At 36.2% G+C, this 109,416-nt stretch overlaps 1 protein-coding gene across 1 annotated transcript; it reads left to right on the top strand.

The window, feature by feature from the left end:
- Positions 1-675: 675 nt before the first annotated feature.
- On the top strand, positions 676-96,599 carry Dally (division abnormally delayed). The gene is made up of 9 exons (XM_021344588.3): positions 676-956; positions 67,472-67,615; positions 73,481-73,818; positions 75,126-75,337; positions 78,493-78,661; positions 92,505-92,752; positions 93,243-93,369; positions 94,838-94,997; positions 95,198-96,599. The coding sequence occupies exons 1-9, from the start codon at positions 830-832 to the stop codon at positions 95,326-95,328; spliced, it is 1,656 nt and encodes a 551-aa protein (XP_021200263.3). The 5' UTR covers positions 676-829; the 3' UTR covers positions 95,329-96,599.
- The last annotated feature ends 12,817 nt before the right edge of the window (positions 96,600-109,416 follow it).

Genomic DNA, 109,416 nt, shown 5'->3' on the forward strand with positions numbered 1-109,416 from the left:
TTTTTGACTTCCATGTCGCGATTCAAAATTCCCGCCGAATCAACGGTAAAGTAATATGTCAAAATCTTGTCGAGCAGAGGGGTTAAGTTGTGTCCCAAGGCAGAATACATTAACGTTGCGTTTCGCGAATGTTTAGACATATTTGCAGAAAAAATATACCATGCTATTGTTGTTTATACATAACCTGTCATTTGTGTTTGTCTATGAATAGTGTAGAATGAAAGACGATGCTTGTTGTGGTGGTTTGTTTACTAGGTGTGTATATGAGCAGCCGTCGCGCCTCGCGGTGGCGGAGCGAGTGGCGCGCGGCGCTCGATAGCGTGCGCGCGCACCGCCGCAGCACCAGTCTCTGCCGCCGACAACTCCAAAAACACCACCATGCCTACACTTCTTACTACACTTTACAGTCACATAAAAACTCCTACGATCACCGACATATTTGGATTCAAATGATTCGTATCAAAATTCGACAATTTGCAACGCTCCAAGCTTTTACGTTTTTTTTAATAGTAACTTTTAGTAGATTTAACACGTATTATGACGTCACTTATAAAATTGTCCGATCACAATTAAGGCCGGTTTAAGTAAAAAAGCTCGCGAATGTAATAATTTTATTTCAGCTGTGTGAAATAAAAGTTGGTTGCGTTGCGGCCGGCGGCGGCGTGCGGCGGTGCGGCGGCGTGCGGCGGCCGGCAGTCCGGGACGGCGCACCGATGTGGGAGCACGCGCCGCGCTCTCCGCTCCACAAGACGAACGCGCGCTCGCGAGTGTGTTGCACTACAACTGAGTTTATTTGAGAACTTTGTTTTGATCAGTGTGTCTGGTGAACATGAGGTGTTTAGTGCTGGTGTTGTTGGCGGCGCCGGCGCTGGCGGCGGCGGCCGGCGTGCCGTGCGCCCTGGCCGGCGACTTCCTCCAGCGACACAACGTAACAGCTGATGATGACTACGTATCAGGTGCGGTTATATAAACACCTCCTCCAGACAGACCAGCACACACAAGCCGATGGATTTCCCTCACTTTGCGAAGTTTACAATTGAACGGGTTGCGAAATAAGTTTTGTTGAAAAGTTTTGGGAAAAGGGCCCATGTAAACTCTCTGAAACACTCATCTCTCATTTAGGATTTCGAAGGTCTATTTGTTTGAGTCAGCATTTGAAATATATTTTAAATTCATGTAGAGCCCTTAACTGTCCGTTGCACTATAAAAGTTAAGTTCACAAGTGTGCAGTAACTAGGTGCAATGTACGAGATAGCAGTTGCATATCAATGCATGCTATATGCACCGCTATGCATATTGCACGTAATGTTTTATACATGGTCGTCCGGTATTAGGGTACGACTCCCCGTAGGGTCGTTAGGCTGCGTTCTGCAAGCCTCGCAGAATCCAGTTTCATCCCTCTCGACTCGTGTAAATAAGGCTCTTTTTATGCTCGAATAGGCTTCTGTTACCTTTAAGTATAGCTTTATTCGTGTATTTTTATGCGAATGTTCAGATTTGAATGGAAGTTTATTTTTGAAAAGTAAGGGATTTGGAATAGAATTATAAAGATTAATGAATAATTAAAACTTAAAAGCAACATTAAGTAAAGCTCTATCTAAAAAGAGTTTCAGTAGCGTAATAAGTAGAAATACCTGAATTTGAAAGTTTTTAGATATGGTAGGTATCATCTCAGTTTGTCTGCTCCTAAATTATTATTCAAATTCTTCCATCTGCGACCGCCGTGCTTGCAGGCTCTTAACTCTTAAAGTACATCATTCGTGGTACTTTTAACCCAGGTTCCCAGTAACAACTGGTAATATTAGCGTCGGTGTAATTAACTGCTATTTTCTCCACAATATGCCGATGTTTAAGCCTTGCAGTTAAAGCTGCAGTAGCGATTAACTTAACCATTGGTTTTCGCGTTTAACTCATGTTTTACACCAGACGTTTTAAGGTTAAGTGTAAAACTTCTTGTTGTAATGACTTCTGGACATGCGTATTGTGTATGATTAACGTTCCTTTGTATTATTTTGATTTAGTTTCCAATTAGCGTGACTTTGGTATAGTGACAGTTGTTGAGTTGACGGAAACATGATCAGCTGGCAAACCTCCATATTTTTTGATCCAGACATAGGTCTTGTATAACTACACAAACTATGTTGGGTAGGCACGGTTAAAAGGGTAGGTACGTGAACCGTTTCATAATGGATTAGAGACACAAAAATAGTAATTGGACATCAAAATGTGATGCACCCCACATCAAAAGGGATTGATAGAAAGGGCTCCATCTGAAACCTGTGAAAACGATCTCTCCTAAAAATATTCGTAATACTGTTATTTAGCACGGCGATGTAACCTGACAAGAGCACCCGTTGCACGGTTCATCATATTACTTCATATCTTCATTATCTGGCTATCTTAGTCCAACACAGGATGTGTCCGTAACCCAGTACGTGCAACAATCGATGATGACATGGTAACAGCCGTCACAATGACAGTGTCAGCTGTCATCTGGTGAGATCAGATATCGTCTGCAAGTCTGACCGTCGCACGCGCCGCGAAGCGGTCCCAATGTCGAATGGAAGATTGGATTATAATGTAATTATAGTGAAGTTGTAATTGGTTCTTCTAAAATAAGTTTGCTGCTATGAAGTTATAGCTGCCAGTGATTTTCGATAGTCAATTATGTACTAACAAATGAATACTTACTGTGTAAACTGTGTATGTCTGTGCGTCAAAAGGCTGTAGGCTTCAGAGGACAAACTAATTTGAGATTCAATGTGTACCTATTGGAGTAAATCAGTATGACGATGATGTGGTAGCAAATATATCTAAATACAGTATAAAACTGAGCGTAATGAAAGGAAAGTTAGTGTCAGTTTTTAATGGTTGCGTTGCGAAAGATTGGTTTGAAAAAAGCTCTTAATCTATTACCCACTTTAATAAAACGATTTCATTACGAGATCGGATAAAGTTCCATAATGGTGAAATCTCAAGTCATAATTGTGAGAATACATAACACGATCACAAAATTGAGCTAATTAAATCACTTATTAAATTGATATAATTTGAATACAACAACACCAAGAAACCCTTGGCAACTAACTTAAACATACTTGTTTACATAATTAATGATAACGCTTGATTAAAACTTATACATACGAGTATATAAAGTATAATAGTATATGAATATAAAACATTCCCAAACGATAACTGACATGAATCATACAATAAACACACTGGCAGCATAGATAGCCAAATTAAGTAAAAACTTTTTCGAAATTAAATCGTCGGTTCTCACCTGTTTGTTTATCTGTGGTCGCGATAAAAACATCATTATTGTCTACGGGATCGTAAAACTCACATCAGTCTAGTTTGAGGACATTTTTAAATGTTTTTGAACTACAATAGCTGCGATTGTAGCTTTAAAAAATGGTTGAGAACTAGTTTTGCGGTTTGAGCTTTTATAATTCAATTATTTTAATTTGAATGCTCGTAAAGTTGACAGAATTTAATTTAGCTAAGTGTCTTGTAAAGAATAAGAATGTCCCTTCAATCTTATCGCCATTTTTGTAAAAGCAAGTGTCTTATTTCAATATTGATAGAAATCTCAATCAATTCTTTTGAATGACAATATCTTTAAAAATGCTTCCCAAATAATTTCATCCGACTCTCCAAAGCTTTCCAGCATTATATTTCGATGGTTAAGAACTAGAGTAGCGTAAGGCCAAAATGACAACTTCTCAGGAGAGCCCGAAAACAACTCAAATTTACCTACTGTTAACTTATAGCCCTTTTTGTGGGGTAAATCTATAGTAGTTAGATATCTGATTTTTACTAATAATAAAACTTTATTTATCGGCTACAGAATAATGTAACTTTTTGGTCAATCAAAATACGGTTTCATTTTAATAAAATTTATTTTTCAAAAACTGGTTGACATACGTCATTTTAGCTGTTCCTTAAATTAGTGCCATAGTAGCGTATCCCACCCTTACGTTTTTTTGGCAGGAAGAAAAATTACGGAAGCTTACGAAACAAGGACAGTAACGGTGCTTTACGTTTATTTGGAACGAAACAAACTAAGCCTACATAATCAAACTTTCTGCGCTATTAACGTATGGCAAGATACGCTATTTAAGCGATTACATTGAAGGCATATTTTGGTGTCTTATTCGCTCTGTAAATCGAGTTACGATCGTTGTGCTCGTAATTTTTTTTAGAAAATAATGTCAAGATTATTGTAAGTAGAAACACTTCATTTTGGCAATAAACAAATATCTTTTTTTTATATACGTTATTCTTGTACTAAGCAATCAACACACTACATCGTTCCAGTTTTTTGGCACATAAAAATATGGGGATTAAGTAAACGAATGGTGAAAAAAAATTTTTTTTGTATTTTTGCCCTTACGCTACTCTAGTTCTTAACCCACGATTTTTTCTTCAATGGTCGGTATTTCTTCTGTGTTTGAAGTTATGTACGTTTACCTATTCTTTATTTGTGCTGCGTTACTACTGAATGTGAATAATTTGCAAAACTAGACCTACTCACTAGGAACAGTCTGTAAATTGATTCCCATTGTTTAGCTGTATGACGTGCGTTTCAAGGAAACCTACCGGTGCGGTCCAGAACTCTATAGAAAATATGTGTATAATAAAAAATAGCAATAATTAAGAGTCAGCTGTTGGCTATTGGACACCGACCCTGAACCTCGCCGGGCTGCATGAATGGAACAATAACACTTTATTATAATCACACAGTATGTACATTATTTTTGCGCTACATTACAGCGAGTCGCATGACCTAACGCGACGCCGATTCATAATGAATTCCGCACAGAGTACCCCGCACCGACCGTACATAATTTATTAGCCTATCACGTCGGTAAAAATAAAGCGAATTTACCTTTTGCGGCCTAACGAATAGGCACGCGACGATTTTTGAATATCGAACGTATTGAGTACCGATTCACGGCATCGTAAAAGCTACTTAGGGGAAAGTCACGAAAAATTACGTGTCTGGGACGGAACCGCTAGCGGCGCGGGGGCGGGGGCGCGGGGTGAATGGCGGCGGGTAGGCTTTGTTGCTCGTGCTGGCATTCCTCGCCTGGGAACCGGGAACCCGCCCCCCGCGCGCCGCACCTGCCCTCACCCCCGCCTGCATTCCTGCCCTCTCTCACTTTCATTGTTCCCGTCGGCGCGGGAGGTCGCCGCCGCGTACAAATAATGGAACCAGTCGTTTTAGTGGGGACTTGTTGGCTCACTCCAATAAACACGTCTGACCTGTCCATAAATGACATTTAGGGATACACTTGTTAATTCTGTGGCGCTGCTGGCCTGTCCGACCCCTCTCCGACTCACCGGCCGGCGACTGAACGCATGGTTGGTAGTTTTTGTTAACGAATTAACTAGAAACACTAATCATATGTTTGACAGTTAACGGTAAGGTTTGGAGGCGTCGGGTCGGGAGGGCAGGTGCGCGGGCGCATCCTAATGAAATCATCCCCAATAACAACAATAGAGGTGGCCATTATTATTGTAATTTATCAGTTGGGTCCGAGGCGTTAGTCATCGTTGTTGCGCCGAATTTTGATTCATTTCGGATGCTCGGAATGCCATTGTGGGCGCCGCCATTACCTGCGCGCAGGTACAGCCCGCGAGCGAGCTGCAGCTCACTTTTGTTTATACGTTTTGACAAACTTTTGTTAGTTGAAAAGTGTTATTATCAACAAGGGTGGCACCCGGCTATTGTCTGCTATCTTTGTAACACTTATTTCCTTTTGTTTCCCCAGAAAACCTTCTGGAGCGAGACGTAGCAGTATCATAATAGTCATTAACCGGCATTTATAGCAGGAATACGTTAAACAAGGTGGAATTATAACGGAAGTTGCGTCTAATAGCTATTTATACTAATGGCTTTCTGTATGGTGTACACTTATTGTTATTCATGGGATAAATGATATATTTATCTCCGTCGAAGCATGAATGTGTTTGTATATTTACAGCCGCCGGTTAAAACAACTTGTTTAGTTAATAACGTGATTACGAGCAATTAAAGCGTTAACAGCCTTTTTTATTGGTCAAACGGTCTCAATGAATGATGAGTACGTTTACATAAACATGGAAGAATACTTTGTTCATAATTCACAATTATTATACAACATTTCATATAAAACATTGTCTTAGATATTACACAAGCACGCTTTTCTATTTCAACAAAGCGGCAGTTCAATTGGAGGTTCCTACCATTAGAGAGTCCCAAATTATTGAGTCTTTATAGATCAATTTGGCTTCCGTCCACCTGAAGGAACATAACCCAGGTATTCTCAGAACTCCACCACTATACAAACAAACATAACCCTAGGTCTTACACAACCCTAATTAAACATAACCCGTAAACCACTGACCTCTGGACAGACAAACGATTAGGATTAAATTAAATTCGGCGGTAACAGCGGTTCCCATCGATCGAGAGTCCGATAGAATTAATTAAACTAAGATAAGACAGCCGTGCTAATTATTCGCCGGTCTTCTGTACCGGAGTATCGGAGCACGGGTTATCGCAGTTCAGAGCGGACATAGTCGCTCATAGGTATGTACCGTGCAGTACGATGATAGATTAAAGAAAGGTTAATTTGTTTCTTGTTGCTAGATAAACGGGAAATATGTCTGGGAGTCAGGAAATTGTGTGTTTTGGATTGGATTGCTGTATATGTTTGGCTATCTTTGTAAATTCCAATGCTTCAATGGACATGATAGCTAAGTAACTTTAAAGTGAGACAGATCTCTATTTTATTGCACTTTGTGGAACAGTAGTTTTCTGCTTTCCCTTTTAGCACATGGAGGGCAGGGTTTCCATCCTTGTCACAACAATCGTGGATAGCCCCTATAGAAGTAATATTGACACTTTTACAGTTTATGAGATGGCAGTGCATCTAAATATGATAAGTACCTACTTTTGATATAATTTTATGTACTTAACCGCAGGTTATTATCAACGTAAACGACAAAAACAACACACTAGAAATAAATAGAATGAAATTGACCGACCAATCGATATTTTTCCTCATGGAAGATTTCGGACATCGTAGGGTTAATTTCCATCGATCGTTCCTTCAAATTGAACCCTGTGAGTCAGTGCGGTCGCAGTAATCGGAGCCGGGAAGCCCCGGAGCGGTCCGATGGGAAACCGATAGTGGGGTCACCACACTATCTGACCGGGTCGCGACCACCTGTTCGACTGTCTACTAGATACTATCGAACTGGGAATCGTGACAGTTTCCTGGAGAACTAAGATCGGTATACGACATTCTTAGGTATTAATTTTCAGTGCACTAAATGGCTTCTCAAGTTCTTCTTTGGTCATCACGTCAGTCGTACTTTTGAAGGTTTATGATCATTTTAGTATGTAATCTACGTAACTTTACTTCATATTCCATACACTTAATCATGTTCTAAAAATAGGTGCCTTCGGATCCATATTCAGAATGGTAAAATTCTGTTCTATATAATTTTGGATCGCTCCAAATCCTCGACAGGATCGAGTATCTCCAAATCTTAAGCTCCCTGCGACCCTTAAATCAATGAAGCCTACAGATACCTGCTACTAAAAATATTGACATTAACGTGGTGTATCTAATAGATGGAAACATCAAAAGAATCCTTTGATCCGCTTTGTTACCTGATATTATCGGCCGGATTAATTATCCGACTCGGAGATATTTAGGAAAAATGTTGTCTATGACAAATACAATAATATGGATTATATGTTATTTCGGTACAATAGATGTTATTATGTAGAACACGCACGTGTAGGTAACCTTTACAGTAGTAGAATTTAGTTTTGTAAATTACCGTTATTACTGAGCGACCCAAGTCCTACGCTAAACTTACTGACAGTATTCCTAAAATATTTAATTTTGATTTCAATTTATATAACATATTTGTTATCATTATAATTTTATTTTTTAATGATTAATCATTATGGCATAATTCATAGTCATGCATTAGCATCATAATATTGGCCAATATCTATTTGTTATTTATTCTCAAGGTCTGTTATCAAACACAAGAATCAGCTGTTTATCTTTTTTCTCAATGCCACTAAGGCTCAAGTTCACTGACAATATCTCTACGTCGGTTTTTTTTATTAATAATTGCATATTATATTTTTTTACTAAAGTAAAGCACATACTAAAGTAAGTGTTAATTACCAGAATTCCTTTTGTATTGGCTATATGAGTTTGTTTGTAATTCGAAGTCGTGTTTTAGATATTTCGCTATATTTACCGTCAAACTTTAGATCCTGCTCATCCTGTTAGTCATAAACAGTAATGTGTGAGCTCGCGTTAATTCGCTTGGATCCGCTCTATTTTCGTGCGGAATCCTGCAACGTCCTCATGTTTGTTAGCTTAATAAAAGCATACATTTTTAACGTTTTTTTATTACTTGCAATTTTTTTAACAATATTCTTTTCTTGTATCTTTGTTATCACGAAGTTACCTGTTAGGCTATTACAATAATCTCTTTACCTGTGAGTTATGACTAATTTTTGTCTCACACTCGACGTGACAAAAGCTCTTCTTCTTTTACTTATATTGTTAACTTAGTGGCACTTAAAATGTTAAGAACTTGAGATAATTCCAGTCCACGGTTTAAAAAGGTTTATTGCTCAAATGCCATTGTCAAAACGTGCGGAGAATAGTAATTTTGTATGTCTGCTCTGACAGGCTAGACATAATTGTTTAACTAACATTTTAATTAACGCGTTCTTTTTTACTGAATAATTAAGACACGCCACGTTCAATTCGGAAACATATTCGAAGATAAAACAAGATATTTTTTGTTCCCACCTTTGTGGAATACTAAAGAGGTGAGATAAAAGCCCTCAATACGAGGTGTTTGGGTTCGCACCCACGATTCCCGTAACCGAGTTATCTTAAACGAAAAATGAATTTCAATAACGTTCTCACGGCTGCAAATCCCTAGGCCCATTCCCTGTATTCATCTGGGAGACGTTTTCGGTCGAATTCTTATCTTTAACGAGGTTTGATGGCAAGTTCCGATGGTACAGGAAGAGGGCCATTTCAGTGTCATGGATTAAATTAATCTAATCAAGCGATAAATTGAGTGGCTGACGGCGGGGCCCGTCATATCTCGATGGCAGATCGCCACTGACTGCGTCATCTCGCTGATTGCTTTCAGATACCAGACGATGATGGATTGACTTGATGACGTATGTGCCCCACACTATGTGTTTAGAGACACTGATACGTTATTCATATGTTTATACACTACTATTATGTATGCAGGACTATATTATTAGTAAAGGCAGTAGTCAGAGGTCGCTGACCCTCTTTTTGTGACGTTCTTATTAGACGTATCCGTTCATAAAAGTTGTAGGTTTTGGTAATTGTATACCGCTCGTATTTTATGACTTGTAACAATTTATTATTAAAATAGCTAGTCATTTGAGGAGGCCAAATTATTTCTGAAGCCTTAAATCAAAATTAATTATACGACCGTAACGAGACCTTATTCTAGGGTTTCTTTCGGTACCTACGTTCTGTTTATCTTATAGGTATTGTTATGAAGTTGGGTCAATTTCTCACACATTTAGCATGACAGAAAGGACATTTGTTCTACGAAGTTAATTCACTCAGAATGGAAGTGAAACTGCGGCTACATCTCGACGAACTATTCACATTTGTAGATAGTTATATCAAGTTTAACTTGTGGCAAGACACGAGAAATTCAACGCGCTTTGACACTGGCTGCAGCCTCACTAATTAATTAGATGTACCTCTAACTTGTTGGAGTTCTAACGTGGAGGCTATTATGTGCATGCCGACGTAATGTGCACACGTTCCAGGTTAAATTGTTCTTTGTTAACCTGGGTTTTGGAGAAAAAGAGGTAGATTGTTCGTAAAATGGTTTCAGAGGGTTATATTTTGTTCCTGATCGAGGCTAAGGTGCATCGTAAATGTTATTCTTGCCAATAAATATAAATGCACTTAGGAGTTGCTTGAGCGTTTACAATAGACCGTACAAAGTTTTTTTGAAAAGAATGAAATCATTTTTTGTGTTTATATCAAAAATATAAAAAGGAAAGCGATATTTTTTTTCCAATTAATTCAAGAACCGTTTGAAGGATTAAGAATTAATTTATCCTCTATTGGAATAGGAAGTTCTTTAAAAATACATAAATTAACGATAAGAATTAAACAGGCATACTTGTGACGTCAAATAAAAATATTGAAATATAGTTTAAATGTCAAGTTGATATCTTAGTATTGCACCTGGTGTTTTTATTACATTTCTATGACAAACAACAACATTGAAACCGTGGGACAAAGTCGAAAATATCGAAATCTTTCTATATGGAAGTAACATTTTCTAAAATCATATTTCTTTTTGAAAATCATTTCGCAATTTAGTTTTTTATGTAGTTTATGAATTTTTGGCCCTAAACACAATGCAATGGCCTTGACTCGACGACTTATAGTAGGTATCTCCCATGTGCAAATATTACCATTTTCCCATACTCGCGTTCGTTCCACAACATAAAATATATTTAGAAGATCCGGCCGCGTCATGTAGCGTGGAAAACCACATGTTATGCGAATACTCACGTCTTTTGAAAACCCACTATGTTTTGTGTACCATCACGTAATTAAGAAGAGATAAGGAAAATTTATTGGATGTGATCAAAAAGGTATGAAAAATAGATGTAACTTATTAAGGATGCACTTCAATATTGAAGTATTTATATGTTAAGTGCAATATTCTCGCTTTTATAAAAAAGGATAATGCAATGAAAACTTCGTCAATATAAAGCATATGAGAGGCTATATATTCATGTATGTGCATACATAATGGAGCACGACAGGTCACATGCCTTGTAAATCAGTGCGTGACAAGCCACTTCGCCGATCGAATTGTCACTCGATATAATATTGCCATAACTCGAATACTTCGTTCCGATTCACTTCCCGATGGCAAGCGGTATCGATTCATGCTCCCTTTTGTTCGATTTTTAAGACGAGTGGAGAGCTGACTCAGCTATCGTACACTACATTGCTTCAATATAAATTCTTACACAACTATTTCAATTTTACGTTTGCGATCTGAAAATATTTCTCACTTTTCCTACTTTTCTGAAGTAATAAAATAGTGGTTATAGTATTCTAGTAGTTCAATACGGATTTTTACATATTTGATAAAGCGGACGTAATAGAGAGAACGTGAATGTCTCGCGGGAAATCAAATGGAGCACACGGAGATATGCTTTGCATTTGTGGAATACAAAGTACTCATAAGATCTGATTGTCGCGGACAACCAATCTACAAGTGTATTTAAGAATGTAAAAGGGGAGTTATTTATATAGAATGCGCGTTAAGTAATGTCGTGTTTGCGCGCTCTGCATGCGCGGGACGAAATGCGGCTTGAATGCACATTACTTTCATCACAGTGCGGTGCGACTGCCCTATTTGGAAACATTCGATTTGCACTTACGACTCGCTGCATAACTCCCGGAATTTATGGAAATTGATATGTGAGGAAGAGCACTAACAGCTCCTATCTAATATATATTTATGAGGATAGTTGAAATAAATTCCAAATACGTCGATAAGTTTTTACGAGTGAAGCTGAAGTGAAGTGACAACTCCAGCGCGGATCAGATTTATGTTCCGAGTGTTACGGCGGCGGCGCGGCCTAATTCCCCCTCACCTTGACCTTACCGACAAATATTTGGCAGAAGGGCGAGCTTCGCCCAGCTGGAGCAGTAATATATTCCCCGAGTGTTCCACTTTTGTCACGTTGCAAGTGTAGCAACTTCCCCCGCCGCTATACTTCATTCAGAAGGCACGTTTATATTGTTGTGTTTCACGACGTTAAATAGCACATTCATCAAATCAATGAACGAGCGTTGCGTAACGTGGGCTCGATTAAAACTGCCAACTAATCGAATAATTTAAATCCATTTGGCTCCAATTCAATAGTGTCCGTAAATTATTTAACGTAAATACTCTTTCTACCGATGGCCTCGTATTTTATACAGAAAGTATCTCGTGTGGGGTTTCTCTTCGTTTTATTTGTGCGGAGTATTAAGTTTGAAGTGGTTGGTTCTGAAGCGTCGGTCGGACATCGCTATCGCTCGACATGTCATTTTTGGGTAAGCCGAGGCGGCAGCGCTCACAAGTTTTTGCTCTTATTCGGTGCTCTATAAAAGTTCCGCTTCAGTGCTGAAACCGTAACGACCTAACCATAAAGCGGTGCACACACGGCTTTTAAATGGCTTTTGTAAAATAGAAATATATTTTATTCTCGTCGGCGGCATATACCGTATATTGAAATATGAATAAACTATACATAGATAAGGATAAAATTTGTCAAGAAATTACAGCAATTAACTAGCAATACTGGTTCATAAAATATGATGATTATAAACATAATCTGCATATTTTATGTAAAGCGATACAGATGTTTATCTCAAGCAAATAAATATCTTTATAGTAATTATACACATATCCAATTTAATTATGGAACATAAAGTAATTAAATAGGAGATCCAACATGATTTTGCGGTTTTGCCACCAATGGCAGTTGTTATGAAATTTACATATGCAATAAATGATTTAACCGAATTTCCAAAGTCGTCTTTCTCGTTCAGATTCCTATAGAATTCAGCAACAATACACAAAGCCTCTATGTACTAAGGCATATTATCTATTGAATATTCTAAGTAATGCAGATTCTGGTTTTGTAAGATATGCCCTGGGTGACACCGCAATGGCTGAATTGTCGTCGGTGTTGCCAGCGTCGATAACAATGCTAATGAGTCGTCTGCCTGCCGACAGATGTCGCTTCGAGCGACGCGGCCTCGAGCACAAACAGGCAGACGTTGTGCACCAAGGGTTTATTTGTTTATTTTATGATAAATAGTTCGGAGCTTGTTATTGTATGTTCGTAATCAATTATTGAAGAAAGTCAAAATACTCTTTTCTAATTAGCTTCTGGCATATTATAGGATCGGTTTTATCGGATTATGGAAATCGGTTCTTTACTTCCGCATGTTCGTTGTTCAACAAACTTTCTTCTTTAGGCATAAAATGCGTCCTAAAAAAACTCAATCTGCTTCCTGCAATACAATAACATAGGGATCCAAATAACACTCATGTCTACATTATCCCTTCTATGCTTATATAGTGTAACCGCAGCATTAGACAATGTTCAGTTTACGTAACATCGGCAATTTTGTCGATACGACATCCATTATAGATGTACCGCGGAGCCAGGCTTTAAATGAGATTGATTGAACTTTACAGGGTTTCAGGCATTTCAGGCTTTTTCAGACCCCTTGTGATGTACTGTTGTTTTATATACGTATATGCGCCTTGTTCAATCAACTTTGAACGATCAAAAATTACGAGCATTTCGACAAACTTCATTAATTGTAAACATTGGTTCAGTAATTGTTTTAATTCAACTCGTAATTAAACGTTTAAATGCTGTTTTAAGTACATTTAAAGTCCGATTGCAAATATTTCACGATGTAATTTCAAGGATTTGTAATTAATTGAAAATAAAATCGACTGAAAAACGGTCAAAGGAAATGATAAAGTTTACTTGTTTATTCAGTAACATTAACATTCTGGAATGTGAAAGGCATCCAGTAATTGAATGTCCCGCAATGTTTGTTTAGCGGAGCCTAAGAAAACGCAGGGTCAGTGTATCAATCTTGCGCGGTTGATCCGGGCAGCCGGCGTGTCGGCCGCTTCCCCTATCAATATCAATCAGTGTCCCCGAAGGCCGACCCGACACTGTTCCTAGACGCTTCGTGACAACGCCTGATTTTTAAGTTGCGCTACTACTTCGCTTTATGTAAATGTCGGATCGGAATGTATTTTTTTATCTCCGGTGTATTCCAATTTAAATTGCTTATAGCGGATTCGTATTCTGCAAAAAATATTTTGTGTTGTATTTCCAAACAAAACTTTTATCCGATCGACAAATATTTGTCAAAGCTGGACCGGTCAGGGTTCAAAAGTACGATTACAGAACACGTTTCGCTTCCGTTGTCGGCCTTTCCCAAATTCAACAGTAACTCGGATCTAAGTTTACAACAACAATAACGCTCGTATGTTACTTGCTTACCGCCCACGACAGACATAAAAGCCTATTTTATCATGTTAACTATAGGTGTCCCGAATGTTCTGTATTGTGGCCACTCGATGTGGGACGAGCGGCCGAGTGTGTCCCACGGTCGCCCGACGGCCGCGATCAAAGGCACACAGCTCATTTATAAAATTGACACGCGTTGATTTTGACGTATTTGGTTCGAACGTGTCCGTCCGCTCTAAACTACAAATGTACCAGTTTGGTACAGTTTGAGTGCAGTTTTTACGTATCAACTGTAAATGATCAGTGATCATGAATGATGCATGAGCTCTCCCGGCGCCGGAGTAAATTGATTACAATTAGTGACTGAGCTACAAAGATTTTATGACATCAATTTCTAAACCAATTTTAACACCAAGGCGTGTTGGGAACGTATCGCATTACCATATAATTAAAATTTCGTTAGGTTCTGTAATTATTCGAAATTACTGTAACGGGCGGGAGCGATACGAACACGGCCTAAAAAGTCATCTACAATTAAAATTATCGTCACCCAAATGGTTATTACACAACTCGAACGTTTATCGATGGACGCCTATTACTGTACCGAGAGGAAGGAATTTTCATTAGATGAATTAATATTCAAGATACATTCGTTTTATCTGACAAATTTGTCACCATTACCCGCCATTGCCTATTTAATACTAATAAGGGCGATCTGGAGTATTTTTAAGAACAGTTGGAGCAGCATAGTTGTGTGGGCGACGCGCTAAGCGTTGCGACACGACGCGGCGCGGCATTCACGACACGTCCCGAGATATTACCGACGCTTGTTCGGGTGACATCGTGCTTTTACGTGCTTTTGTGACCATTTCAATGTGCGTGCCAGAATTGAAAACTAGGCCTGCCTGAGCAATGTGTGTAAATCCTATGAAGCTGCTTTCCTTTATTATCCTACTAATATTATAAACGCGAAAGTTTGTATGTATGGATGTATGGATGTATGGATGTTTGTTACTCTTTCACGCAAAAACTACTGAATGGATTTTAATGAAACTTTACAATAATATAGCTTATACATCAGAATAACACATAGGCTACAATTTGTAAACATATTGTTCGAAATACTAAACCTGCGCAGACGAAGTCGCGGGCACCAGCTAGTTTATAATAATGGGTAAAAGCTTCATTAGTTTTCATTATGATAGTCGAAGCGTATTTTTGAGAGAAGAACCAACCTATTTCCTTATATACCTCTAGGCCTTAAGGTCGAGTATTCCGTAACAAAAAATATGAAGCATGATATTCTGGTCGGTGCATTGTAGTGTCCAATTGGAAGTGCACATATCGTAATAATGCATTAGGGTTAGAAACTGTCGCTCGTGTAACTACATCGGCTACAAGTTCCGCAATAATCTATTTTCCTGTACGTGGACTGGATGACAAACGGCTTATCCTTTCTATCATAGACGACGCGGACGGGATGATGTTAATAGAAGAATGACGTTTCTATCAAGGGGGAGGAGGGATGTTGCAGTCCTATTTTGCAAGAGGGTGAAGAAAGTGGCCATTACCGTTAAATGGGAATTGAGATTCGGTTAAATGAGATGGAAGTTATCGTGATCATATACTGAGAATCTACTTGCGTTTTAATTGTTGGATAAAGATAGTTTTAAAATGTATTACATTAATTAAGTAGGTCTACTGTGCACCAATCTTAACTTCTCCTGCCATGTATAGATGAATCTATATCTCGGAGGCGATAATATGATTAATATCAAGTAGTGCTTATTGTATGCAACTAATCCGACATAAAAAGCTAACCAATCACACACCACATCCTGGACCGAAATTAATAAATTTCCTCTTACAAAAACGACCAGTTTTTTCCTCTGTAAATGACACGGGGCTTTATGACCACATCAGCTTATAGGCCATTGACGCTTCCATATCTACATCTTAATGTATATTTACACAATTTTTTGTGCATATTATATTATTATCATTGAATTCGTATGTGTATCCGCTGTCGTTCTGATTGATTGACAAATCTCGAACGCGCAAAAACATAACACGATCGAATGATTATTCTAACACGTTCTATAGATGTAAATGTCGGTAATATTCATAGACTGAGTATAGACCATTGATATTTTTGTATATCAAGGGAATAGACACAATAAAGGTATATTTTGGAAGCTGTCTACCAAGTGAAGACCACACTTGCAGCGACTGCATGAAATAAGCTACAGTCGGCAGCTAGCTTTTAAAACGTTACCTGCGAGTGGTTTTAAATGTAATGTAGTGGTAATTTACCATTGCATTAAAATAGTTTTCAGATTAATATACAGAATGACAAATTAAACAAAGGAGACAGGAATTGACCACGTAGCTTTCCTTTTTCCAAAAGTTGGTCAATAGACACCCAGGTTCCACTATTACAAACATATGACATACGATGGCTTCTAAAAATAGACTTTATGGTTATTACTAAATAGTTTACATGTATGCTGATGCTACATCACTGATAATAGAATTATGCACATGCGTGAACGTCGTAAAAGAATTAGCATCTTTTAATTGCTTTTGTATATTCTAGTATTGGTGTTACTTTATTTTAAGTAGCTGTTTTCACCTATGTGCGAATGCTAATCTCTCTCACTATTCTAAATACAAAGCTGTTAGCAGATATATAACAAAAAAATGCTCCTTCGATCATCATGTGTCTAGTTAAATAAAGTTACATCCACGAACTATCGCTATGGCCTTTATTACATATTAATCTCTTGTTTTATTTATTTCCTTACTATGTATCCCATATGATAAATGGGTTAGCTTTATTGATCTTTCCACTTAAAAAACCTCTTTATTACATTTTGATAAGAATACAAACAAAAATCTAGTCAAAACACCAGTTCAAGTAATCTGCCAAATATGGATTCTTTAATTGCTTTTTCAGTATCAACACAACATCACTCACTTATCTAATGACACATCTGCATTGAAGCCTTGAAACCATCATATTGTCTAGAAATTACGTCATCAAAGCCTACAGTACCGAATCTAGACACACGGCAGTGTGTCCGCCAAGTTCGAGCAAAAAAAGCGACACACCGGCCGTGGGTTATATTACACGAACCATTTCGGGCCAAATTCGACCCCCCTGTAACTCAAAATCTATTTTATTTACGCATATCAAATTTCTAGTATCTGTTGAGACCCCCTCACTTATCTAAAATACAAAATTTCATTAATATACCTATTGTAGGTCTTGAGATATTGACGTCAGAAAATCGCTATTTTTACTATACACTCACTGACTGACTGACTGACTGACTGACTCACTCATCAAAAACCTAGACCACTTCCAATGGTCGTATTGACTTGAAATTTGGCATGGAGGTAGGTCTTTATGTCAAGGTAAAGGGAAAAATCTGAAAATGGCCAAGTGTGAGTCGGTTTCAAAATAATGAAGGTGTTTTATACCCGGTGTAAATTTATACCCCTAAGGAACTAATGGTCGTATTGACTTGAAATTTGGCATGGAGGTAGGTCTTTATGTCAAGGTAAAGGAAAAATCTGAAAATGGCCAAGTGTGAGTCGGTTTCAAAATAATGAAGGTGTTTTATACCCGGTGTAAATTTATACCCTAAGGAACTAAAACGAACTAAATTTATTTATATTTATATAATATATCTTCGAATGGTACAAAGGTTTGTATTTAGTCAAAGTAAAGTAAAAATCTGAAAACGGCCAAGTGTGAATCACTTTCGAAAATAACGAATGTGTAACTTTGATCCACGAACATAATATATGATAACATGTCATGTCAGTCAGTTGGTAAATCTAGTCATAGTTAATCTAGTTCATTTCTTTGTAAGAAACATAGTGCATATTAAAAATCTAAAAGATAGTATAAATGAGACATTTCTTTAACTAACTTCATCATAAGAAAAAATAAAATAAACAACCTTACAAAAATAAATGAAATCCCACCCAAAACAAAAATGTGAAAGACTGCCAAGTTCGATAATATGGGAATGCTTCGCCTATAAAAGAAGTGAGATCTGAATAAGTACCAAGTTCCATACACATACCTCAGTTAAAAATAGTTACTTTTTAATGATGATTACTTGGCAAGTTTTAATAGAAAATTAAATACTTGATTCATTGCGTTTAGTAGGTTTATAACAAGGTGTATGAAAACTTGCCAAGTAACATCATTAAAAAGTAACTATTTTTAACTGAGGTATGTGTATGGGACTTGGTACTTATTCAGATCTCACTTCTTTTATAGGCGAAGCATTCCCATATTATCGAACTTGGCAGTCTTTCACATTTTTGTTTTGGGTGGGATACATATTTACATGAAAAATGATAAGCTTATTCAGTAGAAAAAACATTATAAATTGCGAGTCAGTGCTGCCAAATAAAGACATCGAGTAAAAAACAGCTGAAGATCAGTCAGACGAGAGTCGGTACGCGACAAAGTAATGACAAATAAATATGATAAATGACGAACATATGGACAGTTAAGGCGTTCCTAATAGTCTATCTATGTGATGTTTTAAACTATAGGAATTTATTAATGTAAATATTTTAATAAACTATAGTAATTCGATTGTAGAAACCAAAACCTATAGGAATTTGGTATTACTAATATCAACACTCTAGTATATCTCTATCTCTAATAATATCTAAGTATATCTTGGACACCAATGGCTGATAAAAAGGCGAAGGAAAACATCTTGAGGAAACCTAGACTATATAGTCTGAAATCACCAACCCGCATTGAGCAAGCGTGGTGATTAATGCTCAATCCTTCTCCGTGTGAGAGGAGGCCTGTGCCCAGCAGTGGGACGATACAAAGGCTGTAACAGTAATACCTATCAAAATTATATCTCTAGTAGTCAGCACATGGTGACACTCACACATAATTATTTCATTTATAACATGTTTGGACTTAAAAAGAGACTATGACCCTTGAGTTTGTTTCGGCGTTTCTTCTCAGGGATCAGTCAGTTAGGAAATGCCGGCCTCAGCGTTCTTAAAATGACGTGTAAAAGTGATGTAATGTCCAACTTGCAAAATAAACAATTTCATTTCATTTCATTTCATTTCATTTCGATACATTAGAATACTGGGAACGAACATAGGATTTTAGCTAAATGTTTGATATCTTAATTAAAAGTTTTATAGTGTTATCGAATCAAATGCATTACAATTTAAATCTTAAACTATAAATTATCAACAATTTAAACAAAATATCAGTCCATGTGCGAATAATTGGTATTTTTGGTAGATAAAACTAGTTATAGATATAATATGCATACATTATAATAATGATTCGACACGTCAATTTGATTTTGGACGTCTTGCTTGATAAAATTATAATGTTAGTTCTCATACGAAGTCTGCGGATGTGCTAATTTACTTGTCTATTACCGTTTCCGCACATAGAGATAAATTTAAAAAAACAACTTGGGTAATAACATAATATTTATAACTAGAAAAATAAAATACAATGACAGTATTTTATCGTGCGTCATAAGTATCGATTTCAACTTCCTAGGAAGCTAGAAAATTAACAGTTTATGAAATAGTTATAGCCAATTTCTATTCAGAACGCTTTTATCTGCATCTATTTATCATTTAATTTATGTATTTTTGTTAGATTAATCTCTCATTTTCCTGTTACCACACTCTAATACTGTGAAATATTACGAATATTTACAAATTGCTTGCATAAAATCTTAGCCCCAAGAATTATGTATGAAGAATTTAAAAGCAAAGCGAATGGTCTCGTGGTCTTTAAAACTAGAACGCAAAAGAAGAACGTTAAGTAGTTGGCGATGGTTCGCGGCCAATTTTTCATTTACAAGCGTGTTCAAAGTTGTGGAGCACCGCTTTCGGCGATTGTTCAGACTTAACAACCGAACTTCGCAACAACTTGCCCATTAAAAAGTTCCTTCCTCGTGTTTACGCTGATAAACTTGGCCAAATCGACCTCTTTTACTAATTATTATTGGCCTTTCCTAGTTTTTGTACTCTCCACTGATTTACGATTCCACTTGCTCAGTTTGGTGTCCAATTGCTCAAGATAATGTTGTTAATCATTGATTTAATTACCAGCAGTAAATTAAATCTACTTCAACGGCCATGTCTCCATTTAATTGCATATTTATAGCAGGACTCTTAATTGAGATTGACATCTTTATACTTATTTATGTTAAAGCTACAGCTTAAGTCCGGTCTAGTTCAGTCACTAACTTGGCGAGGATCCTCAAATTTTAAATGAGATGCAATTCATAAAATAACCGTGTTTTCGGCTTGAAAAATTATGAAGACATGAAACTTAAAAAATGTTGAATTATTCATGGGAAGCGTGAAACTTTAGAGGTCAAACGAGAAGTTCCTTGTAGTTAGGCAGCTATGTTTGAAAGTTCAGCAAGTTTGCGCACGTTTGCCTTAACGCAAATGAGGTCGTCATGATAAGATGTTTTATTTTTTTGATTTTACTGAGGATTATTATTAACTCCTTGTTTTTCTTTTTTGCAGGTAATCCATTCTTCTACAGTTAGCTGAAAAGAGTAAGTTTAACTTATCTTAACGCGTGCAAAAGTGATGTCTTGGTTCTATTACGGCTGTAATTTCAATTTTACGGCTCCTAAGACAACTGTCTAATAAATTCAACATGAACTTTGGTTTAAAACTGAATTTGACTTACAAAACCAATACTGTCTAGCAGATAACAATTTATAGCAGCAAAGTTGTTGTCAACTAACGTGAGAACGGTTTATGGTCCAGCGAAGTGTTGCAATATATCTGTCACTAGTAAATGACCCTGTTACGAAAATATATATTTATATATAGTAATATAACACAGATTAAAACATTTTTTATTGGTTTGAACCCCAAAAACTCCGGAACTAATGAACCGATTTGAAAAATTTTCACAGTTGGAAAGCTACACTCTTCTTGTGTTACATAGGCCATATTTTATCCCAGTACGGGCAGTAGGTAGTTCTTACAGCACGCGGGAAAACGGCTAGCTTCTATATAAATATTAGTTATTCACAAGCTTTACAAACTACAATTAATGTGAATTTTTAACGATCACTTTAATACTTGGACTTACAATTTGTAAGTGCGTAAAGTTTTACGATGTGAAGGTTAGTATACAACTTCTTGTGTTAAAAGTAATTCATATTAATGACGCTGGATTTAGTTAAAAGTTATTGCTACTTTAGAACTTGTTTACTTATAATTGGATGGAAATTAGATACCCAATAAGTTTTTACAGGAGTTTTATGGTAGGTATTCTAGTCAAACACTTGTGACTTTTCTTAATTTTACAACACACGTTCCGAACTCACTTCTGCAACTGTATTCAAAGCCCTTTTTACTACTACTTGGCACCTAAATTATTAAGCTTGCACAGTCAAATATATATTAATAGTCTAGTACTTTGAACAACCACAATAACACTACAATTAAGATTAGACAAAATTTATATAACCGGCAAGTATTTTGAAATAAAATAAACCACTTAAATGGAAATATATCTATTCCTGTTAGAATAAATCTGTTGGTTTATGAAAATTAAATATCTGAGTATGGTATCGGGTATATCCGACAGTTGATCAGTAGTTTATCTCGATCGTACTGACTAAGCTATGTGACCAGGCTCCGCCCACTCGCTGGTCTCAATTAGTATCTGAATACATTAGTGTTTTGGCGCAATTGATATTATCACCGAATAATTTTACTGCATATTGGTAGCGGTAGGGTTGGTATGTAGTTTTCTACTTTACGAGTTTCTTTTTACTACTTTATTCTGGTTCAGATCCTATCCTAATTATTCGGTGACAGATTTTTTACCAGCTTATAAAAAAAAAAACTACATTTTAGCTTAAAACCACGTGATTTACAGGTACGTTTTTGACCTCACTGATCTGATATTTCCGATATCTCCTTGGACAATCCAAAATGGACAAGATTACATTTATGTTCCGACGCATAAGATCGGAAAATGCAAACGGTTTCTTTTCTGATTACGCGATATCAATGTTCACGGAGCTTAGTCGTCACTTTCGGACACCCACATTGCGCCTACGCATACCATATACGGTCAGATTACTTCGTATGGGCTTCGCTCACTGAGGTCAACTTTCGGCGAGCGTTAATAAGTTATTTATTTATTTATATGAAAAAATTGTGGGCGAGTGGACCAATAATTTGACGAAGGTACTATGGTTAAGCCACCCACAGTATAAGTTTGGTAACAGATAAGTATCGACACAGCCTTTCCGATTACATCGTTAATTCGACACTTGCATATACACGTTCATAGATTGTACCACGATTATAATCTTTGGTATATCTAATGTAGAATACGTAGTCTTCGTGGTACTATACGTACCTGGTCAACTCTTATACATATTATGTTGAAACTGGTGACAAAACCCAATAGTTCAGTCCAGTGCTCGGCTTGTTGAAAGGAGTTAGAAACTTGCACCGCGTTCCAAAGATTAGGGCCTAAATATCGCAGTTGGTACCCATAAAGTTTGGAAATTCCTCCATTTTGAAACCGTGGTGGACCGGTTGCGATGCAATGTATTAATTTGCTGTGCTACAGAAATATCGAGTTGGAATCGAGTTACGCCTATTTATCGATTAGATTCAATTTGCACTTTATTGAGGAGATCGTCGATAGGCTAATTTATGATTTAATTGAATCAGTGGCTGGTTGTATTATCATAATGGAAATAACTAAGTGGAGAGCTGGTAAAAGTGGTTTTAGTTCTTATTTTACTATTGGCAATATACTTACGCCTGGTAAAGCTAAAGCAATATTGACATACTAAAGTGCTAAGTAAGTATCCCATTAACGCCGCAATATTATTTGCATTGGCACACAATACGATCGTTAAGACAAAAAAAAAATACAGCAGTACCTACACATTATTCCCTGAAAAAAAAATTGTCTCCATTACTTTTACCTAAATACATACTTACGTTCGTTCAGGTCAAAAAGTATCTAAATAAACATCCATCATGACATAGATATAGTTCGCAATAGTGCGGAACTCTTAGTGTTGAGCCGCACTGACCTTTCGCGAGAATAGGTCGCTCCCGATGGAACCTAGCCAATACTTGTAGCTAACCACTCAAGCGCTTTGATGTCTTACAGGAAATCGTTTGTACCTAATATCTATTTATTGTTGCTTCTACATATGTACTGAGAAGAAAACTGAACGCAATAACCATGCTATTCATAATAAAAAAACACGGCAAGTGCGGCTCGGATTCGCGCATGAAAGGTTCCGTAATAGAAAAAATCTAAAATGGAAAAAAATGCGTTTGTTGCAAGGGAGCCCCCTACATATTTATTTTACCTAATTCGTTTATCGGTATATGTTGTTCTAGTAGCAACAATAATACACCGTCTGCAATTTTTAGTACTTAACTAGCACAGTTCATGAGATAATGTCTGGTGACCGACGAACAGCAAAGTTCCGTTTTTCCTTCTACTTACGGAACCTTAAAAAAAGCTTCATTCTTTAAAAAAAAATCCTCGTCACATAAAATTCCATTGAAGAAAATTTTTAAAAGATATCTCGAGGACACAATGGGCTGAGCACAATGAGTATTGACGTGGAGTCCCGAGCAGAAAGTGCGCTGACGTCACAAATATGATGAGCAGAGAATAGCAAGGAAGCCACGGCATTGGACTGAATCTGCCGAGCGGACGACAATTGTCCTTAGCTAAGAAAGTCGATGGCCGTGGGATATTAATCTGCAATGTGGAATAAGGATATAATGAGCTTATTATATGAGCTTGCTAAGGCAGAAATGCAAATAATTTGCAGATTATGTAATAGTAAATGGTAAAAGATCTGGGAATAGATATACAGTAGACAATATTGGGGCCATGATCAGACTAAGGTGTATAGTCCTAGATTACTATGTAATTATAGTGCGTATTATAATATGTAAATGTTTTAATTACGGTAACACGTGTAAAAGTACTAGGGTAGTTCTATTGTAGTTATAATGTAATCATAGTGTCATCGTGGTTTTCCTATAGCCTTCATAGTTAGATAGGCTTTTTCAATTCAGAACTACCTATGCTGCAAAGAAGAGAAAAAAGAATTCTACCTCAATTCTAATTAATTTTTTAAAGAAAATCCATATTTAGTAGTTTTGTATTTTTATGCGGGTTTCACGGATTGAAAAAAGTACAAAAGCTTTGTTTTAATTTAAAAAGGTATTGATCAACCTATACATAATTCAAGATAGCCTTCTACGCAGTCATGTGGGTTGTATCGTAAATAATAAATATCGAGCACGTTGCGTACCTTTATGGATGTTCATGTAAGTTTTAAATTAATCTAATTGGACGTGTAATGCGATACGCTATAGAGGTGCGTCATCTGTCGATACACGATACAGTTGTTTCTAATCCTCATTATCGCTAGTGTAAGTATTCATTGACTAGTCACCGTGTTTTGAAACAATGGCTGTGTAAACATACCCTACAATGTAGGGCCCGCAACGAATTGTTCGCGCGCTTACAATGTTTTAATTAATAATAATAAGCGTGTCAAACAAGCTCGCGTAGAACAATGAGGCTTACGTGGCCGATAACTATGTGTAACTGATTTGATTGATTTTATTCCGAATTGTTATATTTGTACTAGTTATTGGTTTGTGTTGCATACAAAGTATGGAAACGTGCTTGATAGCGTAACAAGTTGAACGTCGTCCTTGCGGTACTTTTGAGATATCTCTAATGTGGTCTTGTCTAGTTTGTAACTGCACTACCTACTTTGTTATGGCATATTGTTAAACTGTCTTCTAACGGCGGTTTCACCCCTGTCCCTTTAGAACTAGAAAAAACCAAAAAAGGGCTAAAGCCTTCTGAGATATGTAGGCTATTTAGAACTGAAAGACAAATCGGGTTCCCAGAGATTAGCGCGTTCAAACAAATCTTCAGCATTATAATATCTGTCTAAATAAGGAAGTATAAATAGAAATCCGATCATTAATTTTATCCGATTTCAAGAGCCCATTACCCGGTACTTATTCCCGGCTCGATAAGATACAGTACACCGATAAGGTTTCGTTATAATCTAAGTTGAAATTTGCATTATTCAATTCGCAGTCCCGTTGTGTACGGTGATAAACTTTAGTGGCAGTTTGTACGTGCATCGCGTTGTGAAATGTGTATTGTGTTGCATTCGGTGCATTCGACTGACCTTTCATACAGCATCCATATTTACAATTGATGTCACTGACTGCGACTGTCCTCTGAGAAATGCATTTTGTAACTCCGTTGCAGTTCTAAACGTTGACATTCTCTTGTGCTATTCGATGCACTTTTGAACTTTATTTGTTAAGTTAGGAGTATGCTTTTCTTGGACGTGTACCTACAAATAAATCGTTTATAAAGACTAGGTTATATTTTTTTCTAAAAGATATTAGTACATACATTCTGCATTTTCTTTTTTTACGAATCAGCTACGTATCAATTAATCATTTCAAAAAGAGGTTCCACATTTAAATAGTCATAAATAAAAAACAAATTCCTTGTCGAGTGGCATAATAAAATCATCAAGTTAACCGTCGCATTTCCGTGTCGTCAGTCGAGTAATAGTCCAATCTCGTGGTCACGCTACGTTCGCCCGATTTAAGGCCAGGACACACATACACGTGCCGACAACACGTAACCAATGAGTAAGTCAGCCCCTAATGTGTGCGATACCTTATAAGAGATTTACGAGATCCAGGGAAATAATGTATTTTGGTATTGGAAAGGTTATATCCAGTTATAAATAACGAGGATATATATTGTTAGGTTAAATGATAAAGAGTTCGCTATCCTTTTGATTTGTCCTCTGATTGTAATATCGGTTCTATGGACAGAAATAGCTGTAGGTATTGATTAAAACCGCTTTGTTTCAACAGTGTGTTTAATTGAAAAGTTTCCAACTAATGTCGCGGGTGCGAGTGTTGAACTCGCTTTGAACTCATTCCCTGTTAGCTGTGACAATGGCTAACATTTTACTATTGTGTTAGCATACACTAGAAAAACTAATGAAAAGCTTCAACTACTCAGTTTTTACTCACTTTTTATTTTCCTCCTGACTGCAGTTGAGAGTCGAGAGATTTAATATAATGTAGAGTTAAGAACTCTCAAAGTAATCTACCGAAGTAGTTCGTTTCAATTGCACGAGCTTTTGCATAAGTTCTGAAACATATTCCATGTTATATTTTTGCGAATGTTTACCTTATATTAAAAAGCACTTATCTGCACGCCTTTACGAGTTTGCAACAATGCTCCTACATTCCTTTGTGGCCGATATTACGAGCGAACAGCGTAATAATTCTACTTTTTATCGCGGAAACTATAATAATGGTTGTTTAGCCATAAAACTTTTACATTAATAAATCTGAACCGGGTTAGATTTAATGTGCAGTTTTTTGGAAAACTGTGCTGCGCTAGTTAATTGCGTTGTCGGTATTTTGTAATGGAGGAAGCGCCGCATTTTTCACGTCAGGCTTTTTATTCTGTATGAAGGCTATCTGTAGCCATGATCAAAGCCCATAACCCGCCATTGAGTCCCATAATGGGTATAAAAGGAAGGTCATCGGCGTCACAGCTGTATGGTGAACTAGTTAACGCGGGCGACGACACGGGAAGGAGCTAGTTACTCATAAATCCGTTTCTTGAGATATGGGTTAGTAGCGTCACGCCGCGGCTGCCGTGTTACCGCGGCCGGGACATTCGACACGCGAGCGTTTTAGGCTTATTTATGATTTTCACCTACACTATAATAATGTCAGGTTATATATTAATACATTTTAATACGTTATTTATGAACTGCGTTGGCGTTTGCTTTATTAAATCGATTTATGGAATGCGGCTGTCACTATGGTGTGATTTTATGATTACGGATAACAATGAATAATGTGAGAAAATTGAATTATTTTATTACGATTTTTCTCAGTTTATGAGGATTTTAATGAAAGTACCTATTTAGCATCTGGTCAACTTATCATAAAAAAGAGCCGAGATGCAATTTAAAATTAAATGATTTCAATAAAAATAAATCTTACTAGCTATTTTATCTAGACTGTAATAAAACGATTCTTTATTCTTAAATAAAAAAAATAACAAAAGCTTTTTTCAAATTACGAATCGCTTTAAAAGGTCATTGACCCATGACACGATGATCTGAGCTATAGGTGTAGTGTCAGAGAGTTGAAGATGGTGACTCACTTACAATCACTCGACAGGCACTCCCCGCCATTTGCGCGCTACGCTCCCTCGGTGCGCTATGAAACTTTACTAGCGCAATTATTGTGCGCTAGTAGTGCGCTAGGAAATACAACGACAGCCTTGTTGGCTTTGTAATAAGTTATTTTTGGACGAATATTAAGGATGTTGGTTGAAAGAAAGTCCCGTATATGGTGGTCTAGGTTTAAAGCAACTCAGTCCATGGGATAGTTTCATTAGAATCTAAGCAGACCGATTTTTAAGTGTGAAATTCACTTTAACAAAATGTTGTAACTTTATGTTTGTGGGGTAAGAATACGCAGTTTTATTTAATTTGATTCGACTAGATGTGTAAATAACAGAGTACTCGACTCCGAACGAAATAAATCTTCAAAGTTTGTGCAACAATTAGCGCTTTCCAAAGAAAACAGTTCAGATCAACAAGATACCTTCGATAAAACTTTATCTAGAATTATTTGGCTATTGGATAGTGGTGTTTATTGAAGCAATCGACACGCCTCCACTATCCAAGTCACGAATATGTGTGAATTGTCAAAAGAAATTACACAAAGAATTCTTCGCTATCTGAACACCCACTACTCGAAATCTAAGAGGCGTGCCATCGATCTCAAACTATCGATTTATAAACACGTCCAACGATCTTACACATAATAATATATTGTTATTATATTGAAGTCATTGTTATATTTGAGATAATATGATAATAAAATGCTGTATTTATTTTCTAAATCGCCTCTCTTATCGCTATTGGTTTTATGGCCGGCCCACCTCGGTGGTAGATGTTGCAACTCGTTCCTAACTTCGTACTATATTTAAAGTCTACGCTTTAAATGCTCCAAGGAGTGGCAAATTTGATGAGATTGTATAGTAAAGAGCAGATAAATATATTGCCGCTGTATAATCTCGACCGCGATTAAACTGAACAACACTATAAATCTTACAGAAATAAGTTATACTAGTAGATTTTATGCGAATATTTAAACGCTAACTTGAGTCTTGGACGCTTGGAGGATATTTCTTTGCTAAAAGCTAATTTTTATTTACTCCGTTTAGAAAAAAAACTTTTCTAACCTTTCTCAATTTGAAGTTTAAATAAATTGCCTTTCAGGGAAGTCTTAAAGTCGGCTATTTTACGTCCCGACGCCGACGCGGAGGTGCGAGGGATGGCTGGATCTCATTACCATGCGGCGGCCGTCTCGTAAAACACTGATTTTATTAATTTCACTAGAGCGTTCTGTCTGTGCAAAGAATAAGTCACCCTCTTTTTTGCCGTAAATGTTGTGAAAGGTGTCGAGGGATGAGCTGGCTCATTTGCTTTCTTGCTTGTTTTATCGATAATTTCTGTTTTCCCTTGGCGAACATCACTATTAGCCTTCAATTCTGTATCTGCGTGTTCAAAAAATGTATATGTAATTATACATATGTCATATTCAGTTTGCTTACGATAAGAACTAGCAGCTATAAAGAAAACCTAATCATAATGAGTTACGGTAAAATTCTACCTCTCGGTGACTTCATAATTATGTTTGTAGTGAAATATGTGTGTAAAAGCTAATGAAAACTTACAGCGGATGTCGGGGAGATATTAAAATAAATGTAGCGAGCACACGGCTACTTTGTAATTGGTTTTATGTTAATTTCTTGCACTTGTACACACGGTGTTAAAGTGACAACTAGGAGGGAAGTGAGGTGTCATGCTTACGTCTTGGAAATATATTGTTCCTTGTTCCCGATAGTTGAAATAACAGTCTAAGATCCTTGTGAAAGTTTTGCAAAAGTTTAGGTTTTGTATTTATTTGTATAGGTACGTACAAAGAAAACGTGTTTGTTCAGTATAAGCTTATGTATGTTTCAGGTTCATTATACTTGATTCAATATTCTGATATTATTATTATTTTTCTGTTTTCAAAAGTTTGCTTCATCGATATTATTTATTAATGTCGAAGCAATTAATCTTTTCGTTCTTAAAAAAAATGTTTTTAGTGTCAGTTATTTTACTTACAAAATACAGACTCTCATTTATGAATATTCAAGTACACGGGCCCTTAGATTTTAATATTGAAATACGTATTTTATTATGTAATCAAAGCTGGGGTCCTTTCAAACTGCGTAAAGAAGGACCAATTATTTATAGATCTAAAGCAATCGCTGGATAGAAATCTAGGCGTCAAATATTCATTACGTCGTTACGTATTCCCAAAATGCTAATGGCTAGCTACAGAAGACGTTTATTCATTTGATTCCATTTATAAATTATATATTACCCAATCAGAACAGTTCCCGCGCAAATTATGACGTTTGAAAAGCTCGAGCCGTTGCTCAAGACAGCTCCATAAGTGTATCAAACCGCTAAATGCACATTGGATGTACTGATTATCAGCACTTAGCGCCACCCACGCCAGTGCATCGGCCTCGGTAATTCGACTTAATCATCTCACCCACTGCGATAATGATTAAACCCTTGAAGATCATTCGGGCAATCTTTTTATGCTAATCGCTTCATTAAAACCGTCTGAGTTTTGATAACATTCTCACTGACGAAACAATTATTGTTTCCTTTGCAATTAAACGAATTTTACGAGTGTGTCTTTTGACCTGTAAGTATCTCTTCCAGTCCGGGAGTGGGTGGTAACACCAATCGTCAGGTCGTTAAGCAGTTTATGACTATTTCAAATCATTATCCAGTTTCCACAAATGGTTAAGTGGTGTCATTATTAGCCGCTTAATTCCTACACCGCGGGGCGTAATTTATAGAATTTAATTAATAAGCATAGGCTTAATCGTTTTTATCAAAACATTGTTAGATTTTGGTTAAATATAAATTAAAACGACTATTAATGTCAGATAGCGACCATTGTCGATGGTACTTTTATTGCCGATCAAAATATTTTTGTTCATTGATTTTATTAAAACATCCAAGTCAAAAGAAAAAGGTATCGGTATCTTTTATTGCCTTTCAAGAGGGGATCCCCGACATGTCTTTTAAAGTTTCAATTCATGTGATTCATGCTCATTATATCTGCCATCTTTGTTGAACCGTAAACTTTTTGGTCCTCGTGTACGAGCTCGTCAAGCATGCAAATGTAATAAAACATTTCTCGCAAACTTGACGTAATCACAACATTCACAATACCATCTCATATATTTACCAAAGGTAATTCTTGCCCAGACATGATTTAGTTACCTACATAAATATGTATATAAGTGGGGTTTGTTTAGGGCAAGTGAAGGGCACTTTCTGGCTCGAGGGCGTGAGGGCGTTGACCCTGTCTACACGTCTGTCATCATACCTCCTGATGACTCTTTCTAAATTTTTCAGACAATACCATACTATAGGGGAATAAAAATTTATATCGCTCTTTGTTGCAAGTCGTCCAGTATTTTAGTTTGGTAGTTAGGCTTTTTTGTTCTGCATCACAATGGTACCCTACCTGTGTTTGAAATAAAATGTCGTGTAATAGGCATGCGTTGCATATTTTATGTTGTTTGAGTATGGTGTTAAAACGTTTCGTTGTTATTACGACGACAATAAATCTGTTTAATGTTATGTTTCTCCTAAATAAAGCATTATCTTCCATATATTTCGGGAGGAACAGACATGTAGGTTGGTAGTTTTATAATTAATGAACATACTACAGTATTGAGACGGCAGTGGGCAACGCACGTGAGTTATCACTCGTCATTATCTGCGCACGATACTGGGCGCGGAGGCATGGCGGCTTATCCTTTGAATTAAATTAAAAACAACCCTTGTCAGGCGCGCCGCATATTTCACAACACACACAATCTGACACCTACAGCCTCGCCGACCGAGAACCGCGCATTAAGATAACTCACCCAAAGGAATTTTATGTAAATTAGCCACATTTCTGTTTTGCTTTTTATATTTTTGCATACCTGTAGGCCACCGTGCGAATGCAACTAATGAACGCAGCCTTTTTAAAGCCCCTTTTGTGATTCAGAGTGGTTGCGCAGGCGCCGCTCTGATCAACGTTTTAATTAAGTGTTAATAAAAGTGATTTATGCGTTTCATCGATATCGTGTGAATTATTAGATTTTATTGTAATTTGGTTTTTATGAGATTCGTTAGGTTAAAAAGTGAGTCATGACTGATGTTGTGACGGCTGTCCGAGAATATGTTGGAAAATCACATCTGATGATGACTTCATAACAATTGCAATTTGCTCTGAACAATTGCAGCGATTTAATCTTAATCCAAATGGTCTTTGACGATAAAAACTCAATAACTCTATTGCTGCAGCCGAATAATTGCGCATTTAAAAACAAATGCTACTGGCCGACATTAATGTGTTTTATCAATGTAAACTAATCTGTGAGTGGCATAAAAACTACGTGCAACTAGATGTTAATTGTGGACTATTACCGGGAGCGTGACAGGAAAAGCTGGCCGATTACATCGAGATGTGGATCGTATCGCCTGTTCGTGGAACAAGCAATTATTGTACCTATTGACGTAATAGGAGCCATAGACAACACACCCACACGCGCGCCATTTTAGCGGCTTCGTAATGTCATTACACGGTAGTAATTGTTTTTTAACGCAATTAGTGTGGGTAAATGTTTTGTAGTGTGGGTTGATCCAATCTTCGTGTGGTATGAAATAGGTACCGAAATTTACGTAGCGTAAATAAACATGGGAATTTAAATCAGTTTGCAAATAAGTTGTTACGTCTAGCTTTTTTTACTTAGATTGAATTTTTTGATTACAATTCTAATAATAGCGTAATTTGCAGATGTGTATGATAAAAGGACAATTAACATAAAACGATTCGGTTCCACGACACAACGTTTAAGCGATGAAGGTCGCAGGTCCTAAAAACACAATTTACTATCGTTATTAATGAAAGTGAACCGTAACGACGGTTTTCTCTAAACAATTGTAATTAATGACACGTGCGGGTCATTTATCACGAGGAAGGTTATTTAAGTCCGAATTTCGAGACTTTCGAGATTGGCAATCTTTGAATGAAATTGTAGTAAATTATCTATGGAACTATTTCGCTATGGATGCTTATTTTAAAGCAGATTTATATAAGGATCGGTTTTACATTGGAGATTGCGAATGTATTGATTAATCGATGCCTTAGAATGTAAAATAAGCAGTGATTTGATGCCTCAGAAACTCACTTCCGCACCTTATTCTGGCTATACCAATTTTTCATCAAATTAATAACGTTTACCGATGTCAATGAACTCTTTAAAGACTTGCAAATAAAGACTTATCGCGTGATTCATAGATCTTTAGATAAGCAAATGTCAACGTGTTTGAATATTTTATTGATGCAAAAAAGTTTTGCGTGTAAATAATTATGTTTGTCACAATATTTGTCGTTTTTACTGTGAGTCATTCGCGTGGTCTGTCTGATAAGTCTGAAACTAAGATAATATTGTCACAGTAACAGTTATAGGTGTTTTTATGAATGTTTCTGATAAGTAGGCTCTTAATTTAATTGCCTTACACTATGCGTGTTTTCGTTTGATACCTCAAACTCAAATACTTAATCAATTAAATGACACCAGCCATAATAGTTTTATATACAAAGTCAATCGTAGTAGTGATAACGTTTGCAAAATTAAGACAATATTACGTTTGTTATAAGGGAAACCGTTTAAATATCTTTTATTCTAGTTTTCAGTTCTAGCGGCAACGATAATACATCATCTGTAGAAATTTCAACTAACTATTACGGTTTTTGAGATACAGGTTAGCGGCAGACGAATAGACGGACAGCGAAGATTTAGTCTACTTAGGGAACCCTGAAAACGAATGGACAATTTTTTTTAATGTTTTGCATTATACTCTGGCTGTAACATATTCCAACAGCACAAAGGTACATAGTCACAAACATACTTTACCAATAAAATGACGTGTAATGACAAACAGGCGGTCAGTCAGTATGTGTGCTAAGGCCACGCATGCGCCACAGCGGTTACTGCTGTGCGCTCTCATGCGTAGACGCAGCTGTGCTCTGACTGCAAACTGAGATGATGTTGTTACTAGATGTGTCAGCAATTTTTTTCAAGTAGTTAATTTGTTGTGAAAAGAAGACTTGAAATTTAAAACGTACCAGAAAACATTATACTACCTATATTTTAATAGTTATTCATACTTTTATCTTCTTCCATACAAGGAAGCAGCAACAAATAATGTTTGTTGAACTAGATTTTTAACGAGAAGTGTATGTAAACTATTAGACTAATTAATCCATTTATACAAAGTATAGGTACCTAATCAATTAAATAGTATAAAAATATTGATAAAATATAATTATTTATTTTTCTAGGACTAATGATGTTCATTATTTAATTACGAACTTGGCCTAGCTTTGTCGTGCGTCACGAATATATTTTTTCACAATAATGTGTAAATAATTAGCGCTCGCAATCACTATGTGCAAAAATAATTATTAATAATAGCTTATTTCCTTTTAATGAACGAACACATTATTAATGTATGGCGCCGTGCATTGATTATTTATAGTAATTACCATTTTATATCGAAATCCAATCTGAATAGTTAATTACTGTTTTGTGTTTCTTTGATTAAAACATCAAATGAACACGTAATTATATACACAAACATACATTATTTCTATTAAATACTCGTACAAATATTGTCACTGGAACATGGTACTTTGTCACTTATTCAATAGACTGTTTTGGTGCAGTTGACAGTTGTAAAAAAATGCTGTCATATCTTGATAATTGACAGCTGTCAAGGGCAAAAAAGATGCATTTATATTATTCCATTATTATTCTGATCATTTTTTTTTTACTTTATAAATGTCATCAAATTAGGCCGGATACATACGTGAGGTTTAAAATAAACAAAAAAACAAAAGAGGTTGTTTAGTTTCAAGGATATCTATGTGTGTGTTTAGGCCAGGTAGAGCCTCGTTTGTTAACCCGTCGTTATGTAATATGTAATACAAAGGGTAACAAAGTAACAATTAGTTCAGCAGCACTTTTACCTAACTCAAACATTTCCCGCTGGAACGGTTCAGATGTAGCGGGGAACAATTTGCTCTCATCAGCTTATGAAGGTTTATTTATTATATAATTTATAAGGTAATTCGTATAATCCTAGTAATATTGTTAATCCAAAAGTTCGCGTGGATCGATAGGTTTACTCACTAGGGAAAAATTGAGGTCGTATGATGCTTTATATTAATATTAAGGCCAATCAAACATGTTCGTAACGTCAAAAATCCTTTGTTGAAAGAAGATAAATGCTAGAAGGCACTTAACAAATTGGCTATTCTAAAACAATTGAAAGCAGATTTGAAACTGATACCATAGCGTGTCACAAAGGAAACCCATTAAGCTGGTAACTCACTTTGCTTCACCTTAATTCTCAAACGATTTTTCTGGAGCTAGATCGCAATTCCCCATTTTCCTCTGCTTGAAATCTTCAGTGTGTCAGTAATAGGATAGTGCTATTTTCCAATCCAATTCTCCCGATGTGTATAATGATGATCAGGTGTAGGGTTGCACATTCCAGTGGAGTGGGGTCCGGGGCGGCGGCGATGCGTCGCTGATTGCCAATTAGCAGACAGCACCAGATGAACAGTTTTGTTAGGTTTCAATTAAGCTTACTGCTGCCCATCAATACACCATCGGTGAATCAGCCGTTTTATAACGGAAACATCAATAAACAACCAGGTATTTGTTCAAACAATTAGATTCCATAACTGATTATTAAGACGTAGCGTTTAGAAGTCACAGTAAAGATTATAGTCGTTCCCAATCGCTAGCGGCCATGATTAAACGGTACCATCCAACAATATTAACATTTATTTTTATCGTTGTATCTTCTGTATTGAACACGCCCAGTTAAATTTCTCATTTTATATTTTTCCTTGCCTAAGGCTCTCTTTTTGCCTTGTAAGCATAATGTCAGACATTTTTTTCTCATAAGAATATACGCAAACAGTCCCGTTTTACTTCCGCTATTCAGGCTGGTCACCATTTCGCATCATATTTTATATGAAATCATACCTTAAATATTATGACAGAAAGTCCTGAAATGCCTACAAAGAGAGCAAGAGCCCTTGTATTCATTTTACGAGGGGCCGCGGCCGTAGAGAGGTAATATCAGGACTTTGTTGTAAAAAATGTGCGTATACACAAATTGAAATTTGTATCATCATTGAATCTAACATACAGCGAAGGGCTCTAGAGATTTTCGACGTTCCAAATTCAAGTGTTTCTTTTTTCTTTTATATTGATTTTGTCTATGCTCAGTTTTTATATAAACTTAGTTATGTGTTCTCCTTTATGTTGTAATGACAGTTCAGAGTTCCAAGCTTGAACTATCGACCTAGCCCTTCATCAACAAAGAGCTAATTAATAAAACAAGAACATAACTTGTGTACTTGTGTCTGCAATTATGATTGCTTGTGCGTCGCGCGGAGGATGATATCAATCAGACATCGCTAGCAAATTGTGCTCTTTGAATATTTATTAGTGTCTATGGTACTAGAAGTACCTATCTACTAACACTTGTGGTGCTGTTTTCTTTGTAAAATAGCCAACTATATAGTTTAAATAATACTGGATTTGTCACCTATTTGTCGTTTTACACAGCAAGACGTGCCTCCGGGCAGCTCATAACATTGTTGACCATTTTATACAAACTCGGAACATGATAATTGCATATTTATTGCTACAAATTACGCCTTCTATACAATTATATCTAGTTTTACAAGTTGTGTGTTATTATTTGTTTACGTCAAACAAGGCTTATGAACACTGGCAATTACTCACTAATTACCTTGTTGGTTGCGAACATAGATGTTAATTAGTTGTAATAACTTATGGGATAGAATTTCAAAACCCTTGTGACTGTTACACGTAGGTACTTAGAATATTATAATTATCATCAAATCCATTCAGAGTTACTTCAGCATTTTTTTATGATATGAATAAAAAATATACATTGAGATTTAATTACTCTTTGAAGAAACAAAAGAATAAGAAGGTCTTTAGTCTATGCTGTTTACAAATGGAATAATTTGAAAACGTTTTACCTTTGAACACGTTTTATAAAAGAATGGAATGAATGAATGATTACAGAAGAAGAAAATAAATATGTAAAATAATACTCGTGCAAATAAAAAGAATCAATAATAATGACTTGTTGTACGTAGGTATGTAAATAATCCACTGACATTATTATTTGTGACAACATACCTTATCTGTGGAAGGCAAATATTTTTACTTCAAGAGCAACGACATAGCAAAAAGTATGAATTCAAAGTGATATCTGACTATGGGATTCAACTGTATGGTATACCTGTAGTACCTGTGGTATAACTGTAGTATCTTTGTCCCTAAAGACCTGATAAAGTAAGGCAACTTGAAATAAAAACGAATTAATTATTTAAACCAATATATTAATTCAAATGTTCGGTTGATAAATAATCAGGTTACAGTTATCCTGGATAATTTAATTAACACAAAGCTAAAGCTAAGCACTTCTGTTACAGTTAGTTTTAAAGTTTGTCGTAAGTTCTCGAATGCACCAGTTGTTGCAACATAATGCAAGTATATTATCATAATCAATTCGCCGCATGACGGGGTATATGACGCCTCTCGATCTAAAGTTGCCGAGAGAACTTATCTAGACATACACCTACTTATTCACATGTGGGTAAGAGAAACTTCGATTAAACTTCAACTATAGTTACACTACCTCCGAGCATTCCACGTGGAGTTGTGATTAATATAAAGCGCTACGATTAATTGGTTTCCTTCTAATATAATGCAAGCAATTACTAGGTATGTCGTTGTCTCTGATTTAATGCAATTCGTCACGGATTATTAAATTGTCAAACACTTGAATAATTGTCATCGTAATTATGTTTTTATTACTTATCAATTAGACTTCCAGACCTTGTACCGTAGTCGATAATGAAATGCGCAAAAGCTATTATTAGAAGTGATTTAATTTTCTGTCCAATATGAAAGCTTTGAGCATGAAGATTGAAATTTGAAATAATTATTTCGTCCATTCTGTTCGGGGCGTACAGTCGGTTGCAAAAGTATTTCAACAAATGCGAATATTTTTTGTAGCGAATCATTAAGAACTGTCAATGCAATCTGGCGTTGTTTGAAGAGAGCTTGATGGTTCTGCGGTGCCCTTCGGAACGGCTCCGGAACGTAATGACGCTCTCGTCAAATGAATCGCTGATGTCTGCAGGGGCGTGGCCTCGGAGACGGCGACACACCACAAAAACGATAACACTGGATTTTCTCTAATGATATATTGAGCTTTTGTTTTATACCAGAATGCTATTAAAGTATCTTAAGTAGGTACCATACATATGATTTAGCAACAGTTCTTCTATCAATAACTAGCTACAATTAATAGCAACAATGGCATATGTCGAGGGAATTAATTTATAACGCCCTGCTGTGGAATAATTGGACGTTAAGTTCTAGGAACATTCATTTAGGTAAATAAATCGTAATTACCGCTTACGTTATATTAATTATTGTGGTCAGTTCTTGTTTACCAAATTGAAAATACCTATATGTTAGCGTTTATTTTCTATTGTAAACACGAATATTTGAGGGCACTAACCGAAATGTATTTGCAAATATTGACCAATACGTAAATACTGTATACACAAACGAAAAATACAAAATTATTATCAATACAATACGTATTTTATATTTTTCATTCCATTTTGTCCGCTCGCTACAGGCACTAGGCTCTTCAAAGTAATGCGTCACAAAATGAGAAACTTCTCACGAAGATCAAAGAAAAAGCTAAGAAAATGTCGTGACGCGAACAATAGACGACATTACCGAAATGAGAGACACTAATAGTATTGCACCCGACTGCTGGACGTCGCTTTACGTAAATGAATTAGCTGAAACAGATGGTATCTTGTTAGTAGCACTTATGTTGTTATTAAGGTAGCATGAGAAATTAATCTAACGCAAACCTATTGCTTACTATCTTAATTTTATATGGATGATTTAAAGGAAAATTAAGAAGCAAAAAAATAAACATCACAATTTATTCAAATTTAGTGTTTTTCTATCGTAAAAATAAACCAAAGCTGATCTTGGCTCGCGCACCGAAAATATCGGCAACTCAGAGACTGTGGGCGTTGATTACGCGAGCCCGAAATAATATTGTGAATGGACGAACGAGAAAGCTTACGTTCATTTATAAAACTAAGAGTTTCCCCGCGTGTGAAAAACTTACGAGATGCATTCACTTTTGACGCCAACGCAATTTTATTTCGTGATTTATTTGTTTTTATTTTGGCTTGTTAGGAGCGTTGGCCGCGAGTGTACATTCTTTTATTTCCGAGTTCAAAGTACCAGTTTTTATGATGTAGAAATAAACATAATCACAATTGGAATTCTAGACGACGTTCATAAATGATGTGATGTGGAATCGATTGACTGTAAGGCGACCTAGCTCAGATGACCGCGATCTTTTGTTTAAGAGTCTCCATATGACCGAGATGTGTCATATCAAAACGATACAATATTGCAATGGAAAGAATTGATACCTTTCATATTTCTATTTATAATCTTCAAATATTCTTAACGACAGTCTAGTTTTTGTCATTTTGAAATTAACTGCTTCGATGGCTGGTTCTTGAAATTGGCGTTGACAGAATTGACAATAACTTCAAAGGCGACAGAAAAGTATTTTGAATTTATATTGAAAACAATACAGAATAGATATTACTAACAGTCTGACCTTGTTTCTTATATTTAGGTATATTGGATGACAACGTAACAGCTTTCAGGAAATATTGGCGCGAAACGAGACCGACACTTGCCGGATATATTACACTACGCTTCACGACATATTAATATGTTGAAAGCTGTCTGCTTTAAACAGTTTTTGTTCCCACATATAATGTTGTTTTTGCGTACGTTTGTTCATCGCCTAGTATTACTCAGGTCGTTAGAGAAATATTGGATATGTATGCGGTAAGTCATTATGGTCATACAAATGATCGAATGCATCTTCATTCTAGTGATTGCAGTTTCTTCTGGTGTGAATGTAACAAATAAAGTAGCGCAGCTAGACAATACTGAGGAAAAAAGTTTAAAGATTCTTGGCCTATTCACTGACGAAAAAACAATTAATTAAATAATCCCATTATAAGTTGTTTTAAAGAAGCGCCGTCTTTTCATGACCCCAGTAGATAATTCTGCCATAGACAATACAGAAACTGCAATAGACAATACATTCACTTAATTCTCTATGTCTGTCAGCACCAAAGAGGTTGCAATCATGAAGATACGATATAAATACGAAGTGGGACAAGCAGAGCTATTGACCGTTAGCAAGAGGAGCGAGATAACGCCACGTCCGTAACAATGAATAAATATTTATATTATTGTTATTTGCGAATGTTGGCTTTGTAATAATAGAATGCCACAGCTGAGATGCTTGTAACAGCTGTGTTCTGTAATAGTGAATTTAATTAAATCTTTACTGTTTACCAACACGGTTTTTGGCTATGAGGACATCCCAAATAAATTTATCATAGAAAATCAAGTATTTCTTCTTTTATTAAGTATATGTATAACTTTACTGTGACTTAGAATCTTCTATGATATTTCCTTGCCAGTTTAACTGCAGTTAGCCGATTGATTGCAATTACGTATTTACGACTTTCATCGACTTCAGCGAATTCCACCGACCTATCATTAAGGTTGTCTAGAAAGTTATAGTAATAACTACTAAAAACTTCCAATACATACCGTATCGAATGTTCCCACGTTATTTAATTATCAACATTTCCTGATATATTATGATATTGAGGTTAATACTTTATGTGGAAATTATGAAAAGTTTAATTTTTTATTTTATTTGATGTCGTACGTCGTGTTAGTTCGCGGCACTTATGAAAAGTGTCGCGGTGATAAGAATGATGAACGATCTAATATCTGGGAGCACTTTTACAGAATATCGTCGTCGTGACGATCGAGTTGACGTGTACTCGTGGTAACATCTTGCTACGTCTAGTCAACAGAGGCACATAAAGTTATATATAGGAAAATGTTGTATTGTTAAAAATCTGGGTATAAGGTTTGAAGTGGGACATAAAAGACATCTAGCTACAAAGTTTCGTAATAGTAAGTACTACTAAGATAGCATAATATTATGTAGCGTGAATGGCTTTTTATGAACTAGTATAAAATGTAAAGGCCACAAGCTTTTATCTTTCCTTATAACCAGCTAGATTCTTGTTTAAAATCAATATTTTTGGTATGCCTCGGTAAGCGACAATAGTGTATATTATGTATTTCAATGACTACCCAATCAAAAACTGGCAATCCTGTTAATCACACCCTACTTAACATTCAAGTAAGAAACAAAGTACGATCAAACCGATCAATTTGACGTGAGAAGCAACACACACGTGCCAAATGACACGAGCAGATGATGCAGGTGTCCACCTAGACATCTTTCCTTGGCACTGTTGGTGTAGTGGTGAGCTCATGGAGGACAGACTTGCATGGTAATCAGGGTTGCAACTTAGTAAGGACTTGACACGTGTACCTACATGTTCGATTTGGTCTTGAGTGGTGAAGGCAGATTTCTGAATTTGGTGGTGTTTTTGAGTTATTCCCAATTTGTCATTAGTACCGATTGGTCATCAACTATTTTTTCCATACATCAAATCCCAATTGGTCATTCGAGCAAAATAAATAATTTAATATTTAAATTTTGAGTTCCGATTCGTCACCCGCATAAAATTTCACGTATCAGAGTACCGTCAGAAATAAAAGTGTTAGAAGAAATTTTAAATGAAAAACTTCGATGTAGGTAAAGGTACAGCTCTCATATAAATATAATAAAATTTACATTAAAACACAGGTGAAGACAACTTGGGCATTTTATAAACCCGAAAATGTGACTCGATACTTTTTGTGCCGGTAACAAAAGTACCAGGGGCCCATAACTAGCAAAGAGATTGTATACATAAAAATGATGAATGATGGTGTAAATTGGTATGTTTATCTACAATTAGGAAAAAAACGTAAAATCCTGACACTCTTGACTGCTATACTCCTGTAAGTTATGCGGTCCTAGTACACGGTGGGCAGTTCCATGGACACTCGTTGATTGGTATATTACTCATCTGATTTATGCGATCCTTGTATTTTGGTTTTGGCCGTGCGGTGTGTGACGCCGTTGAAATCGCGATTTTATTAATAGCGTCTTGCCATATTCGGAAAAAACATAACCAAAATAAATAAAAAAAAAACATATTACAATATTGTAAAGCTTATCTTGTTGACAGTACTTTTTACAAAATAAAGTACGGATGACCAATTGGGACTAAGCAAAATAAAATATTTTATTGAATGACCAACTGGGACACGTTTTTTATAGATGCCAAATCACTAAAATGACGAATCGGGCATAACTCGTGTTTTTCACGCCTGTTATCATTTCACCAATTTTGATTTAGGGTTACCGAAGAATTACATCTTCGTTTGAATACTTCTCTGTCTGGTGTCATATCACAACTACACTACGTACGTACAAGACATGAGAAATATGTACTTACATAATATAGATCAGTTAGTGATGCGAATTGTAACTAACAATAAAACCTTGTTACAAACAGTGGGCTGTGCCTATTGTATTAGTTGGACAAAGCATAGTAAAGAAAATACGCCTACAAGAAAATGTCGTTAAACATGCGTCGCGCTGATTTCTCTTTCTACAAGTAGTTTTGATATTCAAAACTACTTGTAGCTAGTAGCTAGTAGTAGTAGCTAGGAGTATATCTACATTTCATTGGTCATATTGCGAGACGATAAGTTGATACTTATAACACACTGATTCACATTGTGTTACGTTTTCAAAAGTAATAAAAAGCTTATTTGAAAATACATTTGTTTCCTGGAGATTGGAACAGAAGCGCATTGGGATTCATTTCAAAGAAATTTTTGTGTCGTTTTTTCAGTCGCTTGCTCATCCACGTGGGAGAAAATGTTGAATGAATTTTTCAGACAACGACTCATATTTTGAACACAACGAATCATGTTTTAAAAATATACACGGATATGGAGAACGAGTCTCAATTGTCATGTATTTTTAGCAAGAATTTTTCGAGTAGCTGTCATTTTAATATGTTTTTTATTAATCGCATCTTATGTGTTGTTCACCTGAGCAATTTTTACTCTCGAAAGGTGCATTTGCCTTTAATGATTACGCTACCAAATTTTCCGTTCTAAAGCCTAAAATCCGCCGTTTATTTTCACGCATCAATTAGTTCGCAACACCCGCCCACTCGGCTGAGAGCGTGTAAAACCAACTAAAACATGCATAGAGCGCACTCAACATAGTTTGGCAAAGTTCTCATCGGTTCACAAGTTGTCTATGGCCCACTAACTATTTATAACGTCAACATGCACCACTTCACTACTCAAAGCACTGGACTATTTCATTCCATTACGCATACTGGAGGCATTTTACGAATGCATGCAACCTAGAAAAAAAAATTGGCATATAAAAAAAAACTTTCCGTAGGTAGTTGGTTTCTTTAACAGCCATTCCCAATATCACATCTATCTGTTGTTATGCCTACTAGAGACAGAATTTTGACATTAGCCCCATACAAGTAATGTCAAATACTTATCTGATTCTAGTAAGCAAAAAAAACAGAATGGATATAATATTGTGTATGGCTGTTAAGTGACATGCATGGTATCGTTATTGAAGACAGCAAGCGTATAAACGGTTTCCGTGAAAACTAGCATTAAATGTACTATAAACTCTAAAATGGGTGTTATTCCCGCGCTCATATAAGGTGCTCAGAGATCGTTGAATAGAGTGTACATTCTGGTTTTGGAAGCGGTTGATTGCTAACCTTTTTGGTCTTACACCTGTACAGTTTGAAAGTGGAACTAAATTATTTGTTTATTTACTGGTTACTATTATTTGATTGAAGGAACATAAAAACTAAAATAGTATTATAAAAAGTCTATATCTTAAAAGTTCTTACATCTCAATGTGACAAAAGATTTTCTTAAATCTCCCCGTCAGACATATGAAGGCTATAAAACAGACATTAATCGCGTTAATACAGCAAGTTGCACCATTAGCACATTTGTTGGGACAATATATCTTCGGAACAACTCAAGGAGCTGAGTTGTTAAGGCTTCCTTATCCTCTTGTTTTAGACATACTTCTGACTATTCAACATTTCAAACTAAACCTTATTTAACTGAGAATTTAACAGTTAAACTGCTAGATTTTGCAGACGAGTTATAAGTATTGAAATATCAAAGTGGGAACCATTACCAATAAAATCTATTTTTTGAAGAATAACGTTTTCAATACAGGTAACATTTAATATAACGACAGGTTTCATAGTAAAAGTAGGGCAATTAAGCCGACACCTCGGAACGGGGCGTGTTTGTAAAATCACCGATCGCCGACTCTTAGCTGGCTTTCATTCAGCCATGCGTCTTGGGAAAACTAAGAATGGAAAATAATTGAATCTCTAATGTTTCATATATTATTGTGTATTATCAAATGTGACGATAAACAATACCGTTGTTTTTACAAAAAAAAAACATTAACAAAGGTTTTTGTTTAGAACATTTGAATATAAATCTTTAACACGTGTCAAACGTCTGTTTTATATTTTTGTAATCACAATATATTTTCCTGTTGTGTTTAATGGTATATATTGATCTAAGAGGCTTTGTAAAATTACAGGAAAATAATAATATGTTTTTGTCAAAACAGAAATTTCCATGAATTGGGAAAAACAAAGCATATATTTCTTTCGTAAATATTAAAATTGAAAAGCGCTTTTTCCTCTATCCTGGCAACAATATACCTTTAATAAATGTCATTTACCGTATTAACCTCCTAAGTATACATACAGTGTACTTCACATCAATTCTGACTTTCCCCAAGACTACAAGACAGAAGAAACAGTTGATCCTCGTGTTTGTCTCATCATCCTGGCCGCCTGCCAGGTCGCTTTCTCCGTTGGTACCGACTTTATTTGTTCCTTCATCTAATGTAGGTACAGTCAAAGATAATATCGTAATTCGATAGTCGGGGAACACTTACGTACTAATTCTTCTTTTGATAGCTTTTGAAGTGTTGAATACAGCGTGATACCTCTCGCTGTAATAAATGTAGAAACATAGAACTTTGGAGAAACTCCAAACTAGTACGTACATAAAATACCCTATGTACCATAACCCTAACAAATAAATATTTGATTTGATTTAAACTAGGTTTTTCAAAGAGTGCCATGAGGGTTGGCTTACGGGAGGGTAACTAGCACAGCTGTATTTAACTCCTTCCAATTTGGGTTACGCTTTTGTATAAACAAGGACAAGAAGTCGTAATTTTAACCCACAATATTTCAAATTCGTAAAAGAGAATACACGTGCAGTTATGATACACTATAGTCATAGCTACTGATAATTATCATACCTGCAAAACTATGACCAGTACCCAGTCCCCGCTCGCATAATGTTCGCGCATTATCAATATTGTTCCTGCGAGTACGCGCATATTAATTGAATGCGTTCATAAATAATGCAGGCGGGATTAAACGTAGAAACTCGTGTTCCAATGTTGTGCTGTTTGTAGCAATCCGATTTAATATTCTTTGTTGGTTTGATGAGAAATTATTGTTTCCATTTGTCGTATTTTTTCTATAGATAAATAAGATATTGAAAGCTTCCTTTCTTAGATAGCTGTGTAGGATTATGTAGCAAGCTAATAAGTTAGAAAACATTAAGTATGTCGTAGTTCCTGAACGATCTTTTGTGCACCTATAGTAGGCTTAGAAGATGGTTCAAGATAGTATTAAAAAAATGCCATAATGTATAAATTTTCTCTTTCTGCTGCACTTTCGTAAATAGCTTGCCTAATCCACGTGTCTTTTATAATACTTAAGTGTAACGGTAGAATCAAAGATGAATTTCTACCTAAAAACAGCCTACCACAGATTCCACTCGCTACATTCCATCCAAACCTATAGACCAGTACAAATTAACACAAAAGGCTCTTCACCATTAACGAAAGTCTTTCATTCGCCTCCATTAAAAGACAAAGGCTGATATGAATGACGGTAGCTCCGGGTTAATGACGCCACGGTAATGACGGAACAGATATATACGTACGATACTTAATTGAAAATCGATGCCTGCCTTCTAGAATATAATAACGACTTTTATCCACTCTTTTTAAATGTAGAATGGAATAATTGCTCCTATGATACCTGTGTAAGTGGGAAGGTTTTATCGAACGGTAAGATTGTAGGTTATATTTAGGCTTTAGTTGAATGAATCATGACGTATATGACGTATTTTCAACCGTAGGTAGTTCAGGGGACTATGAATAGATCTTGGTTGGGCGAGCTTTATAAAGTTAAATTTTAGCATGAAATTATTACAAAATGAAGTCCAATTCACCAAAGCTAGTGGAAGAGTCCTTCAATTCGCGAAACAGATAACTAAGTGTACATTTCTGGAGTTAAATCTAGATTCAGTTGAAGTTTTAAGAAGATTTACCGTTTCCTCCTCGGAAAGAGCTTTTACGTGACCACTAATGAATTTGCAACACCCCACAGCGCGGTTGCCATGGCAACGGTGCTGAAATTCTAGACGGTTACTTGTATATTCCAATCAACATGATTCTAGAAGTTTCCAAGTAAATTGGCCTCGGGTTTCAGTCTAACCAGATGCGACTGAATGTCTGATATATTCATTACGATATGAAATGGATATCGGATACGTGTTCTGCAGATATTTGTGTTTTATACGTTTTGTATTAGTATTAAGACTTGCAAAATTATTGAACATAGTTTTAGACTGCTGAACTGAAATAGTTTTAAGAATACCTTAATTGTGAGTGAGTGAGTGACGAAGAATACTTAAGTTTTGAGATTATTTCGCTATGAATATGTTAGGGATAACTTTAGCTTTAAAATCGGTAACAATAGTTATGAATAAGGAGTATACATTTTGCCATAACTTCGCAGAAAACCTGGTCGTGATGTGACGTACTTAGCTAAGCTTATAATAGTAGTCATTTCCAAATAATTAGCATATCGTCGTTAGCATTAATACGGAGAGAGCATCGCTGACGGCCATTGAATATTTTATGTACCGCCGGTCACTTGAACAGGCTGATTAGTTCAACCTTATTCAAGAACCAATGTTTCGCCATTTCAGGAGATCTTGTTAAACGAATATGACGTTTATGACAATGGTATCAAAGACCAGTGTTCCGTGTTAAAGCAATTTCTCAAGACACGAAAGGTATTTGCAGTATTGAGATGGAAATAGAGTCTTCGTTAACGGCCCACTCCTAATGTTTCCTGTTTTAGTTCTAATAGGATTTTGAGATTTTAGTTCTGGACGGCTCGCTGCTTCAATATTTCGTCAGCGAAATTCCTTTGTTTGACAATTTGTTTCCTTAGCACAGCTATCAAAATGTGCCTGAATTATGTTTTAAAATTTAAGTGAAATATTCCGTTTCCATCGTTTAAAAAGTTCTACTATTTAAGTAAAGGATACAATTAACTGAACATTTTTTGATCTACATTAACAAGTAACACGTAATTATCCATTTAATTGGCGCGTGACTAGCGGCAGTAACAATGTCGTTGTATCTGTAACTGCCTTTATATTACGTTTTCATTACAAATAGTAATGACTGCGTTTAAAACTGAGTTCGCTGATAAGTTGGGCCATTGTTTAGGTTTAATTACTGAAGGTTTGGGTTAAAAAGTGGCGGGGTGATATTGATCGTGACGTGGACTCCGACGTGTTTGTTCCGAGACCGAACCGAAACTGACGTGATGTACTGGGCATTCTATATGCAGCTGTAACGTAACGTAAAACTGGTCAGAAAACTGTGTGATAGACGAAGTACTTAAAAGTATTATTGTAACAACAATTTATGTTAAAAGTTTACAAAAAAATGTTAGTGTGTCAGCTATAATGATGTCTGAGCAGTTCTTAAAATTGAGTGGTCTCAGTATTCAACCGCGAGTACAATTTTAATTGGTCAGATATATACTGCCCACAGAACTGAAAGACAGATATAGGAATTGGCTCGACGAATGCTTTCTCTCTATATCTATGGTCCGAACTTGACGTGATCCGTGATGGATGACAGCGAGCTATTGCTGACTGAAGTTTGTCAGGATTACACGAAGTTTGAACAGCGTTTTCGCCCGATTGTACCTGACGTGAATTATACCGACCTGCACCGTTTGCCTGCCAATAAATCAATCGTTTGCGAAACATGCCAATTGCCTCAATCTGTCGATGTGCTAAGACCATTTTGGTGTGGGTTTTTCTAGGAACTATTTATGAATAAAGGATGAGAAGCTTATTGGCACGAGCCGCTGCACACTTAACTTTTCATCGCTCTTTATACTTTTAGGCACAAGGCCATTCGATAAACTGTTTAAGTAGGATGACTAAGTTTGCGCATTTTTTATTCAGTGTTAATAAAACCTCAATCTGTATCGGGCGCTCTTCCAAATCACGTACGAAAACATGTTGAGTTCACAAATTGAGATTCTGCGGTCGTCGGCGACTGTACTCGGGTATTATTTTGCATAATCTCGCTGTAAAGTGTTATTAGTCGGGTGGCACCGGCGTGTCTGCTGCACTTGCGACCAAAAACTCAACTAAGTAGAAAATCGGATGTCTGCGGCGACCGCCGACCGTAACCTGATCCGCAATCACAACTAATTTAACTCAATCAACGAACGACAGCCCTTGACTGTAACATGATTACTGCTCATTAAACCAGCCGGAGCTTTATAATTTGATATCTACTTGATCACGAGCAAAGATAAAGAGCTTTTAATGAACGTCTGCATAACTTTTGTAGGTACTGTTCAATGATAATTACTGATAAACTGCATCGTTAACACCAGCAGTGAACTGTCAATAAAAACTAAGTTAGTTATGCTGCGGGCGGAAACAATTATGATTTTCACTTGACAATCAGTCGCGCCGCTGTCGGCCTGTGGTAATCACAAGTGCACTAGATTTGATTGGGCGAAAATTGTTCGCGAATGCACTCTCGAAATAGGGCAATCCACCCGCAGAGACAATTGAAATAAAACGTCAGTGCAGCCGGAACGGGCAATTGTAAAAAGCTGGAAGCGAATTTCGTGTCGCGCTAAATTAATTCTTATTACAATTTAGCGAGGATCGTTTTAGCTTTGGCACGTTCCGCGATGATGTCATTTCAGCGCGCAGGTCAAGCGCCTACTTCGTACCGCAGGTTCTTCTTTTTGTTCCCGCCGCGAAGTTTTATTTTAAATCTGTAGCTCTAACGAACCGAGCTCTTGTTGCATGCGACAGGGCCGCGCGTGCAGCTGTCATTTTAGCCGTATTAATCGTTATCACTTCTCGGCACAATACTGCATTGTCGGACTTTTTCTTGGCGATTTTATTATTGTCGTTTAATTGCCCCGTTGTATATGATGTCGAGCACATATTTAGTGAGCGGGGTGTGGGTGCGGCGCTCGTGCGGCCGCGGCGGGCGCATTGTGTTCTTATGCCGCATACATTAGCGTGCATTCTCACGAACGGAACCCGTTCCTCGGCTCGGCCGCGCTCCTATCTTGTTGTTCCTTTACAAATCTGCGTGCCTCGTATCGCTTAGTTGACTTTTTTGCACGGTTCGACGTTCAAAAAACTCCGCCTTGAATCGAACATGCCGCGGCGTCTGGTTGCCATGCGCCGTACTGAGCACTAAAACATCGGTTATATTGTCCGTCGCTCAATTAGACGAAGCAAATGTTAAATCCAGTGAAATGACAGCAATAACTGTCGTGTTGCGTTTTATTATAGAAAGTTTGCCGCAGCGATGTTAAAATTTATCGTTCCATTGTCAATAAGAGCTCGGCGCGGCGCGGCCATAAAACAAGCTGCTGGGTAAAGGAGTGCTCAAAGTGACGCTAATACCACGCTGTATTGTGTAGTATACAGGCATCTAATACGCAAGAATCACTCGCCTAGACTCTAAGCCTGAGGCATGATTTTACTAAATTGGGCCCTCGAGAAAATAAAATTAGTCATAGTAGTTCGATTTGTAACATTTTTTTATACAACGCAACACCAAATGAGATCATTTATTTTAATATCGTACTTTCTGTTAATTTCCTACCAAAATTCGGAGAAACTTTTAATTCTCTGAAAGCTTTTTAAAACCCGTTTGACTTTTTTGGCGCGAGCAAAGTGAGCTGTCATATATCGCACGTTACAACCTCACTTTGGCCGGTCCTCAAGTCTTAAGTTAATACATTCGCGCTAATTGTGCGGCAATCACGTTGCTCATGTTAAGTATAAGTTATAACGTGTAAGCAGCATGTGCAAACGTTCTCGAAATAATTTAATGTGTGCGCGGCGGGGTAACGACACGGGGCGTGCTCTGACGCTAATTTCGCATGCGTCGTGGTCGTCGGCGCGAACGCATATAACTCGACCAATTTAGAATTGAGCGGCGTGTTCGGCGCGCCACGCCAAACTGTCTGCTCCACGACGCATTTGTACGTCACCACTTTGATGATTGATTTGATGTTTGAGCTTTTATTTTTTTAAAAGCTTCATACTTTATTATCTACAGTAAACTTCCCAAGATTTGGCAAATGGTAATTCGGACAGTTCCACCTTTTTTGAATACTCTCTGTACCTAATGATGTCTTAATTCTCATTTCTACGTTTGACCTGTTGTCGTGACAGATATTCGTCCCAAAAGTCTATATCGGAGAATAGACGAAAGCATTTGTTTTTTCGCATTTCGCATCATTAGTTGTATGAAAAACGGTGTGTGCGAAAAAACAAATGCTTTCGTCTATTCTCCGATATAGACCTATGGATAATTTATTTATAAAATTCGAGTATATATAACATAATATTATATTCGTAGCTATGTGTTCTAAAGTAAGATGTTTTATATCATTCTGAAGGACGTTTTTATTAATTAGCCCCTACTCTTCTTCCAGGTAATTTTGGAGTAAAATAACACACTACTTAAGAGGCATCTGTGAGTAACGTGTCAAGTTCAGAGTAAGTGATGATTTGCATGCTACACAACAGTTACTGATTGTAGATTATTTAAATTATTGAGCACGGTCTACTAAGCGCCATTACTTTGTATTATTTTATAAAGGCATAAAGGCAGTTTCCATGCAACACTGCAGTTCCAATGATTTATTATGGCTGCTATAACAAAGATAGTTAACTATATTATTATAGTTCTGTAGCTGAACATGCACTGTGGTAAAGATTATGTTGAAATTGGCTTATTAAAGTATGGATGTATCTTGTGACGTAGGCTTCGGAAAAACAGCTATTTTCTCTATCAGAGGAATATGAATGCGACTGTCTATGTTATTTATTCAGCGATATTCAGTACTATTCGGTCAAAATTATCAATATTACTAAGGCAATAGTTGTCCACGAACTTTTCATCACACGTGATTCATTACTATAAATATTAAAATCATGTACTTCAACATTTCTCAAGAAACCTTAACACAAATAATCCCGCATTCGCACACAAGCATCCATAATACCCGACCTATTTAAGTGTCACTTAACAAAATTTCACTTAAAACGGTCCGATAAATCCTGCGAACGAATATACGTGTCACCCAGGGATTTAATTAAGAGGCCTTAAGTGGTGTAATTAAAGGCATCGCTGGAAGAAAGGCGCAGTAGGTATCCCGGACTCCGGGATTCCACGATCCCGGGACCCCGGGAACGTTCGCGACAGGTGTGAACCGTATATGGAATGTTATTTATGTCGCTTAAGACATTTTTGTAGTGTGCCAATTAAGATTGTTCACTCATTATGTTGTGAGACACGGTGTAGCGATTTTGTTTTATTAGTTTCAGGTGGGCTCATGTGATTTTGTACTTTATATTGGGGTGGTAAAGTCGGTTTTTGATTAGGATTTTTTTAAATGAAAAAGTTAATATGCATCGATTTTAGTTACTAAAATCTTATTAAGATATGAATATCTAATTGTTTAAGAAGGCGATACATACCATAAGATAAACCAATATTATAAGATGATAATATCTCAAATCTAACACAGTCATTACAATGACAAACATCATTCGTACGCCTCTACGCTACAAGTAATGCCGTAGCACCGTAGCCCGTAGCATCCTCGTAGGCCGCTACGATCGATGGCGTAGAATACAATTTTTCATGAGTATTCATTATTTCTGTGTTAAGTTCAAGTTACAATTATAGTTCATAACAACATTAAGTATTCAACATCAAGCGATTTTAATACATAGGAAAATCCCTTATTTTCCAACGCCAGCAGTAAATAATAAAGCTAGGCTCTCGTTCCGTGTACATATAGACTTATGTACTTACGCTTGTAGACTCGTTCGATAGCGCCTCTTTGTCTCGTCGTGTCCTGAGCAGAACTATCCGTTGTCGCTTATATCTATTTTATTTTATATGGAAGAAATAGGCGCTTGAAATATTTTGTTCACTTATTTAGCCTTATATTTTTTGTTATATTAGCCTTTCTTAGTAATCCAATGAAATAATACAAGATAGAAATACAGATATTCGAGGTTGTTTTTTTTTGTTTTGTCTCGAAATCGGATAAAGATTTCTTATAGGATAAACATGGTCGATTATCCTGTAGATTCTACTGAATGATAAGAAAATTATCTGTATCATTAATTTTCTTAGAAAAAATAATAAATATGTATTCCAGGGACGTGTAGACAGATATATGTACATACATATAGCTAGGTATAGATGACAACTTTCAAAAGTCTGTGTATGTGATCTTAATCATTAAAAAGTTTTATACCTATTTAGTTATTTTAGTTTATCAACTTTGGAGCTAAATTCCCAATTTAGATAGCTAATATTTTTTTCGAGAATATCTCGGAATAAATCCATTACATTAGCAGTAATTCCTCTAAGCTTAACTAAAGTACCTAGATTAAAGTCAGTCCCACCTTTATAAGTCTTAATAACGAAATTATTAAAAATATATCACCACTTCAGACTTACGACAGAGCCTTATAATCCTCTTAATTCTGCCTAGAATATAATTAGCTTAAAATTATCGTATCTGGATATAAAAATGTTACATTATTAATAAGCTTTAATAAGTACTTTATTGATGTGATGAAAAAGGTCGAAGAATGTTTTTGAAGTCTTTGTCATTGAAGCTTTTATTACTTTTATGAAAGTGACAAATATAGTGTACTCATTTTATAGATTACTTAAAAATTATGAGAATACATGGTCTGTAGTGTTGTGAAATATCGCAGAAGTTCGCTATTTTACTTTTACTACTGTTTGCATTGTTCTAAATGCAATACATTAGATATTACCGTAAAATATAGGAATTTATTTAAAAGTATATTTTGAACTCCGTGAAAACAAGTTAAAATTATGCAAAATGCTGTTTACCCATCATTTGTTTCTCATTTCCAACAAGAAAACAGGTGAGGAAGTATTACCATCAGCGACGTTTCGTTAGAGCAAAGATTTCCATTTGAATAAGATCATTTGGCCTCGCTCTTCGTATAGAGAATTTAATTAAATCTCTTGTCACAGGCAGAGAGCAAAAATGTTTAGAATTTCGGCACAGAGGGCCTGTCGCAGAATTTCCTATTCGCCTTTGATTTCCTTTCCTTGTTAAGTGAATACCTATGATTATTTTTCCGACCCAAATATCGACCAATAGAATTGCACCATTCGACGTCACGTGGTGCAACCTACATGGTATTATACTGATAATTTTTTTTGAATATTTTCTCTGGTCGTTGCTACGTCAAACTGACAGGTTGTGGCCGACATTTGGGACGGAAAAATAATCCTCGAATACACGAGCTTCAAAATTATCTGGCATTTCCCTCAAGGTTCCCTGCAAACAAATAAAGTCGTCAAGTTTTTCAGGAAAAATCACTCGCGCTTCGCGCTCGTTATTTTTTAACCTGAAAAACTTGACTGCTTCATTTGTTTGCAACGAACCTATCGGAAAATACCCGATAATTTTGAAGCTCTTGTGGTATTATAAGTGAATATTTGCAGATGTGTTTTTGTTTTTGGAACTAGATGCTAAAACTTTTAATCATTTGTGGAAGTATGATCGGATGAGTAGGTTCAATAAAGTTTAGTACTGGCAAATTGTGGGTAGATAATCGAAGAAAGTTTTTTATACGGGGTGTTTAAATGAGAGGAACAAGCATATCGACCATCTTTTGTTTATTAAAATTGGCGTGATTTTGCAAAGAGAAGATTTGAAATACGCTTACTAGTATACATACCAGGTAATGTTTGAAGAAAGTAGGGAGTTTTATACACTTATTGGCTATATAATCCGCGATGAAGATTACACGGGTATATAAGGTGTATTACGATAACGATCACGTAAGCTATTACGGGGCACTTCCCCGATTGCCTGTCAATATAATAACGAGCCGTCTTGTTGCCGACATCCATTTTCATATAGCAACCTCGACTTGCTTACAATAAATGTATTCAGTATGAATCTTAAAGGGGAACATGGTTGTGAAAGGGATAACGTGATTCACTTAAGACCATTAATATTTCTAAAATTATATATTTCAGCATCTTACAAACCAGTATCACTATTTGATCCCATTGCTGGTTGGTCTTTCACTAACACCTAATGCAAAAGAGTCACACCTCATTTCTTCGAATACCAACATTTCTCCCGCAGATCTTTTTAATTTACATAATCCTGTGTAAATATGATCTGTATACCGTACTACACGCTAATATAATATTCATAAGTCCTTCTACATCGTACAATAGTCCGGATAATATGACGCCCACTGCCGTGATATTCAACTTTTAGTAGCACACAGAAAGTTGGACAAAGTTGCCGCTCAACTAAATGAAAATTACCAGCATTGGTTTCCCGGTTGGTTGTTCATTAAAATTGTATTTCGTATAGTTGTGGAATGCTAATTATTTATTGATTAGATCATAGTAAAGTTTTTGTATTTCATATTTGGGCAATTGTAGGCAATTTTGACTGTGTGTCTATTAGTACACAAGCGTTTGGTCGAGCACACGTCTGCCAATTTTTGTAAGCGAAAAATTAAACAAAAAAATGTATCGGTCGGTGTAAATGTAACCTCGAATAGCACATATTCAACTTTTGCACTATTCAGCTTTCGAAGCGGGCAGCGGGGTTGGGGAAGTCCAATTAAAAGCTGTCTGGTCCTTTTTTTATGCAATATGCTTCGGTACGCGGATCTTCCTGCGAATTTACGTCATATTTTGCAATTTTTGCATGCTGGGAAAAGGCTAGGCAGATGATATTTTCCATGTTATTAAAAGCGTTGTTTGTGCAGCGTCTGAACATTGTACGGACGTCGCAGCTAACACGTTTCTCATCTTGCGGACTTGATATTCCAATATCTGAACGCGACATTTCCCTTACATTTTGTTGTACATTTTTTGTTGTTCTTTGTCTCTTGTCTTTTGCCTTTATGTTTTGTGTTTCATGACTGTTATTTAATACTTTGTTGAAGGTGTGAAGTCGAATTGGAATTCAAGTAGCTATCGGATGTCTTTTGTTTATTTCTTTTTTCTTGTGTTCCTTTTTATTTCCTTGAGTAGGTATGATATGATGTTCTGAAACAAATATGTTGTAATATTGAGAAATTGGGAACAAAAAGTTAAGGAGTAGGTAATCATCATCTTACGTTAACAAAACTGAACAAAATACCCACTCTTTCAAGCTTTAATATGTATTTAGCTAGCTCATAGCTAATAATTGGCTGCGGGTTTCACGGCAATTTAACCTGCTTAACATCGATCGTGCAATTTGAGCTTTCCGGGCTAAGTATCATGACCGCAAGCTCGACGTTACAGTAGATACAGGTTAAAACTAACTGCATTCATTAATGTTGTTAGTGCATTGTTTTGTAGATAATTGTTATGATTTTATGAATATTTTTTGTGGTATGTATTCCTTTTTGAAACAGTGGGTAAGTCTCTGTTTTTCCAGCATTCGTTTTTCTTTTGTTTTGTATTAAATCTTTGACTATCTTGGTGATTTTTGAAGCTTTTCGGTAAGATTCGGTAGCCAACCACAGCCAACAAGGATAATTGATTCATTAAAAAGGAAACCATATTTTGGGTTCAGAAATATCAGACATATGGAGTCGTCTTAGAATACGAAAAAACGCTCGCAATATTTATTGGTTTAAACCATTTAAACTTTATAATTTTTCCTTTTAATCTCGAAAGGTGTCTCCACACCAAAGCCGCTGATGCCGGCGGCACAGCCCGGCGGCCCAACCCGCCGGCCGTATTTTGTACAATCATGCCGCCGGCTTTCATAGAGTATTTGACAATTACTAGAACACCACATGCCGCGGCTGTCGTGCCGCCGGGCTGTGCCGCCGGGTCAGCGGCTTTGGTGTGTAGACCCCTGAAGGCTATACAATATTTACCCGCACGGTTAGCGTAACTTAACCCGTGGCCTGCAGTGTGCGACGGGGAACGCATTAAAGGGTTATACGACACTCGTGTCACTTGACACCTGTTTCTGTGTTACGCTTTACCATGTTTTGTACTCGGAATTTATTATTTGCTTCATAATAATTGTGGTAGATAGTATTTTGTGTATTATATTGCTAATATTATGATGGTGAATAGTATGTTTGTTTTGTATGAACGCGCTTTTCTGTGGCTGATTTCCGAAATTATTGAAGAGCGAGATAGCTCTTTTATTGAGGATGGCTAAAAGCTATAAGGCTGAGGTTTCATATCGCATGATAACATCATTGTCAGTTTCAAAGTTTTGAGCATACGGCTTAAAGTTGTCAATCAATAGGTACATGGATACATTCCTAATTTCGGAATTCCAGTTCTAAGCGAACGAAATTATAATAATTTTCGGATATATCTTGGTACAGGGCCCCGAGTTTGTCTCCAATTTTTATTTTCGCCGCCATTTTTATCGCTTTCTGCCTGTCATTGTGACGTCAAACCTGTTTCAACCAACCCCTTACTTCCGATACGTAATGCGATCGTAACCAGATCGCTTATCATCAGCCCGCACGGCAACACCATGCTACACCATTGCATTTACCCATCACGCAATAAACAACCGTCTGCTTATAACAATAAAGATTATAATGCAATGCAAATAACAGTCGTTTGAAATTACACTGTATGTATTTGGTTCGCGTGTTTAGTTTTCCGATGTTTTATTGTCTTGATCGTCCTGATATTGTCTAAGAATGGCTTGCAGTGCATGTTTAGCTGGTAATCATAAAACTTTAGGGTCCTTAGCTGTTTAGTATGTTTTTATGACGTTGATTTGCGAAAATGGTTTTGGTTGGCACAGTTTCGGTTTTGAAATGGCACGCTCCGATTGTCGTTTAATTTCGGAACGTTTCAATTTTCAAATTCCTTTTTATCTTTGCTCTATTATAGAAGATTTGCCGATTCCATTTTTGAAAATGGGTTGAATTAAAGGTTTTATTCAGTGGCTGCTGTCATAGACAACGGTAATTTCATTCATGTGTTGAATACTAATATGGTTACCAATCGACTAAATTATTCATACGCTATTTCAATATTTATCTAAAATTCTTCTCCCACATCACTAGATAAGGAAAGTCATAACAGTTATAACCGCAAATTTATACCGCTACATACAGGAATACTAATGCTCTAGTTAAAATTAAACGTAGCAACATTCGCGATAATCGCAGTTTGGCAGAGGCCCTCGACGCTAATGCTAAATGCTAATGTCACTTCCAAACGGTTTTACATAACTATTCGAGTGTTCCTACATACCGAAACACATATGTGACCAATCGAGTAGACGACCAACTTGCATTGACCCGTAAGACGGAGACGTAGCTTAAAGAACACGGGTCTGATTCCACTGGTCGTAGTTAGCGAAGCGTAATAAAATATAGCTAGAACTAGTAGTGTACTGTCTTATCCAGTGATCTAAACTAGTCTTAATCCTAATTGCTGTGCACTTAATACACCCATGTACGTACCTAATGGGCCTACATGTCCGAATATGTTAGACCTCTAATTAAGGTTTTTAACTAGTTATTCATATGGGTTAGTAGTAAGACAGATACTACACTCAGATTAGTGCTTTTGCAAGTAAAAGTTTAAATTGATTCGTGACTCATAAAGTTCTCTATAAATATTGCCGTCATAATAATAGAATATTGATGGTCATTAATGCATTGCCTTTGGCGAATTCTGTCTTCAGTTCAGCCGGCTGGTGGTCATGGACTTGAAGACGAATGAGTGCTTTGTGTTCATTACTCCTATTTTTGCGGCTTGCTAGTATTTTGAAGGTGTGATTCCACCGATGTGTAGCACTGGCTATGTGGCGTGTAAATGTCCGCAAAATTGCAACCTTTGTCCGACTACACCTATTAGGAATGAACTCGCGACGCCATCGACCTATTGTTAATTTTGGTAGAATCTCACCATAAGAGTTTCTACCTCTATACCTAAATGTTCTCTGTTATCCAAGTCAAATACAAACGAAATACGTCTCTATTTTGGTTCCCTACCCTCAGTGTATCCTACAACAACCCAGATTCCACTATAAAGGATAGTTTACAATCACTTACGTTCCGTTCTACGTTGGAGTTCGAACGTAGCCCGCAGTGATTTGTGAATCGGATCGTGTTACCGATTGTGACAAAAAGTCCACGACTCTGTTTGTAAGTTATTCGGCCAAAGATTAGGATTTGTTCGGAATTCCAGCTTTTATATTCCGGATTCATGGAATTATCTACTAACGTTATTCTGTTAAGTGAATGAGTTCATTGTTTTTTTTTATCGAATGAATGATTTGGTATTTATTTGAACGGCTATAATGATCTCAATTAAAGTTGTAATCGTTACGAGTGAGGAGAAGTCTGGCCCTATAAAATGCCCTTTTCGTGTCTTATATTTACGAAGTTGTAAGCCATTATTCTAAATGATTTTTCACGTATTCTCAGGGACAGTTTAAAATAACGTCAAGGTTTAAGTGATTAGCTCATTCATTTTCTAATTAGTGCTTACAATTTCTAACTATTGAATAAATACAGGATAATTACCGATTCCGATTTAACTTATGTATGTTTAACAATTATCAAATATTTGTATTTAGTATCGGTTGCAATCAATGCGGATTTATATGAATGATATATAATCAGCTATTTTCATTTTTGTTAAATAACATTTAGCATAAGTATCGTATTTAGGAGTTCATTTAGCTAATTACTGAGCTGAAACACTAAACATTATTGAAAGAATATTTCAGCTCTGTAATCCTAAATTATTTCAATTAGAACTGTTTGAATTTGCAATAGTAATTGTTGTTGATCCTGTTGATAATTAATCCATTTTCTACTTCAACTGGGTTTTAAACAACTCCTAGTACCTACTAACTAAACATAACTTTTAGGATTTAAAAAAGGTTTTCTTTTCTACTTTCTCACTACTGGACGAATGACTCATTCATAGACTTCAACTAGGCAGCTACCAAGAACATCTCTATAAAAAAAAATCGCTCTCTCCTGTCCTGTCAAACCTATCGGCCATAGACAAAATACAGGGTCACCCTGATTGGGGACGTCTAGACGCGTATATAGGAACGTACGTAACGTGCGAGGGCGCGTCCGCCATTGTGACATATCGTATTGTGCGTAGTTTAGGTGACTGGCCCCGGTACCTAGGTACCTGCCATGCGGGTACTTCATAACGGTCTTGTTAGGCTGTTCCCGGACTTTGAAAATCAAATGTCAATTTACCAGCCTCTGCTTCGTCAAATTTCCTTTATCGGCCATAGACAAAATACAGGGTCACCCCGATCGAGGACGTCTAGACGCTACGTTATAGGAACGTACTCAACGGACGTAACGTGCGAGGGCCCGCCATTTTGATATATAGTATTGTGCGTAGTTTAGGTGACTGGCCCCAGTAACTACCGTGCATACTGTGTGGCTACTTCATAATGGCCTTGTTAGGTACCTGGACTATTCTGATGACTACACTTAAAAATGTATCGGTGATAAAAATGACAGTGTAATTTCTACTGCTTACACAGTTTCAGATGGACGATTTTTTCGGATAACCTATATTAGCATGTCCTATTATCATAGGAGTACATTGTTGTGAATACGCAATCTACTGTATCTATCGAAGACCAACGAATCCTCTTGCAAAAACTAAGTAGGTACATGACAGTACACGGCTGAAAATAACTCCCAATGGACGGTTTAATTAAAATCAGTATTATTTAGAAGCACAAAGCGGCCACTTCGGGGTAAACGCGCGAAAGTACACACGCCAGGGGTGGTCAACACGGGTAGACGCCACAATCACATATTGTGCTTATTTTAGAGGCCGGAGCCGTTCGTTTGTACAGTTGCCCATATTACATGAAATTTGTTAAAACGTAAACATTTGTACCGACGTGTTTATAGTCTGAAAAGTAAATAGAGGCGATCGCTCTTTGCATGTTTAATTAATTCTCGCTTTTTATTTGGCTTAATGCGAAATGTTATACCTAAACGTTTAAATAGCAACGATAGAAAATGTTGTAGAAATTGAAACCGTATTTTTCAAAGAACTTGTACTTTTACGACAGCTTAGTGCCGTCAAAACTTGAATCTCTTGGGTCGCAGCGTTTATTTATTGCATATCTTCCACTTTTGACAAGTTAGCAAAATTGACAGATAATATACAACCTAGTCTCTAGACAACCTCCTTACTTTTTGAATTAAGAACTTTTACTTCTCTTTTGTTTCAAAAAAGGAACTCGGTAACAGATAGTGCCTCGCGTGTCAGCGTCGCCTATATCATTGTCTATGCTATTTCAGCCTTGCCACACCGCTCTACGTGGTGTTATGTGCCATAAGCTTACCGCCATTACGATTTGCATACGAGTAAAGGTATAATTTATAACACAGAGCTCGTAATCTAGTCGTAAAGTAAGCTAGTTATGTTGATGTCATTAAGTTTGAGCTTGTTTGAGGAGTAAACATTACCTATTCTATGTTGTAGCTACTTAAAATGGAGGGTCAAGTTAATTGTTATACTGAACATTATTTGTGGTTATGAAACTACGGGTCCTTTCTAGAAAACGCGGCCTCCAGAATTTCCATTTTATTTATTTTGTTCTTTCAGTAGCCAGAAAAGAGGTACACACTCAAGAATATTTCTTAACATACTTTTGTATCTAAGCGGATGAATTCTACAATATCATTATGATTCGAAAAAGATACGAATCCAATAACCTTTTTTGGCAGTCGGGAAAAAGGAGCCGTGGAATCGTAACAATTCCAAGAAAAAAGGGTTTTATTCTAGAAACACTTGACTGAATGGAAAGCACTCAGAAAACTCGTACAATTTGGGTAGAATGAAAAGTAAGGACATTATTTATTTGTAGCTACGTTTCTCTTTTCCTTTGCCTAGTAAATCAGTGAAGGAATTCAATTGTGAAAAGCTTCGTATCTAAATATAAAACAAATTACGATTCGTGACTATGAATGTATGAACCGACTGAGACCTTCGCGTACAATTTATTCTTTGGCACACAAAGTGATGTTGCCAGGTAAGAAATAACTACTATTCAAATGTGTTGTGTAATAATTTATCCTTCCAATAGTATTTAAACGATGAGGATTAGCTACCTTTAATTGTCGATAGAACGGTTTGCATTTTAAAATATTCCTTGCGGCAGCCAATGCCAATTAAACTAACTGACTACACTTTCAAAGGATTATAGTCCTTTTGGGCAACAAAATAAGGTTCGAAAAGGTATTTCAATTAGTAACGTGTGTTATTCAGTGTTGCAGTAGTTATAATGCGGTATAATGATTTCGCAATGGGTGGTTAGAGTGGAAAAGCATGCAAGCTCCGATAAAACGATGATAATTAACTTTTCTATGGTAATTCTTAACCTTGACTTTTGTATTTCTTGGTAATATTTCTGAATTATGAGAACTTGTTCTGTGATAGCTAGTGGCTTTTAATCGTGAGAATTGCATGCTTGAAACCTTTTCTATGTAGATTTCAGTATTTATATGTTATCCCCGTTCATTTGGTTGATGGCCAGACGCTAATTAAGTACTTAGAAGAAAAAATAATTACCGCCAAAGTACGCCTAGACTGGCGATAAAAAGGTTGGAGTAAAGAAGTTTAGTAGCAATTCAACATAAATTGAATAAAATTAACCTTCGAAATTATAGCCAAGTAGATGAGAATTTAATTTTGAACAAAATAAACATTGTGTTCATTAATATTGCAGAAAGAAATTAATATTGTTTCGTTTAACAATAATTGAGTATTTTGCAAAATAAAATTAATTTTATCTATTGTATGTAAATGTACAGAAGGTTCAATGAGGGTCTTCTCAATTTTTTCTGCCACAAGGTGGCGCCACGTATGCGTCTGGTCCAAACAGCTGTCAAATAGTATGGAATTGTAGGGTCCGAACTTATTGTTTATTGAAATTCTGTTATATTGGAAGTGTTATTGATTTTATTATGGACTACGGTCAGAATAAGGTTTCCGAACTAAAAATTGAGCTAAGAGAGAAGGTGCAAAAGTCACTGGTACTAAGGAAAAGCTTGTTGAAAAATTTGTTAACACAATAAGATTTACTTAGTTGTTTTTATTTACTCAACCGCAATAGTAAAACAATAATGCAGTGCTTTAATTATAAAATAAAAAACACTAAAATCGTTCACTACTCATAGTAAAGATAAGCACTTTGACAGTTACCTGGACCTGACGACTCGGTGCTGCCACCTCGTGGACGCCATTTTAGAAAACCCTCATTGCAATTCGATGAAACAAAGATTTTCCGTAGTTTTAAATATTTATGAATGCTTTAAATTAATTAAACGTTAACTTAATATTATACAGTTTACACTTAAATTTTTAGGACGTGGGCATTCATTGCGTAAGATTAAGATAAAATTGAGGTAAACCATAAACTTATCACCTTATAATTCAATTTCTGATAGCGTTATTTGAGCTTAACAACATAAATTAAGGCTTATGCCATAAATAGATAAGAAAAGCCGAATAATAATAAACATAGGTGAGTTGTCAATATTTTTGAGCTCAGTAATATTGAGATCGCGGATTGCATATGAATGAGAGGCATGACATAGCGTCGTGCGTGCTCTTCTTATTCCGATAATCTTGTCTATGTATCATAGGATTATTAATTTTCGCGCATCTATGCTATAGAATTCTCTAGAATAATTTTATTGCGTGCTTAGAGTTCACAATGTGTAAAGGTAAATTCAATATATATGAAAATCTCTAAAACTAGAACCAAATGTATAAACATTGAAATATGAACTTAAATGCATATTTAAATTCTGACGGGTAACTATTCAACAAACGTTTAGTAATGTTGTTCTTAGTTAAAATTAGTAGTAAACGAAATATTATTACAGTGCACAAATACTCGCTCGCTTGCACCGGTTAACACCACCGTGTTGATATTTACCATTCCCGCTGAGAGAGTTAACACACGCCACTTACCAATCTACTACTGATTACTACTATAGCTAGTTATTCCTACTAACGCGCCTCAAATTACAAAACATTCTCCAAAAATATTAAAAAAAAAACAAAAATAAACAATTACAAATGAGGTTTTATTCAAATGCAAAATCTAACATTTAAAAAATACTGGCCGAAAAGAAATGTCAGGTTCCAAATAAAAAAATAAAGCGCTCCACGTTCTCTTTTTAAAAACTGTGTGCTCATCACACTTTTTAGTATTTTTTTCGCGCTAACGAAAAATTATAGTGGTCCATAAAAATGAAATTACTTTATATCTAGCCCGGAAAAGTCCACAAGGGAGCAGTAGTAAGTGTTTTCACATTTAATGAGCACCATATTTATTTATCGTTATTTCTGGGTGTTGCCGCTCTTTGCTCTTCACACTATCATTAACTGGACGGTGTACAAACATTAGGGGATAAAGTTCTCGCACCATACAATTTGTACTGTACTTTGGTGAAGGGCTTTCGTTTGCGGTAGTACTTCGCAACTACCTTGTGTTTGGATTAACTCTCTTTAACGTTTTGTTTTTGCTTGTTCTGAAAACACATTTACACTTTTGTTTAAACATAATTACTCGTGTGCTGTAGATATTGCAAAGTTATTTTTTGCGAAGTTAATTATTATGAATTAGCTAGTACATGCATTCGTATTCATTAATGATTTTGCACGATAAACAGGCTTGTAAATCAAGTTATAGATCTCATTCATTAAAACCAAACAACCGGTATACTTTTAGATCCTTGCACCTAATTTGCATATCGTATCGAAACCAATTTAGTTAATTGACATTCTCATGTTTACTGCTTCGGAAATAAGAATTTGTAAGTCATAAAATATAACAGTTTTTCTAAAAAAATCTAGACTAGTTTGTTATTAGTCACGAATGTGTTATTTTTATTGCCAAGTTATCGACACACCTGTGCCGCTTAATCTTGTAGGTTAAGAAATTAAGATAGGTACGCGACAAGACATCATCAAATACTCGTAAAAAGAATTAATGGCGGATGCTGTTGACGTTAAATTTTAATTTTATTGCATTTTAGACAATTGGGCGGAATATTCATGAGTGGAAACTATGTACCTAAGAGGTTGTTTTGCCCACGCTGAACACGGGTGAAAATGTCAACAGATTGTGAAGACCTATCACAGCCCACGTGTAAATAAAATAGGCAAGAATATTGTAATCACTTTCCCAATTAAGATATACACACACAGGTATGTCTACCTTATTAAATCTTATTCTGCACAGGGTTTTTTGTGACAGCCATACTTGTTAATTTGCACCGACTGGTGTACCGGAGACGGCTGTCACTTTTTCACAGCATCACACCTCTGTATACGATTCAGTTCGTCACCATTGTAAAAACATTTTCATCTTGCACGTGTAAAATAAAAACATTCAAAATACAAGTGTCGGTCGTTCAATAAAAAACAGTGATAGACGGCTCCAGAGAAACAGCCTGAAGACGTTTTTATTTTAAGACACATCACAGCCGTTGAAGTAGTATCAATTTGTTACCAGTTGTTTTCATAGCAATACAACTTTTTACTACCACTTATACATTCACAAATGATTGATCGGCCAGTCGTTCTAAACTAAACCAGCAATTTACTGAGACAACTTTATTACCGATCTATTTGCCGTAAACGTGGTATTAGATTTATGACTCAACTTGAGTGTACGTTGTACCCACAGTGGCTACTATTTAGCTAACGGATACTAGCTGAACTGGGAACAAAACGGTCTCATAAATGCAGATTGTGGATGCATCAATCACTATTAAAACTATCGTCTAAGATCTTGTTAGTAAAGTGTTGGAATCTATTTCGTGTTAACAATAACAGTTTATCATTATAAAGTAATATTAACGAGTGTAGGTGTTTGGCGGTAATCGCGGAGTGTGATTATTTATCCAGTTTACGTAATAGGTTGTAGATGTGGGTGCGTGGTGCCAGGCTCCGGGCCGTCTGCGGGCGCGGCCTTGTGCCGCATGCCGCCGCAGCTGGCGGGCGCGCACTAATGCCGAACATTACATAAACCACTAATATTATTGAACCACATTACTCCACTACCTAACTTGCATTTATACTCCATTTACACAGATACAGTTTCTGACATTCATTTAGATAGCTGTAGTTGAAATTGCTCGTAAGAACCCATTTTGCAATGAATTGCCTGTTTAAGTTTTTATTCGTACAATATAAATTGCACACGTAGTCGGCAACACAAAGTCTACCACGGCAGTTCTGAGAACTGAATAAAGTTAAATTTTTGCCATGTTTTATTTAAAAAGAACTGTCGGCGGCATTCAGCTTGAGTGTTTGTGCGCTCTCGTCTAGCTGTCACACAACAATGCGCCCGCGCAGCCTTGAACCTGCGCCGGCCGTCGCTCTCTTACACGACATTGTGCCAAATGTAATATAATATGTGTATGTGTTTATATAAGATCGTATATATTACTTTTATTGACGAAGCCAGTAAAAGTTAAAAGGTTTTCAACACTAAAATTACTTTTTTTCTTGCCTGGACTGAGTCCAAGGCAAAAAGTGTAATTGTAGTCAACGACACTGGTAATTGTCGGTTGTTTCAATAATATTAAAAAAAAAATTAAACCTCAAATATGCCATCTAATTCAAAAGAGTAAACTGCAAAACGATTTTTTACGTTTAAAATTGGTTAACATTTTAACTGTTGATTAAAAAGAGTTTCACAAGTGATAATGCGGAGAATATACATATGTAGTAAGAATAAAAGGCACGTTAGGTAAACCAGCAGTTCCCATTAGGTCACATTTCTTGCACAAATCAATCGATAGAACATTCAACCCTTCAATTACGCTGTGTCCTATGATTTTGCTAATTCTACCAGTAACTAGGCCGACTGTGCAAGTCGTAAATAATTTAAACCTTAATTGAACCTAGCTATCTAAAACTAGTCTACATTTTGTTTAGAAACATTATTATCTTGTCTTGCGGATTTGGTTCATTTCGAATTGTTTATTTTAAGTCAACAATTATAATATCTGGTACACGCATTTAATTTGAGATATATTTAGATAAAGTAATTATCTAATTCACATTTCACGATTTAAATTAAACTTTGTTGCGAATGATTTGAGCTGTCTAGATCAGATACAGAACTAATGACTCATTCAAAGCTTATCTCACTGGTCACACCCAGTGATTAACCTATGTATAAATCACTCCATTACAGTACCATTTCATCGTGACGTTCATACACAAATAAATATGTTGGCATACAACGAACCAGACTAAAGTTTTTACACACCTTATGCCAGCCGTAGTGTTGGACCAATTCCAAGGAAAATGTCGAGAGCACGCTCAACAGCTCTGCTAGTTATCGATATTATATTATTTACTATTTACCAAACTAGTTTACCTAGTTAGAGTTATTTAGACTAGAGGTCTAGAGGAGCGTTCATTAACACTTATCTCGCGTCATTTATTGTGTCAATGTGTCTTGTATTAGATACTGGGTTGATTTATCTAAACCACACGTTGACACTAGCTATTTATAGCGCTGAATAATGCTGTTAAGGTTGGCTGTATAACGGGAATATAAACTCAAAGGTAAACATGGTTTGTTGATCGCAATTCGCTAAAGTAAAGACAGTGTACGTTTGCTTAGGTGCCTACACATAACCCTTGTTATAATACCGCGAATTTAATATTCTTGCGATTTCCACGAGAAGCACGTAACGTTATTGAATCTGACCTTCACAAGAAAGATTTTCACCCCTATGTTTGTTAGACATCAAAAAACTAAACTGCTTCAAGACTCCACATTAAAATTGACACGTCCAAACACCATTCAGAATCAATAATCCTAGTAATAACAATTGTTGTAAAATTTTCATAACATCGAGTAAGTTAATAGCAGCAGTGATTAAGGCCTATGTTCGCAGCCTGAGAGGGACCCTCGTCACACAGGACACCTGTCACGCGACCTCACTCCGCCACAATTTACCTTTGAACCCGTATTATGTAGTAATTGGAAATGAAGCACTACTTCACCCGCTGTTAGGCTGAGGTTTCTATGTTTATCTATGTTCTTACTATTATGTTTATATTCACTTTTTTTTCTTTGTTTTGTTAATGGGATCTCATTCTTATGATCATGTGATTGAAGCTTCTAGAACTCTTCTTAATTACAATTGAATCACTTCTCTCAGTATTTAATTTACGATAGGTAGGTATTTGGTTAGAGCCCTAACAATACTTATATTAAAGTTGTCGTCCATCTGCGGTTTTCCCGACACTCTTTGAAAACTATTATACATACGAAAAGCCTACAACCTATCTCGTTAAATGGACTACCGACTACATAGAAATGTTTTTTTTTCAATACCAGTGGTGCCAACCAAACTCTTCACCTTTAAAATATTAGCAAAGATTCACAATCTACCCTTTATTCTAACCTCCATTTTATTTCCAGGTGAAATCTGCGGCGGCCAGTGTTGCGGGCGAGGGCGTGAAGTGCAGCTGCAATCTGCACTGCGCCGCGCAGCCGAGGCCACCACTACTGCACCGGTGCAGCGGACTGCCAGCCTGCTGCTCAATACTAAGCAGTCGTTACAGGGTAAGGAATGTTTGTTATTACATGGTATTACTTCGGTGGTTTTGTTTAGTTCAAAATTTATACAACGCATATAGGAAAATGAGTTTATGCACTATGTTAAAAAAACTATTAATTAGTCTTGTTTAGTTACTCATGTTTTAATTTTATCTTTTAAGGGTAGAAACCTCCATTTCCAAATATATTTTTTCAATTTGATGCCTAATGAAAATAATAAGTTACTTTCATCAATTTTAAACAGTAGGTGTGTTAAAGAATATAATAACTATGTTATTCTGTGTTAACCTTATATTCAGCATGTCAAAAGCACACAAATTTTAGTACAGCCATGCAAATAAGATTTAGTAATCCTACTGTTAAATTCAGCATCTCAATTCAAGTGCTAAGATTAAAGGAATGACCTGGTTGCGTTGTTTAACAGATCATAAATATAGCGCGTCAGAGAGATCAAAGTGGTTGCTATCTGTAGACTATCTCTATACACTATTGTATTCCTCCCATCAAGTTAATTGCCATCTCTGCTGCAATATAATATGAGCCTTACAATATCTTGATGAACTTATTGTGGTGAATACATCTTATCGGGATGAAGATATTCATGTAGCTTTTATTTTTAGAGAAGTCATTGTATGAGAATACATTGAGCATAAATTAAAGTGTAATTGAAGAAAAAAAACAGGATGTAATCGCATTTTTTACCAATAATCATCTCAATAACAGTTTCCTCCCGAATGAATGAAGCTTTAAAAATAGTGCACATGCATTCATTTACAATTTGTATACGTGCATTATACAATATACACTATCTGTAGTCTCATTGTATTCTCGTTATAAAAGGAGTCGTTATGAATACGAAGCATAGATATGTTTATTATGTCAGTGGGCAAAGATCAATCAATTATAATGCGCAGATGCGCCACATCGGCTGGCACAAACAGCGAGCCTACCGCAATCCGAGCTCGCTGCGCTTACAACAATAAATACGAGAAAGCAGAGGCGGGGCCGGGGACGCGTGTTAGTCGCCTCAACAATTCTTGTTTAACAAACACTCCCAGCGGCCGACAAATTGGGCACTTTGTGAAGACCGACCCTTACACGCTGTTAATACGAACGCCCCCCAGTTTCACAAAGAATTTCTTGGGAAAATATATTCGATACACGATTCATTGATACATTTATATTCCGCCATATTGAAACGAATATGATTCTTATTAATTTCCTGTATCTCACATCTCTATAATTGCTGGTCATTCACTTATTGAAACTTGTTTTGCAATCATGGAGCAGACGTAATTATAATTAAAAGTTAGGTTAAGATTCGATACGATACAGTTTAAATTAAATTAGAATTGAAGATTTATAGCGTATAATTGAAATTAGAAAAATATTGATATCATTCTTGCATTTAAAATTAAACTTATTTATTTTGTGTGACTTTATGTTTCATAAAAAGTAATGGCCGACGCTATTAACTCACTGCGGCGTGTAGGTAAATGCTTATCGATCAGAAAATAATATTACGTTGAATAAATATTTTATGAGCGCTCGCCTCTTTGCTATTTAAATTTTAGAAAATTAAACGTTAAAATACTGAATTAAGCATTAATATGACCAATAAATAATAAGAGAATTCATTCTCGTTCATCGGACACAGATGTTGGAAAAAGGTTATTTTAGAGTTTTTATGCCTTTGCCTGTTCTAACCGGCCGAGACTAAAGCCATTTCACTTAGAAAACTTAGTTTTACACGTATATCTTATACTCTATAGGTACATTAACAGCATATGGGTAACACTTGTGCTACATTTAAATGAAAAAAAGAAATAACTGAAAAAGTTTCATTAGCACCTGCTACGTTGTGTGAATTTCGTATACCACTTTCGTAGAACTTCTATAGAACGCGAAAAAATACTAGCTGGGCCGGAAAAATGTTGGGTTTTCCTAGAGCTCTCGTAGTGACAAAGTGACTGCAAAGCTAGAGGTATCTTTGTTTGCTAACTACACTAGCAGCTGTACACGAAAAGTAAATATTGATGCTGAACCATTCAAAGCTGACTTGTTTACAGAAACCTTAAAGTTAATACTATAACTAATTAAAGAAAATTATTTATGCTAGTACTCAGAAGTTAATTTAATGACTTAAAGTCTTATTATAAGCCTCTATAATCACTGTAAGATAATAAAATATATTGTCCGTTAGATCAGGTACAACCTCTAAAATGTTACGTAGCTTATTACCGTGTAATAGATTAACGCATGCCTATATTAGTTTGATGAATGGTCAAACTGACTTTTGAAAATTGATTGTATAATGTTGTTTATTATTTAATGCAAAATTAATGGCATGCTTTCCTGAAACAACGGTAAATAAATTTAATTAATGTTGTATTGATAGGTCCCACGGCGACGAGCCGGTCAACTGACGACTTTTCAACAGTTAATTGTTTCACTTAACAATGACAAATATTGTACAGGACCCTATACCTAGAGACAGTGAAATAATAAATACGCAAAGATATCAACTTGTAATAAAGTTCATAGTTAAACAGCCGTTGCATTGTAGGTCAGCTAGAAACGCAACGTAGATACATCTAGTGCCAAGCATTGACTAACCCTCGATTAATCTCTGTTTAACACGCAAACGAGCATAATATATAGCCTAGACAAAGAACATACGCTTCAAACAAAAGCAATATCAACCTAGATTAACGATAACGGCTCACAATGAGACGTGATTTGTTATTTATTGAAAGCAAACAGCTATAATAAGCCCTCTTTTCTTTCAAACAGTTTTCAAGTCTTATTTACCTGTAAGTACACTTCAAAGGCTCCCATCAACACGAGTGGCGTGTTATTATCTGTAAAAAATATAATATTGGGTACGACGACCCTGCGACTAACAAGTATGAAACAATGAGCTCCAACCCCCGGCTCCTGAGAGGAAATAATCAGAGTGTGCTTCACGCGGAGGGTTCCCTTTTATACCATTGTTCAGCGAATGCCTAAGGGCCCCCGAGACCACACGCACGGACCCTCATTAGAGCACTAAAATAATTTACCTTTGTGCTTTATGAACGTACCCCACATTAACGTTAATACAGACCATTTAATATTAATAGAGTCCTCATTAACAGCTCTCGTCTGCCTCACTTTTATCAATTTAGTCAACTTTTGTATTGTTGGTATGTATAAAGTTACGCTTTCAGAAGGTATTGGTGCAATTTATCCCGTGTTGTGCTCGGCTACGTGGGCCGGGTTACGATCGTACATAACCACTGACAGGATATAATCCTCACTACCCACCGTATGAAATTTCCTTAAACGTATTTTCTATAGTGTGCACACCTCAGATTTATGGGGTATGAAGATTCTATCTGCCCTGCTATATGAACCGTAGAGACTCGTAACTTACAGAATAGAGGGAATTTTCTTAAGATAAACTTTGTTGAATGTTAGTCTTTTAACATAAACCTAGACGAGACGTCTTATAAAAACATTTTAAGATTTCGAAACTACCCAGCCGTGTACCGTATCTCGTCTTTAAACTAAATGAATGGTGATAAAGGAACGTTATATATTTTCTTTAAAGCCCCTACACAGACTCGTTTATATTCACTTGGCCACGTCTCAATCCTGTCTAAATTACCGTCGTCTTATTACTATAGTTCAGTCCTGCTTTTCACGAGATGAAATTGCTTAAAACGCAAAAAAACGTAGCTTTGGCTTGACGGAGTTCATTTGTTAAAACAACCTCTGTAGCAGAATTTGCGTAACTAAGTAATTAGTCCACTCCCACAGACTATTCACAGTTGGAGCTGCTACACTGTAATGCAATTTATGATTCTTTAACTAAAAGAGTTTTAAGTACGAGTGTTAAAAGCGTGAGCGGTGAAAATGTCATGAATTTGATGAAAGGGCGTTAATTGCAAAGGGCGCTTAGCTCGTTGATTAGACCGGCTTTATTTACATTTGATTTAGAAATGTACCGAAAGGAGGGGTTATGAATAAAAAACAATTTACATTTTTGTGAGCTTTTTCTGTTTATTTCATTTACAAGCGTGTTTTACATTTGCATTAAAACATTTGTTGCTTTTTGTTTATTTATTTTGCAAAGGTTTTTACTGCCATAAATTAAACGTTTCAACAAATATGAAAACGTGGTAGCCTTTTGGAAACATAAAGTCTGAAGTACGTAAATACGTAGTTAGGTTAAATGTCGGCGGTCGCTGCAAAGGGCGTCTGGAGGTCTCCCTCGGAAAAGACGAATGACACTTATTATTTATTGAGCTACCGTTATGCCACTGAAAAGTTAAGTACCGCAGAATAGCAACTTTGAACGTTTTCGAAGTAATTGGTAAATTACATTAGGTGTATGCGTAAACATTTCAAAGACTTTTGTTCATTGTCAATGATACTTACGAAGTTATATTATAATAGGTACAATATATTTTTTGCATTTAATCTCTGGGAGCAGACTTTTTTATGGGAAGATTTTCCATTTTCGAAATAAATGAATTGTGATTGATGTGCAAGATTATAGCAGTGTGGAATACCGAGATTTCTGCAGAATTTCATTAATGCAGCAACAATGGGCTATTATATAAAAAATAAATACAACGCTGGATTTTCTGTCCATATTTTTGCTGCACCATCGTAGCGGATTTTCAGCCACGAAACAGTGAATGTAGGGATTTACCGTGAAGCTCCTCGCACTGCCATCAATCCGCCATTGTGCAGGTGGCAGGGGGCCTTAATGTACTGGCTATAGCCCTGATGAAAACGTTCCAACTTATAGCCTTCGCACGAGTATTGGAAAACTGTTTCATTCATCATTACTGTAAATATTTATAGCTTGTGCCGTTAAAGGTTCTTTCGGTCTTGAAAAATGTACGTGATAATAATGTTTTAGTAATACGGGGCAATGTTCGTTATTATCATCAGTTTGTCATCTTTAACTTTGGCTTTCAATTTTAAATTAAATATGGTATGATGCAGATTAATTTTGAAAATTAAATCGTTTCCAAGTAAATACCATTACATTAAAAACTAAATATCACTTATCTCTCTCCTTTAAATGAAACGCTGCGACATTAAACTAAAACATTTAATCCCCGGGATTCATAACTAGAATGATAATGAATCCTTCAAGCGTATGGTTCTCAGGTGTATATCTACGAGTGCGCGGTGAACGCCGCCGGCTAAAAAGCTTTTCGTCAAGCTCCGTAGATCAAAGGAGCTTTTCATCCTTCGTATAAACATAGAAGGCTCTCGCAGTTTAAACACACTTCCACTCGGATTTGTTCATAGTAGCATTCTGATAAAGAGCCTTATATTGTTTAATTAAAACATATCTTGGAGCTATCTTATTGGTAGGATAAGACAGTCTTTGAACGTTTGGACGTGTTTATACGTATGTATATGTACCTATGTGTCGTCAGGAATGCGTCAAGGCGTTGATCCCGCGCCGTGCGGCCTGCATTCCTCCGAGATAACGCTAGATACTCTTATTGTGCCCAGACCAGGTGCCACAAACTATGGAGTCAAATACTCAAGGGATGTTTGACCAACTAAACGTATTTAAACAGGCACTGTTAACATTACGTATAATTTATTGTACACAAATGTTTCGTAACTACATGTATCCTAATTTTAGTAAAGCGTAATGTAAACACGAAATATATACTCTGGAGGTTTCACTTACATTATTATGTTGGTAATGGGATTTACTGGATTAGTGTATTTAATTCTGTCAGTCATTTTGTAAGTGGTTCTTATAATTACAATAATAAAGAGGAACATTCTACAAGTTGTCTGTTTTCAGGCAATATTCAGCAGGTACTTCTATTAACGAGCCATTTTCTTCCACAGACCACCTAACGGGGCTGTCACACCAATCACAGAACAAGACAGCGACGCTTTTCACGCAGCTCTATCGAGGGCACGCGACACGAACCGTCCAGCCTCTGGCCACATTATACGATGACATCCGAACGGTTCTCCGAGCTGAAGGGGTGACCAGCGAGAGCCTCAGTGCGGGCCCGCCGAAAGACCTCACAGCCACTGCGAAGAAGTTCTTCAGAGATCTGTTCCCAGTGGCGTACCATAATGTACTGAAGTTGGATTCCAAGCAGTTCACGCCTGAGTATGAAGTCTGTTTGAAGGATGCGTATGATGCAGTCCAGCCTTTTGGAGATGTGCCGCAACAGGTAATTGTTTTGAGTTTCTATTGTTTATGTCTTCATTAGTTTGCGGCTGTTTTAAAGCTGTTTAAAAGTTTATGTTTGCAAAATGGATATGAACGTTTTAACGTCTCTATTATTTTAAAAGTTAAAGCTTAGCATTTCCACGACTGGTTATAAACACTAAATCCTGATTTTACTTATTACTTTTTATATCCAGCCTCAGCCAAATATAAAATTCAACATTTCTTAGCAATGTAAAGAGGCACGCGACGTTAGGCAAAATAAGTAGGCTGTAGGTTTCGGTCATTAAAAGTAATGGTGCATTACACCTTTTACTTGACTGCTGGCACGCGCCTTAATTGGGGTACCCTGGGAATTATCCGAATTAACCTGTTCTTACCGTGTCATATTCATACTGAATAACTCACCTTTATTTTGTGCTTAAAACTTCTTCAATTTAAACTAATATGTTTAAAGTAGGTATGTTTAAAAATAAGCTACAGTAATTTTGCTATTGGTTTTCATACGTTGGTAAAATTGAATGAATAGTCCACATGTTATGTCGGCCGCGATGTTGCAACGGAGGATCTTTTGAGACGTTGTATGCAGATTGCAGGACAAAGCGCACTGTGTAGCATAATGAATACCATTGCAAAACGGTTATGTTGTACCGGCACGAAATACAAGCGTTTACATGCGACATAATGCGCTATTTATGTTCTCTACTACACGTTATATGTTACGCTACTACTACAAAATGTGCCTCGTGTTTTTGTTTAACAAATTCAAAAGCTTCCATTTGTAAAACATAGATTAAGCCAGATTGTACAGAAATATAAGTGCAACATTTATGCGCCAGCAATCGAACAGCCCCGAGCCCGGATATTGAGCACACGGGACTGCGGAACTCCGATAAACTCCGCTCCCATATATAAAAATAACTTATTCACTATTCATTTTCAAGTTTATTTACAAGCAATCACATAAAAAAGCTTGGCTTAGCGTTTGTTACCAGCGGCGAACTCGTAAACCGTTTAATCGGATTTATTTCAATGTAGCTGTCGTTCATCGCCGACGCTTTAATAAATCATTTCCTAGTTAATAAGCTTGTCAGGAAAACTTTCTTGATAATTTAAAGCTTTTCGAACAATTTTGTGGCTACATCAATTTGATTGGATTATTTTGATTTATTAATTACCGAACCCTTCGGATATGTTTCAATCCGTCAATAAAAGGGAAAAATCAAATTTTAATTTTAATTAAAAAGTGTTTAAATAAAATAAAAAACTAAAACGAAATGATTTGAAATAAATAAATGTTTTTTTTTCTAGCTGGGCACGTCACTATCGCGGTCACTGGAAGCGGCGCGCGCGCTTCTACAAATGTTGGCAGTAGGTGCTGATGTACTCTCGTCTGCTGAGCGAGTGCTGGCCACTGGTACTGACAACTGTGCTGAGCGTCTACTGAGGGCGGCTGGCTGTGCTCACTGCCAGGGACACGATGTCAGGCCTTGTAGGAGCTATTGTCTCAATGTGGTTAGATGGTGAGTAACATATTGTTAACTTAAGTTCACTTTTCATAGTCATTTTGTCATGTGTAAAATTCTGTACTGCAAGAAAGTGCTTCTATTTAAAAATACTGGATTGAGAAAGAAGATTATAAGCGCAATGCGGTCATTAGTTATTTTCCACTTCTGAAAAGACACGATTAAATGACTAGTTATAATGCTTTGCAAGTAGGTATTAGCATAACTTCAGTATTGCGGTAAATATGTTATGCCATACATAGTGCTGATTGTCAAACGTCTCTTCTTAAAAATATTCTATGTAAACACCGCTTAGAAACAGTCTTCAACTTATCCAAAACACATCTACATTATGCGGAACTTACCGTATTCGATTTCCCAATTACGTACGCTTGTGCGACAAGGCTCGCCTCCCCGTTCCACTTCGTCTAGCCATGTCCTGTCTAGTTTCCTAATTCAATCTAGACGTTTTGGCCGTTTCGTCCAGAGTAACTTCGTTTTGGCAACTCCTTGTATCTAGATTTTAGCGTCAAAATTATCATCTTTGAATTTGATGACAAATGATATGGAAGAACACATTATTTATTGATAGATGTTTAGAGAAAAACCACACAAATTTTTGCTCTTCTAAAGTCAATATGAACCAAGCATTATACAATTAAAAGCTTGTCCATACTAACATTACGTCTAAAGTCGGTTCAAACTAGTTTGTTTTCTCAATGTTAAGGCTGGGTGCATCGGCACGATAGGATTGCGTGCTATTGTCAATAATAAATATACCGGGAATGCTCGGATGGTGTCGCTTGCAATACGAATCGGTATTACAAACGGAAGCTTCCAGACGCCAACCATTTTTCGCATCACTATTCCCGCTTTGCTATAGTTTAGATAAAAAAACAGTAGGACGGTTTAAACTATATTTTGAAGAAGTAGATGATCAATTTGTCGAGTGTCGAGTGGGTTAACTTAAGATACTCACAAAAGCTTTTGTTAATTTGTTTCCAACCTTTTCGACGCTAAATCAAAAGACAACTCGATAGAATACCTATTGAAAGCCAAACAAGAGGCACTGCAAACACGTCACTAATTAAATTCGTTAACTTGTGTCAAACAAAGAGATTTTAACTTTAACGAGTCCCAAAACTCGTGAGAAAACTCAACAATGAACCTATTCAAAAGTATGCCACAATCCATACTGAGTGGGATTTTTTAACAGGCAACACTTTAGCAGCTGCGTGGGTTAACTTAAGACACGTATTTTAAAAACAAGTTTTTAAAAGAAAATGTCTATAATAAAAATACCTGAAAATTACGCACGCATAAAGTTCATCGTAACTTCTTCGTTAATTAAGTGTTGGTAGGTTCAATCACGTAATAGATTGATGATTGATGTGTTTTTAAATAACCAAATAAAGTGATCCGTCAATCTTCATAGAGCGAGGTGTCACTATGGTATGTTGCCAGCACATATTGTGTGTTGTCTATTGACTTAAATTGGCACTTTGTAGGAATGCGCTCACCATCCCGCATAGCAACGTCACATCCTGCTATGTAGTGTTGCGTGCAATCCAGAGCAATAATTTGCTTGACAAACATATATTTAAGTGACTGCCATGTTGGTTTAGCGGCACGCACCTGCGTTCAAATTGCAAGTCGAATGAAGAATATCTTACAGGTAGGTATTTCAATAAAATTGACAAGAATTAAACAAAATATAAAAATAGAGGCAATTCTATGTAAACAAATGCTGAATTTATAATCTACACAGAACTGCGACTATCCATTTTGTAGTAGATTCGAAAGCTCAATAAAAAACGAAGCTAAACCCCGAATAAAACTAAAAATCTCGCTACATTAATCCGCTACATAAAGCTAAACTACAGTGCAACAAACGGCTTTTTAAATAAACTATGAATGGTATAAAAGTGCAATGTTATTTAAAAAATGTTCAATATCATTGGTGGTGAGAGAGCGAGTAATCAAGCAGGTAATAAACTAGGATAGTCGGATAGCGTACATTTGTACGAGTCGTGCGTGCGGATTAATTGCACTGGGTGCAGGCTCGTTGCACTGTCTCAGACACGATACCCGTTCTGTGTCTGTGTTTGTATACTGGCTTTGACGGAAATTAAAGTCGGGCTTTTAAAGTAAAACAAGTTCCAAGTTTAGTCAGTTCTTTATATATTTATTAAAAAGAATGAAGATATTTTGTTGGTTAGGTTGACAAAATTGGTGCTTGTTCGAAACCGTCTTACAAACTTCATCTCCACAAACTATTGTTATAATATCCAAGGCCCTGGACGATAATTTTACCAAAATTGATATGTAGGCTTTCCTATACCTTTATTAATTGAACCATTGTTCGTATATCCAGGATATGTGAGAATATTCTGAACTAGGATTTTAGTTAAATGGAATATCTGTGTCGGGCTTAGCCTGGCTAGGAATTGAGTTAAATGTGTGTCCTCCGGACAAATCCTAGTGCTGGATCTTCGTTAGATTTATTAGGATTTGTGGCCTACGATAGTAGATTTGTAGTTGATTCCGAGATATTTATTGAGATCCGTATCGAATTCAAGCTTTTAGAGTGGGGTTAAATTCTTTAATCAGTTTGTTTGCTTCCAGTTTTGTCACTTGTAGTGTCATAAAAGTACCACTAAAGACAATTACTTAGTTTTGGTAGAAGTGTAAATAATTAATTGAAGCTATAAATATCAGAACCAATCAAAATTGGTATGCACTTCCATTGTATTCGCTTCACCGATGGCAATTCTGTTCCAATTGCCAATCCAATTAATTTAAATGTTAAATTGATCACAGTCGCGTATAAAGCTAACAAAAATAACACGTGTCTCTTTGTGCAAAAGGGATCAGATACAGTCTATTACAAACTTGATCAAAAGGAAGCTAAGGATGGCACGAACACCATTTTGTACTTCCTTTTCAAACAGTGAAACATGGTGAACATACTAGAAGTCTTACAGACAATTGAAGAGCAAACTTACTAGAACTTACATGAACTTAAAAGGAGAACTATGAAAAGTTTTTTTTTATGTTTCAAGTCAACTTTTCATTGTTTGTAAGATGAAATTTTCTTTATTTGCGATATCAAAAGTAAACTGTTGCTCGGCTCTGAGTTTGAAATAAAATTACTTATAATTATTTTTCAACAGGTGCATTGGCTCCCTGGTGTCAGAGCTGGACGCTCCCTGGGCTGGCTACGTGGAGGGAGTCGAAAGGCTCACCAAAGTAGACGCAGACGTTGCCCTCAGAGAACTAGAGACTAAAGTCTCTAAAGCCATCATGTACGCGCTCGAGAACAGAGCCGTCTCCGAAAACAAGGTAAGATTACCCTCTAAACCCGTAATAACACTCTAAGCTTCCTCTCACCGCGAACTCGCTAAGATATTAATCCAATTTATCATCCCAAAGATAAAATATAAAACCGTCGTAAGTCAAGTTCATTTAACACATTATAAACCTAAGACAATATTTACATACAGAAGCAATTTAAAACATAATCATACTTGATGAACAGATCAAGCTGATCAACGCCCTCTTTCTAATTGGACAACTTTCAATTCGATTCTACATTATAATTTTCTCAACGATAAAATATGTTTCTAAATTCACCGCTGACCAATGACCATAATTTTGTTTGATTTACGTGTGTACCGGTAACTAGCAGAAGTTCTACGATTTGCGTTATTTTAGCATGAAATTGCTGTTACAGCCAGGAAACTATGAAATGTGGCATTGCTGCTTCCCACTCATAGAGCAATCAAATGAGAAAGTATATTCGCATTTAGCACGGGGAGTGGAATAAAATAAAGTTGCCGGACGCGCCCTACAGTTTGGCAGCTCGCCACACGGGCCCGAATACCTCCACGAGACATTTCAATTATTCCTTAGTTACGGGCTGGTCGAGCTGGTTCCAACCGAAAGTGCTGCTGTCGACCATTTGCATTCAGCTATTTACGTACTAGAACTCGATTCGTACAAGAATTCAATTACTTAGCACGGCAATATTTATTCTTGGGTTGTGTAGTGAAGTGAGTCTCTGTCTAAATATGTTTACAAGCTATGAGTATACGAGAGCATAAACAGTTAAAAGGCTCGTAGGCCGGCTCGGGTCAGCGGTGGGCGCGGGTCGCGAGCGCACCCACTACACAAAGAGAAATTGCTTTTACACTAAGTGAGCTTTTTATCTTCGCATCTAACGCTAAAGTGAGTTAGCAGTGCAGCGGTAACTGGGGAACAAACTAAAATCTCACGATCACTGAGATATATTGGATTCGAAATTAAATGCTTTTCCATAGTAGGTACGTAATTGGATATTTGATTGAATCAATTTTATCAATGAAATTGGCCCATCTCGACTACATCAAAGATCGATTACCGAATAAAATGTGTGGCTTACCTCAGCAGAGTTCTTTCAGTATTATGTCGTAACTTATGATGCCAATTTGGTTCGTACCTCGACGTCTCGTGTCGCTGGCAGCGCGTAGATTCAAGCTTAGTCTAGAATGGTTCATGGTCGTTTTATTAGAAATAACGAGACTCATAAAGACCCTTTATTTAGCAGTGTGCATCTACAGCGCGTTAAAATATCACATAACATGCGTTTCGCTTCATGAATATTAATAATACTGCAGAAATATAACTTACAGTTATTGTGAAACGACATTTTAACATCGCACTTTCATTTGTTTTATGTCTCTGTTTAATAGCCACATAAAAAGGATTTAAGAGTTATAAAAGGCTGACAATATTTTTGTCTATTCATCGTTAGTATCGCTAGGCTGGTGGCAGTGCCAAGTTTGGCTAAAAATAGCCACATTATGACGGAGGATAGACAAATTGCCGTCACACATCCCGTTGAGTCATGTGTCAGAATACCTATACGGTACGGTTATGTGACAGCGCACCTCTGATCAAGGACAGTGTTTCCGTCTTCCGGCTTAATAGGTTCATCTGTATACAAAAACGTTTCACAGAGATCGAGCAACTCATTCGGAACGCCAATTTATTTTAGCGTAAAATGAAAAAAGAAAAACTCCACGCTGTTTTACCCCATGAATATTTTGTGAGAGAGGAAATATTTTATTTCGTGTCGTCTGCAGTAATCAGCCGTGGCAATATTGGCAATATAGGTAATCTTGTTTCGGTCTCAATCATTTTCCTCGTACACAAACGTTTGATTCAATAAGCTTGTGACAGACGTTCGTAGCTACAGGTTTTATTTGCTGAGACACTTGATCTATAACGTTACACAGACATGTATGTCTCTGTATACAGGCGACGCGCTTTGTTAGCACATCGAATCTATACTTACACAGTTAATTTAATTAAATGGATAGAAAACAACGGGACTTGGGAAAAGCAGTAAAACAGATAAACATGCAATATCCGAGAAATAGCTAATGAACTCATAGTTAATAAAGAAACAAGTTTGTTTCATTCCTTTATAAAAACATCGCATGTTTTCTGAAACGTTGTGTTTTAGTTGTTGAGCAGAAATAACGAAGATTTTGCCTTCAGATATAAAAACTATAAATTACTCACTTCCTCATGGACCCTCAAGGCTTTGAAAAACTATATGTATAGGTATATTATGAACTTCTATAGTGGAAATTAGCCTCATAGAAAAAGTCTTTTAATGAATCTAGGCACAATAGGAATACCCGGAAAAGAGCTAGACGAGTTTATTACCTAGTAACTATAACAAAAGAAAAACTACACAATATAAGAGCGCTTTATTACCCAGACTTATAGCTTAAATATAAAAAGTTTTCACTGCACGGCTAAGCCGACATTGTGGCGGGAGGTTGTTGACTTTCAATCCGCACCTAACTACAGCAGACTCGCCTTTTAATCAACCAGAATGACTTAGTATTTGCGAAACAAATTGTGTGAATAATAAACCAGTGGGATTGAAGCGAAAATCCCAATGTCGTGAATTGAAAATTAAATTACATTATAGAAAAGATACGTGAGTAAATATATGCTTGTTTGAGGCGTGTTGTATGTCGAAATGATAGCTTATAGGAAGGTAGTAAGGTACGGTTAGCAAGTAGGAGATCCCACACGAAGTTCGTCACGTATATATGTCAAGAGCAGTAATCATCGCCGCTCGTGCTTCCTACGGCTGCAATTTACTTGTTGTGCGCTAATCATACGACGCGCTAATCTCCTACCCACTGCATGAGGTAATAACGGGGAAATCTTCCTATATTATATTGTGTAAGGAAAAGATTATTTTTGGAAAGAACGAAAGAAAAGGAAAATGGATCTTGCAGGAAAATTGTGATTAATTTCTTTTACAAATATGTAGAGCATTTGTTATTTAACAGAACCGTCGCGGGTCACTTAAATTGCCATCTGATTCATATTCGTACATCAATATAAATTCTACATAATCAAATTATTACAAAAACATATTTTTACGAGCTTTTAGAATATTTTATCTCTGACTGCATTACAATCTCTTTGCAGCTAAAAATACAAAAGTTATAAAATTTTCCCATCTGTCGGCAACAACATGCACTAACGTACGTACGTGCAAGTAAGTGAAGAAACATTAGCATATAAAGAGTGGTGCTATCGACACGTGTTCCGTGGTTCGTATGAACTCCGGCTGTAGTATTGAACCCCATCTCGTATTCCATCATGAGACGGCGCCCGCCCACGCCTTGCGTGCTTTCACCTCGCGAATCGCAGGCGCAATGCGTAGACGACAGCGAGATATTACCTAAGTAACTATAACCGACGACGAACTAGCACGACTTCTTTAGAAATTTTGATAAGTATTTAATAAATAGTTATTCAATAAAGCTTATTAATGAATAAGGTACGGTAACCACCAATGAAGGTTTTCCTTTTTAGTATAGCCTCTGACTTATAAAGATGCCCACAACTTATAAGTTGGTATTTCAAAGCAGTTTATTATTAGGTCGTGACTTCCATCTTTGGACATTAATAAATAAACCATCAATTTCTCAATTTGTAATGTAGCAACTGTAGATACCTACAAATATTCATATTGATATAAACAACTTTTTAATATACCGCCACATATCACGGAACTCGATAGGTGTATCAAAATTTACAACGTTAAAGATAGCATGTAACGTGTAAAGCTATTAATATTAATTTCTCAACGCATTTCCTCGGCGCCTACGCACTAACCAGTATGGCACACGACCTCATATAAAATACTTATAACTCGATAATAAAGTTCAGAAGAACCACTCCATAAAAAGTTTAACGTTAGAAATTGTAAAATATCGCACGTAATCGATAATTGTTTGAAAAGTCATGTAATTGCAAATCGCAACAGGAAATGTAGGTAATGATAGAATATTAAAATGTCTAAGACGTGACCAAAGCTGGGATTGGCAATAGAAACTGTCTTTGCTATACCTATTAGTATTAAATCAACTATTTCCTATAATCTTAGTAGCCATAACTAGCGTTGACCAGCGTTTTATTGATAATACCTAGGAATTTTAATTCAACTGCAATTTCTATTAAACTTTACGCTTTGTCACTTCCTATTTCTTATGCAAGGTCGGATGTAAGTACATATATATATATTTTATAGCTCTGTAAACCTTCTCTCATCATACATATCATTTAGAAATGTGGGTTTGGCGTGTGGCTTATAAACCGCTCGTGTCTTGGGTCATGACTTACGTGGGCGAAAACTTAGAACTTCGATACGACCAATCGCACTATTGATGTATAGACCGACCGACTTTATTTATTGTAATACTACAACTTGTTTATTACCACTACTGGTTCTGACATATTTTTTATTAGCTCTATGATTAATTAGAGTCGCGAGCCGTAAAAAGCTTACCCTGATTGGTACGTAAATAGAAATGTCGAGTTTGGCTGTAAAATGTTTAATGGTACTGCTCGTAATTAGTTTTAGTGATTTATATTTAGATTTTTTATATTTTCATTTAAAGATCAAGTTGATTCTCTCGCAAATTAATTCTATAAAATCACCGAGATAGAAACAAGACATGTTATATAAAAACCTTTGTTGTTCATAAGTATGCTATTTATGTTTTATTACTACATGTACATGGCTGCTATTCATGGAATAATATATCTAAGCACTCTAGAAGCAAGATTATCCCAACATGTAATGTTCACTAAGATAAATTCCGTTTTACGTAATATTTATTATCTTGTCTCAACCAGGTATTTCTGTTTACTGTATACCGGTATGCTGTATAATAATAATTACTGTCTATTAACTAAATTAACCATAATTGGAATGAATATGCATTAAATTAATCATTCAAGTTTAATATGTTGTTATTCCAACACTCGGTATAACTTGAAACCAATTAAGTAGTTAATTGAATTTATTTTATTTGGAATTTAATGTACGTTTTGGTATTTACCAAATGTATCTGGTATTACAGCAATGTCTTAAAATATTTAAGATATGAAAACTTTAGTATTCTGACACTTCCAATTTACATAATTATCCAAAATGTTATTAATAGCAGAAACAGAGTGGGCATTAACACCTCGGTATTACTAAATAGTCAAACGTGAAGCTTTATTTACCGCTTTAAAGCGGTAATCTGCGCTGAATTGCAGATGTCACGTCTTTCTGTTTTCACCGACAGTCACATTAGGTACCTGTACTTATGCACCGTAGTGCGTATCGAGTTGCAAGTCGAAAATAAAGTACTGTAAGCAAAGATCTTATGGCAGAAATAAGAGTAAGAATATTTTCGGTTTTTATTTACCTATACACGCAGAAAGCACAACACATAGGTAACGATTTCATGTAAGACCAAAAATCATTTATTCCTATTATATAATAGGCTAAATCACAGCACTTTTGCAACTTCAAATCTTCCATTAGACCGCCCCTAAGAACACCCATCCTTCAAAATGTGTTTTTGAAGAAGGATGACTCCACTGTTGTATGTTGTAGGTAGTTAACACAGAATTATTACCTACTTACAAAATATTATGTACCTAACAGAAGATGATTCTACCTTAGAAATATGTGCATGCGATGAATATATGGTAATTGTATTACATGCATTCACAGCGGGTTCATAGTAATAACAGATTGGAGATAAACAAGATAGTTGCATCTTATAGCTTGAGTGCACTCTAATATTCTATACGATATGATTACAAACTTACATAGAGTAGAGTTCTTTATAAAAAGCAATCTTCTTATTCTAGTTAAGTAAATCGTATCATTACAATTCACAAAATAAACATTTCCTATAACCACCTGCTTAGAAGCAGAAGTAAATTAATTCGAAATAGATACTTGCGAGAACTTTTCTTATTTTCTATTAAGGTAATCTGGCGGGGCGGCGTGGCTGTAATTGCCTCATCTCCTACAAATGGCTGTCCCGAACCTATTGAGTGTAACAGGGCTATGACGTCAGCTAGCTTTTTTCTATCGTCGCCATTATTGTCGCTATTCAACCAATTTCATATAAAAGAGTAAAAAAGCCATATCAAGTTTTTGTTTGACTTTTCGTTCAAATCGACTTCGGTATATCCTATAGTATTTTATATCAGTTCTTTTAAGTGAACATAAAATATCCTAAGACCGTAAGAATTCAATAGAATCACACAGAGTAAATTATTTTCTTTCATAAATCAATACCAGAGCGCAAAATAAATCACATTTGGTAATTTATAGCGTCTCCACGCCTCAAGTAAAATGTAGATCGTAATTTCCAGCGGTATTAACTAAACCCAAGTGATAAATTTTATTACACTTTGATGCGTTTCACGACTCTTACATGCGTGCAATTTATAAGATTTGCTACCAAGCAGGTAAGTCATAATCTTATACGGCTCAAATTATGGCAATACGCCGATTTATGATAGGCGATTTCATATGATAGCCCTGGGTCTGAATCTAAAATATTTATTGTCATGTTAGAAGCACCTATAAAAATGCCATTTATTATTTATCTCATACAATCTAGTTATACAGCGGGGGTGCAAAAAATACGAGTTAGACTGCGGGCTGCATTGCTTTTTGTGATATTCCGATTTGATAATGATTTACGAGAGCGGCCCTTGTCGTTTATTGTGTTTTCGGCCAACACACGCGCTAGAAAATGCATATTTCTATAATCAGCCGATATACATTTATGTATGTTATAATATGCTTATGAAGCAATAAATAAACTTCGACAGATGGCTTTCTCAAATCAATTTAGCATTCAGCATTCAAAAACCCAATTTGAAACCGGTAAGCAGTTAAACAAATTCAATAGGTATATTTAGCATCAATAGCCACGTAATTTAAGTGAGCACGCGACGCGCATACACTAACACAATTGTACAAGTCACACGAACAGATGTCATTCATAAAACGACATTCAAATTCAATGACGAGCTACTTCCACAACGGATGTTCCATTTTTTGTAGCTCCTTGTGAATTATTTAACACTTCTCGTACATTTGTTGAATATTAAATGTTTTGCGAGTCTCCTATCTCAGTTTTTGCTTGACTGATTTAGAAGACAGGGTTTGGTTTCTGCATTAAGAGCAATGAGCTCGTGGTTAACAGCCACATGGGTGGATTGATAATATTAGTCAGAAAGTCTTACCAAAGGATAACGATTTGCCCCAGTTACTGGGTTGAGGAGGTTAGATAGGCAGTCGCTCCATTCAAAACTCTGGAAGCTGTCCCCAACATAGGAAAAGGCTATATAGTCAGATGATGAGTTGAGCAGTGGCATTTCAGCTTTGTCTCTAGGCTGTCAACACATCAGCCTCGGATCTTCAATTTTTTTTAGGCGGGGCAAAAACTGAAAAATGCCGCCCCGCGTACCTACCTACTTATGTTTATTTTCACCAACGAAAGTCACTTTTTTGGTAGGTAAATGACTTAAAAAAAAGTGTCCAAATCATTGTAGGCTCAAACTGTTGGCCAGGTTTAAGTTATGAAAGTCGAGACAGAATAATGCAAATTGTAAAAACTTGCCAAGTAATCATCATTAAAAAGTAACTATTTTTAACTGAGGTATGTGTATGGAACTTGGTACTTATTCAGATCTCACTTCTTTTATAGGCGAAGCATTCCCATATTATCGAACTTGGCAGTCTTTCACATTTTTGTTTTGGGTGGGATTTCATTTATTTTTGTAAGGTTGTTTATTTTATTTTTTTCTTATGATGAAGTTAGTTAAAGAAATGTCTCATTTATACTATTTTTTTGATTTTTTAATATGCACTATGTTTCTTACAAAGAAATGAACTAGATTAACTAAATGGACTAGATTTACCAACTGACTGACATGACATGTTATCATATATTATGTTCGTGGATCAAAGTTACACATTCGTTATTTTCGAAAGTGATTCACACTTGGCCGTTTTCAGATTTTTACTTTACTTTGACTAAATACAAACCTTTGTACCATTCGAAGATATATTATATAAATATAGATAAATTTAGTTCGTTTTAGTTCCTTAGGGGTATAAATTTACACCGGGTATAAAACACCTTCATTATTTTGAAACCGACTCACACTTGGCCATTTTCAGATTTTTCCCTTTACCTTGTCATAAAGACCTACCTCCATGCCAAATTTCAAGTCAATACGACCATTGGAAGTGGTCTAGGTTTTTGATGAGTGAGTCAGTGAATCAGTGAATCAGTCAGTGAGTGTATAGTAAAAATAGCGATTTTCTGACGTCAATATCTCAAGACCTACAATAGGTATATTAATGAAATTTTGTATTTTAGATAAGTGAGGGGGTCTCAACAGATACTAGAAATTTGATATGCGTAAATAAAATAGATTTTGAGTTACAGGGGGGTCGAATTTGGCCCGAAATGGTTCGTGTAATATAACCCACGGCCGGTGTGTCGCTTTTTTTGCTCGAACTTGGCGGACACACTGCCGTGTGTCTAGATTGTAAAAATTTGCGCGACCGAAAATAGCGCGCAATTTTTTTAATTTTGGGACACAAAAAGTTAATAAATTTAAAAAAGCGCTGGAAACTAACAAAAAGTCGGAAGCGCAAACTTTGTTGTTTTTGAGGACTCCATAAATAATATTTTTTGCTACATTTGACTTATAAAAGGTAATACAGCGTGGATTTGAGCCATGAAGTTATGAAAGCGACGTATGTATAATATTGCGCGAGCGAAGCGAGCGCAAAATTTTTTGAGCCTACGACACAATAATAAGTGACTAAGTAAATTGTAAAGCCACGAACTTTTTTAAATTATTTGTTTGAAGACTCACGAATTAAACAGGGAATTATCTATACTAATATTATAAAGCTGAAGAGTTTGTTTGTTTGTATGTTTGTTTGAACGCGCTAATCTCAGGAACTACTGGTCCGATTTGAAAATTTCTTTCAGTGTTAGATAGCCCATTTATCGAGGAAGGCTATAGGCTTTATCCCGGTACGGGAAGTAGTTCCCACGGGATGAAACCGCTGGCAGAAGCTAGTGTACAAATAAAAAGAAACCGTGATTAGAGCGAGTGCCATTTGTGTTCGTTGATTCGGTGCGTCAATAAAAATGATAAACCATCAGACAAACTACACATCTATTGTCATTTAGTCGCGAGCGTAGCGAGCGAGAATTTTTTCACTTATTTGGAGGATGTTAAAAGTGAAAAATAATCAAAATGATCAATTAAACAAAGCGAAGGCGACTTTTTTAGAAACTTTGCTTGTCAGTATCATGATACAATGGAACTTCCTTATCAAACGGGTGTAATTTTTTCGAAATTTCCTGGTGGTGGGGCGCCCCTGAGACATACACACACCCTGCACCATAGGTTAAGACGGCCCTGTAGGTAACTATTATGGTAATCTGTGATGTAGAATTTAAAATCAGGCAGCCGCCTGATTTTGCCGCCCCCTGAATTTGCCGCCCGGGGCATGGGCCCCGGCTTGCCCCCCCCTAGATCCGGGGCTGAGTCACATCTGCTTTACATTTCTAGTTACAGATATTCATGCACTTCACTTACCACTTAACATCAGGTGTGCCAACTGCTTATTAGCTATTTCATAATAACAACATACACGTTCGGAGTAGAACTAAATATGCTCTCGTTGAAATTCAGACGATCCCTTTCTTGATTGTAGATATGTTGTTCAAACTATGAGACATTAATCATTAAGCTAGCGTGAGGGCGCGCCCTTTAATGCACGTTATGGATTCCATTGATAGTGCCAAAGTCCCAGCTTTATTCTGTCAGTCCATATAATTTAGATTACCATCTATGAGAAGCAGCAAAGACAACGGTACTGTATTTCTTGCTCTAATTATAATTTAGCTCGAAAGATTTTAGTAATTTGTACAGAAGAATTTGAAATTGAATCTAACAAGGCTTTGTAAGTTGAGCCTAAAATTGCTATAATTACAATAAAACTCTTAGCTCAACTAAATATTGTTGTAACCAATGTATTTTGTTGTTACTTCAACACTAAACGAACAATGAAACGGGTCATAATACAAGTAATTTTAGATCATTAGGGCTAAGCGCTACAAAATAGCACTTTCATACTTACGCGTGGCCAACGAACAAAGACGAGCTTGTATTACAATAATAATTGTATTACAAATACAATCGATTACAGTATACAGTTAGTCATTTACAAATGGTAATCTAATATGCTTTATGACGTTTTCAATGAACACCAGGCTACAAATAGCAGTGACGTGATGGACACACGTATAAATAATTAACGTTAATTAATATCTGCACTGTGGACCAATTAACTATGAATTCGACGACGGTTCACTCCAAATTGTGGCTATTTGGAGTTTTAACTGGTACAGGTACTTTACATTGTTGCTCAATTTACATTGCAATATGTGGTATCAGACTTTTTGCCTATAGGTACCGTATACCGGTCTACTCAAACTTCGTAGCTTTCAACTCAACTAGGCATCAAACTACGGACCAATTAACGATTTCCGCTTAAATATATTTTTAGCAGGTGTACATGACAAGTTATTTGAAGTCTAACGGGACTTTGAGTAAAATTAATTAGCAATAGTCTCAATAAGATGTCTTCTTTTCTTTAAAATACTGGCCACACCTTTTGTTAAATCGGTTAACGTATTCCATTTTGTTTGGGTATAATTTAGGCGGTCACCAAAAATATTTTTAAGACTCTAAGCTGAGGCACCAAATAAAATAAACAACGCCAAAAAAAATAAAATGACTTTATTAAAAGGGCACTAAATTATATAATGTTATGATCCAAAAAAAATAAAATAACATCAGAAAAATCGAAAATCTCGCACAAATATTATTTTTGGTTCCCAAAATAGATTAATGGTCACCAAATTCTATCCAACTAAAAGATTAATATTACTACCAAAAAGTTATTGACGAAAACGAATCGCTGCAAAACCGACTCCACGTAGTCTGGTCTGCCCTACCCCTAGAGTGCAATTCAAAACCGCGTAGGCGCGGAGGGGCGAGGCGGCCTGCGAGCTGAGGCGCAGGTAGTTTTAAGGCTCGCCGCCGCGGCTGAGTGAAGTGGTGAGCGTGAAAACCATCTGCGACGATAAGCTCGCATGGGACCGCCGGAGCCCCGCAGCGCCGGAGCCGTGACAGAAGCCATGCTTGCTGCATGTTGCGTGCTTACATTTTAAACGCACTGAGTTACACCCAAATTCATATAACAATAAATAAGCGACGTACTTTTGGGAACCCTAGTATATTAATTGGTATTTGGGAAATATTCTAGCGATCGTTAGCTTTTTTAGTCTAACAAAAATGACCAAATTGGGAGTCATGGTATTACATGATTGGTAACATCTAAGTAGTGACAATATATAATATTTGGTCTAAAGTGTATTTTAAAGGCGTCCATATATTTTTTTAGTAGTCAATAATACGAAAAAATGGTTTTATCTAATAATATTTTTGGAAACGTTATTTGGTGACCATTTATCCATTTTGGTAACCGTTTAGAATTTTTTTGGTAGTAAAATAGGTACTTTTTTGGGTGGTGTTTAAACACAAGCCATTTTGTTTTATGATTATTGCGTTGAAGAAAATAGTTTTTATGTGAAGAAATAAATGGTTTTATTTGTCAAAAGGCCGCAGTATAAAGGTGTATGAATCCGCAATGATGTTAATAACTTGTGTGTATCCATTAATCGCGATCACAGGCGGTGCTTTTATATCGGTTTGAATTATCTAGTTTCTTTAGCTCTGTAATTACTGCATGCCCACCCGCGGCAACCAAGTGCTCGACGTATACCTACAAACATGGGTTTTATTTTTAATTCTTTTCGTAACTGAAGGCGGTACGATCCGGTTGCGGTCGTGCAAACTCAATGCGTTAATGAATATTTACTATATTTAGTAGCCGCTTTTTATGCCCGTCTTGAGAGCTGTTTGTAAAAAATACACCGATTAACACATAATGTTAAGAGTTTGTCGACTATCTCGGTTTCGGACTGTTAAGCTTTAATTGATGTCAGTTTTTGTTTTGTAACTTTATTACCAGTACTATCAATGTTCTGTATTTAATTAAGTTCTTGCGGTGTGCTTAAGGCAGACTTTTTATATTAACTTTATTTCGGTCTTCCAGTTTTGAGAAATACTCCAATATTTTGTGATGAAATCGAATAAAGTCAAGTCAGTCGGTAGAGCTCCATACGAATATCCCAATATTAATAAAAGCAGGAATAGATATCCATTCTATGTATGTGTTCGCGACAGATGTCACAGTCGTAATAAAACTTTATCCTGAATCCTGCGGGATACGTGTTATAACTCCCAACTTGCGGAATCTTTGTGCTTCCTAACTTAGCCGTAATATATAATATCCCCCGGGTATATACTAATATTCAGCCGCATATGATTAGACCAAAACTTCGCCATACTTAGGTAATAAAAGCTATGTTTTTCCCTATATTCATTTCCCAGTTTTACGACACTCTTCTATATAAAACCCTCTCATATAGAGACCGTAAACAGCGCAATGCTGCTTTACTACCCAAAGCAAGAAAATATACAATTATTTTAAAATGCAAACATTCCCAAACATGTCGCCAGTATCTAAAAATAGCAGAAAATTTTAAACGTATTCAAAGTGGCGTCGCCCCCTGGCATTATGTCGTACTTTTTGCAATAATTGCGTCGGAACTATGCGACTATTTGCGTCTGCGTTGTTGCGATTTATTTGCGTGTCGCGAGTCGCCGCGGCCGTTCACTCGGCGCGCGCGCAGCTAACCGACGCAGGATCTAGACATGTGAGCAGTGGAATGTTGCACTATATTATATGCATATTGCTGTTGCATACATAGTTCATATCACAAAGGACGGCGATGATTCTGAAGAATGGGATACAGAATATAAAGACGAAGATAACTTTCGAAACTTTTGAGAGGCCTTTTGTCTTGACTTACTTATCACAAAAGTTGGTGAAATATTGAGCGTTTAAAAAAGAAGTTATTGTTTATTGCCACTGACGAAGATCAATAACTAAATTAATTCATCATATCACTTTTCGTTATAAAGATTTACCCCTTGATAGAACCCGTTATCAGCTAGACCTATAAGAGGCACTACAACATCATGTATTCACACAACTAAATCCGGTTACTCACACCTCTATCGGAGATCCTCCGCGTGATAATCCAGCGAGCGTTCCTCTGCAGTCTATATACCCGCTGACAAATGACATGCCTGTATCGGCACTGCACCGTCGTTTGTCTTCATCTCGGGCCTGAGCCGAGCCGATTATATCTGACTTTTTGCCAACACGCTAGCGGTACAGCATTCCTTGTTTGCGCTTGCGATCACGTAGCGCCTAATGCTATGCACGGAATTATTATGAGGATCTTTTGATTATACCTTGTTTTACTATCATTTTAATATATCGTGGTTTGCGCAAACTACGTACGTATAAACATGGACATGATAATAATGTTATTGGTACTTGTTACCTTATACCTGGCCATTTGATTGAATATTGCAACGAGTTCTGATAACGTGTCAAATGCTAAAATTCTAGGGTTCAAACTGGCCGTATCTGCCGTAAACCTGAATAGTGTGCTGAGTTGAGCTGAGCCCTTAATTTTATAGAAAATGTTTCGTTTCATGCTTTATGTTACTTAAAACCGACAATATCTATTTACAGTGTCCTTACAATGAACCTACTAAAATATTTGTTTTTTGTCCTCAGGTTCGCCAAGAATGCGGTCCCCCAGCCACAATGGACAGCCCAGTTCTATCATCAGCCATCCCCACTCCTGGTTCAATTCGTCGCGACAACCTTCGAGCGCCACCACCAGACACAGAACTGTTACTATTTGCAGCCACCCTCGCGTCGAATAAGAAACTCTTTGCTGGACTAGCGGATCGAGTTTGTGACAAACCTGACTTCGCTGCTGAGGAGAATGAGCGCTGTTGGAATGGCAACGCTATAGCTGAGTGAGTAGACGCTATTTTTGTTTGTATTCTAAAGACCAGTATCAGGATTTTGGCTTTCCATCTAAACAAGCTAGAATGTATTTTTCATAATCCCATTTGAATTCAACACCGTGCCCAATTAATAGGTCCGTGTTTGAATAGTTCTAAAAGCATTCATATTTCATTACGAACAAACGTGACATTCTGCATTTGTATGTATGCTAATCTCATTTCAATTTGACTGACAATTTGGGGCGCACTGTTCAAACCGGACCTTTTATATCGTTCTGATTGAATTACATTGCAGTTGTATATTTCATAATATTTAACACTACGTGCTATTTAGAGCACACCAGATAAAATCATGATTGCGGGTTCCAATCTACTCATATCCATTTCTATGTAGATCGATCCAATCACTTTGTCATAAAACCGTAACTTGCCTCGGTACATACGCATTTTAATACTAATGAACTCATAAAATAATTATACCTATTTATTGGTTATCTAGCTACACGAAGCCACTAACGTTATCGTCTTCACCGAGCGATCAGAAGTACAACCCCGAGTCCACGGGAGACGCACCCAAGGATGCAAGAGTCGCCGTGTTGGCTGACAGGCTGCAGCAGGCTAGACAGGTAAGGACACATTTGTTTTTGATTCAATATAAAGGTATTGGGAAAGACAAGGAAGAAAATAAGGATTATATAAGTGTAACCTACTGAATAGAACACTAAACAAAGAAGAAGCCTACAAAGTAAAACTTCAAAACAAATATTACCGTTTAATATCTATCTTAACAAATTCAGAATTGTGTAAACGAGTACATTCGAGGATAAAACTTTGTTCAGCTTGTTTCACTCAAAAATAAAGCTTATAACTGTCGAGTGTCACAATTTTCGGGAAGTCATCCACATTACGTTATCCGGCCAGAAAACTGGATATAATACGGATATGTCTTAAAAAAAGTACCGAGTCCCACATCATATATTAAAAAGAACACGGCGCCAAAGACTGCATGCCAAGACAGCTGTGAATGGGGTCACGATTCTCAACAATCAGGCACAACACCGGAAGACTAAATGTCGCGCAACAAAACTTGTGCACTCTAAAAATAAATAGTACTACGAAAGCTGTTTGAATACTGAAGAAAATATTATCATGCACTAAGATGGTTATTGCTAAAGTTATTTCTTTAAGTGTAGTTTTCGTACTGTTCTATCTTGTTTTAAAGACATTCATCAGATTCCATGCAGTTTCGACATGTGTTTTATGATCAGATTCTTGTTATAGATCATGTTATGCAGATTCTGATTGCAACTCCAGTATGCGGTATGCAAAGTGATTAAAAATAAATGACAAAGACGTTAGGATTATCAAAAAAAGAACCAGCCTGATAGTTTTTTTTATGGTGTACTCACATATCCAAAGACTCCTAAGGTGATAATGCACCACTTGTCCCACGAAGCTTAAGATAAGAAACAAGTTTCGACATTACAGGAAGGAAGTGCAAGTTAACGATGTCGTAAAAAAGTTACGTTGTCTAATGTTGAGAGGAAAACACTTGACAAGTGTTTATGGCTAATTAACTCCGGCCAGTTTAATAAGATAACACCTTTTACCTTGAAGGGTGTTACGTAATCAAAAGAGGTGAAAAGTCGATACGTTGGAACTCTGATTGCGTTCAAGCAAAAAGTAAAATTGAAAATATTCTGCAACATAAATTCTCTGTTATGGGCTATAAGCGAAAATTTATGTTTTGGTATTAAGAAAATGAGGATCTTATTGTAACGAATGGGAATAACGTTTTTAAATCAGATACCTAACGTTCAGGTTAATTTAAGTCCCGTAATCTATCAGCATGACAGTTTTTGTGACCATTAATTTTATAATGTTTTCAATTCCAAAATTTATAAATACTGTCCCATCTTTATTTATTTATTTAACCATTTATGTGTACAGTAAACACATGAAAGAAGTAGAAGTAACATAAAATAGTACAAAGGGACTGCTTATTTCTAATAAAGTCTTCCCCAGCAGACCCGTAATAGGAGAGTAAGAATATAGTTTTTGATCTAAACTCTAAAATATTTTTTTTGTCCACAGTTGCTAGTATCATACTCACGCAGTAAGGAGCTGTCAGCCGAGGCGTTCATGCAAGGCGACGAGGCCGGTGAAGAAGGGTCAGGCTCCGGCCGCAGCTACCCTGAGGATTACGACTCCGAGGGTTCCGGAGGAGAAGACGGCTCCGGAGACCACGATGGAAGTAAGTATAGGACTGTTATACGACTGTGAAAAAACTTTAGGAAACTATTGTTAAATATACTGGTACCATTTCAGAGAATATTAAGTAGGTTAAAGAAGTCTTTGGATATATCTTGAACTTATCTTACATTCTAGGAGTCTGTTGCATTCTAGGTCCACATAAAAGTTTCAATTTTAATGTATGTTTTCTTGTCACAACAGTAAGCAAAACGTACAACAACGAGTCTCCACCGGACTCGTCGACGCCGAAGGTGTTCAACGCAGCGGGAACCACGTGCAGTGCATCAGTGTTGGTACTACTGCTGGCTGCCATCGCCGCGCGTCTCACCTAAGCGACGCAGCGCACGTAAGAATAACCATATCATTGTGGAGGCGAGTGAACGAGTGACTGACTGGCTCTCGCGCACGGACCCCACCCCTCGTGCTGTCCCGCTCACACGTGCGTGGCGCGAGCGGGACGGGTGATGCTGCGCAGTGCGCGAGCCACATAGTGTAGTGACGTAACACAGACACGAGAGTGACGCGTTCGTTGTAGCTAGTCGTAAAGTACGGTAGTGTCCGATGCCAGATTTCCGCGTATTTACAAACATATTTTATATCGAAATGTCAATGCACGCCACAATCCCCGATGCATTTAAGATATTTTAACGTTTGTAATTGTACAGTGCATATCCCAGTAACGTGTACAGTGCATATCGATGTTGTCTTCATTTTGTAAATATTTTTTTGAAGAATCTTCTTAGTATTAGGTGGAAATATACATTGTAATGGAAGCTTTACTATACTTCTGCATTTAAAACTTGGAGGTGATCGTGAAATTTATTGTCATAATAATAATAAATTATTTGAGAAATCTTTAATCATTGTTGAACACTAGCTGATTGGCAATAATTTTATTAAGAAAAATGTATAACGATTAGAAGCGAGTGATAACTCTTAAATAAGGATTCTGTGTACAGATTGTGTAAATACCTGAAATCCTACTGGTCTAGGTGCTTAGCTAGTAAATATATTTCGTTGCCATATTAAAATTACGGATATTATTATTTATAATATTAATTAAGTCATAATTTAAACTAATATTATGTTATGTGATACTGATTAGTTTGTAAGTTGATGCACGAGATGCATCGTATTGTTTAATATAATTGGTTTATTCATTCATGTAACGACTAAATACTAAATATCGAACACCTGAATGCAATATAAAGTTCCATCTTAACAAGATAAACTAAAATAACATTACTATATAAATAGCTGTATGTTTGTTGTGTATAATTTATTTACTACAGGCCTAAATACCCATGTTTATTCAGATATATAAATATTTAGTTTCCAGTATCAATAAACCAGTAATGTAGGTAAAATGAAATGACAAGAAAAAAAAAACAAAATAAAAATATAAGTTATATGTAGCAATAAATACGTTTGTAAATTGCTTTAAAGATTAGTGAATATATAATAAAGTGTTGCGGTCATGTAATGGCTGCGTTTTGTATGTATCGTAGATATGGGGTGTTGACGCGAGGACCACACGGAATGTGGGGAACTGTCGCTACAATCAAAATAATTTTAATAATGATCACAATTTCAAATAAAAATTCATAGAACTTGTTTTTAAGGCACCAACATTAATTTAAAAATATTGAAAAAAAATGTTACTTGTCATCCTGTATAATAAAATTTTAATTTTCTCTTTCTGTTTGACGCCTCTTAGCTTCGCGAGAAACTCGAGAATTTTGATCAGTATCAAATGTTTTTCAGTTAAATGTCATCTCTTAGCAAAAAAAGAAGCGAATGTTTTACTTATTAAACGAAAAATATTTCGCGTCCTATTTCAATTCATTGTAATTTTAATAAAATTAATATTTGAATAGAAATTAAATTCTGACATTGTTATTTGTAAACTTAAAATAAGATGAGAGTGTACAAACATTGATAATAACTTTCATTCTTTCATGAAATCTGAAAATTTCGCTATATAAATATATTGTTCAAATAAAGTGGGGTGCACATACTTTTATAGCGTGACATTTTATCATCCACGAAAATACAATTTTACAACCTTACACAGGGTGTTTGTTTTACGACGATCTTTTTCCCTAACATAGTCCAAAATAGGTAAGCAATTTAATTCTTCCTTCAGTATATATTTGAGGTCAAGGTCGAACTATTTACATCTGTTATATCATAGACTGTATCGTAAAACAAAAGCCTTTTGTCACACATTGTATTGTATTGAGCAAGTGATGCAATACTTGGGTCATTACACATGCTATGTATTGTTTAATGATGATGTATTTCAGAGGTATATCGAGGACCTACAACAATTTATATACAGTCGCAAATGTGTGCACCCCTTAATTACATTTAAATATATAGCTTTTACAAAGACAAAATGTAGCGACACGACACCCAAACTCAATGTAAATATTGTTGGAGAGTATATAGAGTGGAACCGAGACAATTGCTGTTATATCTGAGTATATAATATGGAAATAAATTCTGTACTATACACGTTCCTGTTTTATTGACAACCCTAAAACTTTTATACAATTTAGCATATTCCGAGTTACGACTTTATTCCTTTTTTATGTTCGCGAGTCTAACAAGCTAGAGATTTATTATAAGGAATCATTTACCGAAGTGAGGTAGTTATCACTGAGTTACAACATCCACTTACTAAGTAATAATGTCGAGAGGTTTCGTTGGTACTCTGCTGCGAACCGTAACGACGATTCTTCTTTTTTTCTGTAAATGGTTGTTTTTGTGGATAGACACACTGTCACATAACCGTTATGGGATAAAATATTAATAATGGTAAATTCTCTTTCATATTTTCATCATTATTTAAAAGCACCAGACGTTAAGAAAAACTTTTGGAAAATATCCTAGGAACGACTAACTTTACGGTCACTTATGAAAAAAATAAAAGAATTCCTCAGTATCAGTTCATTCCTTCACATAATCCGTGTAAAGTGAATAATGAAAAAAGCTTTTAGTGCTAAAGTTTTAAACGCTAAAACGTGTACGTACTAATCTCCTCCATTTTTAATGAAACTCCCAGCTCTTTTGTGAAAATACCAACTGTTCTTTGAATTTATTTTAACCCTAGTGTTCTTAAACAAAGCTTTGTTTTAATAACTATTTGTTTGCATTTTTATTAGGATTAGGTCCCTAGCAGGTACATAACTATTATAAGGGCTATTTACATAAATAAATAATTGCTGTACTATAAAATACCTCAAATTAAAGTAATAAGAAAGTATGTGAAAACACACGAGTTTGCTTGTTGCGGGTTTTCAGTGAAACGGCTGTATCTTATTAATAATTCATAATATGAACTGAATACAAAACGATAACAGCCAATACACAGCAAAATTTTTGGGAAGTAGTAAATCAACCAAAGTCCTGTTTAGTTGTAAGCAGAGAAGGTAGTGTAAGACTCCTATGGACAGAAACTCATATTCCTTTAACCCAAAAGAACATAAAAGGGTCAAGGCAAGTATTTTTAGCCAGACTGTTCAGTTTTACAGTCTGCGAGAAGCTATAGGATACATCGATACATTTTGACCTGGATACACTCACACAGATGTGTTACACACACAAAAGGCCGTGCTAAGTACATTGTAGTGACGATAAAGGACGTGCAGATATGAAGTGTATGAAGCGTTGCAAAGGACGCATTGGGAGCGCGGAGAACGCGGATTAGTTAGTAAATGGAGTTCTTGTAAGTATGATGTAAATGTGTAGTATAAGCAAATGTAAAGAAATTGCAAAGGAAAAAATATTCTGAACATCTTACAATAGATTAATTAGCAAATCCTAACTAATATTATAAATGTGAAATGTCTGTCTTTTCTTCAAGCTAGTAAACAATAAAATAAAAAATCAATCTTGTTATTAACACACCACCTATATTGTAGCTCCGCTATACCGTTACCTCCTAAAATTCAACGAACATGTATGCCAGGTAAATTTTCAGTCCCCCCGTACATTAGCACTCCATTCAGACCCTCCTCCGAGGTACGCCGGTGTCCCCATTTCGGTATATTTTATTCATGGAGACCATTGTATGCAGTCGGCACGGCGTCATAATAACACCAGTAATATGCGGCTCTACCGACGCTTTTAACGTTATGAAACTCTGAACTGTGCTGCTTTACTTCAGTACAGGAATAATGTAGTGAGAACATCGCAATTTACACTCATATTTTAGGATATAACATTTTGTAAACTGCTTTGTTACAATAGATAGATAATACTTATTTTCAGCACAAACAAAAAACAACGAAACAACAAAGATTCACAAACACTACATAATATAAAACAAAGTCGCTATTTCTGTCCCTATATCCCTAAATCATTATGTCCCTACTAAACTATTTAGGGTGATTAATATTGACATATTCTATGGTTACTTTTTTATAGTTGACGGGACATAATAATCCAGACCATGTTTTGTTTGAGTCCCTCTTAAAAAGTATTGATCCAAGATAGGTAAAAATAGTTTTCGTAACAAGTAACGTTTGACCCCTAACACCTCTTGGGAATCCTGGTTTTTACCGAAAAGAAATAATTTCGACATTTTCTTAGCCAACTTTCTCGTCCCACGGGAAGTGATGCGTGGTTAAATCAATTTTTACACGACAAGAAAATATAACCAAGTAAGCAGTAGACACAATTTCATCATAATTTTATCATTCGGATCTTTGACATTAGTTTTATAAGCTAGACCAGTGGTTCTTAACCGGTGGTCCGCGGACCACTGGTGGTCCCTGGAGGCATTCCAAGTGGTCCGCGAAGCTTAGCTTCGCGACGTTGCTATACGTTAAGTATCTAACTTAATTTTTAACGACTTATAATTTTGCGAGCGGGGGTTTTCGCATGGACGTATATCGGGTGTGTCGTACCTAGTCCCCCCATTCATGAAAATGTATGTTTGGGCTACATTTTACGTAATTTTGGTTTTGAGTTTTAAAAAATAATTAAAATTTCGCGCTCGCTTCGCTCGCGTATTCAGAAACTGTATGCCCTTATTTTTGCATTTGTCAATAAACAAAAAGTTAAGTACGTTTGGGCTAAATTTTACGTAATATTTGGTTTAAGTCCGATAAAATTTCGCGCTCGCTTCGCTCGCGTATTCAGAAACTATATGCCCCTATTTTTGCGTTTGTCAAAAAACAAAAAGTTAAGTACGTTTGGGCTACATTTTACGTAATATTTGGTTTAAGTCCGATAAAAATTTCGCGCTCGCTTCGCTCGCGCATTTGGAAACTACATGCATTTGCTTACCTACTCAACTGCCGACATGCGTTTAGCTTCGAGTAGAACTGCCCAAAATTTTTTTTATTTTTTGTTAAATAATAAAGAAATGAGTGCTCATTGAGGTAAACCGATGAGGTGGTCCCCGGCAAGACAAAATTTAGTTAAAGTGGTCCCTCATGTCAAAAAGGTTAAGAACCACTGAGCTAGACAAACATTAGGGCTTGTAGGGGCCAATCAATTTGATTGCAGACATTTGTTATCCAAAAGACAAATTCATATAAAACCTAATGCATACTAAACGAAACGATCAACCAACCCATAACTAAGAGCTAAGATTACATCGAAAATAATAAAAGCGACGCGAAAGTACCTTATAAGTAAGTTCCAATACATTTGCTATCTTAGTGTATCGTCTGGGAGTCAGGCAATCGAATCGAATAACGGATAGAATAAGTCAAGAGTTGTATCAGACGGCCATTTCACGGATCATTTAGCCGGAGGTCGGGGCTCCACTCAATTTGTACAATTGCTTACATGAACCTAAGCAACGTGGAGGAAGGAGCGATAATGTGAATGAAGTACGGTATTAGCTGATCATAGCTAACTAATCCTATGATAAGCTTAACTTGTCTAAAAAAAATTGATTATGTAGCCATTTTACTGCCACACCGCTGGCATCGATCTCAGTGACGTGCACAAGTGCACGTCACCGACACGAGTCACGATAGTCACGAGAGGCCTATGTCCAGCAGTGGACTGCGATAGGCTGATGATGATGATGATGATGATGATTATGACTGTTAGCAAAAGTACTTTACGAAGTTTTATCCCTGACAATATGACTGTTACATGACAACAAGTCACACAAAGCTTTCTGAATTTTTAAAAACCTAGTAAACGTCCATAAATAACTTATTTTTTTTTCTCTATAAAGCATTCGCCAGTAATTTTTATAGTGATATGTAAAATACAAAACCAATCTTTTACATTGTTAAACGTAGTAACTATTTACTAATCTGTGAGATAGACCTTGCTTACATAAACTTTGACTTAACAATTTTAATGAATATGCCTAATTAATGATTAGCAATCCATTCTGAATATTGACTCCATGTTTTCCAAGGTATCTTCGTAAGCTGTGTACAATCAATACTCGCTTATTGGCTTTCAAATCAATGGCGGAGTTGCATCAATCACGTTGCGTAACGGTTTCAAGTAGGCTTTGGTACCTTATGATTTTGAGATCTCGAACATTATAAAAGAAAAAAATGGTATTATATGTATGTAGATATTCAGTTTTATGCAGGGTGAAACTGCTGAGCTGATTGGGGTGAAATATTGTACGAAGAGCAGTTAGAGAAAATAATGTGTATTATATGTAGGTATTCGGTTATTTATGCAGGGTGAAACTGTTGAGCTAGTTTGGTTGAAATATTACACAAGGTGAAGATGTATGGACCCTGAAAAACAAATATAGGTAGATTCTAAAATTAAACCCTAAGGACTCCGAAAGTACTGAAGTAATTTGAAACACTTCCCCGAAACGTTTGTGAAGTGTCAAATTATTCCATAAACTAGGTTAGTAACACTTCCAACATTTTTCACTATCTAATATTAGATTCCGTAGAAACGAGAATTTAAAGCTTAAAATTCCTGACGAGGAACGGAAAGCTAATTAAAAATCCAACTTAACTCTGAGACCTCTGAAAACTTTAGGTATATTTAGTGTCACGTATTTCAATATATTTCAAGAACTGTATAGTCGCAGTAAGCAGTAACTAGTTATTAAAATCAACAAATTACCTTTGAATCAAATTGATTGAATACTGTTGATTAATAGATTTTCGAGCAAATGGCTGTTCACGTATGCGAAACATTAAACATTAGTTGAAATGTGTTTAGTAGAATTACACAGTTAAATTACAGAGTTCAATCATGTTAGGAATGTTGTTTTTAATGATGGATTGATGTAGCTACCTATTTGCATTCCCTTCAACGTTTTGGAATACTCGTGGGTTGGTGAGCATTTTATGAAAATATACTTGACCTTTTGTGCTGACGTTAAGTATACCACTTAAGACTGAACTACTTTTCTGATACGATGATGTAGCTGTACTATGTACTTAACAAGGGAAAAGTGAGACTATTTTCTAAATTCAAAAAATCCTTACAGTATATTTTGTCTGTCCCAAACAAAGAAAGTGCATACAAAGTCCAGACTCCACCAAAGCGGAGCGGTGAACACTACTGAGTAGGCGGTGATTAGATGTTGCTGCATTCCTCTTCTTAGGATTTGGTACCATAGAGGAATGGAGGATCATAAGGTCGAGTCTGTACCTCATCCTTACCTAAGTACCGTCCAATAAGCAGATTAAATCATAAACACTTCTTAGAACGGCGCGTTTAAACCTGCAGGTCAAGCTAGGACATTCTCGCAGCAATTAATACTTCAATCACATTATCTAGGATCAGACTAGGGTTAACTGATGTCAACCTGGGACTGGCTTCCAGGAATTGCAGCAGAGGTACCGACATGAAGCTTGGGTATGCTATTGTGCAACCCGTCCAAGGAAATCTTATGTCTTTGATAGGTACAGGAAAAAAGATAAAACAGATACTTATTTCCATTTCAGGATTCCAAAAGAGGTAATTCAATTAATGAAAATGATTTCAATTAATGACCATCAGTACCCATTAATTCTAAAGTTATCCATTTCAGAGAAGTAGGTACATAATTTTATCAGGAAAATGTAACTCAAATTCTAACGGTTCATGTTCTGTGGAAAACCACCTCAGTTGTTATTACGTAAAAAAATAAATAAGCATAATTTTAACACTGATCAAAGAAGGACAGCATATGTTTTTCTAATCCATACTTTCTACTCCATCACTCCTACATAGATACCTATATAATACAACACAAAAGCAAAGCTAGCCCGTAGCCAGCACGGCAGAATAGCGGCCCCCATGACCTCGGGCCGAGTCTCACATAATATTAACCACTAAAGATAAACACGACTTATGACAAACCTATTATGGTTAAAACGTTTTCTAGGAAACGGCCAATAAAGTGCACAGTCAAGCTCTCTCAAAGTAACGCGAGCTTAGAGTAGACCTGCATAATGTCGCCTTACGTCTTTGTACGTTTATACTTAATATTGTGATTGAATGAACTTAGATTGTTGAGGTCTTGGGAACTTGGGAATACCGCTAAACAAGAATAGCTATTATTCTACTTAAGTCTACTTAGCAAGAATTCAGTTAAAGCTGGAATTATACGTAGTAAGTTGATGCTTTGTGCCGTCAAATTACAAACTTCATCGTAAAACAGAGAATATCCATTTGGGATTTATTTACTTCCTGGAATTCCTGAAAGCTAACTAATTATCTCTAGATAAAATACGTCAATTACTCATTCCAGGTACTAGGCAAAAACGATTTTCACTAACACTTAAAACCTTTATCACAATTTTCTTGCGTCGTAAAGAGCTTTTGATTTTTGGAGCCTACAAATCTGACCAATATTTCAAGTTTTTGATCGATATACCAGGTACCATACGCGCACTGTACTTAATAGAACATATGCTGGTATTAACCGCAGTGATTAGTGAAGTGCAGTAGACACAGTCAGGTGCGACCACATGACAGCTGCTTGTGGCTACCATGTGGCCGCGCCGTGGTAGGTACACTATATTGCGCGACAGAAGTAGCTAAAAGGGTGGAACATTCAAAAATGAAGATTCAGTTCTAAATAATTCAAAAGAAACTGATAGACAAATAACAAAATATAAATAACATTGTTTAGCATAATAAGTTATTCTTTTATTATACTTTAGCATAATGCTAGTTAAAAATTTCAAAAGCAAATAAGCGGGAATTACCAATCATAGAAATCTAAAATTCGTGTTTTTATGCTAGATTTAATATAATTGGATTTGTAATCACCAGTCGCACATATGATCAATACAGATAGTATTTTATTTTACGAGTAAATAAGCAATTAAGTAATAAAAAAATTGCACAACAAAAACCAACACGCAGCAACTATGTACATAGTTGTTTTAAAAGCTTTTTTGTTTACACAACACATTTAAATAAACTAACTGAAACACGCGTTCATTTGGAATGCATATTTTTTATATAAAACAAATATATGTACATTTGAACAAAAAAATATGTTATTTTTACCATAGAAACATCGAAAAATTCTCCATAAAAACATTGATATACCATTTGAAGTCAATAATTAAAAAGAAGTAACAACTCCCTTTGATACCAAGATCTAAGACAAAAGTTCCGCCAGTTAATTATAATATACTAAACGTCAATAATTTTATGACGTCCATTCTCATTTATAATTAGGAAGAAATTATAATTAAGTTTATCATACTTATCGACGATAAAAACAATAATTTTAAATGTTTGATAGCTATGTGCCCCGCAGCGAAGTAACATCTTTTGAGCATATTATGTGGGATGAGGTACAATGTAGATACCTAATGATAGTCTTTCTTGCGGTCTACCACAGCGGGTATTAAGGATATATAGATATATAGATATATTTCTGAGTATTTTGATATATATTACCATCCTTTTGCCTTTATTTTTTCCTATAACACTCATACAGAGAAGTAATGGGTGATGTTAATTGCCATGCTTACTCAAGATAGATTGGCGATTTCCAGTTTTGTAAAATGTATTAAATAAAATAGCATATACTATTCATTGCTCGTTAATTTCTTTATTATCCGGATTCATTTTTTACTTTGCAGATAACAATCATGAATAACTGTCGAGTACTAAAAGTATAAATGAAAATATACAATAAAGAGTTCTACGAATATTAGGTAATGTTTTTATTACATTTAGAACAAATAAGTATTCATTACAAATGTATTCGATTTTCTTACGTAAACTGTCGCAAATGGATTCCGGGAAACACTGGCAGTGTACTGGAGAATAAACACTGATATACAAATAAATGAATGAATCTATGTTTCAGTTGTTTACTTTAGAAGAAAGTAACTGAAACTAAATAGAATAGTGTACCTACAATCCACTACATTAAATAAATTATGGGTACTTACCTACCATCTTAAGGATGTAGTTACTTATTATAATAAAATAATAAATAAAGCAGTAAGGCAAATAAAGATAAGAGAAAGTGGGAAGATTCCCAAATTATTGTTTTAAAAATACGCTTCATCTAAATTTCCGGATTTCATGGATGACTGTAGGACTATATTTTTTACGAGTCTACATGTTTTCCAAAGATAAAAATCATGTTACTTCCAACTATTATTGCAATGCTATTGACAGTTTTGTTATGGACAGTCAAAAGACACAGGCCACAAGCAGGTACCATAATGAAAATTGAAAATCGATACTGCCTTAACAATACCAGCAAACTACGACCTATTTAAAACAACAACTCTTAACACCAGTTAATTCTAACCAGCGCTTGCCATGTCTCGTCACAGCTCCATCCGATGACTGATGACACGCCATTGCTCAGTATCGCTCGTTACGTCTCCGCGGAGTAACGAGTGGAGGTCCAATTAAATTTGATCGCTGTCACACGTGCTGCCAACCCTGAACACCGTAGGGTTATCACGATAAAGGTGCTGTTGTAATGTAGGTGACGTATTAGAAATTGAAGCCTCTGATAGAAATATATAGGAGTTTATAGTCTTTTCCCAGAAGTGGAATAGTCGGACTTTGCAGCTTAGTGAATTATTATTTATTTAAAGATGTGTATGAATGTTCTTAGTGCAGTAATATGAAAGGTATTTTTCCCTGATTAATATTATGTGCGATAAAAGGGTCGCAAGTGTATTGACTGATTTTTAAAAAGGAATTAGGTTTTTAATTGTAGAGATGAGTACCTAACTAACTCCGAGTAACTAACTCTGTCTTTCAAGCTAATTAGATTTCATAAAAACGCTACAAATGTAGTAAAACGAAAAGCAAGTAATAGCTTCGCATATCATATTTCACCGAAGAATTCTTGTTCAATGAAATCAAAAACTTTGTATCAAGAGCAGCGTAATAAAAGTTAACTAACCCAAGAAACCTAACTTCTTAATAAAACTTATAATTAAACTGTCGACCTCAATAAAAAGTGTAATGTTTCTCAAGCAAGTTACCTCACTTACTACAAAATTTATTTCAATTAACAACTTTTATTCAATGTTATTAAACCATGGTTGAATTATTTGAGAATATTAATTTTAACAAAACGCAAAAAAATATTAAGCAAAGTTAGTTTTTTAAATATAGTTCAAGCAATGTTAATTAAAAATTGAAAATGCGAAGAAAAAGCTGGTCTATGCAAATAAATAATAAAAGAACAGCATTGATGCCTCATCTTCAATTCCATCAGTCCCCGGAAAGTTGCACTTAAGCAAAAATAAGTAACTTGAATTCAACATAAGCCCAAATATGAATCCAACAAACTACCAGAGAATCTTATCATTTAATAGAAAATGACACAAAAAAGGTTTCAATAGACGCGAATGAAATAATGTAACTTTTCCTTACTTATTCGGAGCTAATCTTTCGTTTCTATCCGATTCAATTCGCTCGCCCGATATCTGTCGTCGGAAACAACGAAAACTTGCTACATTTTACTTCATTGAACTGGAGTACATGCATACTGCAAACTTTTAGTCGGCCGATAGTTTGTTTGGGCTCATAAAGCAATATGAAGGCCGGTACCAGAACTACTAAAAATTTTATCCAACGGGTCAACTGTCAAATCTAGTTACCAGAGGAGAGACTGTTAAGTTTGCAGTTCATTATTTTTTTTATAAAATTTTGATTCCAGTCAAAGACCTCAGTCGGTCTGATACCTGATCTTTGTAATGTGCCTTCTACCATTCATCTTCATACTTCTTTATGAGCCCGAAAAAACTATTGGCCGACTAAAAGTTTGTAGTGTGTATGTTGCCTTACTCCATTGAACTCTTAAAGGACCAAATTGTTGGTGTAGACTGGCTCCAACTGATTCGCAGTTCGTTTTATGTGGCAATCTTTTGTGATTTCATGGATCTGTCAAATTGAATTTAGTTTTTGTCTTTCTGAATAAACTTTTAAGCTGTTAAGTTGTAACAAATTATTCACTGAACTTCGAGATGGTGTGGCGACAGTTATTTATCAATACTAGCTGTTTCTTGCGGTTTTACCCGGGTTCTGGCAGAACTGGTCCGATTTCGAAAATTCTTTGAATAGGTAATTTATCGAGAAAAGCTACCTGTAGCTACTTTTTATTCGGGTCAACTGTGCAACACTCCCACATATCCTATGACATATTAGGTATAGGAGGCGGACGAAAACAGTACCTATTTATTAATCTAAGTAACACAGCAGATACCTTCAATTAATTAATCCAGGCACCTAAACAATATGTAAATAAAGGGTTAATAAGTAACCCTGAAACGATCCCAGCCCTAACTAAAGAAAGGTTGAATTAATTACCATAACATACGTTCCTATTTAATTTGAGCCTGTTCTGTATGCTATTGTGTTACGTTCCGTTCTACTTATTTGTTGGTATCTATCGGAAACTGAAACTGCAGAAAGGGTTCGGTACAGAGTTGCAGACTTCAAGTGTAGTCGTAAACAGCCTCGGGTGCTTGTGACGTCTAGCTCAATAGTGTTAAAGGACTGGTATTTTACTTTATCCACTCCTTTTTGCGATCAGACTTATAAGACAATGTTAAACATAGTTCTTACAAATGTTTGAAATGTATTGTGCACAAAAATCTTGTTTAAACCAAACAATTATTATTCAGTTTATGACACAGCAGGAAGCCCTTCAATTCGTCAATCGTCGTTCATCCGTTTAGATATCAAAAGCACAAACACAGACAGACACGCAAACACAGGCAGTCAAACTTATAACACCCCTATGTTCACGTCGGGGGTAAAATCAAAACTACACATAGGTACCTACACAGCTAAAATATTTTGCAAATAATTCAGATTCTAGTAGATACATTCCAAATTCAAAATAATATTTCATTGTGACCTGCTTCGATATCATTGAATTTCATGTTTATTACCTTCCAAGGTTGTCAGCCGTTGCCACGCTTGTTGCTCCTAATTCCGACTGGTTGTAAAATATCAGTTGCACTGTTGCACAACGCTGCACACCTAACCTATTGAGCACATTCTAGCACAAGTCAATTAACAATTGACATACTATATCCATCATTTAATGGTGGTGTCATGGAGAGAAAAATAGTGTGCCTAGCGACGGTACATGCCGTTTAATTGTTTCAATATTACTGTAAAATTGAATATATTAAATCTTACCTTATACAACCAAATGACTTAAAAAACTAAAATTTTAAAAATATTTATATAAATAGACGATAACAACAGCTTAGAATAAGTAAATTCTTAAAACGTGCACCTTTTTGTAGAGCTACAAAAATAACATGAAAATACTGTCGAGCCAGACTTTTCGAACTAAATTAGATCCAAGAGCAGTTTCGGTCACTTATCAAATAATCATAGGTGCCTAATGCCCGATTCCTGTTAAAAGAAAAGATTTATTTTGCTTACAGATTAGTGCTAGTAATTCAGTAGTTCTTTTCCAATTATGTATTAGTTCAAAAAAATAATAATGCGTTGAAAACTGAAGGCTGACTATAATCTAAACAAAATGAACGCTCCTAAAAGACATAACAATTGTTTTTAACACCAAAGCTGTAAAGCAACACTGTGACAATTCGCGAGTTATCGAACGCGCTCGAATGCACGGAAATATTAATGGCATCCATAAAAAGTGTGGGGTTGAGTGAAAACCTCAGCGGCGCAGTGAGCAATCCCTGTTACTTTACGACAGCCCCGTGTCCTCGGGGCATCGTATAAATGAAGCTGCCATCATTGAAGCTGCCCTGACTGTCAGGGTTTAACCAGAAGGTTGATTTCTTACGGCTTCTGAATTGTCTTGCTACATCGTGTATTGTTGCAGTTAGTAAATAAGCTTTTGCAAAAAAACCGCAGCAAATAAACTATTGTTATATCTTAAATTCGTTGTATAACGTTTGGAAATAGGTACCACTGGTAGTGGCGCTTTTTGCAATATCCCTAAAATGGAACTTACAGTCTATCAGGTTTAGGTGTTACCCGGCCGGAGGTATCGG

This window comes from Helicoverpa armigera, chromosome 5, assembly GCF_030705265.1.
Source record: "Helicoverpa armigera isolate CAAS_96S chromosome 5, ASM3070526v1, whole genome shotgun sequence".
In the NCBI taxonomy this organism is placed as follows: Eukaryota; Metazoa; Arthropoda; class Insecta; order Lepidoptera; family Noctuidae; genus Helicoverpa; species Helicoverpa armigera.

What these genes read in the sequence shown, in the direction of transcription:
- Dally (XM_021344588.3), top strand. Translation starts at nt 830, where the DNA reads ATGAGGTGTTTAGTGCTGGTGTTGTTGGCGGCGCCGGCGCTGGCGGCG. An exon ending in TTGGAGATGTGCCGCAACAG is followed by an intron (nt 73,819 to 75,125) that starts GTAATTGTTTTG and finishes TTTTTTTTCTAG; the next exon opens with CTGGGCACGTCACTATCGCG. An exon ending in TGTCTCAATGTGGTTAGATG is followed by an intron (nt 75,338 to 78,492) that starts GTGAGTAACATA and finishes ATTTTTCAACAG; the next exon opens with GTGCATTGGCTCCCTGGTGT.